At 38.9% G+C, this 121,896-nt stretch overlaps 3 protein-coding genes across 7 annotated transcripts; 2 read left to right on the forward strand and 1 right to left on the reverse strand.

Moving 5' to 3' along the window:
• Positions 1–26,028: 26,028 nt before the first annotated feature.
• On the forward strand, positions 26,029–34,525 carry C4H2orf72 (chromosome 4 C2orf72 homolog). Its single transcript, XM_031452381.2, has 3 exons — positions 26,029–26,675; positions 29,336–29,449; positions 31,704–34,525. The coding sequence occupies exons 1-3, from the start codon at positions 26,069–26,071 to the stop codon at positions 31,841–31,843; spliced, it is 861 nt and encodes a 286-aa protein (XP_031308241.2). The 5' UTR covers positions 26,029–26,068; the 3' UTR covers positions 31,844–34,525.
• A 6,267-nt stretch (positions 34,526–40,792) lies between these two features.
• Positions 40,793–121,509, forward strand: PSMD1 (proteasome 26S subunit, non-ATPase 1). Its single transcript, XM_031452373.2, has 25 exons — positions 40,793–40,976; positions 44,925–44,968; positions 45,627–45,700; positions 45,891–46,060; positions 49,152–49,357; positions 49,701–49,844; positions 51,930–52,156; positions 53,935–53,995; positions 54,898–55,026; positions 56,164–56,252; positions 56,730–56,808; positions 57,322–57,495; positions 59,100–59,211; positions 59,723–59,919; positions 60,913–61,008; positions 62,606–62,670; positions 92,971–93,085; positions 96,274–96,390; positions 104,028–104,130; positions 108,780–108,949; positions 110,696–110,788; positions 112,130–112,216; positions 112,783–112,929; positions 119,604–119,759; positions 121,298–121,509. The coding sequence occupies exons 1-24, from the start codon at positions 40,961–40,963 to the stop codon at positions 119,748–119,750; spliced, it is 2,862 nt and encodes a 953-aa protein (XP_031308233.1). The 5' UTR covers positions 40,793–40,960; the 3' UTR covers positions 119,751–119,759; positions 121,298–121,509.
• On the reverse strand, positions 67,848–84,145 carry HTR2B (5-hydroxytryptamine receptor 2B). Of its 5 annotated transcripts, none has more exons than XM_064485257.1 (4): positions 84,024–84,145; positions 82,457–82,516; positions 73,203–73,403; positions 67,848–69,653 (listed from the first exon to the last, which is right to left on the reverse strand). In XM_064485257.1, exons 2-4 carry the CDS (start codon positions 82,485–82,487, stop codon positions 68,761–68,763), a joined length of 1,125 nt encoding a protein of 374 aa, XP_064341327.1. In that variant the 5' UTR covers positions 82,488–82,516; positions 84,024–84,145; the 3' UTR covers positions 67,848–68,760. The 5 variants fall into 5 exon arrangements, with proteins under 5 accessions (XP_064341327.1, XP_031308236.1, XP_010983954.1 ...); XM_031452376.2 differs by having other exon boundaries at positions 73,248–73,403; positions 82,457–82,703; XM_010985652.3 differs by having other exon boundaries at positions 82,457–82,703.
• Positions 121,510–121,896: the final 387 nt, after the last annotated feature.

Consider the following 121,896-nt stretch of genomic DNA (forward strand, 5'->3'; position numbering starts at 1 on the left):
ACTCACCACCGTGGTCTAGCTTTGGCAGAGCAAGGCTCCATCACAGCTGCTGGGGGCCCTGGGAGCAGGGAGAGGACACAGAAGACACTGACAGTGACCAAGCACAGCTGATGCTAAGCACTTTGCATAAGCTCCTTACAGCCTGAAGGGAAAAAACCCGTCTCTGTGAGGCTGTGTTTGGACAAAAGGAAGAGTGGACATGATGAATGGAAGAAATTTGAATCCTAAATAATTTATTTTTCCACAGGAGGATCTTAGCTACTAAACTGTCACCTCTGAGGCTATAAAACTGGAAAGCCACCAGAATTCTGGGGCCACAGAGTATTGTTGAAGCTAATGGCTCTGTTTTTATTTTTCTTACAGATCCAGTTTCCATCAAGGATCCTTCTTGTCACCAAAATAGAACAAAACAAAACAAAACAAAATTCTATTTCTTTAGTGTATTTTACCCAGAGACACAAAGGTTGGACTTGGCAAATGGATGGGTAGGAAGGTAAATGTGGGGGTCTCAGTGAGCCCCAGGTAAACCAGGGTGGGATCCTGCCCTTGCTGCTGGGGGTCACAGACCCAAGGTGGGCAACTTTCTCTGCATACATTCATAGAACCAACTATTTTAGATTTTCCCACTGTAAATGCAGGAATTAGACAACTTAATTCAATAGCTAACATAATTAGTCAACTGCACTTGGATCCAGCAGTAATCCCAATTAGTGGGACCAGGAGGAATGCACTGGCTTTTTCCTAGGCCTGCACCTTGGAGAACAGAGGCCCTGAGCCCAGGAACACTCTGTCTCTGGGAACTGGCTTCATTTAGCTTCACCTGTGTTGGGAGAGACGAAGGGCAGGGGGAGGCACAGTTTGCAGCCTTCTGGTCTGTCCGGTGACTTAGCTGAACCCAGTCAGCACCTGGTGGTTTGGACATCTAGCTCCTGAGCAGCAGTGGCAGAGGTCTTAGTTCAAGGAGATCCCTGAAAACACCAGGAGGGGAGACGAGTATGAAACAGGGAAAGGAGAACAATGAATACAATGAATACAGGTTCAGTGGCCACTGGGGGCAAATGAAGCTGAGTCCTGCTGGGGCAGTGACAAGAAACAGAACACATACCTCTGAGTAATCCCACCTGAGAAGAAGCCGGTTGTTTACACACCCATCCTGTCAATTGTTGGTTAAAGGCTGCTGGGAGGGAGGTGGTTAATTCCCCTGCACTTTTGGCCACTGGAGAGAGGAAGTCCCCAGGTAAAAAAATGCAGATGGTAAAGGATGGGAGTCCAGAGTGCACTGAAGCAGGGGGATGGGAGGGGGTGGGTAGTAACCAGGTGAGGACAACCCTGAACCCTGGAGCAACCGCACAGAGCACCTGGATGACCCGCTCACCTCTTAAGAGGCCAGCAGGACAGCCCTTGGGGAGGCAGGAGCTGATCTGCCCGCTCCAGCACAGGTGCGATTGGGCAGGGGGCCAGGCCAGTTACCAGGAATCCCAGAGCCCACTCACCACCTCCCAATCACAGGACTTCCTTTCCTGGAGAGGGCACCCCCGGATTAACAGGAACCTTCTCTGGGAAGCCAGCCTCCGGAAGAAGAATGCTGACTTCCGGGGGTGGAATGGGGTGGGGTCGTGTTGCTATCTGTTCTGCAGATTGGGATGAAAGGGACCCACAGACATGGTGGAGGGGACTGAGGAGGTGGGGCAGGGGCTACAGCCTCTTGTCAGCCCAGCTCCTCTGACTGAAGATATTTAGCTCCTTTTTCTGGCATATTAATTAGGTCCCCTTTCGTTGCAAATGTTGGCTAATCTAACCCAAACTGACCTGAGCAAAACAAAAATGTATTGATTCCGATAAAAGTTAAGAGTTCCAGTTCTGGTGTGGTTTCTTCTAGGGGTGCAGCCAGTGCCCCCAGAGCCCATTTCTCCCCGTCTGCTTTGCTGTGTTGGTTCTGTGCTCAGGCTTAGGCAAACTTTTCCCACCAGGTGGCCAGATGGCTTCCCCAGCAACAACCTCCCTGCCTCTGAAGGTCAAGTCTGGCAGGAAGGAAGCCTGTTTGCCAACATCAAAAGGCCTCTGATCCGATGCGGTTCTGGATAGGTCCTATGTCCCTCCCAGAACCCGTGCTCTGCCCAGGCGAATGCTGTGCTCTGACTGGCCAGGCTGGGCTTACACAGCCGCCTTTGGAACTGAGGTCAACTCTATGGAAAGTATGAGCCTGAGAGAAGGGAAGAGACAAAACAGAAATCTGGGTAATTTTTAACCAAAGGAAATGGGAATGGATGCTAGGCAGCTAAAAACAGCAGGTGTCTACTCAGAGTGAGCTGGGCCTGGGACCAGGGCCCTGGTGCTGCCCTCCTACTCCCGCCCCTTTCCCCTCCACCCCCGCCACTTCATGAGAATGAATGATTGAGTAGCCAGGTGCCGGGGATTCACAACCCCTTTGAGCCACAGACCCCTGGTGGTTGGATTTCCCCAGGGCAGTGGGGACCTGGGCAGCACTACCCTCGCACCCAGGGAGATGTCTAGGCAGTGCTGGTTGTCACAGTGACTAGGGGATGCTTGGGCCGTTTGAGGTGAAGGCCAAGAATGCAATGCACAAGACAGTTCCACACAATAAAGACCTACCCCACCCAAAATGCTAACAGCACCCCACTTGATAGTCACTGCCACTGAGCTCATCTGCAGACGCTTCCCCACACTGGCCTTGCCTTGGGCCTCACAGTGCTTGTCATGGACTGTAGGCATTACTCTTAAAGAATGGAAACTGTGTGTGCTGGACAGTCACATGCCAGGATCCCCCACCCCTCTTCATCCCGCTGTGTGAAGCTCTGTTGGCATGTCCACCTGTCCCCTCTGTTAGTTCCTAAAGGCAGACACCAGGTGTTTTTCTTCTCTCAAATCCTTCTCAGCACATAATGAAATCTCATAAATGAATAGGCCTACCACCATCGGGATCATTTTTGGATAAGTTGAGATTTGGGCTGGGCCATTATATTTAGAGTGATTTATAAATGTGACCATTGGATGAACCACAGTTGACCTCTTGAACAACTCGGGTTTGAAGTGCATGCAAGTATTTTTCAGCAGTAATTACTACAGTACTACATGATTGTGGTTGGTTGAATCTGAGGATGGGAGGAACCACAGGTATGGAGGGCCAGCTACAAATTTTTTTTCCACTTTTTTTCTTTTTTTGGAGGGGGGGTGATTAGATTTATTTATGTATTTATGTATTTGTAATGGAGGTACTGGGGATTGAACCCAGGACCTCGTGCATGCTAGGCACACACTCTACCACTGAGCAGTGATAGCAGAGGTTCTTAGTTCAAGGGGATCCCTGGATCCCTTTCCGCCAACTATAAATTTATACTCAGATTAACCCTCCACATTGTTCAAGTGTATTTTAATTACTACCAATTTCAAGCAATAGCCCCAATAGGTGCTTTTGAAATTTAGAGCTAGAAAGTGTGACCGAGAATATTTGTGAACACAGTGCAGTAACTAAGGCTGCATGGCTGTGAGTTCAGACTGGAGACAGCCTGGTTGAAGCTAGGCTTGAGGACTTAGCATCCTCACCAGTCTGAACTGAGACCTTGACTCTGAATGGTCTCTAGACCACAGATTGGTTATTCTTGAGAAAGTTAGGTTTGTCCCACTGGAGCAATCCATCCAAGGGTGGCAGAGGTACACAAGATGGGAGTGCAAGAAGCAAAGGGCAGAGCCAAGTTCAAAAGGCCCCATCCTCCTGCAAGTGCCCATCTGGTCCAGTCAGCTCATTGGTGCCAGGAGCCTAGGACCAGCTGGAAGATTCTGAGTTTTGCAGATATAGTGGTCTCCATCCATTCCACCTCACCTCCAGAGGGCAACCACTCTCCCCCTGGTCATGAAGACTGGTGGGTTACAGTTAGAGTTAGTAAACATGATCAGGGAACTGAACTGACAAATCCAGTCATAAAACTCACACGGAACACCTAAGTACAGCCTCTTCTGTCTCCTCCCTAAGGTCCCAGGCTCAGTTCCTTGTCAGGCAGGGCAGTAAACCAGACCTGCAGACACTGGTGACCCACTGGTGACCCACTGGAGGAAGCACAGCTCTTCACACTGCTGTTGCAATTTCCATCTTCACTGGGAAGATCAGGAAGACCCTGTATCCCCAGGCAACTCCTCCTCCGCATATGCAGAGACAGCATATACATTAATAATATGCGGATAATTTACGTTATTACACCTCACACAGCCAGTTTCAGAGACTCGGAGCAGGGACAGCAGGGATTTGAACCAGCAAAGCGCCCTCGTCAGCATCCCAAGATGTATTCCTGGCCAAAGCTGGGAGGAACAGAGCCGTGAGCTGGCAAAAGGACTGGGACCAAGAAGCCTTGAGGCACCTTACTGCCAGAAGTGTAGCATCATTGGCTGCCAAGGAGGAAGCTTTCCAAGGAAGAGGGCCATTTGGTCCCAGCTGCAGGGCTGAAGAAAAGAATTCAAGCTCAGCCTCCTCCAGGAGGTTAAGAGCTAAAGAGTGCTGTTCAAGTCCGGGGTGAGTGATCCCAGCTGAGTATGAACTAGACGAGTGGAAAAGCCCACTTGTCTTCTGCTGGACTCAGGATGAAGGGTCTGGGCTGGCTGACCCCATGAAGGCACTGAACCCCTGGGACTGGATTCTCCTTTAAACCTTTTTCCTCCCCCCTCCACTTTTTCTACCCCTCTTTTGCCAGCCCACCTCCAGCGGTCAAGTGAACTGCTTGTACCATGTTCTGGAGAATCTGATTATACTCGGGACATTGGCATTTGGATTGCTGTCTGCTGCACAGCATGCAGTTTAGTTTTAGCTTACGGCGCTCTATCTGCAGGTGTGATAGGAGGTGCTTTTACTGTGCTGATGAGCTGTCTTCAAGGACATAGTGTGCGTGGAAGATTCCCGCGACTATAGTTGCTCAAACAGCCCATGGCTCCCAGTAGGCCCCTGAGTGAGTCCCTGAAGCTGGACAGAGCTGACTAGGAGAAGTGGGATGGAGGATATTTGGGGTGTATATTGCACCTTTGGTGATTAATGTTTCATACATATTTGGGGACTTTATGTGTGGGAACAAGCAAAAGGAAAGTCTTTTTGGTCTGATGGAGTTAGGAATTGATTTGGTGCCTGAAACGTCCTTGTTTCCCTTCATCTTACTCACTTGGCAAAACCACGCCCTGGTGAAACCCAGTTCTCTGCCTCCTGCGCAAGTGCATTTGTGCAGCCAACTCGGGGAAGCGCAGCCAAGCACGCCAGACTCACTCTAAATTCACCATCTCGAACTCTAGGTTGGCCTCATTGCTGCGGGGGATCAAATCACCTCACATTCCCCAAGATTCTTCTCTCTGTCTTCAAACCTCCCGCACACCCCCTGAGACTTCCAAGCTCACCACCAGTCTCCCCATCAACCAGCCCCTCTCCACTAATCAGTATCCGTGACCACAAAACAACCACTGGTTTAATTTCTGTCACTATGGACAGAGAGACACATAGTTTTGTCTGCTCTAGAAACCCATATAAAGTGGAATCAGCCTGTGCACTCTCGTCTCTGGCTTCTTTTGCTCCATGTAATATTTTGAACCTAATTGATATTTCTGTATATAGCAACAGTTTATTCCTTTTTCTTTCTGAGTAGCATTTCATTGTGTGAGCATGCCACATGTGTTTATCAACTCACCTGTTAATGGACAATCAGATGGTTTCCAAATTGGGGGTTTTAAAATAAAGTTGCTAAGAACATGTTTGTATAATTCTTTTTGTAGATCAAGGTTTTCATTTCTCTTTGGTAAATACCTAGAAATGGAATTGCTGGGTCCTGAGGTAGGTATATGATTAACTTGATAAGAAACTGCCATGCTGGTTTCCAAAGTGGTTATACCATCCAATCTTCTCGGACTAGAGTATGAGATATGCGGGTGCACTGCACAATCTGACCACTTAAAAAGTAAAGTAGGGTGGGTGGTGTTATAGCTCAGTGGTAGAGCATGGCTTAGCACGCAAAGGTCCTGGATTCAGTCCCCAGTACCTCCATTAAAAAAAAAAGTAAAACGGAGTATGTCACTCCTCTGCAAAGAAACCTCTACTAACAGAAAGACTAGATATTTGACTCTATTAAGGAATTATTGTAAATTTTTAGGTGTGAAACTGATTTTATGTAGACTTAAAAGAAGTTCTTATCATTCAAGGATACATACAAGAATACTTATGGATGAAATGATGTGATGTCAGGGAGGTGGGAAATGGGGATACAGATGAAACAAGCGGGCCATTGATCTTTGGGGAATAAGTGTGATTGGTATGTGCTGGGTTCATCATACTTGTCTCTCTACTTTGTGTAGAAAGATCACAGCCGGACGAAAGTCAAAGCAATGAAGGCAAATTTTAATCAGGAACTATTTCAATGGGAAAGGCAAGACCTCAGTAGAGAATGGAGCTCCATTCTGAAACAAAGACAAGTGGGGATTTATAGCCAAGGAGCAAGGTGGAGTCAGTGAATGGAAAATTACTAAGAGGAACATGAGAGCAAGGGGGAACTCTAGCTCAACCGACTTGATAGGATTCTTGTTGAAGGCACCCCATGCTGATAATCTCTCAGTGGGGAAGTGTCCGTAGGTGCTCAGATACCAAGGGTAGAAGGTTCTGGCTAAACTGATCCAGCAGGATTTCTGCTAAAACCAGACTAAGCAAGCCAAGGACAGAGCCCAAGGTTAAGGAGAGGTTGTCAGTGTATTCTTGACATTTTCCATGAGAGTGATTTCAAAATCCTCCGGTGGTCTCCGTCTCACTCGGAGCAAAAGCCTGGTCCGTACAAAGCCCCCCTCCCTCTCTAACTGCACCTCCCATTGTGCCCCGCCTACTCTGCTACAGCTATGGAGAACTTCCTGCTGTTTCTCGCCAGTGCCAGGCACCCTCTCACACTAGGCCTCCGTGCTGGCCATTCCCCGTGCCTGGCACACTCTTTCCCTGATAGCCCATAGCAACCTTAAGCTGGAGGAATCTGAGAAACAAACTCAGGAAGGACTCAGTAACCTTCCCCTGAAACAAATGATAAGACCGTCCCGTGAGAGGTGCCTTCCACAGACCCAGAGGAAAGAAGCATCCTCAACTCCAAGACACAGATGACTATCACATTTTAATTATCCTCAAACCGAGCATAAAAAGGCTCAAGTTTAACAGCTTCCTCAGGTCTTCCTTTCCTTATGCAGGCTCCCGTGTCACATAAAACTTATATTAAATAAGCTTGTATGTTTTTCTGTTATTAATCTGTCTTTTGTTACAGGTGCCCCAGCCAAGAATTTAGAAGGATAGAAGAAAAAGATCTTTTTCCTCCCCTACATGTGCCTTCAATGCTTTGCTCAAATGTCATTTTTTCTCAGTGGGGTCCATCTTGACTGCCCTGTTTAAAACTGCACAACCCTACTCACCTCCGTCCTCCATGGCCCTCAGTACCCTATATTACCATACCTAGTATGCTGTCAAATTTATTTATTGCTCATGGTGATTACTTATTACTTGTCTCCCTCCTCCAGCCTTTAAGCTCTAATGGGCCAGGAATCTTTTTTTATTTTCTTGTTGCCTAAAGTATCACCAGCTCCTAGAACAGTGCCTGGTATATAGAAAGAGGTCAATAACACTGTGTTTGGATTAAAGAAAGGAAGAGAAGGATAGGAGAGAGAGAGAGAAGGAAGAAAAGACAGGGAAAGAGGAAGAAAGAAAGAGTGGGGTGTTGCATACCATTTTTCTGGGGGAAGGAGGCCACATGGGGAGGCATTTTGTTCTACTAGTTTGTTGTCCATTTTATTACCTTGTTTGGTTCATTAATAGTAGAAATAAAGTCAAGGGTAATGTCTTGGTCTAGTGTATAGGCTGGTCTTAGAATAAACTCGCCTGGAATGACATCCTATCATGTCACTGGCTTCCAGGGGCATCTGAGGTTACACATCTGGACCCGTCAGCAATTTGATCCCAAGTGCACACTCAGGACCTGCAGCACGAATTGGAGCAGTGACTTCATAGGGTCTCTGGTCCTTTGCTGGTGTTCATTCTTCTAAGAGGATACACCCAGCAGGCAGACTACAGGCCACAGAGGGAGGACTCAGCGTGTGTGGGGGAGGGTGTTGGTCAAACACGTGCATCCTTCTCACTGTGACCTCTGGGGCACTTCCTGTGGGTCTAGCCAAGTACCCACAAAGGGCTACTGGGTACTGAGGCCTGAAACCTTGGGCCGATGTTGGTGGGTAGAACTTTTGAGCTTGCTTCCTTCCTTCTCAAGGCTTTCTCTTTCAGCCTCTCCAGAGCCTGAAGGCAGACAAGGGATGGGGCTGAAGGAAGCACTAGTAAACCACACTGGTAAGGTCTCCTGACTGCCATGGTCACCACAGGTCCCTAGTGAAGTGAGAAGGGATGGAAAAGGAGCCCATCTGAGCATGGGGCTGAATCCCATATAAACATCAAACAGCCAGAATCCGCCCCTCCCCAACGTTGCCCACTGGGCTGCCCTGCCCCTCCCCACAAAGGCCATATCCTTGAGGTAAGACGAGGTTACAGAGCAAGTGGCCCTTGGCATCGGGAATAAGGTTGCGTATTTACCTCATGCAAACCAGCTCCCTGGAAACTTGCAGAGGAGAAGTGACTCAACACACACATCCCAGAACCCTCACAGCTCTTGGCAAATGCACTTCCCCCACCGGCTGGATGCAGTGCACCTCCTTTCTCTTATCCCTTCTGTACTGTTCATGTGGAACAGCAAACACAGGCTTTATTCACAGGCTCCAAGGCTCAGACTTCTATTGAAAGCTTTCCGAATATGCAAATTCCTCAGTATTGGATTCTCCTTTTCAAGGACTTTAAAGTTGCATGTTCCCACTGAGAGCAGTTAAGCAGATCTAGACTTCCCTGGGCTGGAGGCTCCTTAAAAATAATATTTGCATTTAAAGGAGAAACTACTGAAACTGCCAGAAAGCAAAATTTTCAGCTGCAAAGTCAGGCTTGATGACAAAAGGCAGGCACCCAGTATCTGGGGCTTCAGCTCACTGGGGGTATGCAGGTGTTAAACCCCACTTCTGCTGTCTGAGCCCCACCCTCACCATGGCCTGGTCTCCTTCATTCAGAACTGCCCACAGTAGTCCTGGGTGACTGGGGACTCAAAACAAGACAGTTGTTGCCCACCAGAAGCTCAAATTCCAGGAAGCTAGACAAGGCTCTAAATGAGCCAGCTCTCCCCTCTCCAGGGGCCCTGCTCCCTCCTCCCCTAGAGCCAGGAGGCTCTGGTCTCAGACCGTCTCCAAGGGAATAGATCCCCCTGTGATAACTCTTGTGTCATAAGCGCTGGGCATTTTAAGGCTTGTAGTCTGTCTGTGCACCCCCAACCTTGGCATTTCAAAGACTAGGTCCCCTCCCCCCAACCCCCAGCTCCCGTGCTTCTGGTTCACCCTCTGAACAGGTCTCTCTGGAGGACGGGGTGCCCTCTCTTCCCTCAGGCATCAGATAGGATTCAAGCTGAGATAACTGAGAAAAACAGGATCCCTCTCTCCTGCCCCTACCTTCCCCCATTCCACCAATAGATCACGTGGTTAAAAAGGATATTTTCCCCTTTGATTATATAGGATTTCATGCCATATATTTGATACCTGCTCTTTTCACTTCTCGTTGAAATCGTTCCATGCAAAATCTCATTTTTAGCAGCTGCGTGATGTATCATCATATGACTGTTTCATAATTGATTGAATGAGCCTCTGCAGCCCGCAGTAGCGCCAGCTCCCAGCACTGCTCAGTGGATCCTGCCTGTGCTACCAGTCAGGCTCTCTTACAGGGAGGGGAGATCTAGCTCTATCTGGCTTAGACAATAAGGAAAACTGTGGCTCATGACCTGTAGAAAGTCTACAGGTCAGGCTGGCTCTGGGGTGAGGCTTAATCCAAAAATCCCATTTCTTTCTCTTCACTCTGCCTTCCATGAAGTCAGCTTGGGGCTAAAACTGACTCTCCTTGTGGTTGTAAGATGGCTGCCAACAGCACCTGTTACTGAACTGAACTTGGGTCTTCTCGCCCCCATGCAGTAAAGCCAATTTACTGACACCAGGCTGTAGTGAAGGAAAAGTGCAGCATTTATTACAAGGTGCCAGACAAGGAGTCCAGGATAGCTAATGTTCAAAGAACCAAAACTCCCTGATGGGTTTCAGGGAAGCAAATGCTTCCCTTAAAGGCAAGGTGAGGGAGGAAGAGTCCACAAGCTGCTTGATCAGCTTGTGCAAAATTCTCTGATTGGTTGATCGTGAGGTTATGGGGCAGTGTCACAAGGGTTAATATTATCAATCCTCAGGCTCCAGTAGGTCTGGAGGGCTACGTGATCTTGGTCATCAAATAATACTTAACATCTTCCATTTGGTGGGGGCTTTAGCATCTGTAAAACAACTCAGGAAATGTGCATCACATACTGTTATCTAGATACTTCAGGGAGGAACTAAAGATTCTGTGACTACCATATAGCTGATTTACAGTTTAAATTCTTACCAGTTCTCCTAGTGTTACGGAAACGACAGGCCAGCCAAGAAACAAGCACCACTCGGAGGGTTGGAGTACTCAAATGTATTACGCCGGCGGGCTCAGAGGGGCTTCTGCTCCGAAGCTCTGAGCACCTCCAAGATGTGTGCATGAGGTTTTATAGGGTAAAGTAGAAGCTTGGGGTATTCGGCCAATAGGCATGGAACAGCTTTAGCAGCATCATTATCACAAAAGTGGAGGCAGGGAGGCAGCAAACCAACATTCCAAAGGCAGATATATCTCTTTGAAAATCCAGCTGGCTAGCAAAAAAATATGAACAGCAAACCAACTCTAATTAACTTAGATTTACCAATTAGTCCAGCAGATCTCAGATCAGTATTCCAATACTTAGATTTGTGAGTTATCTTGTTAGCCCAGCCCAGCCTCTCCTTCACATTCCTAGACTTGTGAGTTATCTTGTTAGACCAGCCCAGCTTTTCCTTGACACTAGCTCAACTGCTAGTTTTGTCACTACATATTCACATCCTTTCAATCATTAATTCAGGAGCCAGGCTTTTGTGACTCAAGGGAGGCCTGGGAGACTACAGCCTTTCTGCAAACAAGAGGCAGGCAGAGGACACGGGAGGAGGGATCTGTCCCGGGAAGTTCCCACAGAATCCTGCTCCGTTATGCACCCAGGGCCATGAAGGGAGGCAAAATATGCTATCCCAAAATATGCCTCTTTGGCATAAAGATATTTTGAGCAAAAAGTACTTAAAACACAGATAGTGCAAGAAAGGCATTCTAGTCTCCCTGTTCTTCCTGAAAACAGGAGATAAAATCTCCCATGTCAAAGTAGCCCTCCCTGTACCAGAAAGCAAGCAATATTCTTACCTCAAGGAGCAAAAGTTGAGACTGAGAGAATTCTATACAAACAGACCTCATTAAAATAATTCTTATCTTCCCTTAGCCTCCCCAGATAGTTTAGTAACTTTTCTACAATTGCCTCTCTTTGTTAAACCTAATGTAAAAGCATGTAGGTTTTGTCATTTCTTGGGGTGTTCATTCCCTTGTGAGGGCTCTCATGTCATATAAAAGTGTATGCTTTTCTCCCATTTATCTGCCTTACATCAGTTTAAATCTCAGGCCCAGCTGAAAAACCTTAAGACAGTACAGGGAAAATATTGCCTCCCTTGCTGCTGTAATACGGTCTTTGTCCACCTCCAGAGAAAGTGTCCACAAGTCTGTTCCTCTCCCAGCATTCCAAGGAAGAGTCTTACACAATTCACTCTAATTGGACCACCTTGGGTCACATGACCCCAAGTGATGTGGATGGGGTGGGGCAGAGGGGCTGGAGTGTGCTGATTGGCTTAGACCACACAGAGCCCACCCATGAGTTGGGTTGGGTTAGCTTCCCTGAAATGAGTAGACTGCAAGAGGGATGGCAGATTATGTGAATCAAAATTACATTATTATATTATAGTAAGGAAGCATGAAATGCTAAGGAAGCAATCAACTCACATGCATTCTCAATACGTTTTGTTCCTTTTTTAACACATCGCTCACCTACTGATGGATATATACGTTTTCCCAATCTTTCACTTTTATAAACAGTACTACAGCGAACATCCTTAAACATACGTACTTTTTCACACAGAATTCCTTCTCAATGCCTCTCCTCTGATTTCCAGGCCCCTGATACCCTCTTCAGTCTTGCCCTACACCTCTCTCTCCATGTTTGGGGCCCTAAGAACAAGCTGCCTGACATCTTCACTGTCCTTACCTCCGCAGCCTGAGTAATGGAAACGGAAATGAGTCAGGGTGGAAAAAGTGATGCTTGATCTCACTGCACCATGGCCAGTCATGGCCATGCAGTACTTCCCTAGCACCAGAAATCCTGGTCAGATACCTTCATTGGTCCACCTACCATGTGTCTAGAGACTAATTCTTTATGCCTTCCTTTAAGCCAGGCACATCCTGCCAGGAGATGGTCTTGGCATCAGATAAGTTATTTGTAGCCCCTTTCCTATATCCCCCAGTGGGCTAGTAGTGGAAGTCTATAGAAACATGACTGTAGTGCATGCTGGACTATGCTCCCCGGATCAAGGCACTCATTCCCCTAGATGCCAGAAGTGTTGGCTATAACCGCTCACAACTGTGCCCATCTCTGGGACTTGCCCTTGGCTAAAAAAATGCTGCCTCACCCAAGACAATACCATCTTCCAAGAGGCAGCATGGTTGTAATGACAGGTCTGTAGGGTAGGGGAAGAAAGTGTTTCCCTTCTTCCCTTCTAGGTTCTTTGGCTGGTCTAATAACTAACTGATGTAATACAGAGTAACAGGAGAAAAACAAATTTAATTTCATATATAAGGGAGCTCTATAAAAATACAAAACTCAAAGGCAGTCAGGCAATTGAGGCTTATATACTATCCTGAGCTAAGGAAAGGGGTAGAGGCCTGGGGCTCCAAAGCGGAGGAGGGCCACTCCCAGGAAGGTGAGAAGAGGAGATGCTATAATCAGATGTTTGCTCTGCCGGGCAGATGTCTTTCAGGGCTTTTGTTGTTGCTGTTGTTTTTAAGTCATCTCTGGTAATAGCTCTCTTTCTGGTAGAGGCCTTCTGTCTAAATTCTTTTAGGTAGTTAAGGGAGAGGTAAAAGGCTTTTTCTGAGTCTACTGGGCTTTGATTGCCTTCAGCTTAAAATAATCCACATACCAAGTAGCACATTGTGGGATGGCCAATTCTGCTCTCCTCCAGGGAGTAAAAAGACCTGGACTCCTGTTTCTATGAGACAGCTCTGAACAACTCTTCTGGTTCCAAAGTTTCCTGTGTGTTCCAGGTATCTATTGCCACATAACAAACCACCCCACAAATTAATGGCTTAAAACAATGATTTGTTATTTCTCATGATTCTGTGGATTACCGGGGCTCACCTGGGAGATTCACAGTATAGCTGAGATCACTCAGGCGGCTGCATCCAGCTGGGAGCTTGGTGAAAGCACCCAAGATAGTCTCTCATCTCCCACGTCTCTCTCCACACCACCCTCACCTTTCAGTCATCTGATACGGGCTTCTTTACACATGGCAGCTGAAGTCCCAGGAGTGTTTCAGGAGGACAAACCCTATTGTGCAGGCACTTTTCAAGTCTCTGCTTACGTCATCCTTGCTAATGTCACATTAGCCTTGAGTCAATATGGAACTACCCAAGGATGTGAATGCCAGAAGGCACGGTTCACTGGGGGCCACCAATGTAACTCCTCTAAACTCCTAATGATTCATAACCACTTGACAGTCACCTCTCAAAACAAAACAAAACAAAACTTCCAAAATGTCTTTCCATTCCAGCATCAGACTCAGCCTTGAAGTCCAGGGTCTTACCAGCAGAATCAGACCCAGGCTGGGTGATCTCTTCAGCTGTGGTCCTCAAGTGTGGCTTCTCAGCTCTGGTTTCATAGATGCAGAGGCCTGTGGACTACAAAGACCAGTTAGCTCCCTGACACCTACCTGACAAATACTGGTGAGGCAGAGATAGGAGAATGCAATAGATACCCTCTTATTCAAAAAGCTGAGGGGAAAGGGGGCGCATACTCATCCCTCATCCACAGCTATAACAAAAGGAATCTTCATACTGATTTAGTTGCATTCCACAAACTTTGGTGTTTTATTTTCACTCTTACTCAATTTAAAATATTTCTTAATTTCACTTTGTGATGCTTTCATTTGTCCCACGGGTTATTTAGAAAGTGTGTTGCTCAATTCCCGTATATTTGAGGGATTTCTAGACATTTTATTGGTGACTAATTGAATACCTCAGATAACGTACCCTGTGTGTTTTCAATCCTTTGAAATTTATTAAGACTCGTTTCAGGGCCCATCTTATGGTCTATCTTGGCAAGTGTTCTATATGATTTTTAATACAATCTGACAATTTCTGTTGTCACATTAAAGTATTTAGTTCATTGATATAAATAACTATTAAGATGGTTAGATTTAAATCTACCATCCTAGTTTAGTTTTCTGTTTATCCCATAAACTCTTTTCCCTCTGTTCACCCTTCTCTGCAATATTTTGAGTGAACTAAATATCATTTAGTTTGCCATTTATTTCCTCTATTAACTTTTCAGTTAAGCTCCTTGGTATTGCTTCTAGTGTTTTTTGTTTTTTGTTTTAAGAAACTGAAATATTTGTCTTGAACTTATCCATGTTACTGAACTCAAGCCTGCTTAACACCGCTTGCATGTCACCTTCTACCTGTGGACTCTCTGTCCCTCATCCACACCATGTCTCCAGTCCTGGAATCTGTTCATTCATCTATCAAAGACACACTTAATGAGCACCAGGATTATGCAGGAAAAGGGTGTCAGGTCTCAAAGGAGGCATAAATAGAAAGGGAGCTGGTTCCTTCCACCACCAGAAGTGACGAAGCAGTGTAACCATTAACTCCAAGATCAACAAGAGAGGATGCCGTCACTGCAGAAACTAAGGCCATTAGAAGGAAGAAGCCAGACACTCTCTTCCATCATCTCCTGAGCATTCTTGGTCAGCTAGACCTGAATGTGAATGAGTCAGGCTTCATGCACAAGATGATTACCAAGGTACAGACAGAAGTCATTGAGCTAGAAAACCCAGAAAGATTATGGGCGACCTGGGGCCAGTTTTCCACACTGGTGCATCTGAGGTTGAAGAACATTTTGAAATCATAAGACCAGCACACAGGTCTGTATGTGTCAGGTTGCAACAGAGGTGCTTTTGATAATTGTCTAAAAGGTCCCAACTTTAGGGGACTGATTAAAATAAACTGGTTAGTTATCTACATAAAATTATTCAGCCTTTTGAAACGACACAGTGTACAGATGTTGACATGACAAGATATCCAGAATATACGGTCCAGGAAGAAAAGCAGGTGTCAGAACACTGTATACCGGGTGATGGCATTTGTATAAACGGGCTCTGGTAGAGCAGATCTAGGGTAGGAGGCATAGAATAGAGGCTGTGTCTAGTTTTAAACACTGCTATATTTATTCTAGGACATCACACAGTGATTTACATACAGCAGGCCCTCAGTAAATATTTGTTGAATATAATAAATACTTTATTAAAAAATCTTGATAGTTAACCCCCTAGCTGTTAATAATAGGACAATGGGTGATATTTTTTCTTTTTTATGGTCTTTACTTTCTGGGTTTTTTTTTTCCTCTACAAGAAATATGCTGATAAGAAGATTGATCACTGCCTTCAGAATTACTCCATAATGAACACATGCCTTTTTTCTGTAAACAGACACTGGTTTTTTATGTCCCTGTTGTACGTGTTGGTGACTGGGAGTGAGAGGCCAGTGGAGGCTCTAATGAGCCTCAGGGACTGCAGGTTGTTCTTAAGTTTGCCTCTCAGACGAACTAGTGACTTTTTAATGTTGATCTGTACCAGATCCAGGTTCAAAGAGGAAAAAAAGCTTAAAAACTCAAAATTCTTAGAATTCTTCTACAGGATTACAAAGCTGCATGAAGATGTGAGTTTCTGAATCCCATTCCAATATCCAGAGAATAAAGGTTAAGTTCATAACTTTTGTGCTGGGTGTAAAATAAACATCAGATGGAAGAAAAGGTGTTTTGAAAGAATACAAGTGGATGAAAATTCTTTCTACCACAGGAATCACAGGAGTAGTGACAAAATGATTATTCTCAAAGACTGAAATTAGAACTTTAAACTCAATAAAACCCCTGAGCTTCCTAGATTAGAGAATGGCACAGAGTTCAGTATAAGTCCAAGTGAAAACATTTTAAATATTTAATGTGTGTCTTTATTCTACCCTGACTGAAAAAGTTAAAACATTTAAGTTTGCTTACAAAATATATTAATAAAATATTTTTTAAAGAAATCAGAGAGGACTAAAGTCCTCCTAAAGGAAGAAGAGAAAATTAGGTTAGGAGAAATCATATGAAGCCAGGGATAAGATTAATACACAAAATGCTTGCCATGAAAGTCCTCTACACTTGTTAGCTATGAGCCACAATTTCACTCTGAGTTTCCTAGCAGCCCATGCAAAGAAAGAAACAAGACCAGCTGTTTTACTCACAATGTCCATTAGATTAAAAACCAATCAGATGTTTAATTCCAAGACCAGAAAGGAATTGCTTCCATGTGTTTTCATACTGAACAAGGCCCTAAAAATATCCTTATAGTAAATAAAATAGTGAATGCCATGGACTTGGTGATTCTAGTCTTCCTTCTTTAAGTCAATGGCATGACTCCATGTAGGTTCAAATAAAACAATCCTAATAGGAAGAGAAAGCATGCGATCATCTAAGATGTAATATTCAACCCCAAAATAAATGCTAATGAGAATTAGAGCTCTCATGCGTGAATGAATGTGTATTACTGTTAAGACAAATCTTCATAAATGTTTTTCAATTCAAGCAAATGTTTGCTAAGTTTGAGGTTGTGGCTTTGATCTACTGCTGGTTAAGTGTAGACTCCAGTGTTTGAACAGGCAGCTGAGCTGGGAGCAGGTTAACAACCTCTTCTGAAAATCAAAGAGCTTGAATAGAGGGCACCAGACGTCCCCTACAGAGGATCCCAGCAGGACCCAGGCAGGCCACTTGGGTTTCACCCTCACACATAAATGACTGAGGTCCCAAATTCTTAGGCTAGTATTCCTGATCTTTTCAGGTCCAAGAACCATTTTTAATGCCTTCCCTCCTCCTAACATGTATAATAATTGTAACTTTGCAATTGGTTGATTAAAAAATATATAAAATGACAGACTCCTTTAAAAAAATTTCACATGTAATAAATGCTCATTCTAGAAAAAATTTTATAACTATGTATGGGGCTAGATGCTTACTAGACTTATTGTGGTGATCATTTCACAGTATATACAAATATAAAATCACTATGTTGTACACTCGTTATATTATATGTCATGTTATGTTATATGTTAACTGTACCTCAATAAAAGAAAGAAAGAAAGAAAGAAAGAAAGAAAGAAAGAAAGAAAGAAAGAAAGAAAGAAAGAAAGAAAGAAAGAAAGGAAGGAAGGAAGGAAGGAAGAAAGGAGGGAAGGAAGAAAGGAGGGAAGAAAGAAAGGAAGAAAGAATGTCCAACCACATAGATAAGCAAAAAGTAAAGATAAAAATCACCAAAAATTTGGCTGCCCAGCCTCTAGGGCAGATGAAAAGCAAGCTTCTTATCTACTCTCTATGGAAGCCAAAGGGGAATCAAATATTCTCTTTCCCAGCTTCTTTATAATTAGTATATGGTCATGTTACCTAAACTAAGCCAGTTAGATACTCCTGCCAAGGACTCTGAATTGCAGAGGAGTGAAGCAAAGGCCGTGTGGTCAACTAGAGACTTTTCACAGTGTACTCACAGTGGCTACAACAGAGCCAAGAGTCCAACAACATAATTCTGAGGGGCCAGGATCAGTGATGCCAGGGCCAGCATCCCAAGCAGACTGTTACTGGGGAGATACTGCTATCAAAATAGTCTCTCTGATTTCAGATCCCAGAGTGGTAGAGTGGCTTCTCTGATGTGTCAGTTCACAGTCCCTTGAATTAAATGGAAATTGGGTCCCCTTAGGAAAAGACCATATTTTAAAAAAACAAAAACAGAAACAAACAAAAAAAAAAACTGTGTTGCCTGAAACAAAACAAAAAAACTGCTGTTTAAAAATTTAAAAATTAAAAAATGTTTAAATACCATATGATAATATCAAACGTATATGTTTATCTGTCTTAATTCTGCTTTTCCTTCAAGGGATCTGACCATACACTTGACAATTGTGCCATGGGGAAAGGGATGAATCAGTCCTTTTCAGGGAATTTACAACATTAGGTCTGAACTAACACTAATCACTGGAGGACCAGAACATCACCGGATTGGGTGATAAATGGAGCTCTGACTGGAGTCCTGCTTGTAGTAAGACTCGTGGAATCCTGAACCCATTACTTCTCCAGCATCTGGGTGTAGTTGAACAGGTACCCTAAACTTCAGGCAGAATCCATATTTTGGCTCTGTGACCCAAAAAGTAGACTATTATGATAGAAAGCACAAAAGGGAAGCCCTTGGAGTCCCCTACCTTTTTTTTTCTTTTTAACAAATAGCAAATCTAAAGGAAAACCACATCCCAGCAGGGAGTACAGGTGTTAGTGTCACTGTGAACGAGGTGAAGGGGTGTGCATATATAAGGGGGTGATTCCTCTCACAGCCCCGTATAACCCTCCCATCTGGCCAGTGCAGAAAAAGGGTGGGGAGGGAGTGGATGGCAGCATGTTTCCTTCATTTCGCTTCTGGACTCTGTGCTGGATGGACCTTGGCCACCTCACAATTCAGCAGGATATCATACTGGTCTACAGTATTGATGATATTGTGCCTAGACTTGGTGAGATGTCTTAGATGCTCTAACAGTACATGGGTTCACTGAGTTTTCCCAAGATACTGATTGTCTTGTCCTTGCCCTCATGATGACACTATGGCTGCCACAGCTCCAGATATTAAGTCCATACAACAGTGTCCCACACAAGAAGGAAGATGACAGGCCAAAAAGGACTATTCACCTCTCATATTCAGGGAAGAAAATCTTTCCCAGAAGTCTCCCCAGGGAACCTTCTCCTGTATTGGATTGGCTAGAATTGAGTCACATCCCCACCCCAGGACCAATTACTGGCAAAGAAGAATAAGAATTTCATGGGTGCTTCACCTATTTGTGATCCAACCCCCAAGGCTGGGCCCATAGCCTTTGTAACAAAATCAGGGCTCAATAAACATGAGTGTCAGTGAGTAGGGAACCAACAGTGTCTGTCACAGTAAGTACCCCATCTTCTCATTGTCTAATGTTGAAGACCAATCTAAGCTAAGTTGTCAATAAAGCCACAGAAATCATCCTCACAAGACAATAGTAATAGCCTATCTTCTAGATGGCCAGTTGCTTCTCCAGCTGCCGCTACCAGTGATAAGAGGCATCTCCTAAAGCTATGAGGTGAGGGCTTCATTGTCCCCCCAATGCCTGCCACCATCATGTCACTGGCAACACTGCCGTTGACTTCACCCAACACAACCTGAGATTGGTAAGCTGAGCAGCCTCCAAGCCAGGGATCACGGAAGCCTCTGACCTGGGAGGTTCCATCAAACACATAGATCTGGCAGTGAAACCCGTGTTTCCTTCCATGCACTCACTGAGCCCATTCTTCTGATTCCTTGATTCATCCCTCTGGGTAGAAGAAGAGCTGGCCCGGAGCTGGACTGAGCAAGAAATGTTTTCATAAAATTAATATTTAACAGCCACTTGTCCTGTATCAGGCCCCCTGCGCACAGCGATCATGACATCACCCACTGTCCATATCCCCAAAACACACACACTTCCTAGAGCTCATCAGCTGGAGATCACGTGGCTGCAGAAAGTGCCCAGAATGAGACACACAGGTCCTGGGGCAGGAGCCCATAGTGAGCGCTAGCCCTCAGAGCCACCCCATGGACACAGCTGGCATGTATTTAGAAGTCTATAAAGAGGTGCTTGCTCTGAGCCTTGACTGAGGAATGGAGACACCTCCTATGATTACTGCCCTTTAATCCTACTCAGACCTCGAGGGGCCTGGCAGGTAAGGGTGCCTGGTCCAGTGAGGTTGGTACATTCATGTTTGGGGCGAGGTAAGGCCCCATTCAGCTCTTAGAGACCCTAGTCGCTTCCTGGCCCTTCTTGACCATTCTCCCACAAGGCTGGATCTGTGTAGACTCACTCTCAAGCTGTAACTTGATCTGGCCAGGTGGATTTTAAAGGAGGTAAGTGGCTTTGAGGTCACCACCATGTCCCTACAGCACAGGTAAGCTATCGCGCCCTCCTTGTCCCGCCAGAGCCTCAGGTGCTGACAGAGCCTCATGAAGTCACCTTGAGGCTGGGGCCAGGGCCGGGGCAGCGGGTGCAGATGCCTTCTCTGAGGCTGCAGGCTGAGGCTGCATTTTGCGCTGGGCTGGTGACGCAGATGTGCGCCCTGCTCAGGCGAGCCTGTCAGCCTCTCCCAATGCCAAGTAGAGCTGGCTGGTGCCTGTGCTTCACACAGAAGTTCCCTCAGTTGTTACTCCCAGGTCCCCTCCCTTATGCCCCTCAGAGGATGGGTAGGGGTGGGATGGGCTCAACACGGTGGGAGTACAGGTTTCTACTGATGGAGGATTGCCTCCCTGCCCCACAATTCACTCAGCCGGTGCAGGTGTCCAGGGGGCGGTGTGCCGGGGATGGGACGGGAGGCAGGTCCACCCGCCTCTTCTTCTGACACCACTGAGCCCAGCAGGGGTACAGTAGGGGGTTTAAGCCCTGGCTCACAGCATCCTCTCCCAGGCTTCTTAACAAACCTTTATTAGACCCCTGGAGTTCCAGTAAAACTGAGATGCTTGACCCCCAGAGGAACACCAGCTGTCTCAGAGAGCTGCACTCCCTGCGTCCTGATGGGAGCTAGTCCTGGCCAGGTAGGGGCCCATGAAGGGGAACAGGATATGCTGCCCCCAAAATGTTCCCCTTTGGCATATAATTTGTTTTGAGCTGAAGGCGATCAAGACCCAGCAAACTTAGGAAAAGCTTTTTGCCTCTCCCATGACTGCTTCAAAGATTTTAGGAAGGAGACCTGTATCAAAAAGTCAGCTATTACCAGAGATAAATTTTTTTTAAATTACCATTTGTTTTTTTAAATTTTATTTATTTATTTATTTTAATTTGTTTTATTTTATTTATTTATTTGGGGGGGAGGTAGTTAGGTTTACCTACTTATTTTTAGAGGAGGTACTGGGGGTTGAACCCAGGACCTTGTGTACGCTAAGCATGCGCTCTACCACTTGAGATATGCCCTCCCCTACTTTTTTTTTTTTTTTAACCTCTGAAAGACTTAACCTGCACAGCAGGGCAAACATATGCTTGCAACCATCTGCTCTTCTCATCTTCCTGGGAGTGGCCCTCCTCCCCTCTGGAGCCCCAGGCCCCTATCCCATTCTTCAGCTCAGGATGGAGAATAAGCCTCAATCACCCAGCTGCCCTTACATTTCCCGTCTTTGTGAAGCTCCAGTACATAATTGCAACTGGTTTTCTCCTATTAATTTGCCTTCTGTCAATTTACCTATTAGACCAGCCGAAGAATCTAGAAGGGAGGGAAAATTTTTCTGCCCCAAGGATGAGGAAATGAAGTCCTAGCGCAGTGGTGCCCTGTCTGGCCATCCAGCAGCCAGGACACAGCAGAGGGCTGCCCCACAGTGGGACCCACAGCCCCTTGTTGGACTGTCTTAGAACTTTCTCCCATGCCTCCTCCTATCCCAACCTCATTCCTCTGTGGTCCAAGAGGCTTCCCTAATATTCTTCCTCTCCGTGGTCTCCCGAACATTTAAGATCTTTTTCCCCTCTATCTGGCTCACCAGGGAGCCCATAGAGTCTCCCCAGGTCCCACTTTCCTCATACAATTGTTTTGGGGAGAATAGAGAGTGAAGGGAGAAAAGAAAGGAAAGAAAGAGGGACAAAAGGGTGATGGAAGAGGAATAAAGGCAGAGGTGGAGACAGGGGAAGAGGGGAGAAGAGAAGCAGGGAGTGAAGAGGGAAGAAAAGGAGAGTAGGATGAAAGAAAGGGAGAAGAGAGGAGACTGGAGGCACCAGCCACCAGACCAAGATTGCTCCTTGTTTTCCAAATCAACACTTTTCTGTCACACCTCCTCCCACGTTCTGCTTGAGCGAACACTAAGAAGCAAATTGCTTCAGAAATCCTAGTTTCACTTTATATCTCCATGGATAAACCAGAGAAGTAAGAAAAAGCCTGTTTGTTTTATGATTTTTTAGGGCATGGACAGAGGAAAGGAAAAATATTCTTGGCTTCCTGCCTTTGTTCTAAGGTCTTTGCAATTTCTTGTTAATTTAATACCTAAACCTTTGCCATGTAAATAGCACAGGTAAAGATAAACTTTGCTGGCCCTGGACTCTGACCTTTGTTTAACACTCTGCCCTCTCTGATCCATCCTCCATCCTGTCAGTAGGAAGTTTGGGATTGTTACCTGGAAATTTACAGCCAGAGAATAAAGAGTTCCAGAGGCAGCATGTTGGTTTTAGACAAGCCTTGTAAGAAAGTACAAAAACACCGGCCCCTTTGAGAGTTCCTCTCTAGTCTGCTGATATGTTTTCCTCTTTTTCTCAAAAAGGTGACCTAGATGGGGTCAATTCCCTTACCTGGTAGAGCCCCCACCCGCTCTGCCACCCACTCGTCTTATGCCCACCCAGGCTGTGATTTGCTGGTGCTACACGGCACCATTTAGACAATAATTGAAACAAGTGATTTAATCCCTTTTACTTGCTGTTATTCAACACGCCCGTGTTCATTTCCCTTCCTGTTGGAACGCTTCCCCTAACAGTGCTTTCAAAGAGGGGCTATACGTGATAAACCCTCTGATCCCTTAAAAACCTGTTAATTTAGCTGGAGATCAAAAATCTAGGTTCAAAGTTCTTTCTCTTTGATACTTTAAAAATATTCAAATATCTTCTTAAATCCAGTGTTGCTGTTAAGAAATCTGAAGTCAATTGATTTTTGTTCCTTCCTCAGCCCTCTGCTAGCCAGCTGCCTAGAACACAGATGTGATGGCTGGAGCTTTAGCTGTCAGCTTGGATCATGAAGACAAAATAGGGGAGCATTGATCTGGAATGAAACCTGAGTCCTCAAAGACCTAGTAAAATGGAGCTACTCTATTAGCCATGAACTGTCCACCTTCAAACTTCTACAAGAGAAGAAAATACTTTCATTGCATTTATGATACTGTTATTTGGAGTTTGTGTTACTGGTGATTGAGATGAATCTTAATTCATATATTGATTAAATCTGCACTGTCTTACATTTTCCAGAAATCTGATTAATTTTTTCAGCGAGCTCGCGTTCCTCTGGATATCAGCTACCTTGGCTGGCAGTGGGTAAATCTGAAAGGGACTAATGTTTAGGTTTTACTTTGTATCTTTCCTAAGGAGCTCAAAGAATACAGGTGGGCATGGGAATTGCTTCTGGCATTATAGTGTGACTTGGCTACTCCGCATGTGCCACTGCCACCCCCTCTCACTACCAGGCAACTTCTGGGCATACTCTCCTGGCCACTGCTCTTTTCACAAGCTAGGTGTTGTGGATGGAATGCCCTGACCCAGGCAGGGGGAAGAAGGGACTGCTAGGTGCTGCAGGTTTATTAGTTTGTACTTCTAACCTCAGCCTCATGCTCCATCTGAGGCTACAACAGTTTTCTGCCTTCCAGTGCCATGGGGTGGGGGGTAAATGGAAATGGGGCTAGAGATGGATAATGGTCTATGGAAACCAAAGTGGGCAGAGAAAAGAGCACATTGTAAGGTGTTCACTTAGCCTATCCTGTTCTAGGGCACCCAGCCTAGAAGGGGCTTCTGTTTCCTTCCCACACACCACAACCCAGCTACCTGCTGCCTCCTGGACAGTGGCGGGGGCAGTGTGCTTCTTGTGGTTTTTACATTGGTTTCTCAGTCCTCTTCAACTTCCCTCTTGCTTCTGGGCCATCTTTAGGATTGTATTTACAGGAAGAGGCCAGCATCTCAAGTACATTACCATCTTGTCAGCCCTGCATTATTTCTTTTCGCAGCACCAATCACCATCTGAAGCTGTTATTTATGTGTTTGCTTGTTTATCGTCTGTCTTTCCCAGTCTCCACTAGACCATCAGCTCCACAGAGGTAGGAACTTGTCCTGTTCGCAGCTGTCTTCCCAGCACCAGGCACACAGCATGGTAGAGATGCTTAATAAATGCAGGGTGGTTGACTGAAGCACTGAGCTGGTGCTGGAACCCAAACTGACTCCAGCCCAGGGCTTTTTGCTCCAAATCTTGTGCTTTTCCCACCCAAGCCCCTGGACCCCTGTTCCAGACAAAGATGGTACCTTTCTGTAGAAAGGCAAGAGGTCATTTTAAGACTCCAACAAAGATATGGGGTTCTTCCCCCAAACATTGGCTAAAACCACTGCTAAATGATCAGATTTAGGGCAGGGCTGCTTTGTATATATTTGAGTCCCCAGTGTTTGTACACAGAAGGTGCTCCCAAAAGGTTTGTTTTATTAAATGGACATACAAACCCTCCAGGAGGAGATGTTTCAACATAACTATAGGGGGCAGGAAATGGGGTCACCATGAAGCAGACTGGGGCTATATGGTGAAGGAGAGGGCTTAGTATTAACATGTTCTTGACCCAAAGGGGCCCTTGGTATATACAGTGTAACAGAGGGGAGGTAATGAGCCCTGACCAGCACTGTCTAATGCCCTAGCCACTCACTTCATGTGGTTATTTACATTTAATTAAAGTGAAATAAAATATAAAATTCAGTTTCTCAGCTGCACTAGCCAGATTTCAAGTGCTCAATAATAGCCACATATGGGTAGTAGCTACTGCATTGGATGGTACAGATATTATAAAATACTTCCATCATCACAGAATGTTCTATTGGATAAAGCTGACTTAGATCTTTAGAATGAAAGGAAATGCATTCTTGCTTCTGATGTGGCTTTTTGACACCCTCCTGCCCCCCTCCCCTCCCCTCCCCTCCCCTCCTGCCCCCCTCCCCTCCCCTCCCCTCCCCTCCTGCCCCCCTCCCCTCCCCTCCCCTCCCCTCCTGCCCCCCTCCCCTCCCCTCCCCTCCTGCCCCCTCCCCTCCCCTCCCCTCCCCTCCTGCCCCTCCCCCTCCCCTCCCCCTCCCCTCCCCTCCCCCTCCCCTCCCCTCCTCTCCTGCCCCCTCCCCCTCCCCTCCCCTCCTGCCCCCTCACCCTCCCCTCCCCTCCTGCCCCCTCCCCCTCCCATCTCCCATAAACCAGGTTGCCATCAGTGCCCCACCTCCAACCCCCTAGACTTTCTGCTCCACAGAGAGCAACACTATCTGCCTTCACTCCCCAGTGCCGAGGGAAGTGTTCTGCAGGTAATAAGGATGTGTGGAAATAATGATCCTTCAATTTGTTTTTGGTAAAGGCTGAATGCCCAAAACTAAGTTAAGGACAGAAGTAACAGAAGAGACCGCTGCTTCCCTTCTTTTCTCACCTCCCAACCCCCTTCTCTGGTGCCCACTCCTACCCTGAACACTCCAAAGTAGCAGTCAGGGGCAGCCCTGCCTCCAAAACTCCCTGTCCCCAAACCGTGAGAACTCCTCAGAAATATCTGCTCCACGTTTCAATCCAATCTAGTTTGTGAAGGTATATTTGTTCACATGATAATTTTCTGTCTTTCTCCACCTTTGGCTCCTCTGCACCTAGTAGGTGTTCAAATGCTTGTTGAATGGATACAGATGAACGTATATAGATGGATGGATGGATGGATGGATGGATGGATGGATGGATGGATGGATGAACAGCTTAGTTTCCCCGCCTCTGCCACAGGGACTGCGGGAGGCGCCACCTGTAGACCGCTGGGGGAGAAAGCCTCTGCCCCCGCCCAGCTCCCGGCTAGAGCTCGGGGATCTCAGGCTGCGGGCCCGGGGTCGGGCCGGGCGAAGCCTTCGGGGGCGTGTCCTCCCGGGCCCGGGCGCCGCCGCCACCGGAGAGGCGGGCAGCTGGCCCAGCAGGGCCGCAGCAGGCGCGCGGCGGCGAGCATGGAGCGTGAGCTGGAGGCGCTGGCGGCCCGGCCCGCGCGCCCGGCCGAGCCGCCCTTCCAGGCGCTGGTGGAGGCGGCGGGCGGCTGCGGGCAGGTGCTGTTGGTGGGCGAGCTGTGGGAGCGCGAGCAGAGCCGCGCGCTGCTGTGGGACTTCGCCCGCGCGGTGTTCCCGCCCCAGCGAGCCGCGGGCAAGCCGGGCGGCGCGGCGGCCGAGGGCGCCGAGCCCGGGGCGCCCGGCGCGCAGAAGGCGCTCCGGACGGGGGCGGCGCGCGCCATCCGCTCGCCGCTGGTCTTCGTGCTGTGCCGCGCGTCGTCGCTGGCCGCCCGGGAGCCGCGGCGCCACCTGCGGGAGATGCTGCGGGACGTGCGCGGGCGGCGACGGGCCGGCGCGGCGCTGGTTGGGGTGCTGGTGGCCGAGGCCGAGGCGGAGGACTCGGTGGTCCCGGAGCTGCGGCTACTGGAGGCGCTGCTACGCACCGTGTTCGGCCGCCAGGCGGGGGGCCCGGTGCAGGCGGTCGCCTACTGCCCCGGCCACCCGGCCTCCAGCCTGGCCGTCCAGGCGGCCGCCTGCAGGGCCCTGCAAGCCGCCGGGCCTGCGCGACCAGGTGAGGAGGCGCGGGGCCCGGGGAACGGCGAGGGCGAGCCGCGGGCGGCGGCTGGGGGAAGGCCCCCAAGTTGGAACTCTTTAGGCCAGCACCCTCATTGTACACCGAGGTAAACTGAGGCCGGGAGAGGGGCGGTACCTAGCACGAGGCCTCCCAGCTAGCGTGGAGCGGGCCCTGGGCAAGGCGCCAAGTCTGTCCTGGGAGGGTCCTGAGTGCATGGGAAATACAGAGGCTTAGGAAAACGTAGGGGACAAGCAGAAGTCAGGAGAAGTTGTTGGAGAGAGGGTTGGACTGAGCTGGGCTAACATCTGGGAGTTGGGAGGAAAGGAAGAGACGGGGAGGAGATAGGAAAGCCTTGGGACGCGCTAGTTTCAAGATGGGAGGAGGACAGAACTGGGACTAGGGGGGGTTTCCGGTACTAGGAGCTTCGAGGCACGGAGCTAGGGGTGCGACGTTGCAGACTCACAGTGGAAGCGCCTGTGGGTCAGAGGAAGAAGGCGAGGATGCCGGGACTTGGAGGTGGGGGGAAAGGATGTAAGGGACGGAGGGCACAGAACTTCCGAGTCCTTCTTGGCTACTCCTCCAGCTTGTGCACCCACTGCGGTGTCTCCCTGTCTTCCCTTCACACTCTCCTGAAGTGTGGAGAGGGGAATGAGGGTCTCTTCCCAGCCCCGGTGACTGTTGCCATCAGCAGAAGGGTCAGAATCTCCTCTATCCCGGTATACAAGGTCTTACAGAACCTTCCCAGTGACCCGGGATTAAAATATGGACGTTAAGTACAGCTTCATCTGGCAAAGCAGGGGAATGCAGAGGCGTCCTTTACAATCTAGCTTCTTTCCTCAACTCCTCTCCAGCACCTGCCGCTCTCCAGCATCTCCTGCCCTCCAAGCCTTCCAGCTTCTGCAGACCCTTCTAGATAAAGTGTTAATGAAGATAGAGCCTGTGTTCTGCCTTCTTGGGCACTGATGTGTTAATCCAGCAACCGTGCCAAGGGTGGGGGTGTGGGGGGTGCAGGTGGTGGTGGGGTTCCAGCAAGGAGACCTGGTACCTCTGATGTCACAAATGTCACAGACTTACCTGCCAGCCTGGCCTGCCTAGGTGAAGATCATCCCTCTCAGCTGTAGAGCCTGCCCTAACCTCCCCAATCCCTTCCCACAACCCTTCTGTTGAGTCTGTGAGGAAACCTGCCAAATTTGAAACTCAACAACCATCCTGAAAGCCTTGGAGAAGGTCCTGAGGTGGATTGTCATTTTGAATGTCAATGCCAGCACCTTTGCTGATGTGGACGCATGGGGAAATTCTTTCCCCCTAATCAACTGGTGCCTAGAAAATTTTCTGAGCCCTTAAACTCTCTTAGTCATCTCCTATTCCCAGCAAACAACTTTCAATTCCCCAGAGCCAAGCTTGCTCTGGCCTCCAAGCTTTTGCATACATTGCAGTTGCCTCAGAATGAAAAGCCTTTTCTTCCACTCTGCTTTTCCTTCATTCAGAACTGGACTTCCTCCTCCAGAAAACCTTCCCTGACCCTCCCTGCTCCCATTTGCAAGTTCACAAACGAAATCCCAGAATCTGCTTCTGCTCTCCAAGTTCTTACCACGTGGTTTTGTCACTTTCCCTTGTAAGTTTAATCACCACTGTATCCCCATTTCCCCACACCCTGCTTGGCATGTGGAATCCTTGACTCCCATTAAACACTAACACTTAAAACTTCTTAACATTTTGCAAGGGAGTCATTCTCTACTGCCTTAAACTTGATTGTACTTCTATAAAAAACATTCTGGACATGAGACCTTTCATTAATGACTAAAGGTCATGAGAGTAATTATAACTCATGGTCCAGTAATTTCTTCAGGGCTGTTGCAGTAGGCTGCACCACAGATTCATGTTGCTAAGGTTTTGCTAGCAATTGCAAAGTTTCTCTATCTCTTTCCTCACTCTCTCATAGCTATTCTTACAGTTTTAGGTTGCCTGCCTCTTGGCAGTGCCCTTTTACCCATTTTATCCCTAATACAGCTGTCTTTGGGTTGAAAAGTAAGGCTCCAGTCTTATTAGAGTTGGGTGCAAATTAAGAGTAAATAGGCCCCAAGTAAAGAATCATGAACAAGGACTTTCTGTGTTTTGGCTGCCTGGAGTCCTTTTTAAAAACTTTGTTCCAGTTAACCTTATCCCAGATGGTTGGGGATCTCAAGTGATCTCCAGATAACTGAGGTGGTATTATAATAAGGAAACTCAAATCAATATGCAATTATTTTGTGTGTGATTATCAAAAAAAGATGAAATCTGTTCCTATTAAGAAAGAGTTTGAACTAGAAATCAGGGAGGAAGTAACTGCTCTTTGAGTTTTGTCTTCAGTGCTCTATAATTGTAATTAATTTAATGTCATTTTTGTTACTGTAGTTTCCCTGACATGATACCTACATAGGGTTTTTGTGAAGATGAAATGAGGTAATACATATAAAGCTGTATTTCTTTTTTCCAGCTCATTTTTTTAAAGTACAAAAACTCCATCCCCTTTTGCAAATCAGAATCTTTTTTTTTAATCAGACAGTTGAAACTAAGGCAGCTGACAGTTGAAGCTCTTGGTTTGCTGAACAGAAAAGTCTCTCAGTCATGTCGAGCACCATCTGACCCATTCCTCTGGGACTTTGTGTTCTTTCTAGCAGAAGGAGCCTGGGACAGACCTGGCCTCCCAGCACTGCTGGCATGCTTTTCCTGGGGTCCCTGGAGCCGGGGGAAGGACCCAGATGCCACCTCCCCCAGTGGCCCAGCTCAGGGTGAGTGTTTCACCTCCCTGGCCTCCTGGACCCTGAGGGCTGGGGCTTGGGATTGTGGTCACATGCACACAGGGACAGTAGGTTGAAGTAGACCGACATCCATAGAGCACTTGCCACGTGTGGGGCATGAGGATGGGTAATGTGAGGTGCCCACCCGGACCACTGGGCAGCTGGCACCCAGGCTCAGTCTGCAGGGCTCTCACCCCAGGAGTCTCTGCCTAAGGAAGGCGGTGTGGGCAGGGCTGTACCACAGGTGTTGGACACGCGTGGTAGAGTATCTGAAGCCAAAAGCATTCTGTCTCTCCCTGAGGATCCAGGGAGTTTCACAGAGCAAGTGACATTTGAGCTGGGGGCTGGGGAAGTTTTCTTAAGTGGGAAGATTTGGAGAGGGAGCACCATGAACAAGGCTGGTGAGCATGATGTCAAGCTCAGAAAAGAGACCCCTGTCAGGAACACCCCAGGGGTGAGGTGCAGAAGACTGGATTAGGGGATGGGGCATGGCTGAAAAGGAGAGTTGGAACCAAAACGGGGCCCTGGACTCAAGTCTCTCAGGAACAGTAGCCACTGGTGACTTCTGTAACAAGGGTGTGCAGATTAGGGGTGTGTTTAGAGAGGTGACTGGACTGCAGGAGCAGGGAGAGACCAGAAGCAGAGCCCAGCTAGAAGCAGACTGCACCCTACTGGAGCACTAAGGTCCCCTGGCTTGCTGGCTGTCAGCTCCAAGAGGCCCCACAGCTCCCTCCCTCACAGGCCCTTCAATCAGCAGGAGAAATCTCCAGTCTCCTCTAACATAACACAATCACAGGAGTGACTCTCCATCACCTTTATCAGATACCCAAATCAAGGGCGTGACTCTCTTATCATACTCACAGGTCCCACCCACACTCAGAGGAGGGGATTAAGCAGGATGAGTTCACCAAGGGGTGAGAATCATCCTGGAATTCTGCCTACATAATTGAAAACTCAAAAACTACAGAAGAAGGAAGATAAATATTAAAAGTAATTCACTTAATCCTATCACTCAAAGGTAACTACCACTATAATTGTGGTAGACTGTTCTGTTTGTCTATTTATATCCCCTTATACTATTTAAATTTTAATAAATTCACTTCTATGTAATATATAAATCATCTTCAAAATGCATCACGTATTTAAAATATTTAATTGCAAAAATGGTAACTTCAACCTCTCCATCGTCATTTTGGATGTATCTGGAAACTAAAAGGAAACAAAAACAAAGGCTTCATACACAACTTCATGTAAATCTTTGATAACTTCCCCTTGTAGCATGTAATTGTCTAGTCTCATACAGAAGTGAATGTATTAAGATGCAAATTGCATGTCTGGAGTACACTTATACATTTATAATATCTACAATAAATACATACATACATTTACATACACTGTTTTAGAACCTTTCTTTCTCAATAACGTATTGTGGCTGCAATATTCCACGGCAATAATTATACGTCAACATCTTTCATCTTTTTTTTTTTTTGAGATAAATGTAGATTCACCTGCAGTTGTAAGAAATTACGTAAAGAGATCCTGTGTTCATTTTGCCCAGTGTTCCCCCATGGTAACATCTTGCAAAACTGCAGGATAATGTCGCAACTGGCATATTGACATTGAAACAATCCACAGACCTTTTTCAGATTTCCCAAATTTTACTTGTACTTGTGTGTGTGTGTTTAGTTCTATGGGATTTTTTTTTTAACATTTTTTATTGAGTTAGTTCTATGGGATTTTATCCATCATTTTTAATGCCTGAATCCCATTATGTGAGTGAGCCAGAGTGTACTCAGCCAGTCCTTTTGTCGGACATCAAATCAGGACATTTTCAGCCGCAGGTAGAGAAACGATGACTCAAACTAGCATAAGCAGCAAGGAAATTCATTATTTCACCTAAAAGATAGTCTAGAGGTTGAGTTAGCTTCAGGGCTAGTTGATTCAGGGGCCAGTGACCCCATTAAGGACCCAGGTTTTTGAGTTTTCTGCTGGGCCTGCCTCAGCATTATTTCATCCTGAGGCTGGCAGCAAGATGACTCAAGCAGTTCCACTAATTATTTCCTTAGAGTAAAACCCTAGAAGTGGAATTGCTGGGTCAAAGGGTATGTACAGAAGATTTTTTATAGTGTTTTGGTGTGTTTTTAAAGTAGATAGTCACTGGGGCCAACTTCTTCACTTTCGTTCTTAGCCTACCCACTCATAAACTTTATCTTGTGATTGGATGGTTCCTTCTCTTGTGTTCCAGATAACTTCCAGGACCCTGAGGAGGAGCTGGCACTGACAGCCATCTACCCCAATGGAGACTGTGACGATCCTGCAAAGGGGTCGAGAGCCTGTGATGGAGTTGCTCCCACTCCTGCTGAGCCTGATGGGGACTTGAGATGAAGGCTGGACCCCTGGCTGCCCCGGCTCTAACCTACAGACTGGGGGCTGGCTCCTTCTCACTGAGCTGCCATGCCGCCATGTTGACCTTGGGATGATGGTAACTACGAAGGCCCCACCTGCCACCTGCCACCTGCCACCTGCCACCTGCCAGGGGGGCTGTTGGATTGACAGTTTTGCCAGCCAGGCAGCAGGATTTAGCAAGCTAAGCAGGACCTGGGAAAGTGTATCCTCTGGAAACCTGCCCCCCACCTCATATTTGCATACTCTCTGGTCATAGTGGGGTTATTTTTTCTCTCTGTGCCGTTGAGACAGATGGCTGTCTACTTTGAGGTACTGTGGTGCTGTGGTATCCCATGGTTGTTTGCATGAGCATCCACCACTTCAAGTGCAGCTGGAAAGAACTCTGGATCAGAAATCATCAGATCTGGTGGGGGTGGCCTTGGACCTGTCATTCAACCTTTGGGGCTTCTGTTTCTCAAACGCACAAGGGGGCTACTAGCCCAATGGCTCTCAGCCAGGGACCAGGCCCCTCCAGGCAGCACTGGAAATTTGTGTGTGTGTGTGTGTGTGTGTGTTAGGAAAGTCACTGTGACTGAGGGGAACCCCTGACGTTTAGTGGGCGTTTCACAGTGTGCAGAATAATCTCCAACAGCACAAGTTTGTTCCACTCAAAATGTCAATCATGGCCCCTTTGACAAACTCTAGATGAGACAATCTCCTCCCGGTCAAATTCTAGGAAGAGTCCCTCAGAACAGGAGGCTTGGGCTTCCTGGGACCTTGGCTCCCAGAGCTTCCCTGGGGGCCCGTCGCGCAGAGCCAAGATGTTCCGTGTGCTGCAGGCCCAAGGCAGAAATAGCTTTGCACATCTGGAAGAAGAAAGGGCTGTCTTTTTTCCTCATGTTGACGTTGACTTTCTGTGCCAAGTTCTTTGAAAATAAAGATGCTGGGAACTAACCATGGCACCAAACAGGAGGAAAGTTATGGGTGTGGATTACAAGGGCGTGGGGCTTGCTCTTGATCTCAGGTCCTAACCCAAGGTCAAAGCAGACGCAGACCAGAGCCCTTTTTTCTCTGTTTATGAGTCAGTCAGGGTCAGTGATGTTCCCTTAAAAGCCAGGAAGTCCATCTATCTGTTTACTTGGAGAGGGAACTCTGGATTACCTCCTGTGTTTTCCTCACCTAACCCCTGGAGACATCCAGTCTTTGGAATGGCAAGGACAGCTCCTGATTTTCCTTAGGAGGAAACACTATCTAAGGGAGGTGGCCAAATCCATTCACTCCTGCTTGACTCATTCAGCAGACATGCAATTGTGCCTACTAGTTGCCCAGCGCTCTGCGAGGTACTGTGTAACTTGCATGAGTTATTTCAGCCCTGGCTATCATGGTGACCAAATGGGAAATGGGAAACCTTTGTGGCCAAGGGGCTCCTTGTGATTAAGGAGGAGCCCTCCCTGCCCTGTGCCTCAATTTATCCTCTCTAATAGGGAGCCTAACCCGTATCAGTGTGAGGGCAGGAAGGATGACAGGAAGGACCCAGCTGACTTCTTCCTACATAGGCATGGACTCGGTAAATTACTGTTGATTTTGTTTTAAATGGGGAGACTGGTATTTTTGAAGCTGCTAGATTTTTCTATTTCTCTGTTAATTTCTTTGTAATCATTTGATTGGAGTTTTATTATTTGGTGAGGGGAGGGAGCTTTTTTAAGTTAGGAAATTATCTAAGGCAGAAGTCACAAGACAGCAGCCTCTGCTGTGTTTAGAAATCTTTTTAGTTGTTGCCAATATTTGAAGCTTGGACAGCTGCACGTAAACAAGCTAGTTTTCTGGGTGAAGGATGGGGCACGTTTTCCTCTCCAGTTTCCTACTTCTCCCCCACCCACCCAGCCAACTAGAGCCCCCCTCCCACTGACCTATACCACACTCTACAGCTCTTCATTCATATGCGCCACCTGCATGGTCCTGGCCCTGGGGGACAGGTGAGGCTGCAAGACTCTGGTGTAAAGGGCAGTTGGCACATTGGTTTTCAATTCCCTTCAGTATTCCTGTGAATAGTTGAAGAGGGAAGGTCTTTCTTTACTGACATGTGGGTTCTGCCTCCCGAATGCTCAGCAGGAGACAAGGAAGCAATTTCGCTTCCTTGAGAAATTGCGAAGCTAAGCTGCATCCTTTTGGGAACGGTGTCATTGCTGTCTTGTAGCAGACAGAAGAGTTCGGTGCCAGGAGGGATGGCCTTGGTGGTGGGTCTATTCTCTAAGGACTTTTATATGGCATGAAGGTTGGGGTGGGCCCCTCTGAGGGCAGAAACCCTGAATTAGGTCAGTGGTACCAGGAGCCATCGGCTGGGGGCCTCCAGGTAAGGCCCCTGTCTGGGCTCTTGGGTACTAATCTCTCTAACATGGCAGCAGTTATGTGACTCTGACTTGAATCGGTAATTCCTAATATCTAATAAAACCAAGAAGTACCTCTGCTGTCTAATCGAGAACAGAATGGATCTTCCCCTTTATTCTCATAAAATGCTCCTTGTAGGGACCCTTGGGAGCAGGGCATCTGGGCAAATGGCAGGACTTCTGGAATCATCTGGACTGAAAATCCCCCAGCTTTCCCTGGATGACATCTCTGCAACCCTATTGGCTGGGACTGGAAAACATGTAGCTGGAAAGTATAAGTAAATATTTAAAAAGAGGTTGGTTTTTTTTTTAATAGCATTTAACTTGGTATTTATTAGTGTGTGTGTACCCATGTGAACGTTCAACGAGATGAAACAGTCTCAGCGGAGTCTCAGAGAACCTTTTATGGGACGTGGGTCAGTTTCTCTCCTCTCAAAGAGTTTGTCTGCAAGACTTTCTGCATAAGAGTCCCTTGGTTGTCAAACTAACACCTTAAGGCAAACCTGCAACAGGCCAAAGACTGAGGCCCCCAAACCTGTGATCGAAACACACCCCTCTTACCCAGGGCAGACGACCTAGGACCCCGCCTTCCTGGGGAAGGCTGGAAGGTTGACAGCAGCCACGTTAACCTGAAAGCGGCCTGTACTTCAAAGTGTAGCAGAACCACGCTGCAGAGCTGTTCCCTGTGGTGAGGAGGCTGCACTTTGTCCTGTTTGAGTGGCAAACACAGCCAACACAGTGGAGGATATCGGTTATTTTGTACCCAAGGCCTGTGTAACCCCACTCTGACCCGATTTTGTGTGTTAGTGGATCAAGATTGGGACAGACGTGGAATTTGGCCTGGGCTGCCTGCCACTTGTGTAATCTTGGAGTTCAAAGGGAAATGAGGTCCAAGGCAAGGGTGACAACCAGGATATTACACATATCCCTCAGATGCCTTTGGGCCCTGAGCCAGAGCCCTCTGGTTGCCTTCTCTATGGGGCTGTCTAACATGGAGCAGGGCAGAGACTGCCCCACTGGGCCGTACTGTGGTTCACAAGGATCTCAGAATTCAACTCCAGGAGACCATGGTGTGGGACAGGGCACCAGGGCCGCTGTGGGGCCAGGGCTTTGGCAAGAGCGAGAATCCTGCCTGGCTTCCTCCGTGAGCTGCCCAGTGCCAGCCAGGGCTCCTGCTGCAAATGCAGACCAGGCCTGGCTGTTCCTTGACCAGTGAAATACTCAGGCAGAAATTCAGATCTTAAGTTGTAAGTCACGCTTTTTGCTGTCCTGCTCTGCACTTGGAGTAATCAGGCACTTAGCTTAGTCCTTGTGATTGAGTCCTGGTGGCAGAAACTGGGTCTCTGTCTTGTCACATGAGCTCTTTCTCGCTCTCGCTGGTTAACAAGGTCTCAGAGCAGGGTGTTGCCTCAGATCATTACCCTAACCCCAGACAGCCCTCACCCTGACCATCCCAGGGGCACTGCTCTCTCCAGGGCAGTCACTCCAGCCCCCTGCTCCCCGACAGGAAGGGGTCTTACCTTCTGCCTATGCCCCCAGTCTGGTCTGGCCCGGCACGTGCCACTGACAAAGAGCCGCCATGACCGTGAAGCAGGCCAAAAGGCCAGGCCCAAATGGGAGGGCAGAGGGACCAAGACCTTGGGGTGGGTCTAGACCAGCCCTGTCTCAGAGGAACCTGATGCCAGGCACATATGTAGCTTTAGATTTTCTAGAAACATTAGGAAAAAAAAATCAAAAGAAACAGGTGAAATTAATTTTAATAACATTTTATTTAGCCTAGTATGTCCACGATGTTATCAACTATAAATATTTAAAATTTTTAACAAGACATTATACATTTTTGAAATCCTATGAGAATTTTACACTTACAGCCCAATTCAGATATAAAATTTTTATCCAAAATACTTAGATATCATAATTTTATAGTTGAAAAAATAGACTTATATCCTCAAATTGTTCCAAATACACTTAAAAGTTTTCCAATGACTGATCAGGTATCTTTAAATTTCAATTAAATAAAAATTTAATTTAATTGAAAATCAGTTCCTGGGTTGCACTAATCACATTTGAAGTGGCCACCTGTGGCTAGTAGCCACGGGATAGGGCAGCAAGACTGCAAGAGACCTGTCTTGGGGGTTCTTTGTGGCTCCTCCTACCCCTTGCCACTTGCCCAGATCTGGCTGGTTACCTCGGACCCTTCCCACCCCCACATCAGCTCCTCCAGGGCAGGCTTCTGGTTCCCCAAGATAAGCGTTGGGCTCTTGGACATTGTCCATAGAGGGAAGAGAGCCTGGCTCTGATGGCTTCCTGGGTTCTTTCGTGCCTCAGTCCATCCAAGCCAATTCTAGTCCCCGACAGGCGTTTCCCTCCGACCTAGCACCTACACGCGGGAGGCCCCGTCCCTGTCTGCGTTTCACGTTTCTGCTCCGTGATCAAATGCCTTTACTGTAAAAAAAATAAATAAATAAAATAAAATAAAATAATAATAATAATAATAAAAGCATGTGGCCAGCGTGCTGTACATGAAGCCATCACTAGCCTCTGGCCAGTTTTATCGCGCGTGGCTCTGTGCCAAGCCCTTGATTGGAGCACCTCCTCTCACAAGCGGCCCTGCCAGGCAGGCGGACCGCCTCCTATACAGCAAGGCTCTTGTGACCCCAGCACCACTGTGCAGCTAAGTGGCAGAACAGGGATTTGCACTTTCCACTTCATAACTCAGCAGCTCAAAAACCAATCAAGTCCAGTTCTTGACAGAAGGATCGAGCCCTTCTAAGACCCAGGATTTAAATGGCAGAAGGCTTGGAGGGTGGGGATCGGGACGGGTGACCACACGGCGCTCGCCGGTTCCCGCGATCTCCGCCTTCCGGGGAGCGCTGTGACCACTGGAGGGCGCCGCGCGGGTCAAGGAGATGCTCCCGCGGAGCTTCGGTCTGAAAGCCGGGCACGCCCTCAAAGGAAAAGCCTGGTCACGGCTTCCTCCCTTCACCCTGAGAGAGGCCCCGGCCCAGCCCGGACTTAGCTGAGCCCGCAGCTGACCTCGTGTGGGCTGGAGATCTTTTGTATTACTCCTAAATTTGGAGGGAGATAGTTGTTTATAAACAGAGCACTAGGTAAGAATTCTGTGATTTTACTATATCTTAAGTCCTCTCTGAAAATGGAGTTCGTCTTATAGTTTTGGAGAGAGCAAGGTTTTCCGAGACGTAGGTCTGAGTTCTAGCCTTGTGCCAATAGCTAACTGACGCTGTGTTCGTTCATTCATCCACCAAGCATTTATTGAGCACATTCTTCGTGCCTGATCCTATGCTAGTTACTATAAGGGACACTAAGATGAATAAGGTTTGACTGTGCTCTTGAGTAGTTCCTTGTCCAGTTGGGACATAGGGAAGGATACATGATTATGGCTGTGTGGGGTAAAGGCTGTAAGGGGACACATTGTGAACTAGTCAAGGAAGGCTTCCTGAAGGAGGTGCTGCTTGACTGGGGCAAGTTTTTTTAGCTGAGGGTGAGGGGAAGAAGGCCATGAAGACAGGGGAGAGAAGGTACCAATGTCAGAGACAAGGCACCATGGCTGCACAGCTGCTCTGGGATGGCAGGAGTGTGGCAAGCCAGGGCAGAAGGGTGGGACATAAAGATGGAGGGTGAGCAGGGTTGGGTGAAAGTCCTGGAGGAGCTTGGAGGAGAGAGTCCTTGTCTTCCTTGTTTTTGGTATTGCTGCAGACTGGCTGTGAAGAATGGACTGAAAAATTGTGAGACAGTGAGCAGGAGGTTAAGGCGGTTGGAAGTTGTTGCAGCTGGGAAAGAAGAGGGGGAGCCAACTAGTGGGTAATGGAGTGAGACAGGAGGCTAGGCTGTGGGGAGAGATGTTAGGGAGACCAGATCTGGTGCAGACCAGGTGAGGGGGGCAGAACAGTCAGTGGCATAACCACCCCCTACCCCTTGGGGCCCTGCTTCAGTAGCTGATGGATGCCCTTCATCACGCTGAGATCAAGGCAGGAGACACACATGGGTGGAGTGGCTGACAGTGTGTGCAGCTCTGAGGTCGCTGAATTAAGGAGCATCAAGTAGAGATTCCTGGTATGTGTGTGAGTCTGGTGCTCCAGGGAGAGAGTAGGGCTGCAGGGGTACATGTTAGGGCCACCACCTTGTCCATAGCAACTGGAGGCAGGATACTTCCACACAGAGAATGGGGAGTGAGGAGAAGGTTGTGTACAAAAACATGGCAGAATGAAGCATAAGAATAGAGCCCAAGATGGGAAGTGGGAGTTTCAAGGAGCAGAGGCAGTGGTCAGAGTTGAGTTTTGAAAAAAAATTGCTCTGGGGAAGGGTATAGTTCAGTGGTAGAAAGTGTGCTTAGCATCCACGAGACCCTGGGTTCAATACTCAGTACCTTCATTCGCTAAAAAAAAAAAAAAGGAGGAGGAGGAGGAGAAGGAGACGAAGAAGACAAAGAAGAAGAAGAAGAACAGGAAGAGGAAGAAGAAGAAGAAGAAGAAGAGGAAGAGGAAGAAGAAGACGAAGAACAGCAAGAAAAAGAAAAAGATTGCTCTGACTAAAGAGTGCAGAATGGAATGAAGAAGCAGAAACCACAGGGCTGGAACAGCTGAATCTCCAAGGAGAGAGGGGCCTCTCGCAGGGTTCCCAAGAGGCTCAGATAAGGTCGTGACAGTTACAAGCACAGCATACCCAAGCAAGAGACATGGTTGTCCTCCCATAAAGAATGTCTTCATTTCAAAGAGCAGAGGTGACAAACTGGCCACTTCTCTGTTTTAAAACATTTTGAATTAGTCACCAACATTTTCTTTTTCTTGTCTTGTCTTTTTTTTTTTTTTTGATGCAATTGACATGTAACATTGTATTTGGTTTAGGTGTATAATAGAAAGATTTGGTATATGTAGATATTGTGAACTGATTATCGCATTAAGTTTAGTTAACATCCATCACTGCACGTAGAGTTTTTTCTTGTGATCAAAACTTAAGATTTACTCTCTTAGCAACTTTCAAATATACAGTACAACTGTAAGTCATCATTGCTGTACATTACATCTCCAGGACTTATTTATCTTATAACTGGAAGTATGTACCTCTCCACCCCTTTCACCCAATTTGCCAACATTTAAAAATCAGAAAATTTCACGCAAAATTCCAATTTCTGACTTTGTTGGGAAAAATCATAAGCTCTCACAACAGTAGCCCTGAATTTTTGAACAGCAACACTGTAGAAGCTGATTAGCCACTGCTGTCTTTAGATGGGGCATCCCTCTTCATTTGTCATAGTCACCACCACTTCCTACTGCCTCTCTGACACTAAGCGCCAGTTGTCATTCACCATCCTGCTGAGCTAACACTTTCTTACCGCTTCACTCATTTCCACTACCTGTTAGCATTTGTATGTGACTCTTTTAGGAGTTTGGGGCACACAAGTGTCTTTATGTGAGGGATCAGCCAAAGTGCCTCTGTAAAATAATACTCACAAACACTCAATCTGTTTGTTTTTCTTGCATACCTCCTAGGGCAGTGACTTTCAACCTGAGCTATAGGTTCTTCAAGTGTTTAATAATTATACTTAATGTATTTTAACAACCATAGCTTAAGAATACGATTTTTTTTGAAAAATTCACGCATACACTCAAATGTGTTATCAATTAAATTTTATTTCAACCAGAAAACATTGACTCCTGCCACTACGTTACATTGTTTTGAGAAGGCCTCAGAAATGAGCTTTATTAATCACTATCCAATTGAACAGTAGCTTGATAGTGCAAGGCTAGTGGCTTAAAAATGTCACCATTTGTCACTAATCTTTGTCCAGGCTTTTTCAGTATTTTGTCTATTGAAACTGGTGTAAGACTGCAGATGGCGATCACAATTGCCATTTCAAATTAGATACAATAAAAATCAGGAACCTGTTGCTGTGGAGGGAGAGAGGAACTAGGCAGATGGAAGACAAGAATGGAAAACTTTTTTTTTTTTTTTGGATACTTTTCACTGTGTATCTTTTTATATTTGTGACTTTTAAACCATGTACAGTAGTAACTCATCCAGATGTAAATAAAAACCTTCCTGGTTCAACTTTATTATAAACCAGTGATTACTTAGGAGTTCATTATAATATGATAATAAATTGTTTCTGTGAGGGTTTATTTTGGAAGCTGGGCTTTTAAAAAAACTTTGAAACTCACTTTTCTAAGAAAACGCTCCTTGCCCTGTCCCGACCCCTGAAGGCGTGGCTGGGGTTGGAGGGGCGCTGCAGGGAGACTGCCGAAGCAGCAGGTGGCGCTGTGAGTCCCGCGAGCACCTCCCCACGACGCTCCCCCACTTTTTTCGGCAATGGCGGGTGGCGGTGGGGTCCTTTTTCTAGGAGTGACTACTCTGAAGCCTGATCCTAGGTGCGGAAGAGTGTTCCCACTCCCTTGGTGTGCTGACCTCGAGGGAGGTTAGAGAAGATCATGGAGCATTTCGTGCACCCTTCCGAGCGAGCCAGAGCGGCGGCGGTCGCACGGAAGACATAGGCCGGGGGAGAAATCGCGCCGGGAGACAGGCAGAGCAGCGGGCAGTCCCAGGGCGGGCGGGGTCCTGGGTGAGAAGTGAGCCGGCGGCCTGAGGAGGCGACTGACTGAGCTGGGCACCGGGGGAGCCAGGAGGCGCGGCGGAGCGAGCGAGCCCGGAGCTGACAGATACACGGCGCTGCCGGAGCGGCGAGCGAAGGAGCGGGCGAGTGCGGGACGCAGCCATGATCACCTCAGCCGGTAAGTGCGACCGCAGCCGGCGCTGAAAGGGAGGAGCCGCCACGCCGGCTTTTAGCTGAGTCAGGGCCGGTGACTGGGCACCTCCCGGCGGAGCACCGGCCCGCGCGGCCGCTCGCTGCCCGAGGCCCACCCCCGGGCTGGGGGCTGGCAGCGTGGCTCGGCCTCTCTGCGAGTCCCGCAACCCTCGCTGGCTCGGGGGAATCAGGCCAGGTTGACCGCCTAGTCATCCCTCCCCAGGCACACCCCCGTGCCCGGACGAGGGGCTTCCTGGGCCCTTTTCTGACCCGGACGGGTTTTCCTTAATTCCATCCCTCCGGGAGTTGGCCATGTGGGGCCCGTCCGGTTCCAACTCTTCCTCGCAGGTGCCTGGGATGGGATGGTCCCTCTGTGCAGCCGGACAGTAAGGCAGCTTATTCTGCACTTCTCGACCTGACCCAGCTCCATTCTCCTTAGAATGAAATCTAAATTAAATTAGGCTTGACGCAGGTCTTTTCTGGGTCTTTTCCCAGAAAACTTGTGTGTTCGTTTCAGACAGCACCCCGAAGACAGTATTGTACTGAGAATCAATCTATGATTTTGAGGCTAGGTGCTCAGTAAACATTCTGCCTTGAGAAAAGAACTCATGGGTGCGCGGAGCAGGTTTTCTCCACTTAACCACTGTGTGGGTATGTTCGTGGGATGACGTTTGAAATGGGAAAAGCTAAGAAGTCAGGCTTTAAGTGGAGATTCTTAAGCCCCCCAAATACAGATTTATTTGTACTTAGCTGTCCGCAGCCCTGCCGCCTTTTTTCTTGTTGCTCACACACCCTTTTCTAGTCCTGTTTACTGTACACTTGTGCCACAAGTATTTTGTTGTAAACAAACTGGTAATCAGAAGACAGTATCTTGGACTTGTAAGGAGTTCAAAGCCATATGTTTATTGGTGGAGACATAATAGTTATTTTTAAAGGCTTGAGGTGTCACCTGTACGTGGAATTAAATTTTTGTCCTCAGGGGGTATATAGGATTGGAGGATGAATTTTAGTTCAATATGAGGAAAAGCTTTTCCAGTCAGAGCTCTCTAAAGATAAAACAAGCACTAAATTTCTTGCCACTTGTAAATGTAGGCCTCATGCATTTTCAGATCCATCTTCTTATCCCAAACCATCTCCATTTCTTGCCTGGTTTGCTTTGACAGCCTTAAGGTTTTGTTTTTCCTCCATTACATACATGTAGTCCTGTCTTGTAGTCGAGAGTATTCTTTTTAAAACCTTAATAACATAATATCATTTTCTTTGTTTAAAATCTCTCAGTGCTTTCCACTGTGTTTGTAATAATATTTAGACTCTTAAAGATCTACATGATCGGATTCCTGCCTTGTCTTGTACTGCTCTTCCTCACTATATGCTAATCATACTGACCTTGTTTCTGTTCCCTGAGTATGTCTCAGCGCCCTTACACACTGTGTTCCCCCTTTCTAAATTCCTCTTCCTCAAGTTTTCCCTTAGCGTCTCAGTCCTTACTCTCAGCTCAAATGTTAGTCTTTCCTGATCATTCTGTTAAAACATGCTGCCTCTCTCCCCCTCAGCTGTCCCATCCCTTCACCACAGTCTTGTTTGTTTACTTGCCTGATGACTGTCTTCCTGTGGTAGAATTTTGGGCGGGAAACTTGTCATTTTCATAATTCTTAGAACACTGCCAAGCAGATGGCAGAAGTTCAAAAGTATATCTTGAATGAGTAAATCAGTCAACTAATCAAATCAGTAAGTTAGTCCCTACACTATTTTAAGTAGAGGCTGAAAAAGCACTTGGTGGGAATATAATAGAATTTAAACCTAATGATTTTTTTAGGTCCTCCTCTGTGACTCTGTGATGATAGTGTAGTGTGAATTCATTACTGTCATTTGTTACATCTATTGGATTACTTACCAGCTTTTGCTCCAAACCGTCTGTCACCTGGTTTTCTGTCCTTTGGCTCACAATGGCTTAGGCTCTGTCCCAGGTGCTAAACAGAACCTAACAGGTTCCAGTTTGGATTATTCAGTTTATTCCTTCTGCACTTGCAAGGCACTAGGAACACAGAGGTGAATTCGAAGTCAACATGTACCGTTCAGTTTTTCAGGAAGTTTGGCTGGGAAAGGGAGTGGAGGGATAGAGAGGTAGTTGCTGGAGAGAGATGTAAGAATGAATGGTTTTGTTTTTTTTAACATAATATAGGCACATAAAGGAAAATTGTGCTTAAAAGCCTTAAAACAATAGTCTCCCACTCATCTTTCCCTTTCCTTATCCAGAGGTAGCTGTTTTCAGCTTTTAAGCTGTATCTTCTGGAACATACCTTCATATTTATAAATATTATGCTATTTTAAATAATACTATAAATTGATTCAGCAATTTTAGATATCTGCTGACTTCATATTATGACATAAGAGATTTTTTTAGCATCCCCAAACCTTCCCATTCCCCAGGTGTGCCACCCGCCCCCCATCCAAAGGAAAGTTCTGTTTTGTTTTTAAGATGGGAAATATTTGTGTATGGAGTGTAGAGTAATTGATTTACTTGTTTTCCATGGACAAAGGCTGATTTTTTAAGCTAGGACAACCATGTAACAGATTATTCATAAGGTGAAACCAAACAGGAGAGTATAAAAAAATCCATCACCTCTTTTGGTAAAAGCAGTTTGGTAAAAACATACTGGTCGTTGATAATAAGGGAATAGGTAGCATTTTTAGTATTTTGATAAAGTGTTCTGCTATTTATGATCTGTTCCATATCTAAAGCACTCTTGCCTGTCAGCTCTTCCACATTACTAGTTCACGATCCTTCTCCCCTACCCCTCAATCATTGCATTCTTTAATTTGTCTTCTCTTCATGCTGTCAATACAGCCTCTCTGTTCTGGGTTTGTTATACCGACCTAGAGTACCAGGAAGTTCTTTTTATCTGCTTTTAGAGTAGTAATATGCCCTAACTAGAACCATAGCATGGTTTTGTTCGCTAAATTTTGTATCCTTTCCTGTATGGTTCTCTAAAGACTGCTGAAGCTGTTTAGCAAACCCAAACTTATCAGTTAGAAGTGGCTACATCTCCTAAGTAAAGTTGCTTTGACCCTTTTTAATCAACTCACAGTTTCAGCTTTGTTCCAGAATGATTTTAGAAGTACATGGAAAATGCACCCAAAAAAAAAAAAAAAGAAGTACATGGAAAATGTATCTGAGAGACAGTTTGTTTCATGGTCTAAGGACAGTAATTTCCCATGTCTTTTTTTTTTCTCATAATCCCTTTGATATATTACTGTATTTCAAGGTGCATTCTTTTGGAGAGGATAGTTATTTCCTTTACAGTGTTAGCGCTAACACCTCAAGGTCACAAGGGGAATGCTATGCTTGGGTAATTGAAGTCAGAGCGGATCAAGATTGCTTCTCATTTATCAAAACCTTCTAGGTTACTTATGATACAAAGGAGGTACCTTAATTTAGGCATCTTGAAATAATTATTTTACTCTGTTGAATTGATGACTAAATACTCTTTTTTTGTAAATAGTTTTTATAACTTTTGGTTTATTTTGTGTGAATAATTTTATTCTAAAATTGTGTGGGAAAGTTTCCAATTGACCACAATACTGGACCCCATCCCCACAATTTCTATTTCAGTAGATCTGGGATGGGCCAAGAATTTTTATTTTTAACAAGTTCCCAGGTAATGCTAATGTTAATTGGTCCAGGGACCACACTTTGAAAACCATTGAATTAGGCAAATAATGCAATATATGTGGCGTCATGAAAGTTTGATAACAGAGTTAATTCGTAAACCTTGAAATATAAATGTTTTCAGTTTTAAAGAAAACTATTCATTGCTCTAGTTAAGTCACCCCTCAGAAAATAGTTTTTTTCTAACTGTGATGTATTTTTGACTAAACATTAGTTTATCTTAGCATGTATATCTCATAATCATGATATATTTTTGTCTTACAGCTGGAATTATTTCTCTTCTGGATGAAGAAGAACCACAGCTTAAGGTATGAGTTGAAGAAAAATTAACTGGGCTTAATATGAGTTCTTTGAAGCTCTTTGAATTTAGTGATATCTATCTATTTTCTTTCACTTAAAATAGCCATCCTACTCAGTCCATACCTAGTCACTGAAATCTAGTCCCAGAGGACAGTATTTTGGCAACAGCAGTTGGTTTTCCCTAGAGTTTAACAAAACTAAGGTAAATGAATCTCAGTATGGCACCTGGAGTCCCCCCTTCTCCTCAGTTTCTTCATCAATGGAAATCACAAAAAATTGTTTCTTCTGTATTACATTTTAAAACTATTTTCATGTGACAAAAATGTATAATATATTTCAACTGGCTCTAGGCAACTGAATTTATTTATATCCAAACCAGCAATGTAGAGTCTATCTTATATATATATTCAAAGAAGAAAAATGTTCAGTATGATAAGAAATGACATTGTATGGCTAGTCTGATATTTTATGATTGAAAACAGAAAGGAAGTATGTAAACCTAAGAGAAAATATAAGTCAGTTGGTAAATTTTTATATTTGTTATAGATTAAAAATTTTAGTAAACATGACTTATGATTTGGCCACTGATTTGTTGGAAACTTTTTCTTTATGGAAGTGTAATGATAAGTCTCTCTCAAAGTCGAATTTTGGTTTTATCTTCTACAGGAATTTGCACTACACAAGTTGAATGCAGTTGTCAATGACTTCTGGGCAGAAATTTCTGAGTCTGTAGACAAAATGTAAGAATTTACTTTATTTCTGTTCATTAGAATAAAGTGATGACCTTACTTATCTGTGGATGTGGGTCTTGTGGCTTATTAATTCATTTAGAAATTTGCTGCTACTAAATTGTGGCTTGAATATTTAGATTTGGGGTTTTTAAGGAGAACTACAGTTTGAACTAGGCCTATACTTCCTAATTTCTTTCAGAGAAGTTTTGTATGAAGATGAAGGTTTCCGGAGTCGGCAGTTTGCGGCCTTAGTGGCATCTAAAGTATTTTATCACCTGGGGGCTTTTGAGGAGTCTCTGAATTATGCACTTGGAGCAGGTGACCTCTTCAATGTCAATGATAACTCTGAATATGTGGAGACTATTATAGGTAATTATCTTCCATCTAGTAAGGCATTATCTTATTGGCTTCTGTCTTGCTCTGGTGCTTATAGCATTTTTTCTTCCTGAATTACTTTTTGATTTCATTTTAATTGAGAATTCATAATCTTCCTACAATAATTTTACACAGGCTGAGTTTTTAGATCTGCCTTCCAATTCTATGCTTTGTTATTTTTTTGTTGTAATGAACAGTAACATTAAGAACAGTAATAGTTAATGAAGACACCTCACAAAACATGTTAAGAATGAATCTAAGAAATTATTCAGAAATAGCCAACTTAATCAACCAAAGATAGTTATCTCAGTGATTATGATTATCTCTTTTCCAGTAAGCATACTGTTGTATGAAAAAAATTAGATTATTATGAATAAAAAAATTAAATGATAGCAATTTATAGAGTTGTTTCTAATATAGGAAACCATTATTGACTGTCTCCATTGTGCTAGGCACTATGCGGGTCATTTTTCATAGCATGGTTTATTCCACAGCTGCCCTGTGAGGAAGGAGCTAGCCCTGTTTTACAGATGAGAAAACTTGGGTTTCAAGATGATAAAGACACATGGCTGTTAAATAGGAGGGTCGGAGTTTAAAACCCTGAAGTTTACTCACTTCAGAATGCATACTGTCTCTACTAATAACCATTGTTTTCTGTTTTGTTTCTTTGTTTTTGAAGTGAGAGGGTACCACACAGGGAAGGCTTTGGGTTCTCTATCTTGTAAGTTGAACCAGCTCTGTAAGATTTTATTCAAAGCTTCTGTAGCTTTAAAAATGTTTGAAAACTCCTGATCTAGTAGATGAGCGAAGGGACTGCATACCCTTCAGACATGTCTTTATGAATATAAAGCTTTAGGTCATAGTTACAGAGAGCCCGAGTGTGTTCTCTATCAAGAGTGTATGGTATAGATATTTTCTGAATTGCTGATTAAGAGGAGATCTGCATTATTCATCTGCATTTTCTCCTTAGAAGGGGAAAACTGGTGTTCTCTTTCAGAAACTGGGAAATGCACAATACAGTCCAAAGGGGTACTTTTCAAATGTCCCTGAAGTTCAAAGTAAGATTTTGTGTTCACACTTAACAATTTTTTGCCATTATGGTGTGAAAGTATTGCAAGTAACTTTATGATTTTTGTGGACTCATTGAATTGGAATTTTCATTTGTGAACCCTATGTAAAGAACAGTTGATTTTAGAGAGTAAACCATATCATTTGAAACCACAGCACTTCCCCTACATTAAATTAGAAATGGGGAGTTAAATGCATTTATCTCTTTTCTTTTATTTGAAAGTTTTTTTTGATGAATGTTGATACTGTTTCCCAGCAGTGATCTGCAAGTGCTTGCAGTGTTACGATTTTAAGTGAATGCTTTTAAACAAGCCTTTGGTCTATAAAGGGCTATGAGGTGGTAGATGCCTTCCTATGTATCATCTTAATCTTAGTTTGTAGAAGGTGACTGTTGATTGGTAGACAGTTCTGTTTGCTTTTCTTTATGTGGAAATGGGATTCACCCTTCTAGTATTCTTCGGATTGTTAGAATGGATTTTTTTAAATGTCAGTGAGATTTGTTAGAGGATATAGAAAATAGAATTTAGGAAAGGCTTCCTAGGATCTTACAGAATATCATAAACAATACAGCCAGAAAATTCAAGACTAGAAATCTTCCAATTATGATAAAACTTCAGCTAGGAATGAGGGTAGATTCTGGGATACAGTTATGACATAAACCTGGTAAGTGAGAGCACAAGTCTCATTTGAAACCTGGGAGGTACCTTTTTCTTTCTCAGTTATAAACTAAGGAAAGCTCCCCAAATGCAGTAAATCTGAGGTTTATTTCTGATGAGTTGGCGGTCATGTTTCCTCACAACTACATTTGGTTCAAAAAGTTCATATTAGGACCTGGTGAAGATTTTCTGCAGCCAAAACTATTTAAGGTCTGCTTTGTGATTGCCACTTTGTTCTTACTAACTGTACCTGAACCTGCATAATTCTACCTGGATGGACCCTGAATGTGGTATATTCTAATTTATAAAAGTCTTCTGCTTTGCCCAAAGTACAGACCTATTAATGTAGGCCATCTGGTAGACCAGCAATTCTTTATGCTAGTTCAAATCATTTCTGTTTCCTCAGGCTATAGTTTGCAACTAATTAATCCTGTCCTTGTACCTTTCTCTTTGAAAAGGAGAGTGTCAAGCTAGTGAATTATAGAGGGAATAACTATTGTATATGTCATTCACCTTGTGTGGCTATTTATCTTCCCTATGAAGGTAGAAGAAGTCTTAGGGAAATTTCCTCTTTGGTTGTTCCTAAGAAGGTTAAGGTGTGATTGTAAAATAGTGTAAGTTGTAAGTATGACACCCTTCAGTGTGTTGCCCCATTCTCCCCATTCATCTAAATTATTGTGAAATGTGAAAGCCAAATTGTGCACATGCACCACTGCATGAATTTTCAGACTCCCTGTTCAGGGGAGTGAGGAGGTATGTGTGAATAGGCTTACCCTACCTCACATTGAGACAGTGAATAATTTAGCTGATTGCTGGAAAGGTTTTTGGAAACTTTTGGAATTGCCTTTAGAACCTGTGGCACATTTCAGGTTGTTTCACCATTATGCTACCAAGATTGTTTAGACAGGATTTTTACTCTTAAGGATCTAATAGTTTCATTAATGTGAAGAAGTCCAATAATTTATTGCCATGTGATAATTGCTACAGTAGTTAATATCCTCAATAATCGTTAAGTGTTTGTTTTTGGAAATTAAACAGTCAGGAGTTATTTGTAGCCAGCTCTGTAGAATATGCAGCTTAGTCAAGTTGAATAATACAATTTTGGTCAAAATACTGACAAGACAGAAATATTTTAAATAATGTCAGCTTATTGAAATTAGTGTGTAGCCCTGTAGTGTAACTGTTATGAAGGGAACAATATTAATTTGAATGTATAACTTCTAGGATTTAAAAAGTTTGATATTTGGTTATTACTCTATAGTCATCCCATAAGTTTTCATGATTTTAAATGTAGGCGTTGTCTTTTCTAGTAGTTTAGACCAATTTACAAGGTGATCAGAGTTATTTTGTTTTCTCCATAGCAAAGTGCATTGATCACTACACCAAACAGTGTGTGGAAAATGCTGATTTGCCTGAAGGAGAAAAAAAACCAATTGACCAAAGATTGGAAGGCATTGTGAATAAAATGTTTCAACGATGTCTAGATGATCACAAGTATAAGCAAGCTATCGGCATTGCTCTGGAGACACGAAGACTGGACGTCTTCGAGAAGACTATCCTGGAGTCGGTGGGTAGCTGATGTGATTGGTACAGGGACAGTTGTATATCTCTTTTTATAGTAGACAGCACCACTCTGTTACAGTGTATTGTGTTCATATAGTGATGATCCTGGTTGATCACTGAATATTAAATTGCTTTTAACTCATTTTTTCATGAAGACAGGGAAATAGGGAATTTTCTTTTAAGGTTCTTATCTAAAATGGTTAAGAATTTTGAAGTTTTATTGTTTAAATAGCAAATCTTAGGCTGCTTAGAATGACTAAAGAATGTTGATTAAAATAATTCAATTTCTAAATAAGCATAATGCTAAAATTAACCAGATAATGATGTTTCTTTAAATTACCTTTCAGAATGATGTCCCAGGAATGCTGGCTTACAGCCTCAAGCTCTGCATGTCTTTAATGCAGAATAAACAGTTTCGGAATAAAGTACTGAGAGTTCTGGTTAAAATCTACATGAACTTGGAGAAACCTGATTTCATCAATGTTTGTCAGGTAATTACATTACATTGCTTTGCACTGTATTGCTGGGCTATGCCTCATTACTTTATATTACATCACATCACTATGTTATATCATGTCACTGTAAATTCATACATGTAGCTCAGTTGACCTTCACAACAGCCTGTGAAAAGGTACGCATTTATATTCCACTTTACTGATATGAAACTGCATCTCTCAAAAGTAAAAAGCTGTTTTGTTATAATGCGTTCTTTCTATGTATTCTTTTCTAAAAAGAATTTCAGGAATAAAAATGATCTTTGGTTTCATTGCCCGAATACAACCAAGACCTTTGGGTATATTCATCTCTTTTCATGTATGAATTTGCTTGCATACGTTAAAAAAATTAAGACAATGCAAAAATTATATATAAAATGAAAAGTGTATCTTTCCCTTTCCTTGGACTTTTTCCCAATTAAAAGATGCCTAGGTGTTTTTCCTCCACTTACTAGCACATGTGAAGCTACCTCATTCATCTCAATGGCTACATTGTTTTGTTGCCTGGAAGTGCTAAATTTGCTTTTTAACAATTACCACACTGTGTAAGTTCTTGTATTCTGCTTAGAGTATAGAAATTGATCACACATTTGGCTATTTTTTCACTATAATGTGTTATTAGAATTTATCCTCTATATTTTTAAACTGTAGATTAATACATCCTTTTTTTGAATGCTTTTTTTTGATGTTCTTCTTAAAAATTGAAGTATGGTTGATTTATAATATTGTGTTTTAGATGTGCAGCAAAGTAATTCAGTAATATATATATTTTTTCAGATTATTTTCCATTATAGGTTATTATAAGATAATGAATATGTTTCCCTGTACTGTACAGTAAATTCTTGTTGGTTATCTATTTTATGTATAGTTTTGATGTTTTTTAAAGCAAGTGGGAAACAGAAAAGGCTGGAAGAAAAATATCCTCCATTACATCACCCACAGTCTACTTAACATTTTAGTGAATTTCCTTTCACTTTTTTCCGTATAGGTTTTGGGAGTTTGGTTGCTTCTAAATAGTTTTTAATAGTTTTTTTTAATAATTGTTTTAAAAACCTCATATGAAAAACAAATAGTCCTCTGCCCTCTTCCTCTGTGTGTCTGTTTTATTCCTCAGAAATAATTTTGTTTCTTTTAGTTATCTTATTTCCTGTCCCTTTAAAACTTTCTAAAGATTTATTTTACATTCTTAAAGTATATTTTTGAATAGATAATATTACATTGACATGATCCAAAATTCATAAAGAACCAAAGTATATTCAGTAAAAAGTCTTTTTCCCACTCCTTTTCTTTGGCTCCCACATTCCTTTCCTTGGAAGCAAACAGTATCGATTATATATGTCCTTCAGTTTAACATTTTTCCATGTTTTAACTCTTCTCAAACTCTTGTTCATAGTCTTTCATGATTGTGCGGTAGTCATTCAGTGGGTGTACTTTGCCCTTCTTAACCAGTCACCTATTATTGGTTATTTATTTTGTTGTCATTATTTCCTATTCTTAATTTATAATAACTTTAATTAATATGTTCATTTTGAAATTGGGTTATTTGCTACTTAAGGGAACAAGAAAATTTAAATTAAATTCTTAAAAACCCTAAATTCATTGGATAGTTTTTGTTAAAATACGTGGCAGAAGAGTAGAAAGAGAAATGCTTCGAAACGGTCATTTTAGTGCCTCTTGTCCTGACCCAGCACAATACAATGTGTTAAATGAATGAATGACTCCTACAGTGTTGTTAAAGCAGAAAATACAAGTTAAGGAGCACTTGATAGTGATTTAGGGATAAGATTTAAAGAAGGCAAGATTCATTCACCAACCAGTTATTGAATACTGCTAATTGCCAGGCACAATATTAGGAGCCGTGAATACAATTTGTATGGATTTTCTTATGGAAGGCAGATACCATTTTCAGGAAAACCTTGTCTGGTACCAGGATCAGAAATGGATGCTAGACCACATACCTAGTCTGCCCAGTTTGCCTACGCTTATATTTTAAGGTTTCCTATGTTGTTGACTTTCATTCTCTAAGTTTCTTATAGACAAAGTTTTCAATTATTATATAATTATTCTTTATCTGCATTTCAGTGCTTAATTTTCTTAGATGATCCTCAGGCCGTGAGTGATATCTTAGAAAAACTGGTAAAGGAAGACAACCTCCTGATGGCTTATCAGATTTGTTTTGATTTGTATGAAAGTGCTAGCCAGCAGTTTTTGTCATCTGTAATCCAGAATCTTCGAACTGTTGGCACCCCTATTGCTTCTGTGCCTGGATCCACCAATACGGGCACTGTTCCAGGATCAGAGAAAGACAGGTATAAGTATCTTTTTCTGTGGCAGAACTAACTAAACAATCTTTATTTCATTTTGGGAATAGATAAAATATATACAGTCAATATAATCTAAGAATAAATTTCACCATTAGCTTTCATAGATTGTAAAATCTTGTAAAGGCTATTGCTCTGTTTTGTGCTCTGCTGGACACATTAAGGAAAATCAAAGAAATGGACCCTTCTGGAAAGAAATGGAAGTGATTGTCTGATGAGGGGGTCCTGCCAGATAGTGTGTCCTATCTAATCAAGTCAATTAAAAATCTGAGATGGGGTAAGTGGGCTAGATTTTAGATGTTTGGGTTAGATATTTGGACAGTAAGAAACATTCTCAGTGTTTTTGCACTTTTTAAAAAAAAAACTAATAAAAATTACTGTAATCCAGTCATCTTGTTACCTTTATTTATTTAGGTTTTTCTTTCATTTTTTCTCGCAGTGTTTTGTAGATTTCAGTATAGAGATTTTGTACATTTTTCCCTAAATCTACTCCTAAAGTGTATTAGGTTTTTTGATGCTATGGTAAGTAGAATGTTTAAATTTCAATTTCTAATTGTTTGTTGCTAATATTATAGAATTATAGTTGATTTTTGTATATTTATGTTGAATCCCACAACCTTGCTTAAGTCACTTATTAGATCTAGTACATTTTTTTAAATAGATCCCTTTATAAAATTTTCTAATTGGAATCATGTCATCTGCGAATAGAGACAATTTTACTTCTTCCTTTATAACTTTTACACCTTTTCCCCCCTTATTTTTCTGCACTAGTTAGGATTTCTGAACATCCTTACTTTCTTCCTAATTTGTAGGGTAATAGTATTTAGTTTGTTTCTTTTTGATTTGAAATTTTCTTTTCTCATCTCCTTTTCTTGTGTTTATTTGCTCTCATGTTCCTTCTGAGTTAATCTTCATTTCTGAAATAATTATTTTTCTTCTTTCATTCCTAGTTTTTCCCTAGTTCTGTTATTTCATTTCTGAGTTTTTCTGTTTCTGATAGTAATCTTTTACATCTTATACATTTTTCTTAATGTCTTTTACCTCTTTTAAAATAACTTTGTTCTCATTATATTGTATGGGATACTTTGATCCTTTACTGTGGTTATCTTTACTGAAATTAGTTTACCTAAATTTTTACAAAGGAGGCTTATTTGGGATAGTTTTTTCTGATTTCACTGTTCTTTAGAACTTCCTCTTCTATTGTGTTTGTGGAGTATATTAAACAAAATGTCTTCTTATGTTCTGAGATCTCCTGGCTCTGTTTCCTTTCCCACTTTTATTTGGGCCTGTTTCTGCCTTCTTAATTTGGATTCTGTGTCTAACATTTTCTCCTCAGTGCAGCGCTTTGATCTAGAAAGCGGTGTCGGCTGGTTAGTTTTAAGAGTTCTTAAGGCCCCAACTGCTTCACTTCAAACTAGTCTTGTAACTGGTGGTGGTATGTCTTCAGCTGACTGTGTTTTAGGAATCCGGGAAATACTTTGTCACCTGGTTTTGTTGTATTTGTTATCCATACATTTTGCTAACATAGTTAGTTGCTTTGCGTGTTTTTATGAATTTGTTCGGCAGAAATTCGGTAACTGGCTGCCTCCATCTTATTTTACAATCTTTTTTGTTAATGGCATTACTTTTGAAATAATTAACTGTCATTTTTCCTTGTAAAATATTTAATTTGGACGTGGTCCAAATCTCTAATTTGGAAAAAAAAAAGTCACCCATACCATTCAGAAAATATTTATCACAATAACTGTTGGTTCTCTTCTTTTTAGTGACTCAATGGAAACAGAAGAAAAGACAGGTAGTGTACTTGTAGTAAAGACACCAGAAGTGGTAAGTATGCTTTTTGAAGTTGAGGTTGCTATTTAAACATATATTTCCACACTGTATTGTAAATTATTTAAAAGTGTTACATACCTGCTTTTATGGAGATTTATTATTGCTTGATACCAAAGTTATTTCATAAAAATAGGTTTTCTATAAAAAGTAAAATTTTAAAGATTGACCCCAGAAATCATTTGACTTAGAAGAAATGAAATCCTTCCTTAAATCCATACCAAAGAATGAACTCTGTCCGGAATGACTGAATTAACTGTCACAGGGTGAGAAGAAAAAGTATGGCCTCTAACAAATAAATGGCAACTTACCAGAGAGGTTACAGTTTAGTTGTCTTTATTTTTAATCTTCATGGTGTGTGGAAGAATGGAGCAAGGATTAGAGTAGTGATCTGTTGAATGTCAGTGTTTCCTCCATCAGGATTTTTGGTATCTGTATATAAATTTCAACTCTTCTTCACCTGGATGGAGAGTTGTGTTAGTAACCTGGAAGTTCATGAGATCATACATGTGTGTTGATTAAAGATGCTTTTAATTTTCTCAGCTTGGAGTAGGGAGTTTCTTACCTAAACTTGAGTTGGCTCTGTATAAAGTAGTTTTTCTTGCATATCATCAGTAATTATTCTTTTACAGTTTTTTAAATATTAAAATATTTTACATTGAAAGTGAGTTTGGAATGAATTGCATTCTTTCATCAAGCTGGTATCATATCTCAATGGCATTAACAAAGAAACTATTCTTTCTTGCAAATAAATGATGTATGACTTTTTTAGATCCTACTGTTAAAGTATGGGTTTTGTTGTGTGTATGACTTAATTTCACTGGTTTAGAGCTGTTAAATAAAGTTGGCTTAGTGGATTTCAGTGATATAGTAGTTTTCATTCTTGTTTGTTTTGGCAGAGTCCAGAGCCCAAGGACCAGACTTTGAAAATGATTAAAATTTTAAGTGGTGAAATGGCTATCGAGTTACATCTGCAGTTTTTGATACGAAACAATAACACAGATCTCATGATTCTAAAAAACACAAAGGTAGGAAATTCATTTATAATGGAGGCTTTTTTCTTATGTTTCTTTGTTGAATAAGTACTTATACTTATTTCTTACTGAATAATTTGTTGCATTTTATTTCTGATCAAGGAAATAAGTAAGTTAAAAAAATAAAAATGGGAGAAACACTTGATCTTTTTGGAGGTGAAAGGGAATTAATATTGATTGATCTGTATTTTTGTGCTAGTCTCTCAGAGTTGGGAACTTTAGTGGCTTTTTCCCCCCTTTACTTTTTTTTAGCTGACTTTTTATTTTATGTATACATGTAGCATTTGGACCACAATCAGAACATTAATATAGATTGTTTATATGTCTGTTTTTCCCACTGAACTGTAAACTCCTTGAGAATAGGGCTTCTTTACCCTGATACTGTAACTTCCTTTGAGATATTGATCCTAGCAATTATTAATTTTAATTTTTGAACAAGTTATCTATTTATCTGGTTCCAAAAATGTTTTAATATGAAAAGATACATAGTATGAAAAATCTTTCTTCCTTGACTGTGTTATTTACCCAGTATTCTTTCCCAAAGTCATTTATTCTTTTTTTAAAATCTATATACTATCCCATTACTAAACAGTTGTTTGATTGGAACATATGTAATCATGCTTCTCAGGATTTTTAAAATAATTTTTACAAATGGCAAAAGACAGAATTACATAATTGATGTTTATGAGTTTTTTGAAGCTTATCTTTATAATACAGTCTCATCAAAAATAAGCAAAATTACTTTGGTGACAGCCAGAGAGAGGTACAGGACCAGAAGAGTGCAGCATTGCTCTTCAGGTTACCCCAAAATTTGAAAACCTTGGGCAAAGTACTGAAGAGAAATGGCAAGTTAAACTATTCGGAAACTGAAAAATGGAAGTCTGCCACCTAAATTCCTGTATAAAATCTACTACTGACCTCAGATTAAGACCACAGATAAAACTTTGACTTGCTAATTTTTATAAACGATTTAATCTTTATAAAGAAATATCCAAGATTCATATTTTAAGTATCAATTCAGGTTATTCATGTTTTCACCATAAAACAGGGCCTCTTATTGTGTGTTCACATGCGAGCTTGCATGTGTATGAATACTTTGCTAATGATAAAAATCTGTGTTTGGTTTTGTAGGATGCAGTAAGGAATTCTGTATGTCACACAGCAACCGTTATAGCAAACTCTTTTATGCACTGTGGGACTACCAGTGACCAGTTTCTTAGGTAAATGTGCTTGTAGGTTTCCACTTCGGTTAAAAATTTCCTTTAAAAGAGACTGTTGACATTATTACATGGATGCAGGGAACTTTTCAGCCTACCAGTCCTTGATTTTAAATTCTATTTTTACCATTTTATGTTTTTTATTGCATTTTTATTTTTATATGCCTACTTATTTTGAGATTAAATTAATTTTATTAGTTTCCTTGAATACAGATTTTTGAGTGAACTATGTTTAGCTAGGAAATTGGATGCAGTTTTGCTTTCGTTCATAGTAGAATTGCATATCATGCATTTTTTTTTTGAAGTCCTTAAAATATTAAGAACAACTAGAAGATAAAATAGATCATCAGTAACTTGAGATACATGAAATAAAATGATTTGTGACAGTTCAAGGTAAAATTTTAATGCTTTGACTTTACTGCTATAAAAAGAGTTATGGAATTCATTTCAATAGTATTGCTAAATTTTCTTTTCTTACAGAGATAACTTGGAATGGTTAGCCAGAGCCACTAACTGGGCAAAATTTACAGCCACTGCCAGTTTGGGTGTAATTCATAAGGTAATATATGCTGATCAGTGTGAGCAGGCATTAGAATAGAAGCACGTTTTCTGGAGTTAAGAAAAAAATGAAAGTTTACTGTAATTCATTGACAAGTACATTTTGTTAAATTGGACCAGTCCTCTTACAGGGAAGGATAAAGTAAATAACAAATTTGTGTCTGTTTTTTAATAAAAAGTGGAAATCCTTTTCCTGTGAAGACTATCTAAGCCATTTCTCGGGATGAATTGAAATAAGTTGTTTGCATAGTCTTAATATGAATTTGGGGAAATGTTATAAAACAAGGGGGAAAAAATTGAAGCACTTGTTTCTAACGAGGATATGACTGCATCTCTTAAATTAAGGCTATCTTCTCATTGGAGTGATAAAGTTGCTTGGGAGAGAGCCCCCACTTTCCTCCTTCTCTTTCAGCAAATGAACGTTCTGGAGAAAAGGCAATAATCATAGAAAATGTTGTCTTTTTTTTCCCTCACTTTCTCTTACTGACATCTTTGTGGTGCCTCAAATTTACAGGGTCATGAGAAAGAAGCATTACAGTTAATGGCAACATATCTTCCCAAGGACACTTCTCCAGGATCAGCCTATCAGGAAGGTGGTGGTCTCTATGCGTTAGGTCTCATTCATGCCAATCATGGTGGTGATATAATAGACTATCTACTTAACCAGCTTAAGAATGCCAGCAATGATGTAAGTATTAGAGCGGAAAACTAAATTCCCATTATTTAAGAGTCCAGGGGAAAGTATTTATATTTGCCAAATTATTTTAGTGAATTAGAAATTTTGTAGGATTACCAAATCACTACTGTTTTCATAGAATCTTTTCTTTTAAAGGTAATTTCCTTTCCTTCTCTATAAGCTAAAATTGTGCTTCTCAGTCCTTTAAATGTTGTGTGTGATAAGCAAAACAAAGTCCCAGATATTTATAAAATATATGTTATATTTTCATAGAGTCTTGTAATGTTACGTAAGTGACCTTAGTGATCATTTAGTCTAATCCTATTATTTTACAGGGAACTAAAGCCCAAAGAAATTGCATGCACTCTCTCAGGAATCAGAATTCTTGCTTGTTTTGATCTTTGATGATTTTTTAAATATAATTCTTTTGGAAAAACCTATTAAGTAGCCCTGTTCTTATTTTAAGGAACCTTGAAATAGAATTTTAGACTTTAACTTTTATGTTAGTCTCTTTTAGAAGGCCATTCAGAGAGTAGCTAAGTGAGCCAGAAAACTGTCCTACTTCTGTGAAAAGATTGAGGTCCATAGGATGGTCTGTCAGCTAATAAGCCCCCTATCCACAAATCTTATATATGTTTACACATATCTCTACCTTGTTTCCTCTGGCCTCAGGTACACATTTTCTTACCAGATAAAGCTTTTTAATTACCAGCAAAAAAACCTCTGCTGACCAACTTAAACAAGCAATTTATTGGAACTAGCTTATATAATTAAAGGAAAACTGGTGAACCAGTTCTCACAAAGGTTAAGAGCCAGGGCACTTCTAGGAATCTAGATAACAAGAACTAATGGGATGGTCTCTTCAGGGCCCTGACTGTCAAGATGCATGAACTTGAAATGTTTTTGGTCCTTGGGTCATTCCACTTTCTAAGAAAGATTAAAATTGCAAAGGAGTATCTGACCTGTCTTGGGTCACAGGCCCCACACATTGGCTAGGGGATGGCGGGAGCTTATTAATGACAGTCCCACCAAGATGCTAAGCAGTGGGGAGGACTATTCCCCAAACAGCATTGGGGTGCTATCACCAATAAAAGGATACTGTACGTTAAGAAATGACAGATCACCACAAAATACTCTTCAGATTACGACTAACTTTTGCTCTTGCACCATTTTCTCCCACTTTCTTCCTGACCATGTTCCATTATGTACCTTTTTCTCCTCTATCTTCAGTCTCCTGTGCTGCATCCCTCAGTCGATAAGCATATCCAGGTCTCACCTATCCTGAAAAACTTTCCTTGTCACTTGCTTCTCCCTTTTAGTTGTTGTCATCTTTCTCCTCCCCTTCTCATGATAACTTCTTGAAAGAGAGCTGTACTGTCTCTTTCCACTCTTTTCTTTCATTTGCTTCTCAACTCAATGTTATTTTGCGTCAGCAAGCACTGTTCTTTTGAAACTGAAATTGCTGAGGTTACCACTGGCCCTTTATATCCTTTGATCATACTCACTAGGCCAGCTGCTCTGCATGCCTAATATCACAGTATATTTTAAAATTAGAATAAAAGCTTGGATTTTAAGTTCAGTGTACCAAATCAGTGGAACCCATGCTTTTTCCCTAGATTGTTCGACATGGTGGCAGTCTGGGCCTTGGTTTGGCTGCCATGGGGACCGCACGCCAGGATGTATATGATTTGCTAAAAACAAATCTTTACCAGGATGATGCTGTGACAGGTAAGTGATTCTTTCCAAAGACAATGAACTGTAGAATTGGTGTAACTGTAGTATTTATTTTCTAACTTTATTTTGTGGTCTGTAAAAAATCTAGTGGATTTTTCTAGTTGTAGAGGGAATGAATTTTGTCCCATTTATCAAACTCATCTTATAAAAAATACATTTTGTGATATATAGGCTTTTTTTTAATGGTATATATCATGTAGGTCTGTCTGTATAACTGATTTATTAGTCTGCTTGTATCATGGGGCTATCCATACTGCTTGTTGATAACGTAAGGAAAATGTTGCCATAATGTCACCTTTGAAATCACTGTAGGATTTGATGGTATATCCTATCAATATTTAAAAGGAAACTAGCTCTAATATCAGATGGCTTGAAAAAAATGCTGTCAGAAGCTAATGGTTGTTTTGATAGTTGATGCTAATAGTTGCCACTTCCAATAGAATATGTTTTATATACTTTACATACATAATTCTTATCCTTTAATGTTTTGCTTTTTACTTACTAGGGGAAGCAGCTGGCCTGGCCCTAGGTTTGGTTATGTTGGGGTCTAAAAATGCCCAGGCTATTGAGGACATGGTTGGCTACGCACAGGAAACACAACATGAGAAGATTCTGCGTGGTCTTGCAGTTGGCATTGCATTAGTGATGTATGGGAGGATGGAAGAGGCTGATGCTCTCATTGAATCCCTTTGCCGTGATAAGGTGAGATCACGTATTAGGCATCCTTTTCTCCTTTCATTCCCTCACTTTTCAGTTATTATCTCCACCATTTACAGAAACACTTAACTTTTTTACTGGATATTATCTCTGTTCCCGTCAGAACACCTGGCTACATTTGTTGGTAAAACTTCTCAAAAGATACATAAAGCGTAATAGAATTTAGGAAAGGAAAACACTAATTAGAAGAGGAGGAGGACTAATTTGAGATTTTGAATTTAATCAAGACTTCAGATCAGTGATTTTCAAGTAAGCAGATTCAGAGAAGTTCTTTAGAAATGTGTAAGTTCATTTCTTTTAGAAATAATGTTTTGGGGATGATTTCGTAATCATTTAATAAGATACAAAGTTTGCTTCATTATTTTTTCATCAGAAAAACAGTGCCAATCTCCATATTTATTTGGGTGAGATTTTTTTTTCCATTGCCTTTCGTTTTGTTCTGTTTTGTTTCTGTGATAGTATCGTGTATGGTAGGTGGGTAAGCTGTCCTCTATAATACTATCCTCTGTAACCTGATAAAAAATATCCACTGTTTCGATTTATTGATAAAAGTATTTTGCTTAACTATCAAATTCCGTATCTCTTTCACTCAACACTCAATTCCTGAGAATTAAGTGATAAGGTAAAAAAAGCAAGTTAGAATGTAGAATTAGAAGCAAGCTTCTTTGTTGTTTGTTTGACAAATGAAAGTTGAGTATCTTAGGGCAGTGAGTGTTGATACTGGGCTTGAGTTTATACTGTACTTTAGAAAGTGTGAGGCAGCATAAGCATGTTGCACAGAATATTGGGAATTAAAAGCAATTGATTCCTCCCATTAGAGTCTTTTATTTCTCTGTTCGTTTAGAAAATTAGCAACCACAAAATGGTTCATCATTTCCTACCTAAAACCAACTCTCCTGGTGGATGGAACTAAGCCTGTAGAAGTTACATATATATTTGAAGTGATAAGTTAATGATTGACGTTAAATTATTTCTTAGGATCCAATTCTTCGACGATCTGGAATGTATACCGTAGCCATGGCTTATTGCGGCTCAGGTAACAACAAAGCTATTCGACGCCTGCTACATGTTGCCGTAAGTACTCTGACCTTTCTTGGATAGAGATGGAAGGGAAAGTTTACATGTGGATACTAAATGTCTTGGTGACTGCACCACCCACACCAGATGACCGCCCCCACTGGTCTCAGGTTCAGAGTCTCATTCATTGGACACAATCAGCCATAACCCAGCAGCAGGTTCATTAGCTTTTCAGAAGGATATAGGACAGGGTAACAGTCAGTTTGAATGGAAGTCCTTAAAGTCTCAGGTACAACTTCTGAAGCCCTGTTCCAAGGGGTACCTGTATTTGTAAGGAACAAAACCACATGAATGTGTGCAGGCATCCCAGGATAGGGAGGTTTAATGAACAGTAGGAACAACTTTTCTTTACAGCCTTTGAAGTTAGCTTCTAGGTCCTCCTAAGGACATGCTCTATTACAAGAGACACATTGCACAGGAAAGCCAGTGCCCTGTTTTCAAACAGGCTTTTTCTTTTCATATTCACTCAATCCAGATCTAGTTTATCAACAATAAATAATGTGCCTGATAACACAGTGGACTTATGTCTCAACTTAGTAAGTTTCTACCATCTTGGTGCTGGGAGAAGGTAAACCCAAGGTCATCCTTCCCATGCAGAAAGGGTTTAGAACTATTATTATTTCTTTTTTCCTAGATAGTCACACCCCACAGTATTTATTAGTTATTATTTATCAGTGCAGCATGTGGTATATTCTAAATGTTTGTATTTTGCTTGAGTTTAGGACATAGGTTTTTTTTTTTAAAATAACTTTGGAGGGAGGAATGGTTAGATTTTCAATGTGGCTACAAAAGCCATGGCGCAACTGAAATAGTCTTTAGAAGTAGCCCTGAATCTTAAACTTCATGAGACTTTAAAGGCTTCTAAGCTTTGAAATGAAGAAATTCTCAGATGAATTTTTCTAAATTGGGGAAAAACATTGTAATAGAGGAATACCATAGTTCCCCCTTATCTATGGGGTGTAATTTCCAAGACCCACAGTGGATGCCTGAAACTGCAGATAGTACTGAAACATATACTATGTTTTTTCCTATACGTACATACATACCTATAATAAAGTTTAATTTATAAATTAGGCACAGTAAGAGAATATCTGAATTGCCAGCATCACTACTTTTGTGCTTTGGGGCCGTTGTTAAGTAAAATAAAGATTATTTGAATTTAAGCACTGCGGTTCACATTGATCTGATAACTGAGAGGGCTACTAAGTGGCTAATGGACGGGTGGTATATACAGCTTGGATACGTTAAACAAAGGGATGACTTACACCCCAGGCCGGACAGCGTGGGAGGTCGTTAGAGTTCATCATGATACTCAGAGTGACATGCAATTTAAAACTTATGAATTGTTTATTTCAGGAATTTTCCATTTAGTAAATATTTCTGACCATAGTTGACTATAGGTAACTAAAACTCCTGAAAGTGAAACCGTGGATAAGAGGGGTCTACTGTAAAATACTAATGAGATCTACTTTACATTTGAATGACGTGGGCCTCGCATATCAGTTTCTTCTAGTAATACAGTGCATGTAATACAATGTATGTAGTAATAGAATGCATATAGTATAATGTAATCCCCCTTTAAAATTTTTCCTAGGTAAGTGATGTTAATGATGATGTCCGGAGGGCAGCAGTAGAATCACTTGGGTTCATCCTCTTCAGGTAATAATTTCTAACTTCTGATTCTATATATATTCCATTTCTATTTGTAGTTAGTAATTAAACAGAAACTAAATATCTGAGGAATATGTCTAGGTTCAGAGTGACAACCATTTAACAATACAGTTAGTACTGTTGATCTGAAAAAGAAACCAGTATGTTTTGAGAGTCTGAGAACCTGTTTGAGAAGTAGTATTCCTAGTCCCATGTGTATTGGTAATTCAAACGAATGCTGTCTCTCACACAGGCTTGTAGAGTACTTGAAGCCCTTTAATAAGAGTAAATGGTAATGGGGTTTGTCTAAATGCAAAAGAGTGAAAATTTGCAGATTTAAAAAAAATTATTTTGAATTTGCACATTTGGAAATGTCCTTGGGAGTATAGTATGGTTGTGATTTAGAGGACACACTCTGAAACAAACCTGCCAGGGTTGAATATTGGTTCTGCCACTTGCTAGCTGAGTGACTTTGGGCTTGTTATTTAGCCTCTTTGAACCTTGGATTCCTCATCTGTAAAATGGGTATAAAAATAGTACCTAAGACTGTTTTTTGACAGTTAGGTGAATTAATATATCTAAAGCCCTTAGAATGGTATCTGGCTCTAGTAAATGATATTTGTGTGTGTGTGAGTAGTGGCAGTTGTAATAATGGTGGTAGATGCAGTAGTATTTCTTATAGTAGTTCTTCTTACTGCCTGCTTGTCTCCAGTCTCACGGACCATGGTTTTTTTCTGCCAAGATACTTTATCATAAAAGGCAAATTAAAAGTACTTCTTTTAACTTTTTTTGGATACTGCCTATTATGGCTTATTTGTGATGAAATTGCACAAGAAGTTCCATGTAAGATGAGTTTCTTGTCCTTTTAATCTCTGGTCTAGATTTTCTAGCCCAAGTTTCGGGGAGTGAACTTTTGTTGTAAAGACTGTAATGTAATTCAACAAATATTTCTTAAACATTTACTGTGAACTGGTTAGAGGATTTTCTCTAAGATGCTAGATAGGAAGTTACCCATTTACTGCAGGCAGTAAATATTTTCTTCCTATTGTGGATAAAAATGTTGAATAAAACAGCAAAGCACAGACCCATATGGCATGCAAATAGGTTTCACCTTATACCAGTCGATTTTATTGAATGAGGTTGTTCAACAAAATACTAATCTCCTTTACTGTATTATCCTCTAACTCTCATTTGTCCAGGTTGTTCACAAAGACACTAGAGAGCTTTATTAAGTCCTAAAAATGTAGTATTTGTACCGTTCCGTTAGTCTGTATCCCCAAAACTGGGTATGTGATTAGTTGGTTATGGTTCTTAGTAAATCCATAGAAGTGTCAGATATTCATTGATTCCTTTTCTAAGATCTGATAAAACCTATTTGTATTAAGCTATTGCACGTTTTCCCTAAAGATCTACAACAGACCACACACTTAAATTTCTTGAATCCTATCTCTTTTTTCTCTTTTTGAACATCAGAATATTTAGCCACTTACAAACCTTTTGTACCATTGCCATTTTCTGTTTTTCCTCAGATTTGTCAGCAGTGGTTCTATAATGACGTTCACAAGTTCCATTTCAGGGAGGTGATTCATTTAGTTAAGAGACATGAACTCATTTAAGGCAGCCAGTCTCTCCACCTATTTTGCATTTTGATCGGTCTTAACAATGTTACTTTTTACTTTCTAGTCTAAAAATCTTTCTCCTGAGACAAAAGATAGAAGGAAAACAGAAGTTGAGTAGTTCTGTTTCCTTCCTGTCATTTTTGGTGTATCATTCTAGCCAACCTGTGACCCTAACTTTTCCTTATTTTTGCTCTAGAGTTTAGACACAACTGAAAAACAAAAACAGATGATTTTATTATTGCCATTCAGGGAGGGTTTTTTTTTTTTAAATTCTTGGAAAACTAGATAATTTTTGTATGGAAAGTATATTCTTTTAGGTATACCCAGAGTAAATAATTGGCTTGTATAATGGTCCTGATATGGTCTCTTCCTTTGTTTTATTTATTCATTGTTGACTACTAACTCTTCCTATTAGTCACTTTATATTTTATATCATATAAGTTAGTCACCTAGTGTGTAAATTCTACCACATAAGAAGTTGAGATTTCATGAAAACTGTTTTTCTTCCCTTTTAACCTGACAGTGCTTTTGTTCTCTAATTAACAGAATTCATTTCAGCCCTTGTATTTCCTGAGGCTCACACAAATTCCCTGTTTCAGCAGTAGGTGTCTTCCATGAGCTGCTTTTAGGCTTTTAGGCTTTGCTGAGATCTCTGCTACCAAGGAAAGTCAGATCCAGCTAATACACTCGTTATTTCCAAGGGTTCATTCTGAGGGTTTTTGTTATGTTTTGTTTTTTAATATGATTCTTAGAAGTAGAAACTGGAAAAGACTTTAGTGATGATTTTGTGTAAAACTTACTTCATGGATGAAGAAATTAAATGTGATCAACTTATCTAAGGAGATGCAGTTAAAACCAAGTTCTCTAATTTTAGATTAGTGTCAATTCCCTGGAGTGATACTTTTTAAGGTGAGAAATACATAAAAATCAAACAATATTCCCATTTTTGTAAGAGAAACTGAATTCTGAAATTGTTAACAAAACTTTCCATTGTCATAGAGCTAAATGGTAGAACTGAAATCAGAACAGATCTCTTGATAGAACAGTGCTATCTCTACCGTACCTTTCCTTCAGAGCACCATCTTCCTGAGGGTATCTAATGGAATATTTTTATTCTCAGATTTCCTCATTAAGTTTAATGTTTGACAGGTTTCTGTCCTGTGGCCTAAGAATTAGCAAATGCTTTCTGATGTATCATCATCTACTTTTTTAGTATGCTCCATTTGATCATTTCTTCCCTATTTTTAAATGTCACTTTTAAAATAACTGCAGACATTGGGTCTCCTTGAACTGTTATTTTAAGAATTTGTTTCTTCCTAATTTTTAAACTTCTTTAAAGTGCACTTACTGAGCACAAATACTGAAAACATGTCGGTAAACATGTATTTGTTCCTCAGCAGCTCAAGTGACATTGTCTTTGTAGGAAGCTAAAACTTCTCATGTATATTATCTCCTTTAGTCTCAGGATAGTCCAGGATAATATTTTCACTATTTCTTTCTCCTGATATTTGTGCGTTGTTTGTTCATAATGTATATAATAAAAAATAGAAAATTATATTGAAAAACATTTTTGCCAAGTTGAAATGAACCTAGAACGTTTTATCTGTGATGAGTGCATCCATTGTTGTCAGTCTGTCAGCAGATTTTATTATTATCACAACTCTTTGTACAGAACTGTGCTTGGCATTGACTGAAACTCTGTTGGAATTGAACATAATCTGAATGATTTTAACTTGACATTAGAAAGGAAAATGAGGAAAGAAGTTAAAAGAAGTATTGGTTTTTATATACCTATTGAAATTAAGTTGCTCTAATGATGAACAAGCTGATGATCTGATATAGACCTTTTTTAAAATTAGATTATCTTGGAGATCCCTGGTCATCTTTGCTATGGCTTAGCTATTACAATATGAAACAGTATTTCTCAATTTATATATTAACGTGCTTGCAGATATGGACGGATCTTGCAAGATGAGAGGGAAATTCTTCGTGTGGATATTTTTTAGACCACAGGAAATGGTTTCTTGAATATAAAAATGTTGCATCATCATAGATCTTTAGCATTTGAAAGAACCCTAGCAAACAATTACCACCAGATGCATGAATCATCTTTACAGTATCTCCATTTACAGTTTCATATGAATTTGATACACGTTCTCTGTATGCTGTTCTCTGTTTTTGCCTCAGTGTCTGGGTTCTATAACTTCCTTACTTTATTTGACTTTTTAATTCTACTTTCTATGTATTTGTTTTCCCACAATTAACAGTAAATGTGGAATAGAATGAAAGGGGTTTTTCTTTTTTAATTATTCTTGTAAAGAGATACAATCTATTCCCTTTCTTTGAAGACAGGACTATTAAAGAAAGTCTCTTTGTTGCCATAGGGGTAGTTAGCTTCTGAGATTTGCTTTTAAATATAGGTTTCTTTAAAATGTTTTAAAATAGAAATATCAGTTATATATCAAGATACACTAAAAATTTTGTGCTATGTTGTATGTTTTCAGGAATAGTTTGTATATCGGAGTTATATTTCTTTTTCTAGAATCTTCTGGAAATATAGAATGACCTCATTAACTATAGAAAGCTCTCTCAACTAACTATAAGCAAAGAGATTTTTTTTCCCCAGGAATTGATGCTAAATAGATGAAAGGTTTTACAGTTAATTCTGTAGACGTGCATATGTTTAAGCACATATGCAAGTTTGAAGTCAGTGTGGCACATGTGTGAAGATAGTCCTTCTAACCTAGATTATCTAGCTGGTAGACCTTGCCCAGTGAGATTGCTATCTCTAGTAGTTAAATTTTCTGAAACAATTTTATATGCCATTAGATACATAAGATGTGGTTTGGAATACTGTTAGAGTGATAACGCAGTTTGGAATACTTAGAGTGATATATGAAAATGTACTCTCTGACTTGACAAGAATATAAATCTTAACGTATACTAAGTGGTTCATATGAGAGACTAAATCCAAAATAGAAAAGAATGAAATTTTTTTAGGAATGTAAATTATTTTGCCTCTTATTTTGAGGTAGTCCACCCTTAACACTGCTAAAAAATCTTAGAGTAGTGGGGAAAAGTGCCTCAAGTGTTGATGATTCAGGAGTTAAATTTGTAAGATATACTCTTTCTGGCAGATAACATAGAGCCCATAAGATCTGTGTATTGGAATCGTGTTCTAAGAAAGGATCTGCCATTTGGATCCTATATACCTGCTTCACTTAGGCTGAGCTTCTCCATAGCCAGTACATTTCTTGTGACAATTTTCTTAAACCATGTTGCCTGGAGAGAAACTGATGGAGCAATAGGTTAACGCATAAGAATGGGTCAGTCTGAAAAAGAAAGGCTAAGATTGGGCTGTCTTCACTGCAGATTCCCTCAGCCTAAATTTATTCACCGTTTATGGGAGTACCATAAAAATAAAATGTCAAAGGTAAATAGACTTGGCTTTACAGAGATTTACAGTCTCACATGTACTCATCCCCATAAGAACCCAGTGAAATGTAGATGAGAAAATTGAAGCTTAGAGAAGTTAAGTATTTTTTGTAAATTCAGTCAGTTAGCTAGTAAATGGCACAGATTGGATTTATTCCAGATTTAGCAATGCAAAGAGAAATAACAAAAGGGTGAATAAAAAATTTTGTACCAGAAGTTGTCTTTGGGCAAGCTTGGACAACCGTGATCTCAGTTTATGAAGTCGTTAAAGTTCCTGAATTGATGACCAATGCCTCCAGTTTGCACACGTTCTTTGAGAAACAAGGAGGTTCAGGTACCCAAGAGTGATTTCATTTGCTTTCTCCTCCTCCTCCAGTAGACCCATCCCTGCTGAGTAGATGTCTGGTGTCAGCCGTTTAACAAAGAGCTCTAGTTCTAAGATCCTGTTATTTTATGTGATATCCAACTATTGGCCTCCCTACCCTTCCATCAAAACAGTTTCCTGATCAATTCAAAATTGTGACTACATTTAACTAAGCTACACCGTAAATGGAAATCTTAGCTTACCTTCAGTTGTGATCATTATTTTATGCTCTTATTTTTAGTCCTCTGTTCCTGTCACTATTGTTCTGTGTTATGCCGTATGCTTTTAAAAAAGGCCTTGAAGACAAGGTTAATCCTTGCTTGTTTTATTTCATTCTTAGCATAGCTTTGCATGCAGTTAGGAACTAGATAAATTCTTATGGTGATGTTGGGGTTTTTTTTCAGTCTGAAATTTATTGATTTATTTAATTTTATTTCATTTGAATATCTTAACATTTAACCAGCATTCTGGATTGTTTTAATTTGCAGCTATACAAAATTATTTTTTCATGGAATAATTTTGCCCAAATAAAGAAAATTAGATAATCTTACCATCTAATTCTTAATTTAAAGAGATGATTTGATACATCATATAAAGTTTTTCTTTGTATAATTCTTGGTATATTTACATCTTTATCATCTTACTCATCTTATTGGTTAGATAAAAACTGGGCCATTACTGCTATACATAACTGATTTGCTCTTCAGTTTTATCACCTTCATTTTCAGTGAGGAGAAGTGTATCTAGTAAAATGACTGATGAAGACTGAATGGTTGAACTTCGGAGCCTCATTGGGCTCTGGTACATGGCAGGATTGATGCCATTTCGCATTCCATGTTTCATGAAAAACTTAGAGTTCTCTGCCATTGGATTCCGGAAGTAGATATTACTGGAGCATTTTCTAAGAGTTTTTGCTGATTTTGTGGCCCGGTAATTGCAGGTGATATATCGGCGAAATGCATCCCGAAATGTCTTGTTGAAGAGGGTGTAGACCAAAGGATTCACCCCTGAGGAAACATAGCCTATCCACACAAATATCTCCAGGAGCATTTTGAGAGTAGTCTGGTTGCAGGAATCGCATAAAACTAAAGTTACATTTGTAATAAAAAAGGGGCACCACATAAGCAAAAAGAGGAAAAACACTATCCCTAGAACCTTTGATGCTCTCTGTTCATTGGAAATGGTCTGCACTGACTTTTTTCCTACTGTGGACATTTTTCGCATAAGTATGTCATCACTTGCATTGGGCAGAGTTTTGTCCTTTTGAGAACCATCCAGCATTGCTACTTTTTCTGGGGATGAGTAAGGTGTTTCATCCTTTCGGAATACTGTGGACACAGTCAACCATGTTAAGCGTTGAGGTGGCTTGTTTTTGAGCAAGTAAGCTTTCTTCTGTAAAGCATGGATAGTAAGAAAGTAGGTGACAATCATGATTGCCAGGGGTGTAAAGAAGGAAGCCAGTGAGCCAAAGAGCATGAAATTGCCGAAACGATCCTTTGTCAGCCCACAAGTGATGTTGTTTGGGTTACTCACGTCATTTTCTATCCCTTTAATAGGGACCGGAATGGCAATGCCTAAGGAAGGGGAAACAAGATAAATTGAGTTACTTTATGACCTTTGACTCTTAGATTAGGTCTTTTTAGAGTTTATCTTAGTGACTTTATGGTGTTAGTGTATTATAATTCTGGTACCCACAATGTAGAATTTGTCAAAGCGCTTAATCAAAGGAAGAGTTGACAAATAGAACCTAAATCAGCAGGCCTGCTGTTTTTTTTTTTAATATTTTATTTGTTACTATGTTTTGGTGGGAATGGGGAAGGTAATTAAGTTTATTTATTTTTAGAGAGTGTATTGGGGACTGAACCCAGAACCTCGTGCATGCTAAGCATGCGCTCTGCCCTTTGAGCTATACCCTCCCCCAAGCCTGCTGTTTTTTGAAGAGATTGGCCAGTGGTTTCAGTTTTATAATTAAAGTTTCCCTAAAAGTACTGTATATCTAGGGGATGTCTTCATTTATTCTCCATTTCTCATAATCTGTTGTTTGTTGATCTATTCCAGGCTAAGGAAAGGAATTCAGAAGAGAAGGTGCTTTTATCTTAATTTCCAATGTAGCTGAGCTTAAGTGACTTCAGAGTACATTCGTTCAGCATCTTAATAATGAATAGATAACTATTTTATCTTTGAGGTTGTATAGTTTCATTTAACAGACAGTTTTATCTTCTGATATTTGTGAATGTCTTTTAACCTTTTCTTTCTGACTTCTTAGGAAAAACTAAGGGTTCTTTTTTTTTTAATGCTACTTAAAATTTTGAGAGTATGTGAATTATGAAATTTATTTTCAAGATTGAGGGTTCCTCTAATAGGAAAGACATGTACCTCACGCTAATTTTCTTATACTTTAAATACCATGAAGTAGGTATTTAAATATGATCTTGCTTAGTGAAGTAGCTTATTAGGAAGACAACAGAGAGGTTAACCTGAATGCTTTCTCTTTGAAACAGCAGATATTTAAAAATAAATCTGAATTCATTGATCTTTAGACACCTCTAGAATCCTTAAGGGTATCATAAAAAAATTCACTTATATGAATCTAAAAGTACTCCTATCATCTGTACAGCCTTTTTATGGTAGCAGAGAGACCTTAACAAGAATATTTTCCTCAAACTCTTTCTGATGGATGCCACTGCTTTTTCTACTTTTCCTCAGGTACACTAGCAGAAAGAAGATTTTGTATACTGTATACTTAATGTTCTATACTAGGGGTCAGCAAACCATAGCTCAAGGGCCAAATCTGGCCTGCCTTCTGTTTTTCTAAATAACATTTTATCAGAACACAGCCATACCCATTTGTTAATGTATTCTCTATGGCTGATTTTGTTCTCCCGCTGCAGAATTGAGAAGTTTTGACAGAAACCATATACAGTCGGTAAGATCAAAATATTTACTATCTTGACTTTTATGGAAAAACTTGGCTGACACCTCCTCTGCCCTGTTACTTTCAGGTAATCATTTCACTGCTCTCCCCCTCAAAACATTTCCCTTTTAAAGTTTGTTTAATCTACTTATACCGTTCTATTCTCCATCTGAGTCGTCTACCAATCTCTAGGACATGTGTTTGTCTTCCTTAATGGTTTCAGCCCCTTGCTGTAGTCTTCTCTCCACTGTTCCATTGCTGTCGTCTTCCATGACTTTATCCCATTGATGACCCTTCTAACCCCTAATTTTATATTTCTTGAATTTTTCAACTCTAATTATTATTTGCACTCCTGAAACCATTCATAAGTCCACTTAAAACTATCCCAAATCTAAAATCATGAACTCTGATATATCCCTTTTTTGTCCTGCTACTCTTCATCACTGTAGAACTTCTTTTCTGCTATCTTGACCTCTAGTCCATCCTTCTTTCTCTATTTTCACATTCCATTAACTCCCATCCAGGCTCACATTACCTCCTCAACCAGCTTGCTGGTCAGTAATACTTAAGTTTTCATTGTTTTAAACCCTTACCCTCTAATTCTCCTTTCATACCTTACTTGTTATTGGGTGTTACCTGGCATAACTGTAAATCCAGAAAAAGAAAGTGAGCTCTTTTTAGCTCTTTGCAAAATTGAAAACTGAACTAACCCTGTTATCTGCCTTTTCTTTTACAAAGTTACTAGATTGTCACTGGTACATTTTCTTATTTATCTTTGTGTTCTTAGTACCTCACATATCATAGGTACTCAGTATACATTTGATCAATTTATAAATTCATGTAATCTCGCCTTGAGATAGCATTTCTACCAGCAAGCTGTTTATTGGCTTGATATTTCAGTTTCAAATGTTTTCATTCTTAAGGATCCATTTTTCCTATTTTCTCCCTACTATTGCTCTATTCCCCCCAGTGTACCCCAACACATACACCTCACACCATCTTCCTTTCCTCCTTCTTCATTATACTGAACTTACCAAAAAGATAATGGATTGTTTGACATGAACTTCTTTAGTTTTCTGTCTCTCCACTTTAAATTTTGGTAATTGTCATCCATTATCTCCCATGCCCTTTCCCTAACTTCCTTTTTAAGGACCTCTTCTGTTCTGTCAATCAGTCTTTGTCCTCAAAACTAGATTTATCTCAGTGCCTGCAGATATCTATATTCTAAATAAACTTTTCCTGGACCCTTATGTCTCCCCAAGCCAGAGTAGTAATACTCCTTACTTTGACCTCCAAACTTTTGAAAAGAGGGGTGGCTTTGGTATGCTTTATTCCAGGATTGTAAAGGGTCATTTTCAGTGTCTTTCTTTCTTGTTTTTTTTAGCCCAAGTATTCCTTTTTCTGATTAGAGAAAAATCACATCCTTTTCTTGCTTTTCTTTTAGCATTTAGGTCTCTTTTGATTCTTTTTCTCTTTAAATTTTTTCTTACTAGGAGAAAGTGAATCTGCTGGTCAGACTGTTAATGGTCATAGTAACTATTGTGAATCTGTTTGTTTTTCTGATACTAACTTATAAGAGATTTGAGTTATCATTTATGTTGTACTTCATGCTAAGATACTCTAATATAGCGGCTATCTTTGAGCATCAAAGATGGATGCAGGGACATAAAACAGAAGCATGATTCTTCCAAAAATCATTTCTGAACATCATTTGTATCTCTCTTAAATCTTCTAATTAAACATGTTCAAAACACTTAAGCAGACACTAATGCTTTTAGTCTGTATACATAGTGGCTTCCAGGATGAATATATGAACTTTGATACCTGCATACAAAATATTTGGGTTTTTGTTTTTTTTTTTTTGCTTTTCCTGTTTATCTTCTTAGATGTGATTTAAGGTGCATTTCAATTTTTTTTTGTTACTTTAATAAAATTTTGGGATTCTGCATGCTATTTAGACCTTAATGATTGGTTGACAAATACGAAAACTGTTACTACATTTAGTCTTACTGCATGTCAAAATTAAGCCATGAACTTTTCTGCTTTTTCATACTTTTTGCTGATATTATGGTTTAGAAGCTGTAAGATGAATGCAGTGTCATAAGGAGCTTGTATTGGTGTATCAGTGTCTACCAGACCTGGTAATTTCCTAGTCAAGTGGAACCAAAGACTATATACACCACCCCAAACCCTGACGTTCCCCACATACCAATTGAAATTAACCACACCACTGTGATCTTGATGAATGCTGTACCTCGTGAGTTACATTGATTGGCCTGGATTGGCTTTTTGATGGCTATGTAACGATCCACTGAAATGGCACAAAGATGCATGATGGATGCAGTAGAAAAAAGAACGTCAAGAAATAACCAGGCAGGGCATAGAACAAGTGGGAGGGGCCACATAGCCTCTGAAAGAAAGAAAAAACAAAAACATTTTCTGCAAAATGGCAACCTTGAATCTGCAGTTTTTAAGTGATACATATTTTTTTAACTTTTTCTTCATTCATCTGGAATTTTTTGACTTAACCTCCACAAGATAATGTTTAACTTCAGATAATGGAGTCAGTAATATTAAATGTATTTCTGTAGGTGTTACCTTTTTTTTTAATATTTAATTTGTGTGTGTGTGTTGGGGGGAGATAATTAGGTTTGTTTGTTTGTTTGTTTATTAATAGAGGTCCTGAGGATTAAACCCAGGACTTCATGCATGCTAAGCACATGCTCTACCACTGAGCTGTACCCTCCCCCTGATGGTACTCCTTTTAAGTACATTTTGTTTTGTATAATAATTACAACTCTTTTCCTAAATCAGCAGTTTAGCATTTTTAGCATAGCATTATTTTAACCTTTGCTCTTTTGTCTATTCCTTTTGTGATCTTTGAAAAATTTATAGTTTTGCAATTGGAACTTAACCTTGCTATTCAGATAAAATTTACTTTTAAGCTGCCATTAATATTAAAAAAAACAAATTTTTTTTACCGAATAGAGGAAGCAATATAATGTGGCAAAAAAAATATTAGAATGGGAGTCTCACTAATGCCTGGGATCGCTCACTTCTGGCAATAAGTAGCAGCATGATCCTTGTTTATAGCAAAGTCTAATTTGGTTAAATAATTAAACGGAATGACTTGAGTTTTCTTTTTGACAGAAATAGTTCTTAAATAAAGTTTGCAAAAGGAATGGCTTCACATTATCCTGAAGAAAAGTGGATTATTACCCTTCCATATTCCATCCTTCACTCCAGGCACTGGAGATGTAATAAGCAAAACAGTCTTTTGGTTTAAAAAGAAACTGTCATTATTAGGCATAGTCCTTAATTTATTTAACAAAGTCTTATTTAAAAAGCACTTACTCTACTCCTCGTACAGTTTTAAGCACTTTAGAAATACTAACTTTTTTTTAAAAATTCAGGTTTGGGGTATGGTATTGAATATTCTACATAGTTTTCCAATAAATTTTCTTAGACAAGTATCCATACGTATATGAATTTTATATACTAAACATATACCCACTACATACATGTTTGCAGTTTCAAAGTAACTAAAATTTATAATAGAATATGCCCTAGAATATTTCAGTTAGAATCCTTTTTACCAACACACACACACAGATTTTAGAACTTGCTATAAAAAAGCAAATTGCTCCTCTGTAGAACAAATGTCATACATACGAGATTATCTAAACCTTTTTATGGTTTAATTGTTGTATGTCCACTGACTAAATGTAACTTTCTTTTCTTTTCCTTTTTGCAAGTGTATCTGACTTTGTCAGCTATAAAATGATTAAACTAATTGAAGGGGGAACCAAGATAACCATCCCAGGATTTCAGAGCACAAAGAGACCCTTCAGTTGTAAACTGAATTCAGGAGGCCTGCCTGAGGGTGGAGAAAGGTTAGCATCCCAGACCAAAAAGACCATAATTTAGGGAAAGAGTTTTTAGGTAGACTTGAATATATTTTTTTCAAGATTCAAGAAGGATCTTACTGAAAAATATTTGGATACTTCACAAAAAAGTTAGCAAGGCTGACAAATCCACCCTTTGGTGCCTTCTGTTGTTTCCAGAGCTGGTATATGGCATTCTTAATAGGAATATTGAAATAATTCTTTTAAAACAAAATCTGTATGAATTTTTATTGAAAAGGGAGAAGTGATTGCTTGGTACTTGGTTCCATGTTCAGTAGGTTCTTTAAAAAGGCTTTAAAGCATCAAGTAGGAGTAATTTATACTTTTAAGTAAATTACTGTAATCAGACTTTATCTACTTCACTGAATTTAGGGTGGGAATAAGGAGTGGAGATGATAAATTGTAGTCATTGAGCTGGAGAGGGACCTTAGAGATTATATCACTGATTTTGCAAATGAGTGAATTCAGGTACATTTAGTCTTTGAATATGAGGGAGCATTTATTTATCAAAACTTAAATGTTAATTGAAAATGTTGTTTAGGACCTTGCCACTCAGGGTGTGCTCTTCTGGTCAGCAAAGATCAGCATCACCTGGGAACTTATTAAAACTGCAGGCTTTTGGGCCTCGTGCCATACCTACTGAATAAGACTGCAGTTAAAGGAAATACCCAAGTGATTTGTATGAAGATCAGTGTTTGAAAACCACTGCTTTCTTGAAAGGGTGTCTTGCATTTGCTGGTATAGAATAGGCATTCCGAATTCCTTATAAAGAGAAATCTATGGGAGATCTCTTAAAGAAATAAAATATGGCAGAGAAACTTGTGTTTAAGAAAGAATCTAATCAATTAGATTTTCTCCCTATTAGCAGTAGTATTTGGATTTCCTGTTAACTAGTGAATAGTCAAAGGCAGCAATGTATTCTTTGACCTGAGCTTAAGCAAACTAATGGTCTGAGTGAAAAGAATCATATATGACTGACACAGTTTTGCAGTGGAAACTACTTAAAGTGAGGCTGCATTTTAAACCGTCCTAAAGTTCAGATTTAGAACTGAGTAGGAAGTAGAAAAATGCTCAAGTCTAGAGGTACAACCAGAGATGTTGATCATAGTTAAGGATTTTATAAGGTGGATAGTTAATGTCTTATCTCTTAGGCTTCCTGTTTTTTGTTTGTTTTTTTTTTTAATTTTTTTTATAAGGCTTCCTGTTTTTAAATGCATGCCCTCTATCGTCTTTTAAAGTGGGTTGCTAATAATTTAAATTTACCCGTTTAGCTACTCTAATTATGACTTTTTTTTTTTAATTTAAGGTCTGGAAAATTCTAGTCATAAATCTAATAGCCATCAGCAGGAAGCCACAATAGAACTCTCATATGAAAAGTACATGTCTTTGGAATTGGGCTGTCTGACCCACATACTTCTAATTGTGGGCCTAGAGGGAAAGCTCTTTAGTGCTGATTTTAATTAAGCCTATGAAGCCTTGTTAGCCTCACTTTCCAACAGAATGAATTTATTTTATAAACTCCAATTTTGGGACAGAAAGTGGATGTTAAAATTAATGCAGATCATTAGAATTTTATTCCTTGAGTCAGTGCTTTCTTATTGTTAACAGTAGAAATGTTGAAACATGATAGAGAATTTTCTTAAAGAGACTGTGAGGTTTAGGGTTGAGTGATGGATCTTTATGATTAACCTTTATGATTCCAGGTTTTATGAAACACTAGTGAATAGACTGTGTTTATGAAACTAACATAAAAGTAACAGATGACTGCATTAAATTAATCTTTTATACAAAGCTAAAAGAAAAAAGAGCTTATCTAATTGCCTAATTAGAATTCATGTAATATAATAATTTATACAAATTAAAAAGTTCCAGACATCCTCAGTTTATGAAAGGTCTTTTCTTAGTCCAGACGCTTTCATTCTGAAGTCAAGTTGGCATTAATTTGATAGGCTCTAGGTCAGAGTAGATTTTTACTATTCAGAATAACTGAAAAAGTTTACATTGGTATGGTGAGGTATGTTAACTAACTATTCAAAACCTTATGTTATTTTTATTAGGAGTTTTTAATTTGTTTTAAGGGTTTATAATTTCATTTATTTGTTGTGATGTATTATGTCTAGCTTATTTCCATAGGCACGTAATGTATTCTTTAAAGTACGGATTTACATAAAAAGGAAAAACAGTTGAAGAATCAGCCTAAGGGAAATAAGTTATCAGGTACTTAAAGTTCATTACTGTTGGAACTCTAAATTTGACTTTTTTATAAAAGCTAAGATAGAAGGGGGAAAATATTTAAATTATGTAGTATTTTTTGTCCCATAAGAAAAAAGCACACAAAATTTCTGTGAAAAAAATCCCATTTTCTACCTCTTTGCCCTGCCCACTTCGAAAGAGGAATTTAATCTCGATAAGATTTGAATAATGGCTTTTCTTTTGGCGCCTGAAGTAATTACAGATTGATAATTATAGGAGCAAAACAAGTCTTTGAGTCTTGGATTATAGACAGTTCATTATTTATAACCTTAAAAATACTAGTAGCACAAATATTTTGTTGGTTAAAATGAAGGCTTGTACACTTTAAGTACCACCATACGTAAAAGGTAGCAGAGCTGCTGTTCAGGTATGTAGGTTTCTATTTGTCTTCTAGAGAAGGTTCAACAACTTCTTAGGCCTAAGTCAAATATTTTCCTCAGAAAAGAGGTCTGGCAATAATTTCAAAGATTCATACAGTTATTGGTTAAGACCCAAGTCTATATCATTTCATATGAAATAGAACTTTTAGAAAATATTGGGTTCTGCCTTGTCCCTCAAGAAAATTCTGTGGCCCTCCTGTTAGAGTTATTTAAGAGAAAAATGTTGTTTCTTTGCCAAACATTGAACAGTCTTGGTTGATATAATTTCTCATTTCATTTGAGAAAGCAGAAACAGGTTAAGGATGTGAATTCTAGAATCAGTTCTGAGTTCAGATTTTGTCCCTGCCATTTATTTGTTTTGTTGTTCTCCCTTGTAAAATGGGGATGATAATAATAATACCAATTTTATAGAGTTTTTGAGGATTAAATGCAATATTACATGCAAAATGTTAAGAACAATGACTGGCATAGATAAAGCACTCAATAAATGTTAGTTCTTATTACTATCATTGTTTGACAGAAACTCCCAACTAACCCAGCCATTGAAACACTCCTACTTAGAAATAATGAGCCATATCATCAGTGTAAAATCAGTACGTTTGTCTTCCTGCCTGCTGTAGCAAGAGTGCATGCATCCAATAAAACTTAAAGCTATACTTCAAAAAAAGGGCATGAGAACATGTTTAACTATTTAACTTTTAATTAAATTTGTACTGAAGTTGAATTTTAACTATATGTTTTATATAGATGGCAAAGAAGAATAAATAACCTATGTGCATTGCCATGCCTGTTTTGGGGGGGTCTGTTTTTTGGTTTGAGGTTGTTTGTTTGTTTATTTGGCTTTCTTCTTAACTGTATAGAACTGTATAAAAACCTGAATTTTTTTAAACCACAAACTCCATTACTTGATGAGATAGACTAATGTCATCTGGAACTTGTTTGTCCTTTGAGCAAGTTTTTAGTTTGGAAAGCTAAGTTTATATCATTAGTTCAGAAAATAATTAATATTAATCTCTGAATCTGGGACATAAAAGATTTCCCTTTTGAGGATTTAAAAGACTATTTTTAAAGCCATTCCAAGAGGACTGTGCCTATAAAGTTCACTGAGGTAAATAGTTCATGAATGTGTTAGGGTAGGACAAATCCTAAATGGTCCTGTTGTCCAAAAACAATATATTTTCAAATATACATATTTTTTATCTCAGAGATTCTTGTTCTATATTTTTCTCCCAGAAAAGAGAGACATAGGTCAGTGTTTAAATATTTATTATGAAGCTTCTGCTTTGTTTTTGTTACTGTTTTTTCCACCATGTTAGAGGATATGAAGTATCCTGCGGTTAGGTGTCTAATATGATAGTGTTTTAAATGTTTCGAGTGATATCTTACTTATGAAAATTTTTCCTTGCTTTTTAAAAATTTTCGCTTTCCAAAAAGAAGTGCTTATAATTGCTTTGCTCCCTTATTTAAGAATCAGAGCAGCATTTCACTGCATAAATAACTTTTTTTTTCTTTTACTGCTATAATTCATTTCATCTCTGATCAAATGCACATCTAAACTAAATCATATATTTTAGTATATAAACCCTTTGCATATTGTACTAATACCTGCCAATTGTTAGTATCTAAAACGTGCTGGGCCCTACTTTACAATTTCACTAGATACCTGCAGTAGAAGATTTAGCAGAGTCATTTTAAACAGAAAAGTGATTGAACTCTGATACTGTTAAGTGACTTACCTAAGCCAATACAAGAGAACCAAAGCCTAGGTTGTCTTGCTTCAAACCCCATGTTTCAGCCATTTTATACACCCTCTTTCAACCCTACTACAGACACTTTGAATTTATCGCTCGTGAGACATGAATTAAAACTAAAGTTATAGGTCAGCCAATGACCAATGGATGACCAAATGCTATATTTTCTCCCTTTACATTTTTAATCATTTATTTAATGAGAGAAGGAAGTTCAGAGATGTTCTTAAACTGTGAATGATATCCTGTCTTTTTTATATTGGCGTATGATGTTCTGTCCTCCTTTGCGTCCTACTCAGAGGCATTTTCAAGCCTTATTTTATAAGCCACTAATCTGTGATCATGGTTTTTAAAAATTACAGACAAGACAGTAAAAAAAAAAAAAAACTAGAACTGTAAGGTAAAGGTTAAGTCGAGTGCTCCCAGAGAGGAAGAAGTGACAGAAAAGTTGATGTAGCACTATTTATTTGAAAGACTGTGTTATACCAGTTGTCATAATCTTGGTAAACTAGAAATTCAAATAGTACATAATCAAACACTGTACAAAGTATTGATTGAATAAAATGTTTCTCAGTGTAAAAGCCACTTTAAAATTTTCAGTGCTCTCCTTTTTTTAAAAACAAAACTTAATTTTATTAGAATATAAAGTATCAGTACTACTTTCATTGAATTTCCCTGAGATAACTAAATAACTTATATCACTCATAATGATAGTTAATTTTTCTATGTTGAACCAGGGACACTTTTGTTTTTACAGACTTTAGAAGTTCTGGAGATTATCCCTGTAATGAGAGAAAAATACACAAAACTACTTCCGCGTTTTAAAGTTATCAGAAATTCTTATAAATACATTAATTTAGGAAGTCTTTGTACATGTTAACATGTGAAAGGCTATCAAAAAAATCTTAGTATTTGAATCATGTCCCCATTTATATGTGCAGTTCCCAATTTATGAATGCATCCTTTTGAAGCTTCTTAGAGGGCAACATGCATTTTCTCATACATTTACTCATAAAAATAGAATAATGTTTTCAACAATGAATTAATGCAATAATGTTTTAAATAGTAGTTAAGTTCCCAGGTTAGTTTATTTTTTTGAATCTACTAACCTTACTATACAGCTTAATTACTGATAGTGGAGGCTATGAAAGAGTTTATTTTGTAATAAAAAATTAACAGATGTTTGAAAGAATAAAATCAGGTTAAATATACATATAATAATTATTCAAGACATAGATACAAAGATAGTCTACATATTTTATGTTAAAATATGTTGGGTTTTCTGCCAACTCTTACAGCTAAGAGTATCTTGGGCCCCTAAAATTTAAATATACACAGTTTTCAGCTGCTGTATACTTACTATTTTCCTGTGGAATACATGGGATTATCACTGTTATCAGCTTTTGTGTTTTGTCAGCTCACTTTAATACCATAAAACTTTGCCTTTTAAGATTTCTTAACTGTTTACCTGTTGATTTAAGTATCTGCCACAGTATTTTGCAGATACTAGTAGATGTTTGATATTTATGGACTCATGGATTTTAAAGTTAAAATTTACTTCTGTATAACTTCTTTAGTTTCACTTATTCAATTTAATGTATCAAATTTTACAGTAGTATGAGATGAGCATTTTAATATTTTCTGTATGCGTAGCAAAGCACAGTTTAAAGAATGATTTGACGTAGTAAGTTATTATTGTTTGCACAGAGATAAGAGCTTGAATCAGTGCCTGTACAATCTTTACCAAATATGCACAAATATTCCTACATAATCCTCATTTACTTTATTTCTTTTAAACTGTATTCAGAATTAAGATTGTTTAGGTTCTCCTTTAGAGTAAGATTTCTTAATTATTTTCCATGGCTATGTGTAGCACTAGTTTATTCAAAAGGTTGCAGATTTGCAAAAAGGAGGGGGATAGATAGAAAGACAATGTTAATGTTTAGAGAGTCTATTAAAGTAGTAGAACTTCATTCATTACTCCTTGTCCTGCCGCAGATTTTAAAGCCTGAGTTAAGTGTTGATTTAGAATGAGACGTTTTAGCCTATCACCATCTGATTGTATTTGGGGGATCAAGTACTTAATTTTAGATATCTTTCTATAATTACTTATAAAAATGTAACATTTAAACCTGAATGTAAATAGTTTGAATGTCAGTTTTTCTTCACCTTCTAATATGTATTCTAGTTATCTTAACCATATAAACAATTCCAAGAAGCCCTGTCTGCTACAAAGAATCATTTTTCTTCAACAATTAAGGAATGGAATATCAATTTATGTCAAGCATCAAATAAGTTAAATACCCTCTTAATCCTGATTCTTAGGAGCCCTCATAATTCATGATCAGAATTATTTGTGCTTACCCAGATTCTGTAACTAGAGATAATATGCATGAATCAGAAAATACTTACATCATTGAAAATCATTAATATTTTATTATAACAAGCTAAGATTTCAGTTCGCATATTTTTTATTATTGTAATAACATAGATTTTAGTCACTTATTTTAATAACTTGAGATCTTGATTCTTCTAACATGTATCAAGGACGCAGATAGATGGTCAGATATCTTAAAAATTAAACAGCTAGATCATCTCTTGGGGTTCTCTGAGCCAGACCATTCCTTCAGCAACTAAACATAATTTTTTCTTAACGTGACACGTTGTAAGACTTGTGTTTAAAAGTTTCAAGTAGACAGGCTATAAAGAGATAGGACAAGACTATTTAGAACAATTGTAATTTAAATTGGGGTTTAGAGATGTATATTGGAATTTAGTGATTCAAAGATCTTGTTACTGATAATTACTCCAGGACGTTAACTGTTGCAGGAGTGTCCTAGCTATTGACTTATCAAGAAAAGAAGTATTAGTAACAGGGTAAAATGTAGGTCTGTTCTTCACTATAATTTTTAGGTAATGTATGCAGAATGTATGAATATTGCTAACTTGGATGACTTTAAATGATTTTATTAGATGGATGAGACTTGTTTCTAAGAAATTATTTTTTGCTCTTAAAACTAATTATCAACCACAGAAATGATGAAAAATGCAGGATTGTTTACTCATTGTATCTTTAAATAGTCCAAGTCCATCTTTAAAGATTAAATGAGTATCCATTTCTCTAATAGTGTATCATAGTTCTGTGGTTTGATGGCAGGAACAAAATGAAATACTTACCAAACATTATTGTCAAGAGGGCAATCGGCATCACAAACAGTCCAACCAGCAAATCAGCCACTGCCAGGGACATTAGGAAATAATTGGTAGCATACTGCAACTTTTTCTCCAGTGAAACAGCCAGAATAACAAGGATGTTTCCACCAATTGTGGGTATTATCACCATGAGTATCAGAAGAGCTGCCCAGCGCGGTTTATTTCCCTGTTCCTCACCAGTCTGTTTCATTTCCTCTGGTACTGATCCTGTCTGTAATCCAAACCAGTTAGAAGAGATTAATTGATCAAATGAGCTCTGCAAAATGTGCTGAGGAATTGTGCTTTGTTCAGATTTTCTATAAGAGAAAGCCATTTGCTGTTTTTTATGGTTTGAACCAATTCTGGACAGTGGTCAGCATGGTCAGTAGCTAAGCTGCTCATCTGCTTTTTTAAGGCATTGTACCCATGCCAAACACTCAAGGTCAAAGTTGGCTCCTTCCTTAAAAAAAAAAGAATTTCAAGTTCTGTAAAACGAGAGCATACGTGCATCTGTCCTTGTCTGGTAGGGAAGGCCCAAGTGCTTAGTATTCTGCAGAGGCTTCAGAAGGCTTAGTGAAAGAAACTGATAGCTGTGAAAAAAGACTATTTTGGGGGTTCTCTCTCTCCCTCTTTTTTTTTTTTCCTCCTGTAGATGTGGAGTTGAGTTTAAATTTGAATGCCAGAAAGGAGTTCCCCCTAGATATAAAATATGTCGGTTGCAATATGTTATTTCTTTATTTTCGAAAACCAGTTTAAAAAAACACTTGAACTTACTAGTAACCCCTCCCTTCTCAGTAGGTCTGCTCTACATTTGTAACAGTGCAGCCAATTCTGATATGCTTTGATTAATGAAACAGGAAATATATCAATCTTTTCAGTGGTATAATGAAAACTTAGGTGTTTCCTGACCCTTACATATCTTTTTACCTTTACTTTAGAATACATACAGAAGATTAGAAACATCAGAGCACCAAATAGTTCTGAATAAGACTTTTCATACACACTGACCACCTACCTAGGAACACTCTAAGCCCACCTGTGGTCTTAAAAAAATGATTTACCAGCTAGGAGTCCTTATTTGTAATTGGGTTTTGCCTGATCAGGTTTATTTTAATACCGCCATAAATGCTATTTTTATTAAACATTTTAGAATTCCTTCATTTTGAAAGAAGGGGGGAAATAATTACTAGGATCCAAATAATTGTTTTTACTTATTTCATCTTTCAAAGAAAGCATGTTTCTGCAACAGATATTTCCCAAATATATCACTTTATGCCAGATTTGAACCAATTCTTTTTTTGTTCTAAGTAGTAATTTTTTTCTTAGCCTTCCCAGTTTCCATGGGAAGGAGTGGAAGCTAAGAGGAAGATTAAATCATTTATTCATAAAATCTACAAATCCCACATTTAAAATCTCCCCTTTAACATTGTAAATTTTTCGGTTTGGTTTTTAAACCACTGAATAGAAATAAAAGATGATGGTAGCAGAGTTTTTGAAGGAAGAAAGAAAAGCCCCTTTAGATTAACTCTATTTTTATTTGTTAAATACTTACCTCTTATTTGTTCGTTAGTTTCCCAAGCATGTCATCTTATCTGCTCAGTAGACCTGCTTGCTGCTGTGACTGAAGTCCTCCTCCCTTTGACTTACTCTGAGCCTCCAGCACTGGTGCTTGAAAGCAGTGAAACAAATGTGTTGTATAGCTGTAAGCGTGCCAAGGAGGTTATTTCATCTTTGATACATTCATTTCCAGAGAGTAGCAGCATTCATTATAATTCATAAAATCACCAGTTAAGTATGTTGAACCAGTTCATGACCCCTATTCAAGTTATATTTTTAAGGGTTCTCTTTAATATTTGGGAGACTGTAATAAATTCTCATTTTAATGTAAGATAGTTTTGTTTTAGATAAACCCTAGGCTGTTTTTCCTATCTGAGAAAAAATAAGATACAGTCTAGAGATTCTAGAGCTTTAATTCTGTGAAGATTCTGCCCAGTGAGCCTTAAAGTGACTTCCAGAGTTCTAATTTCTACCAATGAAACAAGATTCTTACCCATCTTGCTGTGGAACACAATTAATTTGCTCTGGTTGCAACCTTATATAGAAGAACACAGAAAGGTCTGAATTCTACATGTATATGTAAGTTTCAGCAGAGACTTTTTCATTGCTCATTTTTAAAAAGATGACCTCTGGATTTGGGAATTGGTTCACTGGCAGTTTTTTCTTTCCACAGATAAATTGGGGAAAGTTACGATATGTAATAAAAATATATTTCTGCCTTATTTCTGAAAATTAGTGTAAAAGTCTTAACTAAGCTAAGTTTTCCTTAAACTGTAGGACTGGCTTAGTATTAGAACTTAAGCATTTTCAAGGTTTCCTTTTAAAAGATCATCATAGCTCATTCATATTGTTAAATTGTTTAATTACTTCTACATAAGCAAGAGCATCTGTACCTCTTTTCTATTTCAAATTTATATTTCTTAGCTTCTGTGAAAGTTATTGGAAAATATTTTGTTCATTTCAGTTCTACTGAGCACTTCAGATTTTATTCAGTATTTACTGCTTTATTTTAACTCAAAATTCAATATTTTAGAAAAAATATTTGCTAAGAATTTGGGGTGAAAATAAATAAAGTAATCCTCAAGAACAATCAGATAGATTGTAACGTGCCAGAGTTTCTCTTCAGGAGTATGGAAATACCTTAAAATACTGCTTTATTCTGATCCACAATTTGGCTTCTGTGCTAGTGCAGGCAGATAGGTGTCTGCAAAACAAGTAATGTCAGATTGAAAATAGCACCATTATATTCAATGAAAAGACTTGTATGAAATAAACCTTCATTGACTTGTATTTATAGATACATTTCTTTATTCATTGAGTATATTGCAAAAATACCAACCATTATTATTATTACAATACTTTATCAATACTAACCCTTCTTATCCACATTCACTCACTTTAAAAAAAAAAAAGACCTTAACTAAAATAATTAAAAAAAATAATTAAAACTTGTTCTTGGAAGTTTTTTATTTTATTTTTATATTTTTAGTTTATGGCTAAGGAATGTAACTAGTTATAACAACTACTTATTTGGCAACCTTGAGTTATTAGCGTAATTGATAATCAGAGAGGAAGTAAAATAATAATAAATAAAAAGGTAGATGAATCTCTCAGTTGGCAAATAACTAAATTTGTGCTCTAAAACATCATGCATGATAGGTAGAAGGCCCCACTCCAAATCTTTTTACTCTAAAAACACATTTACAAAAACTTTTCTATCCCCCATCTTTAATGAAGATAAACATTTGCACATGGTGGTAAATCTGAATAGTCCGAAAGAATATTCAGTGATAAATTCACTCTTGAGACAGTTTTAACAAACACATTTCCCTCCCTACTCCAGAGCAGGGTAACAAATTAAAGGTGAACACACATTTTGGTAATAGCAAACAGGGCCAACTGAAAAAATAGGAATTAAAAACTGTAAGTGTGTTGGTCTACTCAGAATAGAGACTTGTATTCACCAGAAATCATCCCAACATTGTAAATCAGCTATACTTCAATTTAAAAAAAAAAGAACAGAGGCTTGTAGCTCTTATATAACTCAACCCTGTACAACTCGTATGTGGTATAATAATTGATATCATAGTGATGACTTCCACATACTTAAGTAGAGGTTAAATTATCTTTATTCAGCTCTGTTTTAGATGGCAGAAAAATGTGAAAAACATTTTTTTATTTCTATCCAAAATGGTGAAAAATATAAAACTATGATTCTAAATGGTAGAATAAGATTTCAAATATCTGGAAGCTTCATTTTTATAGAATATCTCATTTACCAAGAACTCCAGATTAATTAATTCTTACTATTGTAGCTTAAAGGTCAGACTCAAACTCTAATCTTACCATAACCAAGAAACCTAATTTGTGCATTTTTTCTAAAATACTGAACTTTATCTTTGATGCCTTTTAATTTATTAAACAAACTCTATCTTTGATTTAAGGAAGCAATCTAGTTTCTTTTATAGGTTTAGGAAGACAACTTAAATATCAGCCAAATATTTTTTTTTTACCTCTCAGTCATAGTATCTATCAAACACTAACACATTAAGGGATTTTTAACAATATGTGGATTGTGTCCATTACATATTCATTCATTTGAGAAGTATTCATTGAGTTCTGTTTGCTTGTGGAGTTACATTGATGAGCAGGATAAACATATTCTGCCTTTATGTAATTTATAGTCTTATGGGGGATACAAATGAGTATACTGAAAATTATAATATAGATATGGTAGAGCTAAGACTAGCTCACTTCACCAGGGCCCACAGCACAGCTCAAATATTTCTTGGCTTTTTTTTCATTCCTTTCTTGGTCATTCTCTTTGATTAAATCAGCGAAAGAGCTGAAACTTTAGAAAGAATAGCTATTTCAAACTTAATCTGTTCTCCTTAGACTCTTTTGTTCATTCTCCCCTGATGACTGAATTTACTGCTTATTTTAATGAAAGACTTAGACCAATCTGAAAGCTTTGTGACCTTTCAGCTTCTTCTCAAGATGTCTTTATTTTCATCCATCCTATCCTTTGGGGTCATACTGTCATTCCTCTTTTCCACGACTAACTTTTACTCAAGTTCTTGATTCCAACACTTCGTGATATTCTTTGCAATCTAGCTGAATAAAGTATTTTCTTTTTCACACATAGAATACATGCCTTGAATATTCATTTCCTCAGCTTTAACTTCTTTCTTGCAGAAATGCTCAGGTTTCCAGTTAATGAAAAATGAAACCTTTCTTTATCCCTTAAGTTTCTTTCCTTCCTCATCAGACTTTTTTAGAGAATTGCCTATCCTTTTCCCTTCTTACCACCCACCCAGTCTATAACTCTTGTAATCAGATTTTTATCCCCAGCACTCTGCTAATATAAGTCTTAGAACGTCACTGATTAACACTAGTTGTTGATTTTGTGCAATATTCAGCACTGTTGACTGAGGTAGCCTCTTAACTGGTCTTCTTTCTTCTACCTTTGTGCTCTGCTCTGAATGGAGCAACCAAAATGACCACTTTTAAACCAGTCAGATCATATCATTCCTTTGCTTAGAATCCTGATGGCCCTTCATTTCACTCATAGTAAAAGCCAAAGTTCCTATAAATACTGAATAATCTGATCCTGTTTTCAACTACTCTTCCCCTTGTCACTACACTCAAACTGTTGGCCTCTTTGCTGTTCCTCAAATATGCTGAGCATCATTTCACAACAGGGCTTTTGAATGAGCTGTTTCCTCAACCAAATACACTTCTCCTCCCCCTAGCCACTTGGCTCACTTCCTCCTTGCCTTCTTGTCTTTACTTAAATAGCACCTTATCATTGAAGCCTGCCCTGACTATGCTAACTAGTACTGCAAAATGGCCCCTTCTTCTGGCTCTTCCAATACCCCTTACATTGAATTACTTTTTTTGTTCTCCTTAGAACTTCACCATTTTACTTACTTTATTATTTATTATTTGTCTCCTACTGGAATGTAATCTGTCTTTTTGTTCACTGATCTCTTTGAGTTTATCCTGCTTAAAGTTTGTTGAGTTTCTAGTCTTTCATCAAAATTTGGGAAATTTTTGGCCATTATTTCTTCAAATGTTCTTTTAGGCCTTCTTCTCTTTTCCCACTAGGACTCCCATTATACATATGCTGGTATGATTTGTGGGTGCCCACAGATTTCTTAGGCTCTGTTCATTTTTCCTCATTCTTTTTCTGCTCCTCAGACTGGATAATCTCAACTTACCTAACATCAATTCTCAATTAACCTAACTTAATATTATCAATTAACCTTACTTGGTTCTTTTTTCTGCCTGCTCAAATTCTGCTGTTGAGCCCCCTCTAGTGAATTTCATTTCTTGGTTTGCTGATTTAAAAGGCAGAGGGAAACACACTAATAATACTATAACTTTTTTAATGTTACAGATTTCTCTAGATCCCGGAATGCAATCTTGAGATTTTTAAGAACCATGTTTCTTATTATGGTGAATTGGTAATTTCTTTATATAAATCTTATGAATCTACTTTCTTCTCACCTCTCTGAGGTGTTTTCACTCCATTTCAGCAGCACCTGAAAGAAATTAATCTGTTTGGAGATATGCCAAAAGCTTGTCTAAAACTATAATAATTTTTAGTTTTCTGAAGTCTAGTAAAATAACTTTAAAGAAAAAAAATATCCCCCACTCTTTTAATCTCTAATGGCATTCACTTTTTAAATTTTTATAAAGTAGCCAAAAAATAAAGAGAGTAAGAAAAGTTGTTAGAATTCCACAACATGTAGCTCCATTGTTGAAAACATATGCAGCTAGCAAATTTGTAATTGTCTGAGTAAATATACTTTAAACATACCAAAATGTAAATATGAGGTAAAGTTAAGTCATAGGTAACACGTTCTGTGCTAATCAGATGGTTTCTCAAGTATTGAATTCCTTGCTCTCTAACTGTCCCCATCCAATAAAACAAAATCTACTGTTTTTCCTATGACTTGACCATTTCTAGACATTAATTTTTCTAAATATGTTTATGGAGACATAGAGATAAACTTTTATTGCTACTCAGGGATTAGTCATGTAAATACTTGGTTATAAATGCTGATCCATTTATAACAAAATATGGGAATTATTTTGTGATATTATCTTAAGAGATAAATGTTTACATAGAAAAGCAAAGATTTAAAGAATGTCAAAAAAAAGAAAGATTTAAAGAATGTCAGAATTATCTAAAACAACTGAAAGAAAGCCTTACGCACTGTTATTAAAGAGTTGGTGTATTTTCTGTTAATTTGTAGATTCTTTCTCTGTCTCTTGCCTTGCCTCTTCCCCCCCCCCCCTTGCTGCTTGTTTGTTGAAGATACCAGGTCATTATTACTGTCAAATTTCCCACAGTATGGATTTTGCTGACAGCGCCCCTATATGGAATATAATGTATTTTTTTGGTCTTCTATAGTTCGTGTAAATTGATAGTTAGATCTAGAAGCTTGATCACATTCAAGTTCAATTTTTCACTCTTTTGTTTTTAAGGAGGGGCTGGCAGTGCGCATAAGGTATAAGGTCCAATTGTTTCTCTTTTCATGATGTTAGCAGTCATTGACAATGAAGCTGAGGTCCATTAATTCATTCTAAGTTGCAAAATGGTGATGGTATAATTTTATCATTTATTCATTTATTAACTTTTTAAAGTTTTATATATACATACATGTATATATGTGTTTGGGTAAAGATTAATGTAAGGAAGTTTTGCTTTCAGTGAATGTCTGCATTCCAGTCATTGCTTAGATTGTTTTGTCCTTTTATAGCTGCCTGTTGAAAAATTGAAATAAACATAGACTATTACGATTTTATTGTACTCTTGAAGAGGTTGCATGTCTAAGCTAATTTATTAAAGAATTTGTCATTCCTTGTCTTAACAAATCTTCTGAAGAATGTGTCAGAGTTGGACCTGTTATTAGCCTGAGAAGTTTAAAAGAATTCTTTATGTGCTTTTGAGTTTATAGCCCTCACAACCTATTTCAGTCTTTATGGTAATCAACTAGGTAAAGCTCTCTGCATTAGGCTCTCAGGAAAAGCTCTGTATTTATGTTCTTAGGCAAAATTTTTTCTAAACCTCATGAAATTGTTAATGCCCTTTTCTAAGTATAATACTTTTTTTTTTAACAAGTTAGGGATCATAAGATAAATGAAGTTTTAAGATATATTTAGGTTAAGTACTTTGCTGTGAGTCAGTTTTCCTTGGAATGCTGCAGGTGAGGGGCTAGGTGGGTAAAGTGTTCTCTGTGCCATTAGCTCCCTAAAAAGTTGGTGAGAAAATCTGGAAGTCAGAACCCTGAATATAACCAGCTTTCTAGGTTTAATATCCAACTTGTTTTCTGTTGTTTTGAATGAACTTCTGAGTGTTGCCTTTTTAAAAAATTAGAGCCCAACTACAGCATACTAGTAGCCAAATTCCTGGTTGTGACTCAAAGGCATTTCTGATTATGCATCTAGATTTTAGTAATTAGTATAGTATTCTATTCTACCACACCACTAACTCTCCTCCCCAGCATGAATTGGAACAGAAAGCAATTAAGGCTTAGAGAGACTTAGCGATTGCCATTCAATTAATAAATGGCTGTACTAGAATTGGAATCCAGGTCTTTCTGATTCCAAGCCCATGTTCTCTCTATTACAACATATTAAAGATGAGAGGGAAAGGAAGCAGAGAGTCATTTAAGGAATCACTGTATTGTTTTAAGTAAGAGATGATCGGGGCCTGAAACAGGCAGTGGAAACAGAAACAAGATTTAAGGGTTTCATTTGACATGGCAGATTAGATATGGGGAATGAAAGGATAGAATGATCAAAGTGTGAGTTTCCTGGGTTTGTAGATGGTTATAGTGAGAGAAGAAACAGTTTAGGGAAAGGGTGCCCTTTATTCCTCTTTCTGTATATTGATGGAGGTGTCTATGGTGAATTTAGTTACGGGTTAGTTAGTTAGTTAGTTAGTTAGTTCAGTAGGCATTTTAAAATTCAGAATGCTGCTCAGATTATTTGGAGCCTTTTGGTAGGGAATACAAGGGAATAAACAGAGGGAATATTCTTAATTCCTGTGTCATGTTAATGCTGTGGCACTTACTTAATGAAAATATGAATTCTTAATTCTATGAAGGGACCTTTTAAAGTCCATAGAATTGTAAAGTGGAACAGACCTTATGGAATTTCTAGTCCAATTCCTTTGTTCAGATGTGGAAAAGGACCCCAGAGTGTATGATTAATTGAACTTTGTCTAAAATTATGTCAGCTATTTAGAGACAAAACAGGAACTAGAACATGGGTTTTTCACTTTATGGCTTCCTCTTATATATTATTTATCTCAGTGTTCCTTAACTGAAAGCATATGTGTTATTACCATATTTTCAAGTTATTTGCTTCTTTGTTTTTACATTATTCCTGCATTATAGTTAAGAACGTTATCTCTAATTACAGAAAAGAAAATATAAATGACTTGCCTAATGTCACTTACTAAGAAATTAACAGAACTAAGACTAAAACCCAGATCTTCTGTTTCCTAGGACATTGCTTTCTTTACACCATCAAACTGTTTTCCCAGATTGTTGCCATTTGTATTATTTCCTGATTATTCCAATTATTTCAAATTATTCATACTAGGAAGCTTTCTCAAACTGAGAACATTTTCAAGGAGTGATGGATTCTGTTATAGGAGGAAATAATCCAACCTTCCTTTACAGCAAAATTCCACCTTTTTTTGAGGTATAGTTGATGTGCAATATTATATAAGTTTCAGGTGTACAACGTCGTGATTCACAATTTTTAAAGGATATATTCCATTTATAGTTATTATAAAATAATTGACTATATTCCCTATGTTATATAATATATCCTCATAGCTTACTTATTTTATACATACCTCTTAATCTCCTATCCCTGTCTTGCCTCTCCCCCCAAATTTCACCTTTATAAACAGTTTTCATAAACTTGACTCTACTCCATTTGAAATTTGAATTTACCATTTACTAGAGTTGAGACTAGAGTGCAGTTTCAACATAGAATTATACATTTGAATTGATCTGTAAGTAATAACTGCTTTCATTCACAACAGGGTCCTTTTTTTAACTTTCTGTTGAAACATAATACATGAGTAGTCTTGTTAAAAAGTTGTTATCGAAGTGTAATATACATCTAAAAACATGCACATAATTGGCCTACAGCTTGATGAGTTTTCACAACTGAACTGTGTAATCAGCACCCAGTTCAACATCAGTATCAACCTCCCAGAAACTCCCCTTATACGCTCTTCTAGTTACTCCCCCATCCTGCTGCCCCTCAAGGGTAACCACCGTAACAGAGGAGTCTTTCAGAGGTGAGCTCAAGTACTTCATTAGTCAAGGTTGGCGTCTTTTTTTGTGTATTTGCTGCAAATATGAAGAGGATTTCTCTATTCTTATCAACACAAAAATAATTGCTGAAGACAAAAGAAAACCAGAATTTTCTCATTACCAAGTCTTGTTTACCAATTTAATATTCAATCAGAGTAACACTGAGAGATTTAAATCTTTCCTGCAGCTTTGGAAACATCTTGGAGTCTCTATAAGTGACTTTTCATCTTCTGAAACAAAACACAGAGTAAGCAGGAGTTAGAAGAATGGATGTAGATTAGTGTTCGCCCCCAGTACCCCCACAGCTATTCCCCACTGTGGACAAGACACAAGGGAATGACTGTAATGCTGTGATGCAGAGCTGTGGATGAGGGATTACTGATACGGTCCTCTTTCTTTACATATATTCTCTGAATATTGAAGATAGATTTATAATGTCAATAATCAGAATTCTGTGGGAGATTTTTTAAATTCTGCAGCTTCTGTGTTAAATATAACTGGTGTTCCCAACTTCTGAAAAAAATGGTTAAAATTCTTCCATCTTGACTTAAATATATTATCTACAACACTGTCTTCACTTTCTCTATTTCTTATCAGGACCCCTGAACAGTGCCCCAGCGTTGTTTCATTGTTGTCAGAGAGTTACAATCCTCATGTTCGTTATGGAGCTGCAATGGCCCTGGGCATCTGCTGTGCTGGTACAGGAAACAAGGTAAAGCCCAAAGCCAATGGGGTCAGTTCTTTCCTGGCACCAGACTGTTTTCCCTAGCAGAAAAGTTTATGTAACAGCTGTAAAAATACAAGTGTGGTGTGATCTGTAAGACTTAACTTGCCTTACCAGCTTCCCAGAACTTCCTCACTTTACTATGCCGGATCGCTCAAAGCTGTTGAAGAACAAACCACCACATTACATGGGTGGCTATAATGAAAACAATGCTGTTGAATTTCTTTTTGAAAGCACTGATGTCTTTAAAAAGAAGAAAAAGTATTTTTTTCTTTGGAGAACTATGGTCATTTTACATGGTTATTTTACATGTTTACTTTGTGTAATTAGTATTGTGGAAAGTAAAGTTCTTATTTGAGGCCACCACAGTCAACTCAGTTTGATTTTTTTGTTTGTTTTAAGCTTATACTTAACTGCAGTTTGCCTGTTTTATCCTCATGAACGTAACAGATAACCTGGTATTTGTTAAGCCTTCAAAAGTGATAAAGAGTTGGGGTAGGCACGCTGATGATTTCATCATGAGATTCATAAAGATATGCACCAATGTAATAACAAGTATCCTTGAATCATGGCAATGACATTTTGCCTTTCATAGCGCACAGGACCACACCTTGGCCAGCTCCCCAAAGGGCGACTTCTTTTAGCAGTGCACAGGCGTGTGTGTGTGTGTGTGTGTGTGTGTGTGTGTGTGTGTGTGTGTGTGTGTGAGAGAGAGAGAGAGAGAAATAAGAATATGGTTATGTTCCCAATGTCTTTACATCAGAAAGGAGCCACTTTTTTAATCATCTCTTTTCCAAACTAAAGTAAAACAAAGTATAATTATTTATTGATTGATGCCAGGAATTAAATTTTAACTTGCTTGACTTTTTCTCTAATAAAGGGTATCAGTCTTGGATGCAAATAACTTTTCTAGTCACATAAAATATTATTTAAGCTAGGAATTAAAATAGGCATTTTCACTATACATGGTAAGAATTGTATAAAACTTTGTAGAGAAACATACACCCTTTCAGTATTCTCATTCTGTCCCCTTACCCTGCTTTATTTTTCTTCAGAGCACTTGTCACCACCTGACATATTTTTACACCTATTTATTTATTTATTGTCTGTCTCCTCTCCACTGAAATGTAAGATCACTGAGAACAGAATGCTAAAGACCTGGCACTGTAGGTTTTCAGTTAATATTTGCCAAATGAATGATGGAGGGAAGATCATTTTAAGGATATGATGGTGAACAAGTTGGACATGGTCTCTGCCCTCACAATTTTGTTTTTTAAATGCTTTCATTTCTTTTAGAGAATTTCTATGTGAGAATGTATCAAGTTTTATTAGGAAAGTCATTATGTATATAAAATGCAGTTTATAGAAATTGGCCTGCATTTTTTTCTGGGACACATCTGCTCTATAAACAAAGGAAAAATAATATAGTTGGATGTTTAACTGAGTATTTTCTCCCTCAGGTCTTTAGTAGACATTTATGTCAGGCCTCATAAGTTAAATGTAAATTAGATTTTTTTCTTTCCAGATTATTCTAAACTTAATATGGTATCTAGGAGCAAATGTTCTTTGAGACACAGCATCTGACACGTTAATTCAATGAAAATTTCCATTACTCATGCTAAACAAGTCTGCTTTATTTCTAGATAGTTTGTATGATTTACATATCAATACCTATCTGTCTGAAGTTTGGTGCTTTATTATTTTTGTTTCTTATACACCTGAAGCACCTATTTATTCTAAAATATGTCTTTGAAGTTATACCACGTGCCTCAAAAGCCAAGTTGGTGTCTTTTAATTTATAAGTTGGAGATTTTGTTATATTTTTACCATGACTACTTTATAAACAATATTGGCAATATATGAGTAATGCTTGAGAAACTTACTCTTCTAAACAATGGCACTACATTTTTCAGAGAAGTGGAAAGAAAGAATATACTTATCTGGTATGTGTATTATCTGTTAATAACTCTGATTTTTTAGATAAATAAATAAATTGACATGTAAGGAAATCCATGGTCGTTTCCCCCTTCCCCCAAAAAGATTCAAATTATTCTTCCTTTACTTGGCCTTGGAACAAAGGATATTTGAGAAATGACATACTATACTAAAATAAGTTTGATAATCATGTTAACTCATTGCTCTGTTGCTTCAGATTTATACCTACCTAACAACCTCGTAAGGGTACTGAACAAATATCCTGCAGGGTGTTAATAGAAGTTATATGGGGCAGAAGATTTCTTGGTCAGATGTAATGGGCAAATGCTGGGATATACAAAGTTCCAGTGGTTTCTTTAATAAGGCTTCCTGGAGCTTTTGTTGTGATATATACATTCCTGGGGGCCACAATATGCTATATAAAGTTTTGAATCTGCAAGAAGAGGTGATATGTAGTGTATAGGAACTCCCAAACTTGTTTAACCAAGGAATACTATTTTCATAGAACTGCTACCTTAAAGAATGTGATATTCGGGAAATCCTGGTAAACATTTTGGAAATCCCAACACTTGTGGTCTTTTGAAGTGTAACCATGGTATCAGATCTAGCCTTGTTTGATTTAATTTGTTTTGCCATCATACTAGCAAGTAAAATCTTCCCTTTTGTTTTGGAAGTTTTGTTTCTCTTTGTTTTTTGTTTCAATTTACATTTGATTTATTTAATTTTTTAAATTTAGTTTTGTAAAATCATCTAAGACATTATCTTACCCTAGTGTTTGAAGGAAGTTGAATACTTGGAGTTAGACTGGCCTGAGTTTGCTACATTTATGTGATTTTGGCAATTTACCTTTCTAACTCTTACTTTTTTTTTTTTATAAAGATTGTTTTGTGTTGTTTTAGGATTAAGAGGATTATATGGATAACATACATAAAATACCTCCCACTGCACCTGGAAAATAATAGGTGGTTATCAAACATTAATCTCATTTTTTCTCTTACTTTGTTTTTGACCTCTTTTACCCCAAGAAAGGAGCGTTTGTGTTCTACAAGCTTCTTTTTCACTTGGCATCAATAATGTTGAAACATAAAGCGTACTCAGTTCTGAGCTATTGCATCCAAGTAGTCTTAAATTAACTTGTAATTATAATGTTAGATGAAAATATTGACTTTAAATGATAGTAACTAATCTGAAATTTCAGCTGTATGAACTTTATTAAAAGGTTTTTTTTTTAATGCTTTCAGGAAGCAATTAATTTGCTAGAACCAATGACAAATGACCCTGTCAACTATGTGAGACAAGGAGCTCTCATAGCTTCGGCTCTCATCATGATCCAGCAGACTGAAATCACTTGTCCAAAGGTGAGCAAACAAAAAAATTCTCCAGAAGAAAGCTGGTTCAGGCTTTTCTTTAGTAGCTTATCTTCTTTTGAGGACATTTTTACCTCAAATATGGTGAACACTGAACTCACAGGAAGTAAAGAGGTAGGAGAAGGGGAAAATTTTAAATATATAACACTCTTTGAATTCATTTTTCTATAGGTCTGTGGTCACTTTGCTAATTCAGCTGTAGAGCCATTCTTGAAAAATTAGAACTCATGAGTTGATGAAATCATCAAAATCCACTTTAATTGCCTCCTACTATCCTTTTTTTCTGTCTAAACTTTTTTTTAACACTTTTTTATTGAGTTATATTCATCTTACAATGTTGTGTCAAATTCCATTGTAGAGCACAATTTTTCAGTTACACATGAACATATATATATATTCATTGCCACATTTTTTTTTCTCTGTGAGCTACCACAAGATCTTGTATCTATTTCCCTGTGCTATACAGTATAATCTTGTTTATTCTGCATATGCCTTTCAGTATCTACAAATTTTGAAATCCCAGTCTGTCCCTTCCCACCCCCTGCCCCCTTGGCAACCACAAGTTTGTATTCTATGTCTATGAATCTGTTTCTGTTTTGTGTTTATGTTTTGTTTTGTTTTGTTTTAGATTCCACATGTGAGCTATCTCATATGGTATTTTTCTTTCTCTTTCTGGCTTGCTTCACTTAGAATGACATTCTCCAGGGACATCTGTGGTGCTGCAGATGGCGTTATGTTGTTGTTATTTATGGCTGAATAGTATTCCATTGTATAAATATGCCATATCTTCTTTATCCAGTCACCTGTTGATGGACATTTAGGCTGTTTCCATGTCTTGGCTATCGTAAATAGTGCTGCTATTAGAACATTGGGGTGCAGGTGTTATTTTGAAGTAGGGTTCCTTCTGGATATATGCCCAGAAGCGGGATTCCTGGGTCATATAGTAAGTCTGTTCCTAGTCTTTTGAGGAATCTCCATACTGGTTTCCACAGTGGCTGCACCAACCTGCATTCCCACCAGCAGTGTAGGAGGGTTCCCTTTTCTCCACAGCCTCTCCAGCATTTGTCATTTGTGAACTTTTGAATGATGGCCATTCTGACTGGTGTGAGGTGATAGATACCTCATCATAGTTTTGATTTGCATTTCTCTGATCATTAGTGATAATTGAGCATTTTGTATGTGCCTTTTGATCATTTGTATGTCTTCCTTGAAGAATTGCTTGTTTAGGTCTTCTGCCCATTTTTGGATTGGGTTATTTTTTTCTTATTATGTTGCATGAGCTGCTTATATATTCTGGAGATCAAGCCTTTGTCGGTTTCTTTTCAGCAAATGGTGTTGGAAAAACTGGACAGCAGCATGTAAATCAGTGGAGCTAGAACACTCCCTTACACCATACACAAAAATAAACTCAAAATGGATCAAAGACTGAAACATAAGACAAGATACAATAAACCTCCTAGGAGAAAATATAGGCAAAACATTATCTCACATACATCTCAAAAATGTTCTCCTAGGGCAGTCTACCCAAGCAATAGAAATAAAAGCAAGAATAAACAAATGGGACCTAATTAAACTTACAAGCTTCTGCACAGCAAAGGAAACCATAAGTAAAACAAAATGACAACCTACGGAATGGGAGAACATTTTTGCGAACGATGAAGCCTCCTACTATCTTTTAAAATTTATTCAGTGAGATAACTTGTTCCTCTGATATGGAATATAAACTCAGTGATGCATGCCTTTTTTGATCTATCCTTCTGAGGCAATAAAAATTCATATAGTTTCTTTATATAGTATATACAATCTCAGTTTAGAAATGAGTACATCCAGATTCAGTTAGAATGTCACTGCCCTCGTGGGAGATCCCTTGAGCAGGGTTTCAGGTGGCTACAGGGAGGTTTCTTCGCTGACACACATCTTTCGCTGAAAAACACTCTTGCAACTTTCACCCTTCTGGTCGGGGGAGCGTATGATAGGCTCTCGGTGCAGCTTTGCCTGCCTCTTCCTCTTCCTCTCCTTGTCTCTCTTCTCTCCCTCCCTCTTTCATTGCTTGTGCCTTTGTCAATAGCTTATGCCTTTTACATTTTGTGTCAGATATCAATCAGTGCAGTGACCACTTTATCATATTAAGCTCACCAAGTGGCCTCTGTGAAGCCCATCTCTAGGTTTGGAGCTAGGAGGAAAGACTTAAAGCCCAGCTTTTCCCATAGAAATCCTCTTCACATATCCTTCTACAGTCCAGTCCTCATATATATCATATGGATGACTCCGTACAGATTTTGAGGCATCTGTTTTAAAATTTCCTCATGACAATCTCTCAGATCTCATTTTAGAGTTTGATATCTAATACATCTTGGCACCTTAGCCAGAACTCATTTTGTTGAGAAGCAGAAAATGCTTAGATCTTGTAATTTACATATACTAAAAATGACCATGTTTTTGACATATTAAATAAATGTATATAGCTTATGCAATAATTTCAGATCTTTTATAATAATTCTTGAATTATTTAATTCTGCTCCTGTATAAGAAGCAGTCAAAGAATTGACAACAGGAAGAAACAAAACATTGGCATACTGTCTTCTGCCTCTTCAAACAGATGTAGAACACCCTCATTTTCAGCAAAGTAGATTGATGGGGGGTGGGGAGGATGGCGTGGAGAAGAAAAATTTTTTTTAACTCCTTGATTATTCTGTGAAACTTTGTTTAATAGATTTCAGTTTCTGAGCAGTTGCTATCATTTCAGTTTTTGTTGTTTTTATCTAGTCCTTCTCTCTTTGTCAGAATCCTTTTTAAGACTTCTAAAAATTGGATGATTTCAAAAATAGAATCAGACTTCTCATCTTGTTTTAGTAATACATTACTTAATATTTTTTATCTTCTAGAACATAAACATCTTTTCAAACAGATCACATTTCTTTGCTTTTTGTTCTTAAATAGAGCGGTTATAGCATGAATAGCTTTCACATCTTTTATTTCTGCTTTTGATCTGTTGAGCTTTATCGGCTGGAGGTTATCCAACTGAGTAATGTCATTAAAGAAGGAAGTTTTGCTGTGGAATGCACCTCCCCTAACAGTGATATATAGAAGTTTATTCACTTTGACCTCATATATTGCTTTCACGTTATACGTATTGTGAACTGACACATGTTTTGCCATCTTCCCATCCTCTGCTACAGGATTTCATTGGTTTGACAACCGTAAGTTCTGTACCAACAATGGCAGAGTACTTTGAAACAGGGATGGGGTTAGGGTTAGGGTAGGCTGTGTAGTTTCAAAAAGCCTTCAACTTTTTATTCCAATAAATAAATAAAACTTTTTCGTATTTAGAAAAAGTGAAAAAAATACAGCAACTTAACCAATTAGTATTTTGTAATCATTTTATAAAATATTGTTGAACCAGGTCTTAGCCAATATGACTATTTGGGATACACTTTCATCTTCACATGGTAGCAAAATCTTGGGTATTGATTAGGAATGTTGAAATGCAGTTATAGCTGGTAGCCTTTGCCATTGATACAAACTCAGTGCAGAAAGTTAAACATGTACCCCACTAACTACAAAAGCAAAACTGTATTATGACAAATGTTAGAGTGCAGTTGTTACTCAGTTCATGAATTCTTGAAGTTTAAGTTCTGTTTCATTGTTTTCTGCTGTCACGCATGTAATCAAGAGCTTTGTATACTATAGTTTATATCATCTCTCTTTTATCTGATAATTGCTAAGGAGACAACATTGATACTCTTTTGGGATGGTATGTGACATTTTGCTGAAAAGAAACAGCTTTTAATAAGCTTGAAGAAAAGTATGTTCTCAAGGCTGTAGTCCTAGACACAAGTTTGCAAACTAGTCCATGAAAGAAGTGAAAACTCCTTGAAATCAAAGATCAAGTGTTGTCATTAAGACTGATCCCCCCTCAGAGGAATCCAAAAGGAACATTTCTCAGATACTTTGTGAGATTCACGATGGAAATTTCCAAAGGAAGTATTCTTTTATGCCTTCATGATCTGTGTCACATCCATTTACAGAATGCCATCTTTACACTAAGCTCTACGCATTGGGTCTTAGTTTAACTAACTCCAGTACATCTTTGCTTTTCTTCTGCCAGTTTCATACTCACTCATTCTCACAAACATAGGCCCAGGATCACGCATACACCCCTGGGTGATTAAAAAGATTCAGAACCATTTAACAAGAATACTGTTCTTTTATAGGTCCTTGGAGTTATTTTGTCTTAAGAACCCAACTCTACTCTTTGAAGGATCTATCCTTTGTTTTTCTTATTAAATGACCTCTACTGTTAGCAGTTATTTGAACATGTATATAGCAAGTATGATATGTAGAACCACATAAAAATACTGCAGTGTACGAATAAGATCTGGTGCTCCTCCTTGCCTAATATCTGGCCCAAGGCCTGCTACAGGGAAACTTCTCCCAGCACTGACATGTACCCTTTTTAGAAGTAGGATCATATTTGGCTAAGTTTGACGAGCTTTTGCAGTTTTAAAATAAATCAGCATGGAATTTTATAGCATAAGGTTTTATTTTACAGCATAACACATTTCTAAATAGTAACCTTTGTTACCATACTATTGCCTTAAGATAGGGACTTGGGCACTAAAGATGGTAATATAAAGAAAAGGCTACAAGCAAATACCATGAACAAAATAATACTAATAAAATTGAGAAGGGAGCTAAAAATGTCTTTTGGGTTATTGAAAAAGAATAAAGATAATTTTCATTTTAGGCATGTTGAGTTTGAGATTATAACAAGTCAGTTCGAGATAAAATGAGAGCATAGGAAAAAAGTCAGAACTAAAGAAAGAGATGGGAGCTAGCCCAGATAAATTATATAAGTCTGTGGCCCTTTATCTGCAGTTCCAAAATCCAAAAAGCTCTGATAACTAAGAGTTCTGTTTGTTTTTTAAGGACTCATTTGGCTGCAAAATCTGACCCAGTATGAATTCATGTATAACCTTTATCCTGTGTAGTAAATATTCAGTCATTTTGCTGCATCAGAAATACTAATTTGGTTGATTATGGGATATTGCCCCCATACTCCACTGAGAGTATTGCATAATTTGTAGTGTATGCACCATATTAGCTTCATAAATTTTGAATTCCAAAGTTCATCCGGCCTCAAGGATTTCATGGAAGGAATTACAGACCTAGTAGAAGTCATAAGAGCAACTGTAATGTCATAGAAAGAGAAAAGAAAAAAACTCCAGAAGTAATTCCTGATGTACAGCTTCATTTCTATACCCCAGAAAAATAGAAAAAAAAAAAACAGAAAGGAAGAGACATACCTAGATGATAAGTAACAACAAAAATGACTCTTAAGGAACTTTATTCCCTTCTCTCCATCTTTTATTTTTCTCTATGACATCTAAGAGTTGGCTTTGTTTTTTTCCAACAATACAAGGTGTATAGAGTTAAAAACATGGTGAATGTCTAAAATGCAGGAATTTGGAGAACATAGGTTTTAGATAATCAGGCACAGTAGAATACGTAGATCACAGTGCTGTCTGAAATTTAATTGTCTTTTCTGTGAAATTATAATATAAAATGGGAAATTAATATGATTTTTCTCCTATAAATTCTAATTTGTTTTTTGTTGGGGGGGTATACTATTCATAACAACGAAATTGAGCCAGAAATTGAGTCCATTTTCTCATGTGTGAAATGGGAGTAGACCAGAAGATCTCAAAGTCGCCTTCCAAATTTAAGATAGTATCCTAATCTACTAAAATAATAATTCTTTATGAAGAATCATAACAATGAGAGTTAAGTTTCTGCTGCATAAATAATAAAACATAAGGAAAAATTATTTAATGATAAAAACTAGCTTTTAAAGTACTAGTCTGTTTAATTTTAATTGGATAGACCTATTATATATTTGCATTGATTTTTTTTTTTTCTGTCTTTCAGATTATGTTGTCCTATTGTTTTGGGTGTGATTTTATATTTAAATTCTTCCTTATAATGTACATACAGTGCTTTGTCCAGTGTTTCTTTTTCATAAATTCATGAAATATTTCATAAACCTCTAGCACATAAAATCTCCATCCTATGTAAGGTAATGTAAATGTTCATCCAAAATAAGTTCAGAATCAAAGGAATTTGACCTGTTGAACCAGAGTGAAAGCATCAAACCTTAGAATTTTTAAAACTGGAAGGGAATGTTGTGATGATCTCATCATGCTGGGTTTTATAGTTAGAGAAAGTAAGATGTAGAGAAGTAAGTGGCTTGCTAATAGTCATGCTGGGTAGTGGCAGAGTTAGTTCAGAGTTGTTTTTCCTGTCATATTCTATTGCTGCCTGTGAATAAAAACTGAGAACCATTTTAAGAAATACCATTTTGTTAGCAGTATTTAGGTTGCAAAGATAGGAGTCAGAGAGGACTGGTAGGATTCTGCTCTGGAGTGGTAAGACAGCCTTGCTTACTGAACTATAAAATGCCTTTTACACATTACATGATGTACACATTACCTCAAATAATCTTACAACAGTCATGTAAGGTAGGTGCTATAATCTCTGTACAGATGAAGAAACTGAGACTCAGAAAAGCTGAGTAATTTACCCAGAGAGCTTAGTAAAGAAGAGATATTTATAAGCCAGTATTGTCTGATTCTATATTACTCTGCACTTTATCACAGTGTGGCCTCCCAGACCAAGATGAATGAAAGGGAGGAGATTCTGAAAGAATACGTGATATGGATAAGATCGTTATAGGAGGAAACTCAAATTCAGTATTTTCTACTTTGGGCAGATCTGGGGAGGTCCATGATCATGTACTTCTTGAACAAGCAGACTTCTTTCTGGGTGCCTGCCATCTGAAAAGCACTTGGTGGGAAAACAGTAGTGTAAGACATGGAAGAAGCATAAAGTATTTCCCTTTTTGTCACCCCATTTTAAAAGAATCATGGATATTTTGATAAGAACATGTATTCTTTAAATGTTATTTTCTAATTATAAAAGTATATATATTAATTTTAGAAAATATAGAAAATAATAAAATAGCAAACAAAAATTACCAGTGATTCCTCCCTAAATAAGTCAGCATGTATTCCATTTTGGTGTGTTCTTTTGATAAGAGTAATTGTTGTGATGTATCCTCAGAAAATTAACGTGTATGCATGATGAAAATCTTTACCATATATGTGAATGTACTTAATCCAAAATATACGTCACATAGCTGTAGTGAAGTTTGTTTTAAGGTAGAATTGAAGGACTGTGCCCATTAGGAAGTCTGTAGGTTGATGGTAAGCAGAATAGCTGTAATTCACAGTACAATGAAAGCCTTAGTGTTCATTTGAACTGGTTAAGCCTGCTGACTAACAGTGGTGCAGTATGAAATCGCATTCAGCATTCCCCTGAGTCTGAATCATCCACTGTGGAACAGTGATTGAAAACAGAGCTGGTCCTCCCACAGCAGAAAAGTCATGACACCCGTGATTTCAACCATGGACTTATTCTGCCTTCAAATCTGGTCCAGATCCCTCTTTTTTTGAATGTTGTGAAATTCAGAACTCAGGTTTCATTACCATTTGAGCAATCTAGTCCCTGCTCTAAAATGATAACAGCAAATGAATAGAATTAGACTATAATTCTTTTTCTTGTTCCTTCAGGTGAATCAGTTCAGGCAGCTGTATTCCAAAGTCATCAATGATAAACATGACGATGTCATGGCCAAGTTTGGCGCTATTCTGGCCCAGGGCATACTGGACGCAGGTAAATGTTTTTAAATCTTCCAGATTTATTTTATCTGTTTAAACTAAATCTAATGAAATATCTGTTCTAACCATATGATGTTGTAGAAATTGAGTCTGGGGCTGTTTATTCCTGGAGAAAATATGGAGCCTACTGTTCATAGAAATAATTCAGTAGAGTTGTTAAGAGCACAGACTGTTAAAGTTTGAATCCCAGTCCCTTTACAGCACTAACTGTATTTCCCCTCTTTATGTCTGTTTTCTTGTCTTGTAAAGTCTACCTCATAGTGTCGGGAGGATTAAAAATACATGTAAAGCAATTAAAACAGTCCCAGTCACTTAGTTAAGTGTTCAATGAGTATTGGCTTATTTTTTTCCTTTAATTTTCTTAGTATATATCCATTTTTAAACACATTGACATTGGAAAGTTTTTTGAGGAAAAAATTAGGCTTTAGACAAATCCTAGCAGCCAAATGATTTAAAAGTAAGATGCCTGGAATATTTGCCTAGTAAACACATAGTACACTATACCAACTGGCTCCTGAATTCATACCCTTCACCACTGCACTATGGTTTATTTCAGAAGAGATGGGCTGCCCTTACAAGGTAGAATGGTGTGCTTTAGTACCTTGGACTGGGGATTCATTCAACAGACTCTAACTGTTATTATTGGCAATATCTGACTCAATAGGGTAGAAGGGAATGAACATAACTATTTCGTTATTCAAGTATCTGATTCTTTTTCTAACTGTACCCTAGCCGTGTAGAATATATAATCTGTTTTATTAATCTTTGCTAATTTGAAAGGTAAAAAATAGTATCTCAAGGCTTTCATAGTACTATTATTGATGAGCTTTTCTTAAATTTATTAGTTATATTGATTTCTTCTAATAAAAAATTTTATTCCTTATTCTTATTTTATTCCAGCCATTCTTCTCTTGGTCAGCCAGACATGTGTTTATATTTTTAGTTGAAGGAGATCAGGAAAAGAAGCTGAAATTTTTTGCTATCTGAAGTTTTTTTGTTACTCTCTTAGGTTTTCTGTCTGCTGAGAATATTTTTTTAATCATATCAAGGTTTTCAGCATCCTTGTTTTATAATTTTAGGTACTCTCCTGTATATGGCTTTTTAAAAAAATCTGTCTCCTTTTGAATATGTTTATTTTATCTTTCTTGATTAGATTTGCTAGAGATTTCTGTTTTTATTTATTTATATGCTGTTGCTAATCTTTTTTCCCCCTAAATTCTTTATTTTTGCTCAAATCTTTTATTTGCTTTTTTTTTTTCTTTTTTAGGATGTTGGTACTGTTTTCTAAATTTTTGAGGCAAATACTCTTCTCTTTTAATCTATTTTTCTAGTGGGATTTGTTTTGTTTTAATTTTCCAAGAAGTTGAACGTTTTCTGCTTAAATTTTTAGTGTTTTTAAATTTCTCTCTCTTTTAATTAAAGATAGTTCCTTGCAGCTGTAAATAAATAAGGGGAATATGCTATAGATATTTTAGATGAAGTGAACCATTTCAGTTCTCGGTATTGATTCTCCCAGGTATAAACAATATAGACATTGACATGCCATAGTTTCTCCCTTCTCATTCTTTGCCACCTTCCAATATTTTTATATTATGTTTACATTGTCATGGTTTATAACATTTACAGTCTCTTGTGAAATAATAATTCCCACTGTTTAGTCTTAGTTCCATATTTAAATAGAGTCACTGCTCACCACTGTTTACTTTTGTTGCTGCTGCTTTTTCCAGGTATCAGTGCTATGACTTGACACTTAAATGGCTGGATTTTGTCAGTCTTTCATTTACATTTGGATTCATTCTCCATGAGTTTTGACACGTGCATAATGACATGTATCCACCTTTACATTATCATGCAGAATAGTTTCACTGCCGTAAGAATCCTCTGTGCTTTACCTTTTCATTCCTCCCTCCCCACAGTCCCCAGCAATCACTGGTTTTTTTTTTGTTTTTTTTTTTTGTTTGTTTGTTTTTTTGCTGTCTTTATAGCTTTAGTTTTTTTCTTTTTCAAAGTTGTGTAGTTGGAACCATATAGTATGTAACCTTTTCAGGTTGGCTACTTTTGGTAATTGGTTTTTAAATAGGATTTAGAAGAAACATTTTACCACTCCATAATCTTTTGTTTTTTCTTTTAGGTGCTACTTTTTGAAGTTTTGGTTTTAAAGTACAACCCTTTACTCATTCATTCAGTACTACTGTAATTTTTGCTGGCTTTTACTAAATTAGAGTCATTTGTTAAGAATTAAGGGAGGATAATTCTCTGTTTTAGCTTTATTTTGCCATCTTTATTTGAAATCCTCTGTCTTCTCCTTCCCCTTTGAGCCCCTCTCTCCTTCCACCTCTTTTTTTGTATCTGTTTGATCTGTCATGAACCAATCAAGTTTTGATGCTTCTTTCATTTATTTTTTTTATTTATAATCATTTTTGCCTTAGGTATTTTAGTGTTATTTAGTACATAAAAGTTCTGTACTGCCGAGTTCACTCTTAGGAGCATAAAGTTATTCTCTTACTCCTTTTCAATTTGCTAATTTGCTATCTTCCTAGAAAACTGTGCTGCAACTGCTTAGAAAAATTTTTAGCCCTGTAATTTGTCTCTCAGAAGTTAGAAGTAGTAGAGAAAATCTGGAGAGGGCAACTTCAATGGAATGAGTGAAGTTGAAGTTTATGAGAACTTACTCATGATTTGGTTTCCTCAAGGAGAAAAGCTTAAGATTAAGCAGGTTTATGGTTGAAGTTTGTAAAACTGTGTAAACACTATCAATAGAATAAACTTGCCCTTATTTTATATTAAATCTCAGACTGTTAGAACTACTTTAGTTTCTAAGTCTGAAGAAGATAGGTTATATTGAAATAAAAGGAAATTCAGCTTCAGAACTTAAATCAAATATCACATTCTCTAGGAAGCCTTCCCCACCCCCTTCTTCTGCCCTGTTCAGCCTACTCCTAGGTTAGGTGGGCCATGCTTAGTTAGCTCTGTGTTCCCACTAGTACTTGGATTTATATCTATTATAATATTTTTATGCTTTATTTTAATTATCTAATTATCTGTCTTCACTAGATTGGAGGTTCTTTGGAATCTTTTCCAGTATTTTATTCAAAATTCTCAATATATAGTAGGCATTCTGTGACTGTGGGGGTTAGAATAGGGAAGGATATAAGCAGACAGTAAATATATATAACTCATTCCCGTTGGAAAAACAAAGTTAAAGTGTATCTGATTTTTTTTCTAGGTAAAATCTTAAAGTATCTGTAGTGGAGTATTAAGAAAATCTAGATTATTTGGTTGAACAGTAGAACCCTGATTCTTATAAAAAATTAAAATGCCTTTTGGTTTAGTAAAGTTAGTACATACTTCCTGACTCCAAGAAAATTTGAAGGCATCTGTGAGATACTGAGATGAAGAGAAGTAAAATGTAAGCAATGGAGATCCAGAATTGAAATTCAAATTAGGGTGGTGACTGGGTACAGAGAAGCCCTATTTTTGTAGGCTGTGGTATATAAACTAAAGGATTTGTGTCTCAGAGTTCTGGAATCCAGCACTAACACTGCTACTGTAGAACAGAGGCTGCAACACAGCAGCCCATGGGCCATATCTGCCTTAAACACAGTTTTCGTCTCCCTAGCAAAATTTTGGGCAAAATCCAGATTCAAGTGCACTTTTAAAAAGAAAATTACATAGTGACTCTGGGCCTCCATCCCTAGTGACACGTCCTCTTTAAATATGGTAAGAACTTTTCAGTTTGCTTCAATACCCACTGCTTCCAGTCCAAGTTCTCTCGTTTGTTTACCTCACCAGTTCCTAAAAGCATTCAAGTTTGCAACCCCTAAAGCCTCCTAAAATCTCAGCCTTACAAGGGTAAAGATGCAGCTAATTGATGCTTGGATCTTAGCTCTCGTTCAATAGCTTTCCGGCTGTGTTTCTCTGCACTCCCTCAAGGGATAGTCTAGGAGACGTGGCAAGGGGTAGGTAAACAGGTCAGGTTCTACGCCCAAAATCTCTTCTGATTTAACAGAATTAGCTCTGATTTCATTGTTTTGCATATTATGCTTCTTCAAAATTTTTTTTCAGTTGAATCAAGGATTGGATATTAAAATTTTTCTTTTGTTAGTGGCAGTGCTCTAGTTCAAATGCTCAAGTTCAAACTCTCATTTTGTCAATGGGAAGAAAAAACTTAAGAGGTTAAGTGATTTGTCCATTTCCACAAAGCTAGTTAATGTTAGACCTGCCTGCATTCAGACATGACTAGAGCACAAAGAGTAAACTGAGCGAACAGTATCTACCTCTTGTCTCTTTGCTGTCTGCAAATACAGTATGTACTAAAATTTTACTTTTTGTTTGCACATTAAAGGCCAATGTACAGTATAGATTAATATATAATTTAGCGTATACCATTCTGATATCCTTCAGGCTTAGTTTATTTTTAAATGCCTACCTATTTAGAAAGAAGTTCTAAATTTACCAAGTCTGGCACTTCCAGTTTTGGAGATCCTAGATAGTTCACTGGCTGGCTAATTCCAATGACTCCATATTAGATTTTATGAACTATACTTTTAAAATAATCACCAAATTCTTCCCTAGTGCAGTACTTAGAAATCTTTATTATTGCCCTGCTGGATTCATATTTATGGTTTCCCTCCTTTTCTACAGGTGGTCATAATGTCACAATCTCCTTGCAGTCCAGAACGGGGCACACCCATATGCCTTCTGTGGTTGGCGTCCTTGTCTTTACCCAGTTTTGGTTCTGGTTTCCTCTTTCACACTTCTTATCATTGGCTTATACTCCTACCTGTGTCATTGGCCTTAACAAAGACTTAAAGGTATGTTTGTGAGACCTCAGTTTTATAGTATATCTTCTTCAGCATATCCTATTCATCACCCACTCACAAGGATTTTCATGAGATTTTAAAGATGAGTTGGCATCTCATTAGTAAAGTACTTTCCTTCAAACTGACTCATCCATCACCTTGCTGAGAGGAGTGTGTTGGTGGAAGTTTTGAGAATCAAGTCTCCTTACTAACTGTGTAATCTTGGGTATATTGGTTGAGAGGGAATGGTGAGAAAGAGGCAAAATATAAAAATATGAAAAGGCTTTATAGGTCACTCTGGTGAATTTTATTTAATACTGAAGGTCTGTGGGAGCTGCTGAAAGATTTCATGCAGATAAATGACATGATGAGATTTGCATTTTAGAAACATCATTCTGGTATCAATGGATATTAGTTACAATGCTACTGCAATAATCTGGGCAAGGAAGACTTAAACGAAATCTTACTAAGGAAGGAAGGTTTGAGACAGAGACATGTTTCAGTGTTATGTGATGCTAGAGTGTTTGATGGAAGAAAAGATTATTGCTAAACAGAACAATATAGGAGGGTGTCCCTTTGGTAGTGGTGAAAACAAGATCAACAGAGAGGAGCCAGGGAAACTGACAGAAAGAAACTGATCACTTAAGTCAAAGACTTAAGGTGACGCATTCCCTGTCATCTTACTATCCTTTTTTTATTTAAATAGGGTTTTTGCTTATGTCTTTCTCAGTCCTGTGGCCTAATGATTCACTTCTTGTTCTGCCACCCTCTCAGAGGCCCTTTGACCTTTAAATAACTCTTACATATGGTCGTCACCATTGTTTAAAAGTTCTATTAAATTTTCAGAGTAGAATATCTTTCTAAAAAAATTGGCTGGTAAAGATTGAGTGTTTCATTGAATTGATTTTTTTTCAGTATAGCTATACAGCCAATTAATCATCCTTTAAATGTTTCAGTGTTAAACTACTATATTTATAAATACTGAGCAGTTTTATCTCTCAAAACAAGAGGTTTGGGTTTCCCAATCCTTAACCTTTAACATTGTGGTTAAACATCCTGTATAATCTTTAGGGACTTCTCCCTCTGCCACACAATTTTATGATCTCTGTTTCCATTTTGCAGTGAAAGTGGGATGGGAAAGATAAGACTGCTCTTCGTAATAAATGTGATGCTTATTACCATTCTCTATCAATGCAAATTGGGTATAAATGGAGAAAAATTCAGACTAGAGAACTTTAAATGTGGTCAATAAGTAATGCAAAGCTGACTTTTCCATTAGGCTCATGCTAGATTCTTGTAAGGTGTGATTGTATGGTGTAGAAACTGTATACAGACTTGTATAGGTTGTTAAGGTGGTACAAGGAAGGCACATGGAAGTTAGGTACGCAGGTTAGATGTCAGGTGACACTTCACAAAAGAGGTTAACAGTTGATCTCAGGCTCACACCACGAGTGAAACTTAACCCACTGAAGCAGAGTGCATAGTCAACAAAGATGAAAGGGATGCCTGTTTAAAGGCACAGAGTTTCAGCAAAGTATAGGGAATCATAGTACTGTAAAGCACCTCAAAACTAATGCAATGAAAGAAAACAGATGCTGTTGGAGAGGAGTGATGACGTAATTGGAGAGCTGTGTAATTTAGCCTGGATTGAGACCTCTGACATCCTTTTGCATTTGTATGCTTGTTAGGCGCATAGAATACTTAAATCTTGATTTTGATTATTGTAATAGAGAGGGGGCAATTCTTTTATTTCTTCAGATGCCGAAAGTTCAGTATAAATCAAACTGTAAACCATCCACATTTGCATATCCTGCCCCTCTGGAAGTACCAAAAGAAAAAGAAAAGGAAAAGGTAGGTTCTTTATTCCTTTGAGCATTTGTACTTACAGGAGCTGCTTCGTGTTTTACTTCGGTTTGTTTTAAATATTTTTATGTTTTAAATTAGATATTTTAAAAGTAATACTTCTTATTGTAAAATCTAACATTTCACAAGAATATAAAATGAAAACCCTTTTCTTTTCTGGTCATCAAAGTCCGTGTTGCAGGAATCACAATTTGTGAATCCCTCCAAATATTTCCTCTGCACATATCAATACCTTTTATACCACAAACAGAATTATTCTCTCCATACTGCTCTGCATCTAATTTGTTTTCACCCTAATGATTTTTTTTAAAAACTTTTGATGTGTATTGATCTCATTTTTCCCAAAGCTGCAGGGCAGTTCTTACATGTATATATCATTGTCTTACCAGTTCCTTATCTGATGGACATTCAGAGTTATTTCAGATTGTCACTGTTACAAATGAGACTGGAATAAGAATTTTTATATATGCATATTTGTGCACTAGTACAAGTATATCATAGGATCCTAGGTGTGTGGAATTGATTGATCAAAAGTAATGCACATTTTCACAAGTATTAACTAAATTTCCTTTCAAAATGGATATAACCAATTTATACTCCTACCAACGGATGTGAAGACACTCATGATACGTGTTTAGTTAAACTTGGTGAAATTGAGAACTATGCTTGTGCCTGCAGTTTTTTCAGTAAAATTATCCTTTATGATACCTTAGGTTTAGGGAAATGATTTTTTTTCTCTTAAGATGATGTTCCATATTAGCCAGTTGTTGATTATTTGCTGTAAATTTTGTGGGTGGTAGGTAATGATATCCTTTGACAGCAGTTTCTTGCTCATCAGCTGTGTTTCAGGGCCTCCTGCCTTTTGAGTCTAAAACAAAGTCAGCTTTACACCAGTTCTGCCCAGGCTTGCTTTTTCACCTTTGAAAGTCATCAAGGAGGATAATTCCAGTCTAACCACTCACCCACTGTATATTACCATTGTAGGGCATCTAGTCCATGGAGAAAATGTTTGTTTTCCATTGCTTTCCCTATAAAGTATAAATGGGTGCAGCACCCAGCTCTCTGTCTCAGAAATTCATCATAGCAAATTCACATCCAAGGTAGGCTACAGAAAGAAATTAGAGTTATATTGGACACAGGCCTCTGGGAACTAAAGATTCACCTGATGGCTGTAGCAATAAATTACCCTTATATTCCCAGATTATTTTGTTCTTTATGACACTTAACTACCAAGAAACCAGGTAGTATTATAGAACTAAATTCTCTTTGAGGTTGTACATTTGTATGTGAGTAAGGGATTACAATGATTTACCCTGTTAATTCTTCTAGGTTTCCACTGCTGTGCTATCTATTACTGCCAAGGCTAAAAAGAAGGAAAAAGAAAAGGAAAAAAAGGAGGAGGAGAAAATGGAAGTGGTAGGTATAACTAGGTGGTCATATGGATTAATGTAGCTATTTCTGTCATGGTCCAGATTCTTCCTTAGTTAAACATTGTTATACTTTACTCTTGGCCTCCTTTAAATAATTATCCTATCCAAGCATACAGACTCATATAATTACAATTATAATTGGAAGAGACTTTAGAAATTATATCCATTCATGGGAAGAATAGAAGGGTACAAATCACGAATGAGTTCTTGGATAAAGTGATAACTAAAATGGGTTTTGAAAGGCAGAGTAGGATTTTTAGCAGACAGGAAGATGATGGTGTGTGAAAGAAAGGCCCTTTGGGAAAAAGGGAATATCATCTATTTAAATATCTCTGCTGATAGAAAAACCTCATCCTTTACAACTAAGTTAAATACTGTTCTCACCCCCAAGCAGAGTTACCATCTGTCTTGTCTGAGTTTTGTATCACTTTAGCTTCACTTCCACTATATCTAATCCTAAGTACCTTTTGCACCGCTAGTTGCTCAGTAAATTTATCAGACATTATTCAGAGATGTGGAACAGAAGTGAATCTTTTTTTTTTTCCCCTCTAGGATGAGGCAGAGAAAAAGGAAGAAAAAGAGAAGAAAAAAGAACCTGAGCCAAACTTCCAGTTATTGGATAATCCAGCCCGAGTTATGCCTGCCCAACTTAAAGTCCTAAGCATGCCAGAGACCTGTAGATACCAGCCTTTCAAACCAGTAAGTTCCTAACGGCCCTTAGCTATGTACCAAAAGCATGTTAATCTATAGGACAATGGAATGTTTATAGAGAAGGGTAGATCTCCAAAGTATTAGAGAAAGCTCTGTAGTACTAATAAATCTCTTAGCAAGAGAGAGCATTCTCTTCCATTCTATATAGATTTGGGGGAGCTTTTCTTTGAATAACACTGCAAACATTCTGCATCCACCAGAGGCTTCCATCATTAGAAGTTCCTAATACAGCATAGTAATTAGTACCGGAGACTCTGGAGCCAGACAGCCTGAGTGTGAATCCTGATTCTACCACTTTCAGCCACTGTGACCTTAAGCCAAGTGCTGATCCTCTCTACCTCAGCTTCCACTACTGTGAAATAAGAATTACCATCCCTAACTTGTAGGAATGTGGTAAAGACTGAACAAAGTAATGCAGTTACTACATAAGCAGTTAGAGTGTTCTATTTTACAGTTAGAAAAGGATCTTTATGCCATTTAATTTATTCTGAAGCACAATGTTTCATGTTAGAAACAAATGCTGATCAGAAATTTGAGCATGATAATGTCTTTATTTTCTAGGTTCTTATATCTAGAAAACTAGAGCGCCATTAGTAGACACATTTATTTAATACATCCAAATCCTGGACCTATCTTTAAAAAATGTCATACACAAGATTTCTAGATCCTTATAGAACAGTAAACCCATTCTTAGGAACTTGAAGGTGATCCCTGATGGTGGTGACATCTCTTACCCACAATTATGAGTCAGGGTCTTACCTGACTAGATTATCAGCTAGAGGGGAGCAGGGCAGAGGATGGAAGATAGCTATATTTAGTAGTGAAGAGCTTGAATTGGGCAGAACTGAGTTTATACTCCAGCTCTGCCATTTCTTAGCTGTGTGACAGAGACAGGTCATTTAATTGCTTTCTGTTTCTGTTTCCTCATCTGTAATAATTGGGATGGTGATACTACCTACCATCTAGTAATATTGTAAAGATTAAATAAATTGTTATATATAAACACCTGAAACAATATCTGGAACGTGGTAAATCCTCAATAAGTATTACTTGGTGGTGGTGACAAGTCCGCAGACATCTGACACTGTACTTAATAGGCAGACTAAATCAACTAAAATAAGTTCAAAGAAGTAAAGGAACTAAATCTAAAGAACTAAAGGAAAGGATAAGAATGATGTCTCAACAAATCGTGAATGTCAGTAAAGAGAAATTATGAACAGTAATCAAATAGACATTCTGGTGTTGCAAAATAACTACAGTAACTGAAATGAAAATTTTGCTAGAGGAGCTCAACAGCTGATCCAAGCAGACTTGAGCAAAGTTCAAGATAGGTCATCTGAGGGACAGCCCAAAAACAAAAGGTGAAAAAGAAGTGAACAGAGCCTCAGAGACCTGTTAAAAACTATCAGGCACACCAGCATACACAGAAATGGGGTAATGGGAGTCCCAAAAGGAGGGAGCAAAGGATAGAAGTCCACATAGATTTGGGGGAGCTTTTCTTTTCTTGTGTGACCCTGTAAACCAAAGGCTTACATCATAGAAATAAGACTACTTGAGGAAATGACAGAAAACGTCCCAGATTGTATGAATAGCACTCATCTACATATCCAGGATGCTCAGTAAGAGAGAGATCCACACCTACACACATCATAATCAGCCTGCTCAGAGACAAAGAAGGGATCTTTTTTCTTTTTTCTTTTTTTTACTTGAGCTAGCATTGTTTTACTACCAATATTAAGTTTTGTGTATACAACATTATTATTGTACAGCAGTGTGCTCACCACTAAAAGATCAACAGCTGATTTGTCATTAGAAACCACGGAAGCCAGAGTTCTGTGGTTCAGAGTGCTGAAAGAAAAGACTCAACCAAGAATGCTAAATCTAGCAAAACTGTCCTTCAGAAATGAAGGCAAAAATTGTGACATTCACAGATAAGAACTAAGAGACTTTGTTGCCAGCCAACCTGCCATGTAAGAAATACTAATATTGACCCCCTCAGGCTGAAATGAAAGGACACTAGACAAAGTTGAAGTCATGAAAAAATAAAGAGCACTGGTAAACATTACTCTATAGATAAATATAAAAGATAGTTTGAATGTATTTTTGTTTGTAACTCTTTCTCTTTTAAGTGATTTAAGGACAATGGATAAAGCAATCATAAATTAGTATTGATAAGTACACACTGTGTAAAAATGTAATTTGCACTGAAATGTGTCTGACTTTCTTCTGGCTGCTGTAACAGATTGTCACCTACCAATTAAGCCTGGGTGACTTAAACAACAAACATTTATTTCTCACAGTTCTGAGACTGAAAGTGCAAGATCAGGGTGCCAACATGAGCGAGTTCTTGGTAAAGGCCCCCGTCCTAGCTTGTAGACAGCCCTCTTCACATTGTATCCTCACATAGCAGAGAGAGAAGAAGCAAGCTCTCTGCATGTCTCTTCTTACAAGGACACTAATTGCATTCCTGACAGCTTTTCCCTCATGACCTAATTGCATCCTGAAGGTTCACTTCCTCCCACCATCACTTTGGGGGTGGGTAGGATTTCAAAATATGAATTTTGGGGCGGCAAAAACATATAGGCATGTTTGGCACATACATGAACCATACAGAACCATGTCTAGCACATAATACGTGTATAATAAATGTTGGTTATTGTTATAATTATTCTTATTATATATGGCAAATAAATTCCTGTTTGTTTAATCAAAAAAAAAAGACTAAAGGCGGAAGACTCAGATTACTAAAATCAGGAAACAAAGAGGGGATATTACTGCCAATCTTAACAGAAATAAAAGGATCATGAGAGAATACTATGAATAATCTAGATGAAAGAGGCAAATTCCTAGAAAGACACAAACTACTATAACTGACTTAAGAAGAAATAGAAAATCTGAATAGATAAATAAGTAGAGAAATTGAATTAATAATCAGAAAACAACAAAGAAAAGCCCAGGGCTAGATGGCTTCACTGGTTAATTCTATCAAATGTTAAAAAAATTAGCACTGATCCTTTACAAACTCTTCTAAAAAATAGGAGAGGGGGAACACTACCGAACTCATTCTGTGAGGCCAGTATGACTGTAATAGTAAAACCAGGCAACAACATTACAAGAAAAAAGGTATACAGAGCAATAATTCATGAATTGGAAGATTTAATATTTAAGATGGCAGTACTTCCCATTTTGATGTATCAATTGAATAGAGTCCTTATCAAAATCCCAGCTGACTTTTTCCCCCAGAAATTAACAAGCTGATCCTAAAATTCATATGGAAATGCAAGAGACCCAGCCGGAATAGCCAAAACAATCTCAAAAAGAAGAACAAAGTTGGAAGAATCACATTCCCCAATTCCAAAACTTACTTCAAAGCTACAGTAATGAAGACTATAGTATTGGCATAAGGATAGACATCCAGGTAAATAGATTTAAACTGAGAGTCCAAAAATAAACCCATATGTTTATGGTCAGTTGATTTTTGACAAGGATGCTAAGACCATTCAATGGAGAAAGAATAGTCTTTTCAAGAAAGACAGCTGGATATCCATGTGCAAAAGAGTTAAAGTTGGATCCTACCTTATATCAATATGTAAAAAGTAACTGAAAATGGATCAAAGACTTAGATGTAAGAGTGAACACTGTAAAACCCTTAGAAGAAAACATATATGTAAATCTTCATGATCTTGAATTAGGCAGTGCTTTCTTATGTGTGACATCTAAAGCATAAGCAACCCCCAAAAAAGATAAAGTGGACTCTCAAATTAAAAACTTTTGTGTAGCAAAAGATGGTGTCAAAAAAAAATGGAAAGAAAACCCACAGAATAAAAAATATTTTCAAATCATAGATCTGATAAGAGACTTGTATCCAAATTTTTTTAACTTAAAACCCAATAGTAAAAAGACAAATAACCTATTTTTTAAATGGGCAAAGGATTTGAATAGGCATTTCTCCAAAGAAGATTTACAAATGGCCAAAAGCACATGAAAAGATGCTCAGCATCATTCATCATTAGGGAAATATAAATCAAAACCACAAGGAGATACCACACACCCACTAGGATGGCTGTAGCCGTAGTCAAAAAGACAGACAATAGATTTGTAGATCAAAGATAGAAAGGATGTGGGGAAATTGGAACTGTCATGTAGTAGTGGTGGGAATGTAAACTGTTGCAGCCTCTATGGAAACCAGTTTGGCAGTTCCTCAAAAAGTTAAATGTGACTTTCCATATGACCCAGCAGTTCCACTCCCCAAGTATACGCCCAAGAGAATGAAAACCATGTCCACACAAACACTCGTACACTAATGTTTACATCAGCTTTATACATAACAGCCAAAAAGTAGAAACAACTCAGATGTCTGTCAAGTGGTGAATGGATAAACTGTGATACGTGCAATGAAATACTATTCAGCCAAAAAAGAAAGGACATACTGCAACATATTTGAACCTTAAAAACATTACGCTAAGTGAAAAAAGCCAGACACAAAAAGCCACATGTTGTGTGATTCTCTTTATTTAAGATGTCCAGGGAGACAAATCCACAGAGAATGAAGTTGCTTTAGCCTCTGCAGGGCCTGGGACTAGGGGAAAACAGAGAATGACTGCTACTGGGCACAGGGTTTCTTTTAGATTGATTAATGTGTTCTTGAATAAGATAAGTGGAGGTGGTCGCACGACTTTGTGAATATACTAAAAAAAAAAAATCACTGAATTGTACTCTTTAAAAGAGTTGACTTGTGTGAATTGTATCTCAGTTTTAAAAAAGAAAGAAAAGACTGCCTCTGTGCATATGTGCAGTGATGAAAGGAGTGCCCCCTGACGCTTTCCTCCAGTCCCCTCAATGGCAGGGTCATCAGACCCTTCCTCAGACACTGTATTCGAAAGAGGCAGCTTTAGTTTTGAAAATGGGTTGCTTTCCTACTCTGTTTTCTGTCCATTTTAAAAGATGTCTTATAGAGAGTATGGAGCATTTGGGAACAGAAAGTGTTCCATTGCCTCTGTCTTCAGTTGTCACTAGCCTTCTCAGAAAACAGGAATGTCAGGTATCTTATTCTCTGCTTAAAGAGTGAATTTTCTCTCTAACGTATAAGGCATTAATAAATCTAAACCATTTAACTATAAAAAGCTCTTCCCATATGTTGATCATATTGCAGGATTTGGGTTGGAACATTCCAGTTAGGCATGAAACAGTACAGTTATAACCTGGGGCCATATGTTTCCAAAATATAGGGAGTCCCTTGAGAATATGGATATTTTCTTCTGTTTTCTGAAAGATTCATCTCCATTTGCCCCTTTAGAAGGTTCAAGTAACTTTTTAGGCTATGGAGTATTAGGATAGTGTCCATGTTACTCTGTTCTTGGGTAAATATTGGTAGTAAAAGCAGGGTCCATTTATAAAAATGACTCCTCTTTAAGAAAAGCAAATTTTTCAAGGGAAAAGGTTATAGATGTATGGATATGTGTGTGTTGAGAGAAGGAAAAGAGTTTAAAAATTCAGAAGGCACACCAGTTTTATAGCGTGGCAGGGCAAAATTCTTATGAGTGAAAATTAGATTAGGTTGAACTACAGAGATGCTTAGACACATGTGAATCATTTAACTAATGTGCTTGTGCTCCTTTTCCTTCCCAGTAATGTGCTTTGGTAGAAATATGTTTTTTTCCAGATGTGCCTGCCACTGTTGACTGATCTAATTACAGAGAGCAGCTTTCCATTTCCTTTGACACAGGCAAGCAAATAGAATAAGATTAGCACACCAGAGATGGGCGAACAGTTTGGTGTTTGGATTTACCTCACACTAATATGTTTGGGAAAGGGCTTAATAGAATTGCTTCTACATTCTACTTCCCTTTTGTTTCCCAACTAGTTCTTCACTGTCTTGTATCACAAGGATTTGTAGATTAAAGTGAAAAACCCTCAGATGTGTGTTATTTATATTGTAGTCTCTGTCATTCTAAAACTGCTGGAGAAAAATTGGCTTTTCATTTGTAGATTGTCTTTTGTGTCCAAAATGATGTTTGTCTCACAAATGATAAAGTATCTGTTAGGCTGACGTGCATCTCTAAACTTCAACATGCATACAAATCACCTTGGTATCTTGATGAAATACAGACTGAAAGATCTAGAGTAGGGCCACGTTTCTACGTTTCTCACAAGCTCCCGGGGAACAATGATGCCGCTGGTCCAGGACCACGCGTTGAGTAGCGCAAGGTGTTAGAATACTGTATTTGGATAGTAAATGTTCTCCCTGCAGTCCAGCAGAGGCTAGTACTCAGAAATATTCTTAAATTGACATGCACCGTCCAGACATAGCAATACCACATGTTCTGTCATCTAGAGACACTGGGCCGAGTTTGCAAATATTCCTACTGATGACAGTCATCTTTATCCTTTGTTACGCACCTTGACACTGCTATCCTCATTCAGTCTTCACTGGCCCCTTCTTACAGTTGAACAGCTTGGTTAAGTCACTGGTATAGCATCACAAAGGCCAAATGCCCAGGTTGTCTGACTCTCATCTTAGAAAGCGTAGTTCCATCCTAGTTCTTTACGTCCAAATCATTCCAGTAGCTTTAAGGTCCCATTTAACAAATTTGCCCTCTAGATTCTGGAGCAACCTGGAAATATGAGTGGAGCTTGTACTTCTTCATTCCCTCTCTTTATAGCTGTCCATTGGCGGCATCATCATTCTGAAGGATACCAGTGAAGACATTGAAGAGCTGGTAGAACCTGTGGCAGCCCATGGCCCGAAAATCGAGGAGGAGGAACAAGAACCAGAACCCCCAGAACCATTTGAGTATATTGATGATTAAGGACCAGAGGTGTGTGTGGAACAAAATTGTATATCAAGGGAAACCTCTCTGTTATACTTCACAGATGTTTTATGCAGGAACATTTTCTCCCTTTTTTCCTGTTTTGCTTAATCCCTGTTTACCTAAACAGTATTAAAACTTCCATTTTTTGACCTCTTCTTACATACATAACCACCAGTTCCTTTTTTATTTCTTCTTTGACTCTCTACCCTCTAGTGTTCCACCAGTGCTGTTCAAAGTGGCTGGACTGCAACTTGTTTTCATAGGTCCATGAGAAAGTAGGGATCTTAGTTCAGAATGTAACTCTACTCGATGCTTTTTCATTTTAAAAAAAAAAAAAAAAGGCCTTGCTACCCCCTGACGCTAAAAAAGTCCCTAAAAAAGTCTGCTGAACTGACAGTCTGCTCAGTGGTGGAGTCGATTTACATTTCGATGCAAGCTCCTTGTTGCAGGTCAGTTATAGTTTATGGACTGGCACTGGTTGGTAGATCACACTTTGAGTAGCACAAGTCTAAATCCTTCATTGATCCTTTTCTCTATCTTCCTTTCCGTTGGCAGTTTTTGGCACCAAAAGGCTTAACATTCATTTATTTAATGAAGCTGTTGAACATCTAATATGTATAAAAAATGGTGCTTATTATAGGTACTTTGGGGTCAGACTATAACACAAAGCTTTGTGTAGTTGAAAAAAGATTATCATCATTATTATTATAATGTTGAAGGGGTTTTTAGATACAGAAGATTGGAATAATCTAATTTTATGAAATTGTCATTCTATGTCCCCCATTTTTTGAATGGTCACCTCATATTTGAAGATGCATATAAATTGCACAAAGAAGGTTCTCTAATTCCACACTAGTACAAATATGTTGTCAAATAAATATGAATTTATGCTATTCTTTAAAGAAAATAAGAACAGTATCAATTATTACATGACGACAAAAAGATACATTTAAATGTCAGATTGCAAATCAGCACCATGACTATCACAAACTGACTAGCAATTAATGAAAGCTTTTATAAAAATCTCAGATAAATATTAAGGCAGAAACCCTGCCATTAGTAGAAAAATATATTCAAACCTCTAAGAGACAATTGAGATTTATATATTCCCTGCTTGTTTTTGAAAATTATCTTTCAGCTCTTGATGGTTCCCTAAGCTTTACCTAACCAGCCCACGACGGTATTAATACCATGAGCTCTCAGTCTCTGTGCAGAACTGAACTCACACTAAGCCCGTTCAGCCTTTCACAATGCCTTCCTGAAACCTCCCTGATGAGGTCTTTCAGGGCAGTTAACTATAGGATGGCTTAGAAGTTTTCAGTTGGAAATTGGATTCTTGTTAGTTTTCAAAAGGGTAAAATACTCAGTCCAATAAGAATTTGAAAACTAGTCTGTCTAAGCACAAACTGGCATATTAGGACTACGTGATCAGGGTTGGGGCTAGTTTTATGCTTCATCAGCTAGTAGTTATTCTTTTCAAAAAAAAAAAAAAAAGTTTTTAAAATAAAGAATAGCTCTACTTCTCGCTCTCATTTCTTTGCCAGGATTCTGTTGCTCGTCTGAAGAAGATTGCCCGGGGTCACACTGAAAATACCCGTAAGGAAGTTCATGCTGACGCCTGCTATTCACTGCATGTATCATCCATTGCCTCTGTGCTGGCCTTGTCTCCAAGTCTTTGGCTGACGAGAAGATATATGACTATTTCGTGTGCTCTTTCACACAAGTTGGTTTTCAAATAAATATATTAAAATCTCCAGATGGACAAGGACTTGTTTGTTTTTTAGCCTGGGTTTTCAGTAAATGGATCTAATACCCTTTCCTCTCAGCATGAAATGCCTAAATCCAAAGAGCTAAAACTCCTTGCTTGCTGAGTGTGCATGACTTTAATATTGGTGAAAGAGTTAAATATTTTATAGGTTATTTGAAAAATAATGGAAAAAATAAGAAAGGAAAATAATCAACCCTTGTTTATTACTCCAAGAATTCTCTGTAGTTTTGTTTAAACAGGACTGAGGGTGTGGGATGCCAGCACTACTGAAGAAGTCCCTTTCATGATCCAAGGGAAGTGTAGTCTGTTTAGGCAGCTCAGAAGCATTTTTTAAAAATAAGCTTTGTTTATTGTTTCCTGCTTTTGACCCTGTTA

Source organism: Camelus dromedarius, chromosome 4 (assembly GCF_036321535.1).
Source record: "Camelus dromedarius isolate mCamDro1 chromosome 4, mCamDro1.pat, whole genome shotgun sequence".
NCBI classification, from domain to species: domain Eukaryota; kingdom Metazoa; phylum Chordata; class Mammalia; order Artiodactyla; family Camelidae; genus Camelus; species Camelus dromedarius.

What these genes read in the sequence shown, in the direction of transcription:
- C4H2orf72 (XM_031452381.2), top strand. Translation starts at nt 26,069, where the DNA reads ATGGAGCGTGAGCTGGAGGCGCTGGCGGCCCGGCCCGCGCGCCCGGCC. An exon ending in CGCCGGGCCTGCGCGACCAG is followed by an intron (nt 26,676 to 29,335) that starts GTGAGGAGGCGC and finishes TGTTCTTTCTAG; the next exon opens with CAGAAGGAGCCTGGGACAGA. An exon ending in CCCCAGTGGCCCAGCTCAGG is followed by an intron (nt 29,450 to 31,703) that starts GTGAGTGTTTCA and finishes CTTGTGTTCCAG; the next exon opens with ATAACTTCCAGGACCCTGAG.
- PSMD1 (XM_031452373.2), top strand. An exon ending in AGAAGACTATCCTGGAGTCG is followed by an intron (nt 49,358 to 49,700) that starts GTGGGTAGCTGA and finishes ATTACCTTTCAG; the next exon opens with AATGATGTCCCAGGAATGCT. An exon ending in GACGCCTGCTACATGTTGCC is followed by an intron (nt 61,009 to 62,605) that starts GTAAGTACTCTG and finishes AATTTTTCCTAG; the next exon opens with GTAAGTGATGTTAATGATGA.
- HTR2B (XM_010985651.3), bottom strand. Translation starts at nt 82,805, where the DNA reads ATGGCTTTCTCTTATAGAAAATCTGAACAAAGCACAATTCCTCAGCAC. An exon ending in CCTCTTGACAATAATGTTTG is followed by an intron (nt 73,404 to 82,456) that starts GTAAGTATTTCA and finishes TCTTTCTTTCAG; the next exon opens with AGGCTATGTGGCCCCTCCCA. An exon ending in GGTGTGGTTAATTTCAATTG is followed by an intron (nt 69,654 to 73,202) that starts GTATGTGGGGAA and finishes CCCCTTCCTTAG; the next exon opens with GCATTGCCATTCCGGTCCCT.